The 132,301-nt window shown below is 38.0% G+C and overlaps 1 protein-coding gene across 1 annotated transcript; it reads right to left on the bottom strand.

Annotated features, from left to right (window-relative positions):
* Positions 1-46,107: 46,107 nt before the first annotated feature.
* On the bottom strand, positions 46,108-107,383 carry GABRA2 (gamma-aminobutyric acid type A receptor subunit alpha2). Its single transcript, XM_058802964.1, has 9 exons — positions 107,090-107,383; positions 104,432-104,547; positions 81,982-82,049; positions 68,772-68,992; positions 66,396-66,478; positions 63,330-63,473; positions 62,362-62,514; positions 54,374-54,576; positions 46,108-50,297 (listed from the first exon to the last, which is right to left on the bottom strand). Exons 1-9 carry the CDS (start codon positions 107,158-107,160, stop codon positions 49,989-49,991), a joined length of 1,368 nt encoding a protein of 455 aa, XP_058658947.1. The 5' UTR covers positions 107,161-107,383; the 3' UTR covers positions 46,108-49,988.
* Between the last annotated feature and the right edge of the window lie 24,918 nt (positions 107,384-132,301).

Below are 132,301 nucleotides of genomic sequence, written 5' to 3'. Positions count from 1 at the left end.
AATTTGGGAAAGGAAACCTTGCCACAGCTCAATAGGTTTGCAGAGGATGAACAAAAAGAACTGTTCAGATATCAGAGCTTTCATACCTAGCTTGCTGCAAACAAGTTGAAAGAGTCTATTATAGCAGAAAGTAATATGCAGTCTAAATACAAGGCTCACTGACAGCTTCCCTGTAACAGCCTGAAAAGTGCTTTCATTCTTTTAAATTGAAATGCACCATAAAATACTTAATCTTTACTGCACTACATAGAGAAATGTCAGATATTAAATATTTAACGTTTCCCATTAGCAGGATCCCACTAATGGGAGCACTAAAACTAGGAAGTTAAGTTTCATAAATGTACACTCTTTCTCCCTCAGAGCTACCTGTTTCTTTCATGCATTGTTGCCGTACAGCTTTTTTTTTTATTATTATTATATCTATTTATGATCTGCTTGCACTTTTTGGCATCTAATTACTTTATAAATTAGCTTACAGTTGCTCAGAGTGAAAAGGCAATCCCAGACTTCTTCCAGAGGCATTAAGATGATGAGGAGTTAAAAGTTAATTTATAACTAGCTCTCTAAGGAAAGACACATAACCGCCACAAAACTGACCTTCTTTTTTTGTCTTCCATCCCATAAACAGTAGAAAGTATAGTGAAATTAACAGAGTTCCTTACATATACAGGGCACCTGATTCTCTGGGTCAGCCCAATTATTTGCAGAAAACCTGAAGTGATTATGACTCTACTTTGTTCTTCTTTAAAGTTTTTTCCACAATGCTATTAAGAACAGCCAAAATGGAAAGTACAAGAGGTCATGCCATGACCACCTAAACCAAATAGGAGTTACAACCACAACACCTCAACTCACAGTCACTTGAATATCTTGACATTTCAAAGAGTCCTTAATTTTATTTATAGATTCACAGGACAAATCACGTCAGAAAGAGATCATGAGAGGTCTCTCTAGTCCAGCCTCCTGCTCAAAGCAGGGCTTGCTCTGAGGTCACAGCAGGTTGCTCATGGCTTGATCAGGTTGGCTATTGCAGACATTCAAAAATGGAAGCTGCACAACTCTCTGAGCAACCTGATCTCCACTTGGCTCTTTTCTATAATTTAATATATTTAAATAAACTGGAAATTAACAAGAAGAAACAATGCAAATAAAAACATATTTCAGATTTTCACTTTTCATTTTTTCACTTTTTGTCTTAATTGGAGTATCTCTGGTTCTCCTCCAATTTTAAAACTCTGAACTACGGATAGGTATACAATGACAGCTTACAGAAATCTATTAATGCAATTCCACGGGAAAGGGAAAAATTCCATCCCAACATCTGAGCGATTTTCCAGGCACCAGTAAATAAATCCATATAAGAAGACAGTTTTATTAGAGGCAACATTTCTTTACTTGGTGTCTGACAAGTATTGGTTTAAAATGCGCATTTCTGACTATTTACAAAGAACTAATTGATTTTATCTTGGAAATACTGTACACTGAAAAAAGTGCCAACTGCACAAAAAGAAACAATTGTTTTCTACACTAGTACACAAGGCCAAGAAGAGCTTGTGACTCACGAACCCATTTGGTAAAACGGCAAAGAAACCAACATGAATCAGATAATAATGTAACCAAATGTGGAATACCTGAATTATTGCTGTTCTTCAAGGTGAAAACAGCTATTCTCACTCTATTCCTCTCTTACCAGCCTTTTCAGAGGTGCTGGACTGAGATTAACCCATCTCACTACCTGACTACCATCTTTTAAACTTGTCTTTAAAATGTGCCCAAGGTCACCAAGCGTGCAGTAGAGACTGTAATATCTCTGAAATGCTGATGGAACCCGGTTCTACAGTTCTGATTCCTAAACCACAGCCACTGACATGCAGCAACAAGACTGTGGTAAGAATGAATGACACTGGATGGAAGGAGGAAGTGACCAGAATATACAGAAAGTCTTTTGTAAACCCTTCAGTGAAATAGAGCACACCACCTGCCAACTTGAATTGTCAACCCAGTCGGTTTGGGGGGAGTTGCACAAAGCTCCCTCAAAAGAGCACCTAGTCATGTGAAGGCAACAGGACAGGCACTGTGTCCATATTCATCTCCAGCAATCTGAATTACCAATATGCTAAACAGATTTGTCATGCTAAACATTTGTCATGCTAAAGAGATTTTAATTAGTTTGTTTTAAAGATAGAAATCCCTTCAGATGTAAAAAGTCTGCAGGATCAGTTGAGATGGTGTTATCACTTAATTGACCTTGCTAGGCCATGTTCTATAAAGAAACATTCACTTTAGAAAACAAGATGGGTCAAAACTGTTAATCTTTTACCAAGTTTTTGTGTATCTCCAGATTTGGAATGGGATAGAAGGAAAAACAGAAGGCAGCAAACTTCATTCTAAACCAGAAAATAAAATGTTAAATTCAGGTATGCCATTCAATTATTTAATGACAGTTAACTTGGGCTGAGGACCTTTTTACTTCTTTGCCATTAAAATAAATCTGAAAAACCCATGAAGATTAATGCCAATTAACTCCACTCCCATTTTAATGGTAGCACTATCCTATCTCTTTCACAACCCCAAGAAGAAAGGCAAACTTAATTAAAGAGGAATTCTTTTCCTTTCCAAGTTCATCTAAAGGTTATTTCACTATACACAGAACATAATACTTGATCATCTCTCCATTTACTGTAAAATGTATTTGTTCCAGCTAAGTTCACTCACTATCTTTTTCAGAATGTCTGGAGAGATTATGATTTAGAACAAAAATACATCATCAAACATTGAAACATTTCTGTTCCATGGCACAGTGCTACTTTACGTCTAATAATGCAGGTGCTAATTCTGATTTTAATGATTTTATAAATAAGAAAGAGACCTCACCTCTTAAGATGTTTGTTGTTACAACACTTCAGCTACCTTCATAAACTCAACAGTAAACTGCATGTACACAGCTACCAGCAATTAGGCAAAAAGTGCCCCCATTTTGCTCTCTGTCCTTCAACTAATTGGAGACATTACCATGACTAATAAATCTCTGGGCACAAGTGACTAAAGACTAAATAAGTCTTTTCAACATCAGGCAACGTGCTTCTCTTCAGACACTAATATCATAGGTTTTTGTTCTCCTTTAAATACGAGAAAAATCAGTCAGGTGACCTTTGTGCTGCAATTAACATCTGTCAAGTTATGCAATGAACTGGAAGAAAAACTAATATAGGGAAACTGTTCTGACTGCTACTTGCATCATGCATGTCAAAGTATTATGCACAGAAGTACATGTATGGCATAAGTGAGAGAATTTAAATATAGCTAAGCATCAATTTAGTTGTCCATTCCCAGGCTCCTATTCCTATCCAGCACAGAGAAGGATATCCAGTCTTCCAAGATGGGCTGATTTATAGGGAACCTGTAGGCCTCTGGAAAAGTAGACACTTGTCAAGGAACCTGAGTTATCTCTACTGAAGCTTTAAGTTTGTGCAGAAGCAACTCAGTCAAGCTCTTGGTACCTGTGAGGTTTAGACAACCTTCACAGGGGCCTCGTCTATTTGGAGATAGTGATCCTTCTGTACAAGAAATACTCTGATGATTATTTAATAAATAAATAAGGAGGAAAGTGAGTGTTTCAGATAATTTCCATGCTGAGAGAGCTAAAACAAATACACTTCTTTCCTTGTTGCCTTACATATGTGAATGAAAACAGTAAGGTTAGTTGAGTTACTTCATTTACGTGAGGATCTTCAGTTGCTTCAGGAGTTTCACCAACACAGGAGTAGGGCACAGTAACACTCACTTAAATGATGAAATATGACATAAGACAGCTGTTATTCACTGGCTGTGCTCCCCAGGATACATCCTTTGTCTAAATATAATGCAATTTAACCTTTATTTTGTATTACTTAAAAAACCCCAAAAAACAAACAAAAAAAATTTCTTGAAGTGTTAATATGACAGATTACTTTGTAAACAATAATACTGGCCTTCATAACAAGTCAGTCAAGACAGGTAAGGTTCCCAGGGAAGTTTTCCAACAGATCATCTAACCAGACACTAGCTTGCTCCAGAACACCAAGCACTGTATGCTTGTATGTGGTAAAGTGTATTTATTTCATGGCCCCATCAATGTGAAGTCAGAGCTCACCTGAACTAGCCAAATTCCACACATGAAAAAAGACCTAAAGCTCTGCTGAAAAGCTAAACATGGTCACTGACACACCTATGTCCAGAGTCAGACATTTGTAAAGAGGCTGGTGATGATTCTAGCTCAGAAGACAATAATGTAAGTACTTAATTGTGCCATGTGAATGACCAGGGCATAGGACCAGGCGCAGATGAAAATCGGAACTCTGGCAGGTTGATAAGTTTAAGAAATGCCTGAAGCAGAGCAAAGTTCCTTAAATACAGAGAAAAATGCAACTTCAATGTGGAATGAATAATTACTCTCATGTCAGAAATTTAAATTATATATTTGCATATGTTCTTGAATCTTCTTAAGATAAAACATGGATGGATGTCAGATAGACTCGTAGTACCCTCAGAAGCTGAGAATTTAGTGGCACTCCTTCAGGTATGCAAATACTACTCTCAAATAGAAAAAATAATTAGGGCCACATAATCATGACTCATAAAATAGAACTCAATTTCATTTTTCTAGAAAAGACTTGGAAGCTCACTACCACTGCTAGCTGTCAGTAGTGAATGGTTTAAAGCATTCACTCTCAAGGCTCATCTCTCAAGACTTATCTTTCAGACTTTATGGCTGACTTCATAGTCATCAGTTCCGTTACAATTCTGTGGAAGTGAACTCTTGCATTTCATCATCAGCATCTTCACTGATATGGTTTATGTGTCACAGAAATTTTCTGGGAAAATAAAAGTTACTGCAAGCAAAAAAAATACAGCTATTGAAAATATGCTTTTTTGGAAAAAGCACTACTTACTCCTGGTAATCCTGTGGGATATACAGCCACTGATATTAAAGTCCTTGCTCTTTATCCTTCCCAAAGTGGTTTAGACATTCTCTTGACAAAAATCTCTTTTCCCCCCATCTATTCCATCTCCAACGTTTTCACCAATTTCCCCCCCTTTCTGCCTTGCTAGACTTGGGCATATCCTTTTGTGTGTCAAAATGTATTTCTCTCTCCCACTGAAGTATGTTTTGCTTATTCCCTATATCTTTTCTCCAGTACACCTACCACATACTGTTAGGTTGATTCTTCTTCTGAATACACATAGTCCCTTGTGCTATTTGTTTTATTTCATATTTGTCTGGCTGTTCATAATTTTCTGTCCTTCTTCTTCTTTCCGTTCTTCTTCCTTGTTGTTTAGTAAAGGGATTAATTTGGACATTAATTATCAGGGAAAAGTGTGGAAAAAAATATTAGGAATTCCTACACAGAAATATTTGAACACTAGATTAGAAGTATAAGCTACATAGGGAAGTTCACTTGGTATTAAATAAGCTTTTTTGCAAAAAGAATGAACAATCATAGCAATAACAGAATAAAAACATGCACCTCTGGTGTTCACTCCCTGTAAAAAACGTGCTGCCTATGTATCTGAGTGCTCAGACTATTAACCTTGTGATATCTTCATACATATCACAAGTACTGGATGATTAAGATCGTTTGAGTCATTACATCTTTGAAGCACATCTCAGAGATATTAAACATTTTCTCCAACACATAATAACTTCAGTCCAACTAATTTTAATCTCAGTGATACCTTCACTTAAAAGCATTATCACATTTCTCATAAAATCTTCAACATCTTTGTGACACCTACATATCAAAAACTAATTCAAAATTACTGAACAATACAACCAGACTTAACTCTGAGCACTGAATAAAGGCACAATCTGACAAAAATATTTATAGAAACGTGGATTTTTAACAAGAGGAACAACAGATACTATTAAAGCTATCTTCTGAGAGAACAGTTTTGTTCTGAGATCCACACAAATTGCTCTTCTCCAAGTCAATTTTCACATAATGCTGCATGCTGTTTGAAATAACACTGGTCAAATGCTATTAATTCAAATGGATTTTAGAGATCTCACTAAATTTTCATAAAGACTCAAAGTATCTCAGATATTCTTTATTCATCAGTCTTCTAACATAATACAAAGTTTATCTCCTTGAAAGTTTATCCAAAGACTGATATGGTCAGACCAGTACAACTGCTGTCTCTACTCCTATCAAGCTGCAGCCCAGAAATCAATTGACAATTTTTCTCACATCTCTGTAGCTAAGTACAGGTAATTCTCTGTACCACTTCAGAGCTGCTGGATTCTCAAACATATTCAGCTTGATTAATATAGCAATCTTACTTTGACCATGTCTTTATCTCCATATGTGATGACAAAAATCCTCAGTTGTGGAGACCTGAGGCAGAAAACTACTTGTTTCTACAATTCTCTTTTTGTGCCACACAATAGAGAGCAAGGATTTTGCACACAGAGCAAAACAAAACAAAAAATACAAGCTGATTTCTGCAATTTTCCAGAGAAATTACTAGTTTTCACATAAAATTTAGAAGGAATCTTAAGAAGTTTACTTCTAGTCAAAGGGCCAAATCTGAATTTAGACTAGGGTGCTTGCCTAATCCAGCTGGTATATAAAATTCCATGGAAAGACATCCCAAACCTTCACTCGATATCTTGTTCTGCTGTTTAATTATCTTTCTAGTAATTTTTTCTTTATATCTAGTTGAGATTTCCCTGTTGCAATTCATCACCATTGTTTCTCATTTTCTTACCATGCACCACTAGGAAGTGCCAACCTCTGTTTTCTGGATTGCCTCCCAGTAAATGCTGGGGACTGATGCTGAATCCACACCAAGTTATCTTTTGTCCAGTCAGATCAGCCCTTGCCTCTTAGGGACAGGTGCTCCTGCTTGACCAGCTTGGTATCCTCTCCTGAGCTCCCTCCAGTTTAAGCCCTGAACTGGATGCAGAATCTACATGCAGTTTCACAAGGGTTGAGCAGAGGGAGACAGTCAATTTCCTCACCTTCCTGAATGTGTACCTGATCCCACAGCCCAGGAGTCTGCTGTGCCAAGGTGCCATGCTCTCCAACAGCAAGTCCAGGTCCTTCTGGAAGAGCTGCTCCCCAGCTAGCTAGCTCCAGTCCTGCTGAGGGGGATTTTCCATTCAGGTGCAGGATTTTAGCACTCATCCTTGATGACTTTTATAATGTTCCTGTCAACACATTAACCCAGGCTCTCCTGCTCCCTCAGAACAGCAGCCCTGTCTGCAAACATACAAATTTGGTAAAATAGTAATATTTCAAAATGGAAAAAAAATGTCTTTAAGAAACATTAGGCTAAAATCATTATTCCTGATGCTCTGAGGAGTTCTTGCTCCACCCCAGACAAAGAAGGAAACAGGGCACAGTTCTCACTTCTCTTCCCTTGCAGCAATTATTTTGTCTTCTGATTACAAACTTGAAGAACATGTTGTATGATGCCTTTTCACAGAATCATGGAACCATTTAGTTTGGAAAAGACCTCTGAGATCATCAAGTCCAACCTTTGACTGATCATCACCTTGTCAACCAGACTACGGCATCAAGTGCCACAGAGTTGTTTCTTGAACACCTCCAGGGATAGTGACTCTACCATGACCCAGCTCAGCCCCCTCCAATACTTTCTGGGAACAAACGCATCCCAATGTCCAACCTGAACCTCCCCTGTCACAGCCTGAGGCCATTTCCTCTTGTCCTGTCTCTATTTGCCTCAGAGAAGAGGTTGACCCCCACCTTTACAACCTCCTTTCACGCAGTGGTAGAGAGTGAGTGATAAGGGCCCCCTTGAGCCTCCTTTTCTCCAAGCTAAACAACCCCAGCTCCCTCAGCCACTCCTCACAGGACTTAACCTCTAGATCTTTCACCAGCTCCATTGCCTTACTTAGGACACACGCCAACACCTCACCTTTTTTCTGATAATGAAGGGGCCCGGAACTGAACACAGGACTTGAGGTGGAATCTTGTTTTCTCAGTCGGTAAGTTTTACCTTCTTTGTGGGTTTTGGCCAAAGCACGCAATCAAATAACCAGAATGTAAACACCCATAGTGCACTGTTCATCTAGACAAAGCAGCAGGAAACAAATGAAGACTTGAAAAGAAAGTACGAGGATAACCAAAGCAAATTATAGAACCTAAGTAGTGTCCAGGTTTAGAGCAAATTTGGGGAAGAATGCCTCAAAGGAGCTTCAGTGGGAAAAAGAGATCCAATCGGCCCCTCCCCCCCACTGGTCCGGGAAGGAAAAAATACCTCCTTGGAGAAAGGTGGAAAAAAACTGGTTATTAAACAATAGAACCAAAACAATATCAAACAATGAGACCCCTTGCCACTCTAAAAGAGATGACAAACTGAGAAAACCCTGTCCCTGGGTTGCAGCTCACTCAGTCTCTGATCAGTCCCTCCGGTGCTGGAATTGTCGCAGGCCAGGCCTGGCCCGGTGGGCCAGAGATGTGAGCTCCAGTGCTCTCCCGGGTGTTCAGTCCAGAGCAGGTTTCAAGAGGTCCAAAGAAAAGAAAAAAAAACACAGTCCAGGGAACTTCTTTGCCTCAGCTAGCTAACACTAACTAAAAAGCAAAAGAAGAGCTCTGTCCCGCTGTCTATCCACGGAGGAGTCCAGGAGGAGGAATGTGGGGGAGTGGAGTACAATGTCTGAAAACAAACTGCGTGCTTCTTCTCTCCCCACCTTTCACTCTCTGGAACACTCTTAAAGGTGCAAAACTTATTATTCAACATAAACAGAATGAGACGACTGGGGATAAAAGCATCATATAGTCAACCCAGGACAAGTAGATATAACTGAAGAGGGACAACAGGTATTATATAAAGGTCAAAATATCCCCAAAGTGCTAAGGAAGGACCCAGTGTTGATAACTTCAGTGGTTATGTGAAACACGTACTAACCATGGCAGTACCAGATCTCCTGGAAGTTTCAGACTGATCACCACTCAAAGACACAAAGACAGGAACACATAAATCCATGTGTCACACATCAGCACACCATTCACACATTATCTACACTTGACTCATGAAAGGTTAATTGCCATCAAATTCAAAATGAGCAAATACACTGTTGATGGGCTAAGTGCTTTGATCTAAGATACACTTTCCATAGTTAAACTAAACTTAAAACAAACTTTTGATAAATGAATGCTGAGAACTATAACCTCAAAAAAAAGATGTTAACCTAATTAAATGAAATCCCACACTAACTATAAAATTCACCAAATTGCAAAGTCAATTTTCTACCTTAAAATATCACCAGCATCTCAAAAAATATATCAAATGAGCAATCTTTTATAAGGTTTTTTCATTTGAATATTTGATCTAACACAATTCATCATATATTTCCTGCAAAATCTTCGGGTGACAAGAAATCCTACTACAACCCTTCACAAAACCAAACTTCTCTGAAATAGTTCCAAATTGTGTTACACATGTGAGCAGGTGCCATCCTCCTCCCACAAGAGCCAAATAAATATGCATGGACTGAAGCAGCAACAGAACCAGAGACTTGCATTGAATTGCACACTGTAATTGCAGCATATAAGTAAATTCAGCTTGAAATTACAGAAAAAGCCATGCAACTACAATAACTAGGCAATGACAACATGTACCCACTAGAAATATAATTTATAGGCTCTACTGAAATTTTAGTGTAAAATTAGGAAATTATGGACTAATCCAAAGGTCAGTTAAGTTAATGAATAATTGTATAGAGAGATGAATATACTCTGCAAGGACTAATGGAAATACCTAAACCATGTAATCAAAAGCTTGCTGTCTCTATGCACAAAATTGTCTTCTCTGATGTTGTGTATTACATTACACATCTCTTTCAAACAGAAGAATTACACCTCTTGTTAGATGGTAACTAAAATTCATGGTAGTCAGAGTTGTCCCCTGCTGGACACAACCCACAGGCTATCAGCTGTATGGCCCTCACTGGCAAAGAACCTAAGGTACAGGTCCATAGGTCACCTGCAGCAGGTCTAACACAACCCAATCCATATCCAATGGCTGTATGGTGATGATATTAAGAGCTGTTCTCCTCCAGAGAAAACAATGAGGACACTTTATTAAAAAAAATATGCACATAATTTATTCTGTCATGCAAATTTAACATTGGACAATGAAATAAAAAAAAAATTCATGACTTACATTGACAGTTTACCATCTAAATGGACACTGAATGCTATATTTTTTACTAGTATAAATTCTATCCAGTCAAACTTTATTTAGAAAGAAAAATTGGACAATAATACTGCATTACACTACTAATAATAACACTTAATCCCTCCTGGTACACTGCCTTAAACAAGAAGATAACCATACTAAAGGAAAGGACGAACAATCTATTTGAGACATCAAATAATTTAATCCAAAGAGGATGTATCCCCTTTGTTCCACCTCAGATTTTTCCTATCCACTAAGTCTGTCTTCCTTAAAACAAAGAAAAATTGCGGCATATAAATTTAGAAACACAGAATTAGCCATTCGCACCTCACCAGACACGAATGCAGTGACACTGAAAAGGATTTGACAACCAAGGCAAAAGAACATGAGTTAAACCTGAACAATATTGGAGCTAATCCTGTGAGACAGGATCTGAGCAGTATGAAGCAGCAGTGAAGCAATATTCTGTGTGTATCTCTTCTTCAGACAAAAAAATGGAAAGCGCTTAAAAGTGGTCAAGCAAATAATTAAATATTTTCTGAAGAAATGCAGGTATCTCAGTTTACTCATGTGAGAGAAGAATGTAAGTGGCTATCAAGTCATCTCTTAAACTACACCTACCAGGGATGTGCTTCAAAGATTAATTCATATGACTGCAGCATGGCTAAACCCAATTCAGTGGATATTTCCACACTGCAGAGTGTCTCCAATTGAGACACATTTGTACACAAGTTTCATTTTGAACTAGATCATTCATCCTGCAACAACTCCTTGGAATCTAACCACACTGGAGCTTCTGAGGTGAGGAGGTTTCTACAACATATTATGGAAGACTAGTCTGGAAAGAGAAAGACACCAGGATGTTTTCTGATCAAAATACTGATTCCTTTAGGAATTTTTGAGATTCACTTGAGATGCTCTGAGTTCTTGTCAGGGCAAAACTTGGCAGAGGCAATCAGAACAAGGAGGAGCTTTGATGACTGGTTATCAAAGAGCAGATGGATGCAGACCACACTCTGCTCCTGAAGAGCAGCTGCAGCCATTGGTCTATGCCTTGAGGCTACCCTGCAGAACCAGAAGTATAAAAGAAGATGTGGATTTCCCCACAAAGAGATGGACATGGTAACCCAGTGGCTAAGCCAGGTGTAGCAGGTTACACTGGGAACAGGAGATCCACTGGCTGGAAGCCAGAGAAACCTCAGACTAGAAATACTGTGTAATATTTCATCAGATTCCTCCTCACCAAGTCTGTAAGCAGGGACTTAATTAAACTGAAGGAGCAGACCTAATAGAGGCACCAGGGTAAATTCTCCAGTTTTGTTTAGCCTCTTATACATTCTTATATAGGACCAGATTATTTCAACAGATCCTACTGACTGGAAAATCCCCAATTAAAGCATATTTTAGAAACTATTTATTACCATCATATCCATATAACTGAAATTGCTCTCTTCTTTAAAATAAGTTCTGTTCTGATGAACTCCGATGACCTTCCTAATCTCTCTAGTTACCTCTATTAGTTCAGTGTTGCTCCATGATTTACCATTTTAGTTTTAGAAATAAATAAATAAATAAATAAATATATATATATATATATATATATATATATATAAATCAATTTTTTACATAGGCCTTTAGGCCACTGAACTCACCACATTATTTTCAGTCTTAAGTAATATTTGCCTGTGTAAAAATTCAAAATCTGGACTTCTGTGTCATCTTCAGATTAATTCAGTTGCATCTGAATTACTCTGTACAAATTATTACTATTCAGAGAAATTGTTAAGAAATAAAAGTTAGTGTCATTTTCATCCACCAGCCTTTAAAGGTTCCTGTCAGTGTGTTACAGTCATTTGTAATTTGTACTTGTCTCTGCTGCTCTTTACCAGCTAAGTTATGATATTGTTATTTTACTCACGCACATGACCAATTCAGGGTGCAGTGCAAGAAAGTTATGCAGGTAATTCAAAAAGTGCTACTCTCTTCTACCATGAATGGTACTACAAAAAAGGGGTTTGAGACAATCACTTTTGGTTTTCTGTGAATTCAACACATATGACTCTTTTAGTTTATAATATATGTATGACAGCCCAAACCAAAGCAACTCACTTTCAAACAGTGCATATACCTAGTCCATTTAAGTGGTTCTACGTATTAGGTGTTCTGTTTTAACCAGATTAATACAATCTGTCTAGAGCTTCAAAGAAAAAAAAAACCTCACTATTCTCATGATCCCCTTGTAATCTGCTCTGTAGATAGACTTCTGTATTCAGAAAAAGAACAAGCTCAACAAGTGCTCACCTGTAAATTTTTCTGTCCAGCTCAAAAAGGCTTGAATTTGCAGCAAAGGTGCCTTTTTTAACATCAGGCAGATTTAACAAACAGAAAGTTAAAAGTAAATGAAAATTTGTTTCAATTTGATGAGAGCCTTTTCTTTACTTAACAGTTTGACATAGTTTGAAGGTTTCCTTGAAACCACTGTAAGAAGATTATGTGCAAAGACTATAAGTATTTCTCAATATTTAGGTCTCTTTAAACTTTATACCAACAAAAGAAAATATTAACAAACTTTCAGTAAAATAAACTGTATTTTAAATCACTGGGACTGCTGAATAACAAGTTCTTTGTTGTCACATCATGAACAAAGCACATAAGAGTGAGGATAATAATGAATAAACATCACAGATGTTCAAATGAAACAGTAAATCACTATTATCAAGCACTAAGAAACCAACATTGTTATGACAGGCTTAACTCTGATCAAGGAATTTATATGAGAGAAAAACGTAGGCTGTATTATATATTTTCCTAACAGATACTTTGAAAAGAAAATATCACTTGACATTTGTACTTGCTGACAGTTGCATTTCAATAGAGCATTTATAATTGCTTTTAAAACATCGGATTACAAATTGAAAGGGAAGATATGGCAAAAATTAAGTTAAGCTTAAAATATACCTTTAGGCATGCTGACCAGCACATACCATTTAAAGAAGTATAAATTGGAAGAAAAGTTACAGTTATGGTGTACTTGTATGGGTGGAACTGAGAAAATAACATTAATTATATTGTCAGTTCTTATGCTCTGCCTATCAATTATCTGTTTATTTGAATTCAACAAGAAAAATGGGTTTGTCAGGCATTGAGGACTGCAGTAACTGCTGGGTAAGTATTCTTTCCCTGCACATATTTTGTAGAAAGGCTCACAGCCCAATTTCTGCTACAGAAGAGATCTCCGATTGACAAAAGTAGTCCTTCAAAATATGGACCCCTGGAATTAAATCAAGTGCATTGGTCATTCTGATCTGTTAGTGCTGAAGGTGAGGAACTGGAGGTAAACAACTGCTTCATGGGAAAGAGTTCCCACGCTGTGGTGTGGGAAGTTTGGTGTAATGTCATGGAACAGCTTTTGGGGCAGTATCTTAATAGAATAAACTCTTGGTTGGGCTCAACTTCCAGTGCCTTTGCTTAGGCTTTAGCTCCATTTGTTGCAGCTGAAGCAACTTTATTCATACTCAGCACAAAGAACTTTGTGTATACATGTGTACTAAAAATTATGCAATTTGCATCCTTTTAAAAATATCTGTTGGAAAGGCAGACTGGCTCCTGCAAGATAGCTTTAGAAAAACTGGCAAAGTTTGTGCAGCCTGGTTTACTATTGAGAAAAAGCATTACTCCTGTGTTTTAGTTTGAGCTTCAAGGAAAATCTTGGGCTGAAACTATAGAGAGGCATCCAAAGAAGCAGAAAAATAGTATTTCCATCCTACTTTGTAGCAGACTTTAAAGAGTGCCAAAGGTCCATGAATTGCAATGCACTACATACCAGAGAACCATGATCTGCAACACATGTCCATTTGAGGTCACTTAAAAGGGAAAAAAAGGAAGGGGGGGGGGAATCTTTCAAACACCATTTTTCCATGTAGCCTCTGAAAAAAAAAGTCAAGGCTGAAAACAGTTGATTCAGATACACAGATATTCATACCAAAGGTTCCCTCTATCTGAGATGTCCTGGAACACAGAAAAAAACAATGCATGTAAGTTACCTCTTTTTCTCACTTCTTATCAACTTATATATAGATTATAATGCTAATGAGATGCATCCATGGTAATCTACACTCAATTTTATAATCCCAACCACAGTCAGACAAGCAAAGCAAAATAATTTTTTTTTTTTGGCTAGTTCTCCTCCTTTGTTACAAAGTCTTTGAACTGATAAATTAGCATGCATATTCTTTTCTCTCAAACCACTTGATAATTTCTTTCACACCTGAGGTACACTACGATCATTAAGAAACATTCTGAAGACGCACAGCTGCACTGGTATCATTTTCATCAATGCCTTTGAAAAACATTTCCATAATTTATCAAGGTTTTAAAAGACACAGGTTAAGAAAAGTATAATCAGGGGTTTTTCTACTAGGATAACACAGCAGCCTTCTGAAGATGAGAGATGCGATGAGATCAACATACCTCACACATCATTCAGTGTGGTGAAGGGGTCTAGATGGACTTTAAAAATGTTTAATAGATTTTTTTCCCTTTTTTCCTCTTTTTTGCTAGCCTTTACACTACATATTTTTATATCCTCTAGAATGATAACTTCGTCTTTCATTTAAAAGAAACACAGACTGAGCAACAGTCAAATACCCTTTATTTATACCTGAAGTGCTGTTTTGTGATTTTTATGAGTGTAACCTGTGGAATTGTTCACATTAGTACTGCATCATCAATGGAGTTGAATTATCACATTCCTCTTCGTTGTTATGGGTACTAATAACACATGTACACAGCTGTACCAAACTGTTGTTTCTTCAGAGGTCTCCAGCTCAATTTTCTAAATCTCCCTCAAAACGCACCTTCCAACTTCGGGGACTTGAGCAGCTGCCCTGCTCCATTCCACATGTGACCCCGATCATTCTCCCAGCGGCAGGAGCCGATGCCGCGCTGGGTGCCCCGCACGGGTCCCATTGCCGGGCCGGGTGCCCCGCACGGGTCCCATTGCTGCTGTGGGTGCCCCGCACGGGTCCCATTGCTGCTGTGGGTGCCCCGCACGGGTCCCATTGCTGCTGTGGGTGCCCCGCACGGGTCCCATTGTCGCTGTGGGTGCTCCGCACGGGTCCCATTGTCGCTGTGGGTGCTCCGCACGGGTCCCATTGCTGCTGTGGGTGCCCCGCACGGGTCCCATTGCTGCTGTGGGTGCTCCGCACGGGTCGCATTGCCGGGCCGGGTGCCCCGCACGGGTCCCACTGCCGGGCCGGGTGCCCCGCACGGGTTCCGCGGCCGCCCCGCACCAGCAGCCGCAGGAGCGGCAGCGCTGGCCGCGCTCCCGGGCCCTCTCCCCGCAGCCGCCGGCGGGAACGGGCGGCACCGCGCTGAGAGCTCGGGGCTCCGGGCCGCCCTCGGCATGGGGGGACTCTTCCAGCGCCGAGCCGAGCCTGCACTCACCAACCCGCCCAGCGAACAAGTGGGATGCGGCTGAAGTTTTACTTTGCCGGAGCCGCCTCCCGCCGCAGCCGCCCGCGGGAGCCACAGCGGCAGCACCGACACGGTTTTGGTTGAAGTTTGGCGGCACAACACGCCGCCCCTCCCGCCCCTGCCCCCGCCCGGAGCCCCCGGCTCAGGTGAGGCGCGATGCGCAGGTAGCGGTCCCGGCGGGCGGGGGCAGGCGCGGCTCCCGCCGTACTCACCCGCTGCCCAGGCGCACGGTCAGCAGCAGCAGCAGCAGCCGGGCCCCGCGGCGGCGGATCCAGCGGGGCGCGGGGCCCCCCCACGCATCCATGAGCGAGAAGGAGCTCTCCCTTGCCCGAGTTTTCTCCGGAGAGCCTGGGAAATTGCGACCCTACCGATCCCACCACCCCCCGACACACGGCAGGGAGAAGGAGGGGAGGGGAAGGGGGAAAAAAAATAAAATAAAACACCCAAACAGGTAGAAACCCACTCTGCAAGGACCGAGCAACTCGCCCAATAGGCTCATCAGGTTGCTTCATAAATTATCCTAAAAACTGCTGGACGAATCAATCCCTAGCAGAGGTGGAGCCTCCTTTACTAGAAGGGAAACATGCATGCGAGAAAGGGTGGCATTGATTTGGTATTTTTCTCCAAAGAGGGAAATGAAATAGACCTTACGTATGTACATATACATGTAAATATAAACAGGCAAAATGTATAAAATGTTAAATACATGATTAAAGCTACACATATACATTTAAATATTTCTATTTTTGAAGGTATTCTGAGGGCGACTCTCCGAGGGGCAGCCGGTCCGGTCCTCCCTGCCTAGCGGAGACCCGCAACCGGGAGCTGAGACCCCGGGGGACGTGCAGGGACACCCGCGGGGACTGCGCGCCTCCACGTCTGGCACGATGGAGATTTGCGGGGGGCGGCCCTAGCGGGAAGGGGGCATCCGCCATCCCCTCGTTGGTCCCCAAGAGAGGGAGCACAGCCCTGCAGCCGCAGTCCCGAGAGCCGCGCTGGAGGCGTGCCGGGCGCGCAGGGGCAGCGCGGGAGGTGCGCGCAGGCTCGGCGGCTGCGGGCGGCTCTGCGCGGCCGCGGAGCGCCCCGCGGGGACGGGCGGGAGGCGCTGCGCTGCGAAATGCGCCGGGGCATGCAAACCGCAAGGGTATGGGGGTTTTCTTCTTTATTCCTTCGTGTCTCCTCTCGGCTGCTTCCTCCTCCCGGAGACGTAGGCGGGAAGGCAGCCAGACGTGCCCCCAGCAAGCCCGCACACACGGCCCTGAACCCGCACACACGCCCCCGAACCCCCGGCAGAAAAGCGCCGCGGCAGAGAGCGCAGGTTCCGCGCCCGCAGGCTTTGTCCGGCGGTAGGGGCGAGTGGGCACGTCCCGGCGGGACCAGCGCCTGGGTAACGCGTATTCCTCCTCTCGGCTTCAGGCTGTCACCAACCCAAATCACCGTCCCCGGCGATGCCCTTGTTCCCAGCTCTCTACAGGGCACTTACGGAGTAACCTGCGCACCGAGTTCTCGGTGGAAGTAGCAAACCGTTTTACAGCCATCATTATCATCATCCTTTGAGTCAATGTACAGAAATGTAAATAATTTGTCCTTTGTACAGAAATGTAAATTATCCCCCATCCAGTGGTTCTTCCTGTGAAAGGCAGTGTTATGTCTTCTTTACACATCATCATCTGCTTGTTATTTTATATATACAGCTTACAGCTTTAATGGTTAAAGAAACTCACCATGCTTCAGAGAGCTGCAGTACATTAAATGAAAATTCAACAACTTGAAAATTAATAGCCAGTCCTGGGGGTACTGGCAGACGGTAAAGGCACATATTATTGCATGACCTGAGGTCTCTTTACTGGTGGATTAACACAGCAGGCAGCATCCTAGCATGATGGCAAAGGCATGAGCTCAGAGCATATGCATTTATTACAGAGTAAGTGCAGAAGCAGCTCCGCTGCTGCAGCTGGTGGCACTAGCTCCAAGAAGCAAGATTGCTGTCCCTCTCAGCAAGACAATGAGCACACCCAAGTCCCTTTCTCTCTGGGAAGTCCCTCTGCCCTGAAAATGGCCATGGTCCTTACGTTTATTATAAATTTATCTGTCAAATTGACTACATTTTGCAAAATATGCAGTAATTGCTTATGTCTTTGCATTCTGATGTTTTTGGAATCATTAAAGCTCTTTACCAGTCTATAAAATTCCACCCTGTCACTGAAAAGCATGCAATTAAAGTAACTGCTGCAAAAATTTTACATAAGAAGTTTAAACATACTTACAGGATTCCAAGACATCTTCTTTCTACATGAGCAGTTTGGAGCATCTGCTTAAAAACTTAATTTCACCCCTGTGAAGATCCAGCAGCTTGCTAACAGTGAAAGAGGTGGAAGATTACAGCAAAAATAACATGTAGCATGAATAGTGAGAAAATGGAATTTTTCATTTGATTTCAGGGTTGAGAACACTAAGGCATATAGAAGTACTGTTAAAAAAAATTAAAATAAAAGCAGTGCCAATGCTATTTCTCAAATGAGACAACACTAAGGATGACATCTGGACAAGCTGGTTTCAGGTAGTCCCAAATCTAAATTTTTCTTGTACTTTCATGTAAATAGAAATCCATCCCTCTAAAAACTAGAGAAGAAATTACTCCATAATTAAGTAAAATACTAGATGAGAAATAGATATAAAAGCTTTGAAAAGCAATCAGGGAACAGAAAATAACAAAAAAAACTTTCACCATCAGAAGAAAACCTGGAGGGAAAGAAATCAACTCAGATTGTCTGTATTCCTGAAGAAAATAAAAGAAGCAATAAATGAATTTTAAAACTGCAAAATAGAAAAGAGAATATCAAAGAAAAGCTGGGGATATCACCTAGCTGGGTGTCAAAAGAAGGAGATACTGATACAGGACAAAACACTAAAAGATAGTGAGTTATTACTAAGACCTGCAGATATTTCTCCTGGGTTTTACTAGCACAGCAAACCAACAACAGTGTTTAAATTCTCAGTTAAAAACACCTTCTGATGCTGGAAGTAAGAAGGCTATCTTTAAAAAAAAAGCAAACAACCAAGATGAAGAAACAAGTTAATCATGTCTCTTCAGACCTGCTAGGCATCATTTCAAAATCATCAAATTAAGCAAAGTTAAGCAAAACTGCAGGATTCACATCACTACTATTACTAAGGAGGAACAAACCAGAATAGGTTCTGCAATGGAAAATCACATCTCTATCTTCTTCAGTCATATTTAATGAAACTATCAATAGAGGAACAGAGCTTCATAATTCACTGTCTTTCAAAACCATTTCAGGTCTATCAGGAATTTGTTAAAGAAGATGCATAGTTCTGGGGTCAGTAGGAAAGTAAGGCCATCTTTCAGAAACTGCTTGAGACTACTGTCAGCAATTAACTTTCCATGTTAAAAAGTTGAGTTCTTACAAGTCTGGTCTTGAGACTATTGTATTCAACTGATTACTTACTGAACTAATGGTTTCAAAGAGAAAAAATTCTCTGATGAAAGTTTCAGATTGGTGAAGTCTATAGAAAAAAAAGTGAATACATTGTTAAATCATCACAGTATAGAATATCAATTATAAAATGGGAAGTGATAACATGCTGACAAATGGAAAAACAAAAATAATTCATGGGTTGAATTTAGTAAAGATTGTAAGTACCTAAATACCACATGTCAGCTCTGCTGCTGCCTAGTAGTAGAAAATCTAAAGACATATATTCATAACTAACTGAAATTTCTCCAGGACTGTAGAGGAATACCCATACAAACAGGAGGAGCTCTAATTTGAGCAGCTCAGCAACTAAACTCTGCCCAAACTCGCTAGAAAACTTTCTCTACACTTCAGATTTAAGGAGTGCAAGATAGGATAATCCAATGTAAAAGACCTCTAAAACACAGCCAGGCTAGATCACTAGTTCCCTAATTTCTTAAACGTGTAATTATTGATTCGGATTCCATAATAATACACCTAAGCTCATGCACTATAAAAGGAGCAAAGGCACTTAGCACAAACTCTGGATTTCCAGTCTGGAAGCAACTTACTCAACCACAAGGTACCTACAATCTGTGATTCATCTAAAAGGACATGAGAAAGAATTTTTGTTATTAAAGCTGAAGTCCAAATAGAAGGAGGAGGAAAAAATCTTCCACAATAATATATAAAAAGCAAATATCACTGTATTTTTCACCTGGGAGGCTTCACACTTAGCATTGAAGAGCATTTTGATCCTTCACAATTCAATTGCTCAGGACCACAGAGGAACTTAAAAACACTCACATGTAATTTTACTGAGCTGACATCCTACATCTGCTGAATTTCTCTTGGATAGAGAGAAACATCTATCCTGATATATGGAGAGGAGCATATGAGAATTGATGCATGATTTGTGTGCCTGCATACCATATTGAGTGCATAAGAGCTCTGAAAACCTAGACTTAGTGGGTGGCCCATCTTCATTCACTGTGCTTGAGGGAAGTTAATGGCTCTCATGTGGTTGTGTAAGGAGCACTTACCTGCTGAAAGCAAAGTTATCCAGCGTGTGGAGACGGAAGAACAAATTATTGTGGTGTTCTGTCCTCCACCAAAAAAAAGCACATAGAGCAGCAGGAGCTCAAGGACCACTGCAGTCATGTCTTTAAAAGGCCAGGTTTACATAACAATATTTTGATGAAATTGTATATGCAGACCTTAACTGTGTATTCACAAAACAATTTCCTTTGTGCACCTCTGTCACTGTAGGACATGAAATAAAACAATGCAGACAAGCAACTCTCCAAGGTAAAAAAGACAGTGTTTAATTTCTGACTCCAACATTTGTAGATTTCCAAAAGTGATCATGGATTGGAGTATGACAGTGCCACCTCTCCAATGACACTGGACAAACCAACAGTCCATCAAATTTTTCTTCCTCCATAAAAGAATGCAAAACAATAAGTTATTTACATAAAGTGCATAAAGTTACATAAAGTTCATTACAGGAAGGTAAACATCAGAAGGCTTACAAAAACTTAAAAAAAAAAGGACAACACACCTCACACCTTAGTTTTATAGTGTCAGAGAATACTTTAGGTTGTAAGAGACCTTTAAAAGTAATCTAGTTCAGTCTCCCTGTGATGGGAAGGGACAATTTCAAAATGTACACACATATCATTTGTGTGCTTGCATTTGAGTAAGCACAAACATAAGAACAGAGTCAAGTGCATGGTATTGAAAACCTGCAACCCAAATGAAAACAGTTCCATTCTTCTTAGGGAAGTTCAGAAAATGTGGTTTTAAATATGCATCATCATGGTTAATCCTACCTGAATGTTTACTCCAATGTAAACTTAACGAGCTATCTTAAACAGCATAATAGCCTAGTGCTACAATAAATGCAAAGAACATCTCAAAAAATAAAGAAAACTAATGAAAACATTTTGGTATAGGCCTTTTTAAAAGGAGCCTTTAGACTTGATGGTGGTGGATATCCCCAGGAGGAGAAGAGAAAGATGCAGAAATGTAACTTCAGTGCAGCTCGCATATTGTGATTTGAACCACAAAATAATTGCTTTCAGTGAAACAGTCAACATCTTAATAGAAAATAAATTATAAAATTCTCTTTTTTCATAACTAAATACTATTTTAATTAGGATTTAATCTCTGATAGATTGATTTAACTCCATGATTTTGATTCTGATACATTGATTTTACTCACTCAAATTACTCATTAAAATGATTAAGAACGCACACATCTTCAGTTACACTTAAAAATTAAGCAGGAGAAGTAATCTCAAGTAGAGAAGAACTGATGAAGAAAGAAGATAGCACCTATCTTTGCATCTGGGGAAGGGAAAGTGTTGCAGTATATAAGATGATATTCCTTTACATTTAGCATGCTACACTTCCTCTCCATTTAAGTTAAGATGAAACGAAAAACAAATTGAAGTGTAAACAGATCTGTGGTGACTAGACTGGAGTGCCTAGGTACAGAAAGATAACTTCAAACCACAAACATTCCCCTGGTCTATTACTTTTGTCATTGCCTTTCACTAGACCTTCAAGTATTCTCAACACAAGCCAACAAACAGCAAATAAATACTTTTTGTTCTTTCCTGTTTTACAAGGCCTAAGTCCACAATCCTTAACTCTTCTCCACCCTAAGAGCACATTTTTAACTTTGCTTCTCCTTCTCCTATCAGACAATTTCCCAGTAAACAGAGACTAGGACCCTGGATTTTTTGGGAGCCTGGATTTACCATCTGTCAAAACACATCCTCAAAAGCAGCCAACTTTGATAGGGAATATGGTGACCAGTGGGAAGAGGGGTGCTTCCAAGTGTGAGGCACATATATGATGCAGACAAGGCAATGAGTCTTACAGGGGACTTGCACATCAAGGTGCACTCTAGTTAATTTAGGAAGTTAAATCCAGCTTGGATACCCCAAAGTCATGTGCAGGAGGTGGGAACTATTCAAACTCATCTTCAGTCTGTGCTCACTTTTCCATGTCAGGAAGTGACACAGTTCAACCAGAGGACCCCAGTGGCACAAATGTACAAGGAATGCACAGTTTACATTGGCACTGCAGTGTGAATGAGGAGCATTCAATTTAAAAGTAGGCCACGAGGTACGTGAAGGTGCTTGCAGCATTTTCTGAATGTGCTTACCAGGGCTTCTGGAATGTACTGTGCTCCAGCACAGTAATGGATCATCTGTCTAGGGAACTAGCTTGGCACTAGGCTCAAGTAAATCCCCTCCAAACCACACTGTGGCTGCTGGGTTCTCAGTACAGTGGACTGTCTCTGAAGATCTGTTTTATTTCACTCCAGTATTTGCCAGTGTGGCCAATGGCACAGTAAATTATTAGAGGACTAGCACCCTGGCATGAATCATGGCAAAGCAGAATGCCAGTGTATGTTTGGTGTATGTTCACCCATACTTCGAAACCCCATAGCAAAGAAATCTTTTCTTTTTGCTGATTCGTCTTGCCTCTATCCAGGACAAAAACTCCCTTCAAATGGTTAAGAATAAGAATAATTTCATGGCTTATAGGACGTCCTAGGGAGAATACTATTTGATTATCTGTCTGGTCTTATTTTGTTAGAGGCTAACAGGGCAGCTGTTCTATCCAACTACTGTGAGCACTTACTGTTCCAGCCAGATCAGGAGGACAAAAACATGTGAAAATGAAAAAATAATGGGGCAGGCAAAGACTGTGGTCTGTACTTTTTCCAGTTTCAAAAAGATTCAGTTGATACTTGCCCCAGCCTTTGTTGAAAGTTGAACGTGGCTTTTCAGTAGACCCTATCCTGAGTAATCCTCCTTAGAGTATAAGAAGTTTTTTAATCTGCAAAGCACAAGAGATAAAAAGGTCTCTTCAGAAGGCTGGTCTGTCTGATAATTGGAAAACATTTTCTCCAGAATGACAATTTAAACTCTTGGTAACAGTATCCCATAGCAAATCTAAAGGAAGAGCAAAGTAATTCTGTCCAGAACATTAAGACTCTGCCTGCAATATATTATGTCACTTGCTGAACTTCTACAATTGCTATTAATTGACTTCTAGGTCTCTCAATTGTAACAAAAGTCTCAGATATTTAGAGATTGCTTTTTGGTGTAATAGATTTTATTTTGTTCCTTTAACATTTTCTAAAGTTTCACTAAATTTATCCTTTTGCATCTCCATTTTTCTTAAGATTCTTCTTCCATCTTCCAGTTATTGTTTACTATACTACACTTTATGAAACAAATGTTTAATAACCCAGTTGAATACATCACAGTCATAAGTATCTCCTGTGCTTAGAAGAGAAAAAAGCTGAGAGAAAAAATCTGTCTGAGCTTCGAATTATTTTAATTGTTATTGGATATTCACTACATAATCAGATAGAACTGCCCTACAATATACCTTGGTGTAAATTCAGCTGCCAGGTAAATAGATTTATTTACATTTGTAGGATCATGTCAGAATACATCATGTAAAACCAGCATTCCTCCCTAGTTTAATTATTGAGAGAAAAATAGTGTATTATGACAGATCCTCACTAGATTGTGTAAGGTAAATACTGTTGATTATAAAAAATCATTTGTGGACAGTATCAAACATACAGACATTTAACAGCATTGGTATAGCATGGAGGTTAAAGAATACATACATATTACACTGTGTCATAATGCACAAGTCTGGCAAAATTTTAAGTACATATTTCATGGTATGTTTTCAAAACTACTTCATTGCATCATCAGTATGATTAAAGTGCTTTGATTTTTATATTTTTTAAACATGTCCCAGAGAAGAATAATTTTCCCTCTCAAACAATACCAGAAAATAGGACTAGAAGACCCTTAGTCTTAGGTCTGTTGCTCCTAGACAAACTCTTTTTTCTGTGGCTGTCTTTAATCACTGACTTGCATATTCTAGCATTTGCATGTGATGAAAATTCATCATTCTAGCATGACAAAAAATGTTGCTGTGCAGAGATAATTCTAGTGAATAACAGAGAAATCAACTATTTTTGAAAGTGGACACATTATCCTGTGGTTTATCATATGCTCTCAGGAAGGACATTATCAGTTATGATTATCAATGCCAACTCACCCTTTTGATTGGAGACTGATGAAACAACTGCTTTGATTTGCATCATTGATGTCTATTCTGAAGAATGGTTGATTTACTCCAGAAAAGGATCATTCTCTTGAAAATATCTCCTAAAATAATACCACTGACAAGACTGGTGATACTTCTGCTTCAGCTATGTTGCAAATGATACTCTGTATGTCAGAGTCTTTGATTTCCCTAATAGTTGTTAAAAGCATTGCATGTTTTTGCAAAGACTCACCTCAGTGATCACACTGTATTTGCCATGTAAAACAGCTTTATTTAGTCTGATTTAATAAAATGTAATTTAATTTTCTCATTTATTTTGTTTCTTATCTCCTTTAAATTCTTTCTTCTAAAGTACTAATCTTTTTTTTCTCCCCATTAAATTCTCCTTAGCTTCTGGAAAAATATCATCCACCCAGAGACCCACCTTTACTTTTTTAGGAAGTATTGCAAAGGCTGCAGTATGTTAATAGCTGCCAGTCTCAGTGTGCCACAGGCTTATGACAAGTGGTGAGCAGAAGCTTCCATTTGTGCAGTTTGCCAGTGTCCCAGAGCTGAGGAATTGCCATGACCTGTCTTCCATATATCTTTATCATAGCATGCAGTGTTGGGCACCACAATGCAAAAAAGACATAAAGCTATTAGAGAGCATCAAAATGTGGCCATGAGGATGATGAAGGGTCTGGAGGGGAAGCTGTATGAGGAACAGCTGAGGTCACTTGGTCTGTCCAGCCTGGAGAAGAGGAGGCTGGGGGGAGACCTCACTGCAGTTACACCTTCCTCATGAGGGGGAGAGGAGGGGCAGGCACTGATCTCCTCTCTGGTGATCAGTGACATGACCCAAGGGAATGGCCTGAAGCTGAGCCAGGGGAAAATTAGTTTAGATAAAGGAAAAGGTTCCTCACCCAGAGGGTGGTTGTGCTCTGGAACAGGCTCCCAGGGCAGTGGTCACAGCACCAAGCATGACAGAGTTCCAGAAGTGTTTGGTGAGTGAACGCTCTCAGGCACAGGGTGTAACTTCTGGGAATGCCCTCTGCAGGGCCAGTTGGACTCGATGATCCTTGTGGGCCCCTTCCAACTCATAATCAATATAAGTTGGATATCAATACCAGAATCTGGATACCTATTTACAGTAGAATTTGCAGCTCTTCTTGCATCACACTGTTTCTGCAATGAAAATATTATTTTCAGAGGACTATATTCCTACTTCCATTTTTCCAGCTTGAATCTTTTTCATCCCAGACATTTCTCAAAGTAGCCAATGTAGTATCAAATACTTTGTACCATTTTTTAAAATATGTCATTAAATTTCTGATCTAGTTGCACAAAGTCCACTTAGTTAAAAGTGTAGGGTTTGAATGGAAAATCCTATTAAAAAAAAAAAAAAAAAACAACAAAAAAAAGAAAGGAAGGTATAAAGGCAGTCACTCTTTTCTGTGTTGTTGTTCTGCAGAGCCTGTGTCCATCATGACCCTTGCTTGGCTTCACTAGTTCCACAAATTGCTTCCAGTAGATTGTTGTGTTGTCATCTGATAAAGTCCTGCCTCCAGGTTTTGACATTTATAGCCCAGTTGTGAGCATTACCTGAAGTCCAGCTGTGCTCTCTGGGGAAATCATGGCAAGAATGGGAAACTTGTCTTTTGCTCATTGTTGTTGTAGCTCCACATGCTGGGTTTATAACAAAATAGGATCTGCCCCTTGTAATAAGTGATTGTTGCTTAGAAATGGTATTCTCCAACTAAGCATTTTTACTAAATGCTTCCCTTCCCACCCCCGTCATAAGAGCAATTTACTGAAAACAGCAATGAGATGAGAAAGGAAACAGTAACAGCAACAATAGCAATGAAAAAAAAGGTGTAAGAAAAATAAACAATTGGGAGCATGAAAAGCTCCCAACAATAAACAAACACCAGACCGCTCCATGGCCACGCTGTTTACTCAAATGGAGGATCCCCTTCTCCTGGGAAGAAAGACAGTCTCTTTCCCCCAGGGCAGCAAGGTGATGTGGTGTCAAAACACATCAGGGCCCTGGCCATACTCTCTCCTAGCTACTGCAAAAAATTATCCCCACCCTGGCCAGAACCAAGGCACGCATGTTGCACCAATGGACAAAACACATTCCTGCTACCTCTTGGCTTTGTGTCATAGTCACATTGTGCCAAGCAGTAGTCCATGTGTAAGCCCAGATAAAGTGAATCATGGCTGTACAAAACACAGGGATTGCCAGAGCCTACTGCGAATGCAAAATACTCTCCAATAGCAATGGTGTAGTCCTCAGTCAAATTTGGTATCACAGAACAATTTTGTCATGGTGAGTAAAAACTAACTGTCTTTAAAAAGGAAAGCAACTTGCATTTTCAGGATGATGAAGACTTTTGCTAGCAGCAGGTATTCTGGCTGGAACCTATGTGAATATCTTAGCCAGGAGCACCTATTTCTTGATTGGACTCACAATAAGCTGCCTAATCACAAGTATACAACTCTTTGAAACATGTGACAACTTGTGACCTCACACACTGCATCTGTTGAGGACAGACGAGGAATAATCCTGTTCAAACCATTGGTGATTAAGAATGTATTGAAAATAGATCCAAAGATTTAATTGCATCTAAATAGAGTTTGGATAACATAAAGTAGCAGAATGTGTTATTAGATGTACCTAATGTCATCTTACCTTACATCTGTTAGTGTTCAGTGCTTTTTTTTTTGTTTGGAGATGTTTCAAGATAGCACAATAAGCTTTTATCCTGTAAGAATGCTCCCTGAAATAACATCAAATTTTCCTTGGAGAAGCAGTCCGGTAAAAAAAAAAAAAGTCACTATACCGAAACAATCTTGCTTTTTTAATCTACGTGTAGGGAAAAAAAAAAGTAACATTTTAAGAAGTCATCTGTATGGTTTACTGGTGTGTATGTTTGGAAAGCAAAGTACTTAAGTCCAAGTTATAGATTATCTTCAGTCTGGCCAACTTGATCTCAGTGATATCAATGTCTACAAATTGAAAGATGGTCCTGAGAACAGGCTGAATTTTTTCAGCAGCCAAGTGCTAATCTAAAATTAAATGGATGTATTATCCTAAATCATTCAAGCTACCACATTTCTTTATTTACACACATGCCCTAGCACTCTGTTGTGGTGGTCCTGTTGTCTCAGCTGTAAGTACAGAGTCATGACTGCACTGCTGCAGCATCTCTGGAAAGAACGGGTTTGAAAAAGTAAAGTAACTACTGTATGTTGTCATCTTATTGCAAAGCTACCATACATCCTCGGTGATTTCTCACAAGCAGTTCGTCACAGCACTGACACCTTTGTCTTCACAGCACAACCAACAAACTCCATCTCTCTCCTCACCCAGCTACCCCACTCTTTTGTAGCACTCATCTCCTTATTGGACACAGCTGTGGCCTGTTAAGGGCAGGCCTGTTCCTAATCTTTGGTGATTGGTACAGCTGCAGCTCCTCAGGTGTGAGACTGCCTTCTGCACTATTCTCTTACATTCTATCCCCCACAACTATACACACAAGCACTACTCTCACATTGTAAATTGTGATGGTGGCTTTTAACAGTAATTTTCCTATAGACTAAGAGAAAATCACATTGCCAGTGCTTTCAGTACCCACAGGTGAATTCCATGCAGCCCCACAGATCTGTGTCTGAGTAGAACAACAGGTCACTAACTACTTCCTCCTGGGTTGCAGGGGATGCCTGTCCTGGTCTACCAAGGGAGAAGACTGGTTGTCCTGAGGATAGCTGGCCTCTCTGTTAAAGACTGAGGTAAAGGAGGCATTAAGTACCTCATCCTTGGTGACAAGTGTGGAGTACCTAAGTACCTCATGCCTTTTCCTCATCTTTCATGACCATGTTGCCCTGCAAATCCAATAAAAATATGTAGATATTCCTTTTCCCTTCTTTTGTCATTAATATATTCATAAAACCATTCTTTATTATCTTTCACAGCAGTAGCCAGATTGAGTTCTAGTTGAGCTTTCGCCTTTCTAATTTTCCCTCTACATGACCTAGCAACATCCTTGTACTCTTCCTGTGTTGCCTTCCCCCTTCTTCCAAAAGTCATAAATTCTCTTTATTTCCCATTGAGTTACAGCAGCAGCCCTCTGTTCAACCAGGCCAGTCTTCTTCCATGATGGTTTGTGTTTCGGCACATAGGGACAGCCTGCTCCTGCACCTTTAAGATTTACTTTTGAAAGTATGTCCCACCTTCCTGGATCTCTTTATTGTTAAGGTCTGTTTCCCAAGGGACTCTCTGAACCATGAACATGCCAGTGACCACCCTGTGGAAGGCCAATGCAGAGGTGTTGCTGACCACTTTTCTTACTTCACCAAGAACTGAGAACTCCCTCATTTCATGGTCTCTGTATCAAATACAGCCCCAACCACCAGCCCCTCTCTGCTTGTGAAGAGCAGGTCTAATGGGGTTCCACCCCAGCAGGCTAACTCACCACCTGTGTCAGGAAATTACCTTCCACACACTCCAGGAACCTCCTAGGCTGCCTCCTCTCCTCTGTGTTGAGTTTCCAGAAGACATCCAGCACGTTAAGTCTCCCCCAAGAGCAAGGGTTAGCAATCATGAAACATCAGCCAACTGCTCATGGAATACTTCACGTGCCTCATCATCCTGGTAGTTTATAACTACACCACGCTTTATAAGCACACCATTTCTTCAACAAGTCTGAAAAAATTGTGAAAAATTCCAAGCAAAGTAGAGGTTAAGTGCAGTTGCTTTAGATTTACCATGGTTGCATTTGTCAAACAGACAAGTTGAAAGCAAAGAGCACTTAGCACTCATTCAAGAACTACAGGAGGTAGGAGATGAGGTATGCTGGTTTAATGATCAATTTGCAATGTGGCTCTCAATCAGAATTTTAGCTTTGAACAGCACCCTGAACATTTGGTTGCTGGACTAAGAGAATTGATGGTTGGTACCTGAAGGTCTTAAGAAGAGTTGACTTTTCGGAGCTGATTTCTCAGAATAGCAGGGGAGTGCTCTGCCATGAGATCTTGGTGACACTAATTTTCCATCAGTTGCTATAAGTTTTAGTACCTTTTAATGCCTTTAAAACTTTAATTAAATCTTTTTGAACTCCTTGCCAGATTCAAATACCCTTTTGAAAAATCAGCTTTGTTTTTATAGGTCTTTATTCTAATGCAGCCAGTCCACAGATTTCACTAAGCAATTCCAAATAATATTTTAACTATGTAACTGTCAAAATGTCTGATCCTGAATGGGAGAGGGCTGGGTATTCAGCATGTTGGTCTGCCCTCTTTCTGTTGCCAACCTGCTTAAGGTAGTGTAAATACATATTCTAAACATAAATTGATTGAAACAACTGTTAAGTCTGTCACCAGAATTAAATCATGGTTATAATAACAACAAGCTGGAATCAATGAGTTAGAAATGGCATCCCAGTCCTACCTACCAATGAATTTTTCACATGCAATGCACTCAAACAGAATTACTCCACAGTTAATCCTACACAGTTTTGACAATGTGCAAAGTGCACTAAGGATTTGAGTTCAAATGTTCAAATCTGCCCTCAGCTCCCGAAGCTACTAACTCATACTGACAAGTTATTAACACCAAAAGTAACACACTGTAAACTTTTTAAAATTCCTACTCCATTTCTAGTGACTGAAATCCCTCCTCTGGTAAAGCAATTTCCATAACAGTGATATTGTCATAACTAATAGATATTTAATAATAAGTAGTTACCAAAACATATCAGTGTACAAATAGTTGTGCCCATAGAGCATTCCTCTTTGTGGCATGAACCCCTGAGTTACTCTTGAATGAGGCTGTGTAGTTGACTGGGTTGTGCTAATATAATGCTACATTACTGGGAAAGAAGAGCTCCAGGCTTTTGAAGAAAAACAGTGCTCTCCAAAAATTCAAGCACAAGACGCAGAGTGGGCCTTAAAACTGAAGAGCAGGATGGCATCAGAACTCTTAGGGCAACAGACCAGGGTAGTACTGGCTGTAGAGGTAACAAAGGTCAAGTATCTAAGACATGGGAAACACACTATATATACTAAAACCTAATGATAACACAGAATTTGCAGACCATTGAAGAAAGAGCAAGTAAGTTAATTAGCAAACACATAAATATAACACCAAGTGAAACCAGAAATGATGAGAAAGGAGTTCTACTATAACCACCATTTTCCTATCAGTGAAGGAGCTCAGATGCTGGATCCACACTACAGCGAAGCTCCCCTATTATCTATTATATTCTGCTTATCAGTAACTCCATCTATATGCTGACCCAGAATAATAGGTGTGTGTGTAAAAGAGACTAGGAAATCTGTGTTCAACAACTGTATTTTAAATGAGAAATTCTTTCAATTGGCTAATTTCAATTGTATGTGCTAGCAAAATTGTAGCTAGATTGGTAATACAAAATTTGATTAGATTTCTAATATTCTAATTGGACTAACAATAAATCCCTGAGTTTGCATGAGGTATGTGTTTCATTATCCCAGATGCACTACACAAAGAATTTGGTCTGCTACCTTACCCTTAACTGCATTTGAATGCACTGCTCTTTAAAGTTTTATAGCACATATCATGTATTATTTATTCTTCTTTGCATATTCATCCAATGTAATGATAGACAAATTAATAGGACAACTCTTCTTTTAACAAAAGGCTGTGCATATATGAAGGCCTAGTGATTAGGTATGTTTCATCACTTTTGATGCCATGACAATCAAAATGAGAATAGTGGGAATTCTGCCACAGGCTGTCCCAACTCCCCTGATGCTCTGGAAACACGCAGGGACAGTTCAGGTAAAGGCACAAGCTGCAGCAAGGGGGAGCACAAGCCTTCACAGCACTGTCGAGCCGCCAGCACTGAGTGGTTCTTCTAAACCACAGGAGTTGGAAGCCCTGTGTCACACACACAGAGAAGTTACCTGTACCCTAAATTCACTCATACTGACACTGTTTGACTTCCTGTCCTTCTCTGGAATGCCTGCATACTCTAGTTGCTGCAAATGCAGAGGAATATGTCATCCCATCTTGGTGCAATTCTGGCTGGAGGGTTTGTCCTTTCCACTTACAGGTCCTCTTCCAATGTTCCTGTGAAGCACCTGAGATCAAACTCTTCCCTTTGCTCAGAAAGTCCTGCTCCCTCCTGTCTGCAGGAGACTTCTATTTAAAATTACATTTCTGAGAGTTTTCTGTGAGGAAATAACACTGGAAAAATATTCCTCAGATATTTGATGTTTGGGTATAATTATAATTTTTCACTAGTAGAAACTACATACTACATAAAACATAAAAGAAATGACTAGAACTTCTGAAATCCCTTATAAAAATCATGGCCAGTCAGGCCAAGACAGAGTTACCAAAAGATAACAAACTACTTGGTATACCACAACACTTCTTTTGATAATATATTGCAGCCCCCTTTGAATACATAACGCTTGCAAAAGTCCTTTCCAGAGAATCCATGTTTTTATATCTCTGATGTGTCTCATTCCTTTGCAGAGTTCTTAAATAATCTGCATCCTAACATAAATCAATAATTTTTAAGGAGAATACTTTCAGGAAATTTCTTTTAAAAGGAGTAACACAGTAGCATGTGATTAAATACTGCAAATTATTAATGTGCTTGCTTGTTGCTTTCTCCATTCTGAATTGCCTAAGCATAACTTTTAATTTTTTCCCCTGTATCTACTTTGTAGACATTCTTTCTACTTCAAAATACTGTCTTAGTCATAAAGCATCAAAGACCTATAAAAGCTGACTTTATGTGGTGTCCTGAAATCCCTTAGGGATGATCCAGGATTCAGCAGATTTAAGTAGTAGTTCTTCAAGGCTGAAATGACATCTAAGTGTGAAATGTCCTTTTAGGAAAAAGTAACTCTTGGATACTATAGGAGACAAACAAGTCTTTTAAAAGACAACTCTTGCAGAGCAAAGTCACTACCTTGGTATTAATATATGTCTCAAACTTGTTTTCATGCACTAAATGAAAGTGTCTGGGATAAAAAAAGGCTTCTTGTGCTCCCTTATTGTTTACAGTAGGCAGCACTGAGCTCAGCTAATGCTTAGTCATCCCCCAGCTCTACCTGTGGCTGTGCAAAGGCCTCTCTAGTGGAAAACAAACCATTCTCACTTAAAATTAACTGCAAAGTTACCAGCTGGGCTTTGAACACAGCATCTTGAAGATGCTATGGTGACTGGGTATTGTGCATCAGCCCTAACACTCTGACAAAACAATTAAGTGTTTACAGACAATGAGCTGGTAATGTTCTTTTGCCAATTAACATAAAATGCTCATGACAATGAAAACACAACTAAAATTCAAGCAAGCAGTCTAGGTAAATTTACTAGTAATACAAACATGTAACAGAACTGTGGGATTCTATTTGTGGCACAATATCCTGCAATTACTCTTCCATGGCTGCAATACAAGCAGCAGGCTTGCATTGCAGGCTCCTAGGAGGTTTATAGTGTTGGAGGGAAGAGCCTCTTGGGTTAGCAAAAGCTTCATAGATCTCAAAATCAAGCTTAAGAAAAGGTATCTGAGGAAATGAGACTTTGAGGTTGACCTTTCTTTGCTATTATTTCTAGAGAAGGAAGTGATGGGACCATTTCAGTCTTCCTGCTCAGACAAGAAAGTACAGATGTGCTCTTTGTGCATGCAAAATATGTGGGAAGAATTCTTGTGAGGCAAAGTAAAGGGAAAACAAGATAAAATTATTTTTCATGTAATTCATACTAACTGAACTGGGAATGGAAATACTGAAGCAAAGGAAATTGTAAAACTCTGAGCTGTATTTTATCAAGAGCTACAATGTGATCTACTTTAAGAGAATTCCCTGGGGATCAGTCCAATATGCAAGAATTAATATTTGCTCCCACACAAAATTTCAGTAATAATTTGAAACACCATGCGAGTTGGAAGAGGTAGGAAATATCTGAAATAAATTTAAGTTAAATATCCCTTATAAAAATATTGTGATTTTACTGAGTCAAGAAGCTCCTTTAGGGTTATTTAACGCTTGTTACGATTCTGATTTTCTCCCACATTATTCCAGTACTTAAACAATCTCAATTGCTTCTCAATGGAAAAAATACAGTAAGCTACTTTGCCAAAATACACCAGGTAAAGTGATTGCTTACATCTGATGCATCTAGAGGGAATTTTATTCCCAAATGTGCTTCCAAGACACTTGACATAACAAATGCATTCCATCATTTTTATTATAGACTGCTAACATGGGATTTTCTGGGAATTAATAAGGGTTCAAATTGTCTCTAGGCCCTTTCTGAGTAAATTTTGGTTTCTGTAGGAAAAAAACATTTAATGATATGGATCCTCTGCTTGACTTAACTGCATGTTCTCTTTGATGTCTTGATAAGTTTTCCCACTGTCTGCAGCAAACTCACTGTAATTCTCCACCATGGATCTTTGGGATAACTTTCATTGCTGTATTTTATCTTACTCAAGCCCTCTCATCTGCTGCAAAAGGATGGGTCACACCAACCTGCATCCTGTCCTGTGCAGTCTTAAGTCAGTTTGCAAGGGAAAAAGTGGAGACAGCAAACACCTTGGCAGGTGGTAGTCCCTCCCTGCCCTTGCTGCCCTGCAGGAGCAGGAGGCTCACTGTGCTCCTTGCACCCATCTGCAGCTCCAAAAGCCTCTGAGCATCCCCTCCCTGAGCAGCGGCTGAGCCAGCCTGCAGGAACCAGGCAGAATTTCTCAGATGATTCAGAGAAGCTAAGGAAAGGATTATGGCTTTACATATATTATAAATGCCTATGCCTTCATACCTTCAAACCATCTGCAAAGGGTATTATGTACTTGAGGTTTGCCTGGTATTCTGCCTGACTTCTCTCCATTGCACGCAGAATTTCTGTAAACAAAAATGTTTCTTCCCCAGAGTTCAGTGCCTCAGAAATAAGAGGTGCACTGATTGTAATCTTCCTTGGGCTTGAGAGGAGATAGGAGACTCAGAAATGCTCTTGTAAACTCTCATGCTTTTATAGAAAGAAATATGAAGTTTTGTATTGAATCCAAGGAAAAATTCATTTCACTAAGCTAAGAAGGAATTCACTAGAATGAAACATGTCAGGAAAACAATCAACACCAAAATCTAATAGAAAACAACTCCCAATACCCAAAATGAATGGAATTTAAAAAAATTATTTTCAGAAAAGTTTGAAGGTGCAAAAAAAAAAATTGGAAAAGCACTGGAAAAGCCTGACCCTGAAGAAAAATTATTTTCAACTAAACTAAGGAAAAATTTAATGGGGTGAAAAGTGTTAGGGAAAAACAAAAGCAAACATAACCAAATGGAATCTAAACAAACTGGTTTTGTAAAAAGGTATTCTTCCTCAATTGTTCAGTAAGTTTTCTTTGAGAAAGTACAAGTTCAATAGCTCTCTGTTTGTCTGACTTTCTGCTACGAGGAAAAAGCACAAAACTAAAACATTTTTCTTTTGATAAAGCCCTCCTTGCCTTGTACGTGCATTACAAAGAGCTGAAACACAATAACAACTGCCTTTATCGTGAACAAGTCACCTTGAGAGGTACAATCTAACCCTGAATTTATTTATGGTGGCTCTGAAATATGACTATTGAAATATGACTACATGAAAGGGATACATAGTACTGAAGAGTGAATATGAAATACGTTTCATTTGAAGTGGTACATTATTACATAATGTCTTCTTTGTTATAAAGCCTCTTGTAATGTGATAGAAGACTGCAAGAACAAAAGGGAGACACTTTGGGTAGAGGAAGATTTTCTAAAACTCAACTGCAACACGAGCCCCCTGTTAAGTATGAAATCAAATCAACTACAGCCCCCTCTTCCAATATCTCTGTGGGATAGTTTCCAAATAAAAAGCACATCTAAGTACTAATGCTTTGTGGCCGAAAACAGTATAGAAGAAGAGAAACTCACAAAAAATATATTTTCATTGATTTTAAAGAATCTGTGCTTCTTCTTTCTTATGTATGCCTCTATCAGAGGGAAACATGCCCAGGTTGGAGCTGCACATCTGCACCATCAGCTGCCTGGGGCAAGAGTGTAAGTCACGGGTCTGTTTATTCAGAAATTGCAGTAGGATGTGAGTTGCCTCAAAATATTGCCTATTGAAAATAGCAATAACATTTCCTAAACACTTATATACTAATTTTAAATTATTCACAAATTGTACAGGTACTGATACTTACATTCTGATGTTTTCTGCATCAGATTGAGTTACTCCCCAGTTATCTAACTAATGGAAATTACCTCGACTGTGTTTCTGACTCACAATGAGGGAAATAGTCCATGAAATGAATATACATACTCCTATACCACAACACATTTATTGAAATCCAGGTGCCTTGTAAATATTTTTGTGCTTTAAAGAGTATTACACAGTTGCATGAACAGGTGAGATGGAAAATTTATACAGGTTTTCTTATTATTTTTCTAAATATTAAGCATGATTGCTTCAAAAGTAGTCCTCAAAGAACCTGTGATCTCTCTCATGGAAGACATCTCATTTTTATTATAGGTGCTCCCTATGAATAAGAAACTTAGTTTTCATGCTTGTGTATACAATGTGCTTTGTGCAATCTACATTTTTAACCCTACTCTAAGACTTTACTGAAATTACCATATTTCTAGTTTGGCAGGAAATATACCTATTGTGCTTTTTGCTGAACTGCTTTTTAAAACAGATGTATCAATGAATCATGTTCCTTTATGTAGTCAGATTTTCTGAAGTGCAAAAGAAAATTACAAGGATTAATTCTTTAAAGGTAAGTCAGACTGGGAGGTAATTTGGACTAGAAACATGAACATTTTCTAAGATTTTAATTTTAAATCCATAAAAATATTCAAATATACAAATAATATGCCAAATTGACAAGATTAGTTCTGTAATTTGCTATGAAAATAGTGTGAGTCATTATCCTGAAGTATTCTACTTGAACAATTTCTCTCCTTCCAATTATTTCTCAATTAAAGTAATTATTTTCTTAGATGCTCTGCATATTTCATTTTCTTTTATTCCCTATGGTACTATACCACACAACAGATGTGTTGTAGCTTTTTGCTCTTGAAATTAAACCATTTTTGGGGAGGAAGAATAATATGTGGGGGAGAGAGTTCACTGACATACTATCAAAGGACTGCTAAACAGATACCCAGGTTATTTTATAGCCTCAACATTTCTTTATATTTTAAAAGCTTTTATGCAAAATGGCAAACTATAAAAAAATAATGGTCCTTGAAGGTTAGATAATGCCTCCAGGCTTAACTGCTGGCATTGATCCTGGATTAGGTAGTTTGAAAACAGTTCTTGGTACAATGCCTATGGAAAGTAATTTAATTCTCTTTGCTGCAACAAGACCCCGCTATGAACCACTACGATGGGAGGACAGAGCACTGGCCTCATCCTCACTGCATTCCATGGTGCTTCCTTTGGGACTGCAATTAAACCTCTGAATGAGCTGGTCAGATAGCAGACAGCTATGGACTTTCCATAGGTGTACCATGAGACGGCGATCATCAGGGCTCCTGCCTTCCTCAGGCAGTTTCTAGTGTCTCACTCACTATGTACCAAACCAAATGGACTGTCACAGGTCACCAGAGCACCACAGGATGTGGCACAGACAGGGGTTAAGCTTTGCTCTCCTACAGTGGCCCCACGAGGTACCTGCTGGTGTTGAAGGGAACCAGAGAACCTGGAGGGGAAAGCCAAAGTCATGTAGAGCAGATCACAGTCCACCAGAGCAGGAAAGTGCTGTGTGAGGAGGTCCATTAACCCAGGATTAACTGAGGCAAGTCACCACCATATGGGCAAGCAGGTAAATCAGACGTGACATGAGCACCAAAGGGTTTTGCTTCAACAGGGTCCCATTCTGCCTTTGTGTCACTGTGCCATTAACCAATGTGGGTTACCTGGGGCCTTCCCCTGGACAGGATTCTGGTCACTGCTGCTCCATGGCAGGGAGCCTCTGGAGTTCAGCAAGGTGGGAATACCGCCCACCCCAGACCCCTTCAGCCTGGGAGGGCCTGCTCTGCAATCTAAGCAGAGGTCTGAGGTAAAGAGACACAGGGAGAAGGACTAGTACTTTATAACATTTGATTTGATCTTTTCTCTAAATGAAATGTGACATGTAGACATGGGACCATTGCATATATCATAAGGTCAGGTGTTCACCAGGTCAAAAATGCTTGCTTCGCTGTGCCACTCCAGCCTTCTTGTTTGTTTGCAGTACAATGCTGCACTTAGTTCCATACTCAAATGCTATGGCTTTCCTCAAGGAATAGACAGGAAGCAGACTTTATCCTCTCAGTGGTAATTCCTTCTTACAGAGATATGTAATTATGATATGCAATGGCCCATTACTCCACTGAAGAACTCTTTAGGCTGACAAGCTTTTGCTTCAGATTTTACATAAGGTATACATTTTAGAAATTATAATCAATAAATGAACTTGCAAATGAAATCATTAATCATTGTGAATAATATATGTACCATCTATTAATCAGAGATTCAGAACTTATAAAATTCCTTCACCATGGATCAAAGTATATTCTGATGAACGACACAAACATTCTGAAAAGTAGTATTAATCTGTGATTGCAACACTTAGCACAATGAAAAAAAAATTAACTGTTACTGAAAAATGGAATTGGATGCAAGGATATAGTAATTGGTGCTTGAGCAAGTGTAAGGGATTCACGAATATTTACTGAAGTGAGAAATGAAAAGCCCACATACATAAAAAATAAATGTCAGAAGTTATACTTCTCTGTGGAAAGGGAATAGTTTAATCACCTTTATTTAAAAACATTCAGTCAATAAAGCCAGGTAGAAACTCTGAGTGGAAAAGGGTAAGATCTGCAGGGGGAGTTAGTGAGGGAAGTCAAGCTGAGATATATTTCTTGTCATAACCCAAATACACTGCTAAAATTAACAAAATATTACTCATAGAATATTCTCATTTCATTGTGATGATTCATTTATCATTGATGATCACTATTTCATAAACAGTGAAATAATTACAATAATATTGATATTTGCATCATGCTCAAAGGTATTGAAAGTTTTGCCGTTATTATTGTCAACAAAGCAACTACACTTCAGACATAAATACTTAGACTTCAGCAACAAGTGTGATGTGTGAGTAGTGAGAAAGGCAACAATTTCAAGTAGTCATCTCTTTATGACATTGTGATTAGCTCAGAATAAATAGAAATCATCTTGTTGCCGTAAATTGTCTACAGAAGTGAATAGACAATTTTGAAATTTTCACTGTGAAAATGGAGAATGGATAGCAGGAAAAATGCTGATTCAGTTGTAGCATCTCAGCATTAAAAGGACTATTTAATGCACTTTCAGAGTCATAAATATAGCATGTCAAATTGTAATAAGAGATATAGTCATTCAACAGAGAAGAAATAACTAAAGTCATGAAACACATTAAAAGCCTTCTCACACACTGGTTTTCTGTGGTGGGCAAAAGGGTTCTCCTTGCCAACACCAAAATGGGCCTGCAATTCTAGCATGTGTTCTACCATGGGAAAAAGTCCTTTTTAAAGGGCAGGTGTCTGTACCGTTAATATGAGTTTATTATATGCTTTATAACTTCAGAAGATACTTTTAAATACATCCTTCCTTGCCTTACAACGTTTAAAACTCAGTTTTTTTGATTCATTATAGTGTAGCACTGTATAAACCTCAGTTGGCTCTTATTTTATGATTTCCTCTTTCCTCTCCTAAGCACCAAAGTTAAAAATACGTATTTGTAGCCTGGCAGAGGAAACAAACCCTCTTCCATGCTCAAATTACTTAAATTGTCTTAATTGGAGTACCAATTAAATGATTAACTGATTTTTCCACAACACACTAAAATGACACTTCTCAGAAGTGATCTGTTGAGTCAGATTGTCTGCAGATTCAGGGAGTGCTGCATCTTTTGATGTTGAGCGTACACTTCAGAAGCTTTCTTTGTACCTGCAAGGAATGGTAACTGTTGTTCTAAGGCAAAATGAGACATCAGCATAAAAGGTAAGAAAGGGGGCAATGGTGAAGAGTTGCCTACTGTGTTGGCTGTTGTGAGAATGCAAGAGATATAGCTAATTTTTGCTAAACTCTTTCATGTAGGAAAAAAGAATCTGCAGAATCAGAAAAACATCCAAGCAGCCTAATAGTAATGTTATACTACTGGTACTGCTGGAAAAGATTCACTCCTTGATGCCAGACCTTCACAAGTAACGTCACACACATGGAGTTCAATGGGTCTGCTGTCTTTAAGGTGTTTGAAAATGTTTTCCCAGAGTATTTGTTTTGTTACAAAGAAGCCAATCGACAGTCAAGGTAAAGATGACCTGTAGGTCACCAGAGCCTCCTTCCACCCCTCTTTGAAGGTAGGAATAATATTTGCATCCTTCCCATCCTCAGACTTTTGTTTTCCATAACACTCTAAAACTTAGAGAGTGTCTCCATGTCCCTTCCAGGTTATCTGCCCCTGCTTCCACCTTTTTATATTTGAGTTTAGTCAAGGCCAACTTAACTGTACAGGCCTCCTGCCACCTTGGCTTGACCTGTTGCTTGCCGAGTTGGACTTTGCTTGAGTTGGAGAGGAGTATGTTTGAAAATCAACCAGATGCTCTGGACCTCTTTTCTCTCCAGGAACCATCTGCCAAGGGACTCTTTCAAGCCTTCCCCTCAGCTGCCTGGGGATGTGAATGGAATTAGCACTGTGCAGAGATCAGGACCAGTCTGCTCTCTTGCAGTCCAGGGCTGGTAGCCAGTTTTTTGCCTTGTTCCTTCCTCTAAGGATCCTGAACACCTCTATCTCATGGTCACCCAAGGCTTGCACATCACTATCCTGTCCATTTCTTTTTGTAAGTATGAGCTGCAACAGAGCTGCATGAACTCCTTGACTCCTCTATCACCTCAGCCAGGAAGTTGGCATCAATGCACTTCAAGAGCCTCCTGTATTTCCCTGGGTTTTTTCAACTCTTTTTTTGGAGTTTTTTTTAAATACTATGTCTTAGTGTGAGGTGTGAAGTTACCATTGGAACTGCCAGAGTTGCCAGACAGATCTAGTCTTTGACATTCCCAGTATCACATGATCACTGGCTCATTGCTGGACACTTGTTCTAGACTATTAATGCTGTCAGAACTCTTCTATTAAAAATAGAAACACTTACCATTGTATACAACCTACAGTAAAAAGAGCTGAACTCTACCTATAATGAAACTTGAAGCATGGTTGACTAAACTCCCATCACTGTCATTTCTGAAAGCACTAACCTGTTTTGTGCCAGGTGGCTGTGGTAGAAAAGAATAACAGAAAGGTGTTTTGAGGGAAAATGTGTTCCATCAGAAGTGTTTAAGATAATGTCAAGTCACAACTTGAGGGCAATTTTAACTGCTGGTTCTTACTAGCTCCAACATTAACAATTGATTTGGGTGGGTCGGGAGGGAGAGGAGTGCAGGAATTAAATATGCTGCTCTACAAAAAACAGTAATCTTCATAAAACTGTCACATTCTTTGTATTTGTCACTCATGTCCAGCATTAGCAAAAAGTGATGCTAATCTTTGGAAAGTTGAAAAGACATTAAATTCCTTCCTCTTTAATAAGTTATAGCAGGGTCTCAAAAGATCTGCAAAGAACTTGAAAGCAGAGTTGCTTTTCAATATTTAAAATGTTATGAATATTCATCTTTCACTTTTACTCTGACTCTATCCACCACAAATGCACAGGACAAAATGTTCAAAATGTTTTCCATGCTGGATCTACTTAAATGGTTCTTTTCTCCCATATGAGTTGTCAACTCTGCAAATATTACTCAGGCCCCTGTTTACTTCTTATCCATACATAAAGCACATTTTTGAAACTAAATCCTTATTCATTACAGTCTGATTTTTGGATTAAGTGTTTCCTGAAAAAAATATACTATATTTTGGACCATTTTCTGCATTGCTGTTAATCCCTCAGGCCTCCATAAATTGCCTTAGGCAAGGACACCTTCCACTAGACCAGGTTACTCAAAGTCCCATCCAACCTGGCTTTGAAAACTTCCAGGGAGGGGGCAGCCACCACTTCTTTGGGCAACTTGTGCCAGTTCCTCACCAGACTGAGACTAAAAAAATTCTTCTTAATATCTATGTCTTTTAGTTTAAAACCATTTTCCCCTCTCCTATCACCATCTACCCTATCTATGTAAAAAGTCCCTCCTCCTCTTTTTAATAAGCCCCCTTTAAATACTGAAAGGCCACAATGAGATCTCCCCATAGCCTTCCCTTCTCCAGGCTGAACAACCCAGCTCTCTCAGCCTGTCCTCACGGGACGTGTCCCAGCCCTCTGAGCATCTTTATGGCCTCCTCTGGTCCTGCTCTAACACATCTGTGTCTTTCCTGTGCTGAGGACCCCAGACCTGGGCACAGCACTCCAGGTGGGGTGTCACCAGGGCAGAGCAGAGGGGAGAATCACCTCCATGGAGCTGCTGCTGCTCCTGCAGCCCAGGATGGGCTTGGCCTTCTGGCCTGTGAGTGCACACTGATGGGTCATGGCCATATTTTCATCCATGAGAACCCCCAAGCCCTTCTCTGCAGATGTCTTCTCAATGGCATCTTCTCTCAGTCTGGGCTCATGTCTGGGACTGCCCCAACCCAGGCGCAGCTCATTGCACCTGGGCTTGCTGAACCTCATGAGGTTCACTTCCCAAGTGTGTCCAGGTCCCCTGAATGGCATCCCTTACTTCTACTGTGTCACCTGCACTGCTCAGCTTTGTGTCAGACAGTGCATGGATCTCATTGTCTGTGTTCTTGATAAAGATATTGAAGAGCATCAGTCCCAAAACAGCACCCTGAGGGTCACCTCTTGTCACTGGTCTCCACCTGGACATTGAGCCGTTTGCCACAACTCTCTGTCTGCGTCCATCCAGCCAATTCCTTACCCATCATATTGTCCACATCTCAAATACATGTCTCTCCAATTTGGAAGGAAGGATGTCATGTTCTTCATCATCCATGAAGAACATTTATGTGTTTCTTGTGAGAACATGTGACTTTACAAGAAAAGAAAGGATCATCCCAGAAAAATCTACAGCTTTTCCACTGAAAGATTTGGAATCAGAATGCTCATTTTCAAGCAAAAAAAAACCAAACCAAAACAAAAAACAACTCCAAACCCACACCTTACTAACAGAATAGTCTTCTGTTTGTTTCTAAGTGAGCTTTGTTACCCCATATACTCCCACTGATGAATTAAGCTGTCTGGCAGGAGGTTTCTTCTGCTCCACATCATTTGGTTGTTAGTGTATACCCAGCAGCAACATGTTTTATAACCTTCAGAAAATATGAAACATTGCCATTTGTAATATGAATACATGAGGTTATTCTCATTATATAAAGAGGAAATCTGTTAAACTCTCACCAATCTGAGGAATATTTTCTTTCCAATATATTGTTTGTTTCCTTTGGGAAATACTGTCTTTAATAAAAAAGCACCTTTGTAGAGGCTGTAATGGGTTGTTTAAAAACAAGAAAATGAAAAACCCACACGTAGGCCCTAAGAGAGAAGATGTGAAGGGAATTAAATATTTCTGCTGTCAAAGCATTAAAAACAAAAATACAAAATGTGCTATATTTAAATTAACTTTAATAAGAAGTACAAAAAGATAATGTTAAGCAATATTTTGCATGTGGTTAATAAATATTCTTCAACAGCAAGCAGTGACACATTCAAACATAAATCCAGTTATTTCTTTTACATTTTAGAAAAGTAACGATTTTCCCAGTTAAAACAAGGTCACAAATTACAGAATATTATAATCTTCTTTAATTATTTATAACTATGAAACCTACTAAATAAGTAAACTGTCACCCAGAAGATTTTATATGACATTGATGTTCAAGGTTAAGTATACTTACATTTATCATGCAGTTTCTTATTGTGCATATTTGATTGGTGTTTAATTTCAAAATTATTGGTTTCATTCTTCCCATTCCCTTATTTCTTTTTAATATACTGGGAGTGCCTATTTTCCAAGTCCTATACATTTTCACACCTAAGTGACTCACTAAAGTAGATGTGTCATACAATGCATAAATGTTTTCTGACTCCAGCCCAGCTGAGAAATTGCAAACCATGTATGAATCAGAGACCACTTTGTTTTTACTATTTTTTTTTAATCAAGTAAACAACATTTAGTGTAATCACTTTCATTCAAATTAAAGTGCCTTCAAATGTTTTCTAATAAAGTGACTATTTGGAAGGGAGAGGGTGAAGGGGTGCAGTTTAGGAACTGATATTTTAACAGTTTATAGATACAGTGCATATGTATTCTAACAGATGTAAAGTACTACATTGCATTCCGTGCTATTGCTAAGCTACAGTAGCCTATAAACTGATAAATTCAGCCAAAATGAACATCTAATAAAGAATATCAAAAGCAGTTGATCAAAATAATATCTTGTTCCATTCGCTATTTCCATCCATCCATCCTCAACAGCGTGGTTTGATGGATAAAGTATAGGAAAGCAAATATAACACTTCAACCTGTTGAAGCTCACCCCTTTTAATATCAGATGAATGAAAGCAGTCATTGCAATCATCAAAAACCTTGAATGCATAAGGACACACTCCAGAACACCTTATCAAGTAAAGTATTCACATTATGTAAATAATTTGAAAGCAAAATAGAACTTTTAAATTATCCAACAATAAAAATATAATCATATATATTTATGTAGACTCCAACACTAGAGGAAGAGTATACATTATCTTGCATATTTTAAAGTATCCTCAAAATTCCTTTTTGTTAGTGTTATCACCTCATCCTAACTTACAGCACTTTCATAATATTCTTAAAGGGTATTAATAAATATCAAGGAAAAAAACAGACAAAGCTCTGTATTCCAGTATGGTTGACACTTTTAAGGGCTTTAAGGGCTATTTCATGGATTAGAGAATGGACAACCCATATCCAAAGGAGAGCGCAGGTACAGTTAGGTGTACTCCTCTTCTGGAAAAGTCCTTACTGACTTCACTGATAGAGATTAATATGATGAGGATGTAGATTAGTTTTATTTTAATTTCAGTGCAAATTTTGCCCTGATCTCCATCAGAGATGTCAAGCCCTCAAAATTTATCCTCTTCCAGTAAGATATAATCATAGACTCCAAAAACATGAGTTAAGAGATTCACCTAGAAAGATTTGAATCTAAAAAATTAAGTGGTTTCAAGAAGAGAGAAAGAAAACATTTTATGCAATTAACATATGCCAGGCATTGTAACAAAGTTTTGATCCTTTTACTTCTACTACTAAAGACCTAAAGTCCCTCACTGATTCTCAGATGACTGCAATTAATAATTTGATTTAGAAAATAATTTAAAGTTCTATTGTTTTAGGGAATTTGGGTCATCTACACAAATGAGGTGGAGGTTTCTTTGACTGAAGTGAAAAAAAAAAGAGATATTAAAGGGATGTAACCAGAATTTATATTGTGCACTAAGAACATTCTAGCAGGAGGTTCACAGGTGCTGGGATGAGATGGAAGGAATCCTAACATTGTTTTATAAAGAACCATTCATTTTACTCAAGGCTGAAGGGCGATCTGACTTTTACACAAATTCACATAATTATTTTAGCATTTGTGTAAGACAAAAATTTTATATGTGATATGAAATTATACCACATTCGGAGAGTCTATTTAGGTATGTTTAGATATTTCTACAATTGCCAAAATGTGTTTTTTAAATGAAGTAATTTAACTTACTGGGTTTATTTTAAAATGTTTTCTTCCTCTACTTTAAAACTCATTGCATGGGTTTCAAAATTTTAGCATTATGTGTCTGCACATAATCGGGCACAGATGATGATAGCTTCATTTCCACACTGAAATAATCTTTCATGCAAATTTGTTAGGAGTGGTAATGTTCAGCAGCATAGACTTCATCTGGTTTGTGAAGGCCAAGGCAAACCTGTGCATTATTAAGCTTTCAGAAAAGGAATAAGAGGTATGGAGGATTAGTGCTGACTCTCTGTGCTTAAGTGAAAGCCATGCTTTTTAAGAAAACAAAGTGTAGAATTAACAAAATTGTACCTTCTTTCTGAAGCTTCTTTTCTCCTCGCACCCAAGATGTTCCAATGAGCAGGAGACACACAGTATTGCATGGTCTGCTTTCACAAAGCAGTCACTAGAGGCCTCGCTTTCCAAGGCACAACTCGTGTCCCTCAAGTTCAGTAGAATTATACAAACATTTTCATTTTATGTGCTCTAGAAGTTACTGTCCACAACTCACATGTGGCAGTGAAGGCTCAGAACTAAAGCTGAAACAAAAATACACATTACCTCCCTCAGCGACTTCCTCCTCAGTTATCTCACATTCCAGTGCCATGGTAACAAAGCCATTTGTGTGCTCTCTTTCCTCCTTTCCTCCCCCATACATCCCTACCTCCTCCCTGCTGCTTCTGGTTGATTTCATGCAGACATTTTTTTGGTCTCTTTTGAAAAGTCTCATCACCCTGTATGTTATCTGTAACCACAGGGAAGGGAAGGGAAGGGAAGGGAAGGGAAGGGAAGGGAAGGGAAGGGAAGGGAAGGGAAGGGAAGGGAAGGGAAGGGAAGGGAAGGGAAGGGAAGGGAAGGGAAGGGAAGGGAAGGGAAGGGAAGGGAAGGGAAGGGAAGGGAAGGGAAGGGAAGGGAAGGGAAGGGAAGGGAAGGGAAGGGAAGGGAAGGGAAGGGAAGGGAAGGGAAGGGAAGGGAAGGGAAGGGAAGGGAAGGGAAGGGAAGGGAAGGGAAGGGAAGGGAAGGGAAGGGAAGGGAAGGGAAGGGAAGGGAAGGGAAGGGAAGGGAAGGGAAGGGAAGGGAAGGGAAGGTGATTCAGTAAGGCTCCTGTTCAGTCTCTAGATGCTCTTTCCTGTGACTATATGGGCAAATTGGCTCCTTAATTTAGAATAATGTTCAGTGGTATGAGTGGTCTGCCAAACTAAAGCTCATATCTCAGAATGCCTACCATAACATTTTTTAAAAGATGCTCAACAATGCAGCAGCTACAAGTTGAATTAGCTCACATACAACAGGTGGAGGTAATTTAATTGGCCACAGCGTAATTGAGAATTTTCTACTCTTCTGTCATGAAGTCTCCAGCAGACAACTGGCTGATATACTGTGCTGATCTCTACTTTTCATGCTGATTTATAAGTTACTGTTAAATTACCTGATACATGCATCCAGAAATATGTGCCCCAGTACTATAGTGGAAGCCTACTTCCTAAACCTCATTTAGAATTACTGTAACTCCAATCTAACTTTACCAGTGTTTTATCTTTGTATTTATTTTATTAATTTATTAAATCACAAAATATGATACACTGACCCAAGAATAATAGAAGTAGGTTAGATTAATATGCCAACCAAAAAATTCACTGTCAGATTCCATGTGCAAGTCCTTGAGAAGTGACTTGCATTTTCTCACTCATGCTCCCCACTTTAAGTATTTAAGACCTGCAAGATTTACTCAAATTATAGGAAACCTCTACATATTTGGCACATAGATTTGTGACATTAGCTTTAAAATCCCAGACACAGATTCTATGGTAAATGAAATGACACAGATTCCTTCTAAAGGAAAGTAAGTCCTAACTGTTGTATTCTGGTATTCCTCGCACAATGCTCCCATTCACTTAAATCTTTACATTTATATTCACTTATCCAGTTGGTAGTCTTACAAATTTGCAACTTATGTGTACTCAGTAGGGCCACTGTAAATGTTTCAGCAGTGAAACAGTAAAGCATACTCGATCCCATAGAAGGAGATTGCTTTAATGTTGACCAATTTACTAAATTTTCTGGAGGGTGCCCATTTAAAAGACTTGTGATGCCCACAATCGCTGCATGTATGTATTTTAAATGTTTTGGATTTTTTTTTAACTGAGTTTAATTGTATGCCTACTTTGCTATATAAGTGGGCAATAAATGTAACTTTACCATGTGATAAACACCTTGTTTATCTACTGACTCAAGCAACTGTAGAGAAAAGGGTCAGTGGATGAAAAAATAGTAGTACCTAATGAAAGTGGTAGCAGCAGGGCTGACTAGCATGAGACAGCATTGGGCTTCTTGTGCAAACTGAAGATGGGCTTTTTGCATGCAGCAAACTCCACCTGAGTTACCCAGGTGGTATTTTCCAGAGAAGTCTTGCTGGAGAACACTTTACCATTAAAAGCCTTTGAGAAGGTCCATTCTGGGATAAGGGTGCAAGAGCCTTCCTTATCAGGTAATTCAACATGACTGAGCACACTCACATTTGGCATGGAGAGACTTCTGACTATACAGTGTCGTGCATGGAGAAATACACAACAGTTTCAACACTGTGAAGGGTCTGAGTACCTGGGATGCAGCCAAGGGTGAAACACAACCCTCTGTTTCTCACACCCCAGTCTTGAGAGGTTTGCAGAGTCCCTAGATCTTGCTGATAAGAACAGAAGGTAAGAACTCTCACTAGGTCACAGGAAGGAGACCGCAGCCACAGAAAATATAATCGAGCTATTCAAGTTCAAGAGCATTTTAGGAGGGGCCTCCATTAAACTATACAGTCAGAGCCCTTTGCCAAAAACAGAGCTAAAAGTGAAGGGATTTTTCTACAGTCCTAATATTTACAATTATTTGTACATATGTACATATTTATATATTTATTCATACTTGGACAACGGGATGTTCAAGGGAAAATTTTTAATTTACAAATGAAACATTTTAAAAATGTATGCTTATACCATGAAAAAACCCTTTTTTTATTGCTTGCCTTCTAGCCTTTTGTTCATAATCACACTATTGCACACATCTCCATGTTACATGGAAGATCTACATTTACATATAAATATATATGAAAATAAGGATATTTTTCTTTCAATGTTCTGAGTAAAGTGCTCGTTTTTAAGCTACTGTTGATGAGAAAGGTTTAGTCTGACAGTTTAATTAGAGGGAATTCAAGGGATACACACCTTGTCCATGCTTCTCCCCTTCTTTTATAACCTACTAAATGTCTTTATTTTACTGATGTCAACTCTGTCTTAACTATTAATTCTATTTATAATATGCATTTGTGACCTTGGCATCTATACTGTCACACAAAGTACAAAACAGAATCACATCAAAAGCAAAGAAAAAGCAAGAAAATAAAACAGCAAAAGAAAGCAGTGTTTCTCTTTGTTGTTTTTAGCACACTTCCATGTCTTAAGATACTCTTTTATTTGATTTTAGAAATATTTGTACAACTTTTTTTAAACTCTGAACATATCTATTTTATGCACTATACTCAAGTTACTGTACAAAACTGCAATAAATGACACTATACGACTACATATGTCTCTACTAGAAGACATCATCATAAAGGTGTTTCTTTTTTAAAGGTCAACTAATAACTGCTAATGTATGTGTGAATCAAAATATTTTTGATTGGCCAAGTATACTAAAATCTAAATACAGTACACAGTTATTATTTATGCTATGATTTACCAGGCCTTTAGGGGCATAAAGAATCTTTGCAAAGGCTCAGAAGAAAAACAATTTTACTGATAGTATTAAATGTTCTTATAAAATTGCCAATGGCAGATCCAATTTTGTTATATTTGTGTATATGAAATACAGTTGATGCCTACTGATGATGCATGACCTTTTATTAAAAAAATAACATTCAAATCTTAGCAAAATCATTTCTAGTATACAAAGTTGTTGTAAAGTTATGTCAGCGAAATGTAAAGTTGCAATTTACAAAAGCAGCAGTAAATTTTATTATATGGACATATTCCTGAACTTAAATCATGGTTCTTGTTTCCCTTGAAAACAGTGCTTCCTGGGACAAATACAGGTAAATATTGTAATGGCAGGATTTAAGAAAACATTAAGCAAAGAAAAAAATTATACTATATTACTGATAAACTTAAACCTGAAAAATTTCTGCGTGATTCTAGAAACCTGAAAATAATTCAATTAGGAACAAAATCAAAAATAATAATTAAAAAAAATCCAGCTTTGCTGAACCAGACAATCCAGCTTAGTAATATCAAATAAATAAACACTGAAAAAATAAGTATCTCACTAGCAGAAGTTGGTTGATACTGAATTTGATTTATCCTTTTCTCTGAAATCAATTAGATGAATTTATTAACAACTTCAAAGAGGACAGAAGTAAGAAACTTGTGTATTTTGCCATACAGTAGAGTGTTTACTACCTCCTTAATCTAACTTGTATCCAGAATGTTTTGAAGAGCAGAACTGTACGACCTCCGTACTCTGTTATGTACATGGGTACTGCTATTGTATGAAACAATTACACCTTTTTAAAAAAATCACTTTTTTTAAATGACAGTTTCTTTCACTAAAGTAGAATTAGTTACTTTATAGAAAAATATTTTAACTTTAAATTAAAAAAATACTGCTCCTAAATAATTATGTAGGATCACATCTTCATCTCATTGTACGGAGAGAATATAATTCTGTATATTTGAATCCTAGTTTAACAGAAGTCCCCTGGGTTTAACTTTTAAAGAGCTGGCTGTATTTGCCATGGGTGCTATCTGTTTACAGACCCATGAATTAACGCTGTGTCCCTCCTTTGGAGACACACAGACAAGACATTTATATACACACTGTACAGAATGGTTCACAGATTAGCAGTTATTAGTCGGACTGTACATAGCGAACAACCTATCTGATTAGAATGATGCTTGAAGTCCTCAGTGCAAGTCAGCTTTTAGGTTGATGGTGCAAAGCCAAGTAAGACAGGCTCCCTGTTTAAATATGTAGCCCAATACACTAAATTAAAAGTACCAAATAAGACTGGAAACACTATTCTAGACATTCTGTCAATTTTGCTAACACTGTTGAATGTCTTCTTTGCTTCTTGTGGCTTTGCTTCTGGTTTTGCCTTGTTGGGTTCTGCAGTTGTAGCACTCTTGGAGATGGTTGGTAGCACTGAGTCCTTGGTAATATTTGGAGCATAGTTGGCAACAGCCACTGCATAGGCATTGTTTTTCTTAATGACAGATGCTTTTTCTTTTTTCTATTGGAAGACAGCAGGAAGTTAAATATTTCATGTGTATTTGCCAGAATAGACTTAATAAAACATAATTTCAAAAGTAAAAGAAACAAGCGAGCATATTAAAATAAATACCATGCCAATAAATTCAGATATAAAGAAAGACATTTCCAGTCTATCCAAAAAGAAGGTTGAGGTGACGTAAGATTGCTCTTGCACCATCAAATGCCCTACTGAAGTTATGTGAGGAAGTCTCTGTTACTGTGACTGTAAGCATAACTGGAGAAGCATTGCCCTTTCTGTAGTGGCTTTGCATCTGTCTCCTTACAGCAGAATTGCAAATTCCTTACATTGTTTTCTGTGAAGATTACCCGTTATGGTAGTAAAATTAAAATTAGGCCACCTTTCTCACATAAAACTAGCATGACTATTGTTTGGGCATGTCATAACACGCCACTAATAAATACATGAATTTCAGTTAAGGGTTTACATTTTTTAGAGACTCTGGAGAAATGTGTTTACACATATATATACATAGACACACATATAGAGAGGTCAGTAAGAGATTGCAATTAAGTGAAAGAAGGAATCCAGACTGATAGTTTTGGAACTGAGTTGAGATTTAGCCCTAAAACTACTTCTGGTTTTCATAAATGATTGGTTAAAAAATGCATAACAATGATGAAAACAGGACTAAGAACATAAAAAAAAAAACCCAGCAGAAGATAAGGATAGTGGGATGGAATTAATTTAATGAAGCTCAGAAAAGGGCAATTTAAGTCCTGGAGCTGGGGAGGAATAAGCCATGCACCAGTGCAGGTTGAGGCTAATGGGTTTGAAAGATGCTTTGTAGAAAAAGCCCAGGGGGTCTGGGTGGCCACCAAGTTGAACACAAGCCAGCAGTGAGCCCTCACGGAAACAAAGCCAGCAGCCTCCTGGGCTGCATCACAGAGTGCTGCCAGCCAGCCAAGGGAAGCAATCATTGCCCTTGACTCAGCTCTCGTGAGCTACATCTGGAGTGCTGGATCCAGCTCTGTGCTTCCCAGCTCAAGAGAGACATGGAGATAATGAAACTAGTCTAGTCAAGGACCACAGAGATGATTTGAAGCCTGAAGCATCTGAAATACAAAAGGCCAAGAGAGCTGGGGCTGTTTAGCCTGGAAAAGAGAAGGCCCAGGGGAAGTCTTGTCAATGTATGCAAGTATGTGAGAATAAAGATTAGACTTTCCCCAGTGAAATACAGTTGAAGGACAAGAAGCAATGAGCACAAAATTAAATACAGAATATTCCACTTAAGTATTAAAAAACCTTCAATTTTTACTATGAGTTTGACCTAGCGCTGGCATAGGTTACCTAGAGAGGTTGTGGAATCTTCATCTTTGAAGATATTAAAAAAATATCTGGACAATGACCCTGAGCAACCATCCCTAGCTGACCCTGCTTGCACTAGGGGAGATAAATGTAATGATCTCCAGAGGTCAATTCCAACTTCACCAGTTCTGTGTTGCTATGGGACTGTGCATGCTTTCAAAGGGCTGAAGTTCAGCCAGGGGCAGGTCACTGGAGAGTCCATGTGGACACATGGGCACAGGGATGTATAGGGAATGAATACAGGCTTGGGGTTTTAGACCAATACGTAGGTTCACAGACTAATTCTGCAATAAGACTGTAATGCTGTAAATTAATCCAATGCTTTGCAGCTATCTCAGACTAAGGAATTTCTAATAAGAATTCCTACAAGAAAGAATGGAAGGCAGTTTCTCAGGAAGCAATGCATATTATTTACATGTATATAAATATAACATATATCATTTATATATAAAACAATACAATAATACAATGTAATTTAAAATATATGTATGCAATTTAGAGACAAACAAATAAATATTAGATTTAGTCTGTCTCTTCCACAAAATACAGAATTAAGCAGATGAAAAAATAGCTAACTTCTGGATCATATAAGAAATCATCAGTTGTATTGGTTTGTTTTGATTTTTAATCTGATGGATGTGACACAAGTAAGGGAATTCTTGTGACATGTCTCATATAGGCACATTTCAGTTTTTTTACTTCCACTGGGAGGCATCTATTCCATTTCCAATTTTTGGTTTTAAATTACATAAAATTTGATATTTATCTGGGCCATCTACAAATCTTGCGAAGATCTTCATGGTTGGATGTTGTGCCTATAATATCTTGTCTTAGGAGATGGTGTCACATAAAAAGAGAATCTGGGAACCAGCTGGGAATTCAGCATTGTTCCTTATCGACTGGCATGTGAAAAATAGTTGATCAAATATGTAGCTTTTTCCTGCACTTGCCTGCCTGTGAGGCAAATTGCCTGTCAACAGCACTTAGAGAAGAATTTCCATATAATGTGAACACAGACAACTGTCACTGAGGAAACATATTTCATTTTAATTAGTGAAAAGTACTGCATTTTAATTAGTGAAAAGTAAGCCCGGGTTTAGGTGTACAGATACCTTCAGCTAAAAAGAGCAAATTGCCAACTCAAATTCATCTATATTACCAAATTTAATTAATCTCTAAGTCCTTCCTTTCAGACACAATTAGTGTGTTTTAAAAGGTATCTGTACTATCATTAATGAGACCTGCATAATAAAGCTGAACCATAATTTTGTCTGAGAAACTATGACTATGTTAAAAGCTTATCTTTTTGTTAAGTTAGTTTGAAGAAAGAAGAGAACTGGACACATGGATGGTATATAAATCTTAAAATGTATTGTCACTTCTAGGGAAGGAATACTGGCTAGCTTTTAAAGAGCTGCCACTCCTAAGATCATGAGACAACACTTGTACTTTAAAGGAATAACCAAAGGATGATCAGAGAGTTTATAAGGGCTCCCTACATTATTACAATTACAATATTACTACCATTATTGTAATACTGGCAATAACTGGCACACAGGGCAATGTGCCAGTCTGAAAAGCTTCACTCAAGACACGCTGATAAACTCGCCCTGATTTACTTCTAGCAGTAGGTAACAGATCCTGAAGTCATGGACAACACATGCCCTTCCAGAAGTCACAGGGAATTATGAAGAATGAACATTTCTTCTAATTCTCCTTTACTATTACATTTTGCTTCTTTATGAATTGCTTCTTTATGCATGCTTCTTTATGCATTCAAAGTGATGAGAAATCAGTTAATGAAACCTGCTCCACACTTACTAGAATCATTTAGAAAGCAAATAAAATTCTACCCTATTTTAGGAAGGATCACAGAAGTCTGTGTATTTTTCAGAAGAAATCTGTTTTCATTGGTAAAATCAAGGACTACAATAGGAAAAAAGGATAAAATATATTAAGTCAGTCAAAATGAGTGAGCTTTAATAATTGTTCTGTGTTATTACAGTTCTAAACTGCAAATACAAAAATCACTAGCTCATTCTGTTTATGAAATGAGAAATTCTATCAGGTCAAAACTTCATTCCATCATGGCTACACCATTATAATGACGAGAAAATTAAGGCATGACTGTGTTTCTGTGTACTCAAAGCATCAACACATCATAGGTGAAGAATTTTGTACATCTGCTATCTAAAGTGGTTTTAAAATTAATGTCTATTTATCATTAGCAGTAAGTTTCAGAATACTGGAAATGTTCAGAAGTTCTAGATTTTGTTATTCATAGTACTAACATATATGGATATTAATTTGCTTTTCTAAACCTTACATACCATGATTAATTATTAATTATTACCAAATTAATATACATAATATATTTATGTGGGTTTTTTTTTTATTTCCAGCTCAACTGAATTAAAAAATACAAAAAGTGATACACCAATATAATCTAGATTAAATTTTATAAATAACCAGATAAACAGTTGCATCTGAGGAGTCAAAAAACAAGACAGGCAGTTCCCAAAAGATAATGTTCTTGATAACCAAATCTGCATTTGTGAGACCAAATGAGATTAGCATAAGGGCAGAAATATTCCTGTTCAGGACAGAAGATATGTGTACATTCTTTTGATGTAAAGCTTTTTTTTTGTTATACAGCAAAATATCTTAACAATATATTAGAGCTGGTTTAGGTAATTGACTGGAAATAGAACAATTTCATTAGGACTTACCTTATCATTCACTACACTTTTTCCATCCCAGGCCCATCCTCGCTTTGTGAAATAATTTACAGTTGCAAATTCAATTAATGCAGAGAATACAAATGCATAGCAAACAGCAATAAACCAATCCATAGCTGTTGCATATGCTACTTTGGGGAGTGAATTTCGAGCACTGATGCTCAGTGTTGTCATTGTCAACACAGTTGTTACTCCTGCAGGGGGACACAAAAATAGAACACCAACAATTTCACTTGGATTTTGAATGTTAGCAGAAAAAAATAAATATCATGGTATTCTTTTGAAACACAATGATTTTTTTTTCTAAGTTGCTGACAAACATTGCTAGAATTGTATTAAATGTTGTATCTGGATTTTCCTTTGAAGATCAGTCAGTTCAATTTCCTGTCTAAACTTTCCTTTTTAGATGAGCTGATGATTTCACTTACAGAAAATAATTTTTCTTAACTTGTCAGGGCAGGATACGTTATTGTAACTAACAAAATTAATAATTTCTTCACAGATTCATAATATTTAGCAACATTAGAGCAATAATGATTAATAGGTTAATGTTTGGTAGCTGGCTTCTCTGCAATGGCTGCAGGTTTGGCACCCATATTTACTGAAATTACCAAACAAATACACTTTTTTAATGAGATTTTTTTTTCTTTACAGTTGCTGTCTTACTAACCATTCAGTGACATACTCAAAGACATAAACAGTGTAAGTTCTCATTCAGCTAACATGGATTGTATTCTAGAACAGCACTGATTTGAAGTGACAGATTATTGTAACTGTATTATGTGTCACAAAACAGGAGCTGGTGATACAGGAAGGCTGTGCATTCACTGTGCAGTTACTAAAAGAACTTTGCAGTACTTTTTTAAATAATAAGGATCCAGTTTAAAAAAAAAAAAAGTCCCTCCCAAAAGAATCAGGAAGAAGATACATGGAAGGAAAGGAAGAGAACTTCTGTCTGAGTCAGATTTAGCAAGCAGAAATCTATAGCCATAAATACAGTCTCCATTCCTTAAGTAAATCAGTTCTCCCACCTCAGGCTGAATCACATGTAGACAAACCAAACTATTCCCTTTGTGGCACACCATTAAGCATGTCTGCAGAATTAAAGGCAACACAAAGTGATGTACTCAGCACAGATCAGCAAACCTACACTCCACTATGACAGCAAAGGAGATGCCATGGCAGAAATATCAGTAACAGCACATCACAGCTTCAACAAATACACACTCATAAAACTGGTGTAGGAGGCTTCCCAAGAGAAAGTAAAGTGACTCTCCCTAAGCCAGATCTTCTGCTGTCAGCAATCTGTCACCTGGGTTCTGGAGGATCAACAGAGCTCTGATTCTCCTTCTGCTACAAGAGAAGAAGCAATTTTAACCACTGTGTGAAAGAGAAGAGAGGCAGCAATTGCATCTACTGAGACCTCCTCAGACTCCACAATTTTCATCCCTCCAGTAAAGATTCTCCATCTCTGAAGGTGCCACAAAGGGTGGCAGAGCAAAGCTAAATGGACTTGGCCTCAGTGCCTTCAAAGGTCTGTGCAGCAGGGAAAACAACACACAAAAGCATCCTGCTGAGTCACACAGGAGACTCCTTAGCAAACATAAATCTCTAATTGCTGTTTTTCAGCCTCCATAAATTAAAGAAGTGGATGGCCTGGAATCAGCCATGACACTGTTGGCATCTACTAGGCTATACAATGAAAAGGAAGCAGCTATCACATGGAACAGTACGAAAATCTGTAGACAAAATATATTTTGTAAAGAACTTAGTCTCTCCTAATGCTTACAGAACATATGGCTTAATTAATTTCAGCACCTCAGGGAAAAGACAGCCTATCTTAACATCTAAAATTATCACATGTAAATTTTAACACTGGTCCTGAGCTGCAGATAAACCATTATAATTATACAGAGATTCAGTAAAGTGAGTTTCTCAGATATAAGGTGACCTTATCCACATGTAAATATATACAGTTGCTAAGGTATTACTCAGTTTAAATCCCACTATAGAGTAAATTAATCTTCTGGAAACCACATTGACTTCTTCAGAAATATGATTTAAGATTTACTGCTGACCTTTCCTAGTCCCAGTTAAAACATTGTGAATTTATATCTTGTTACCACATGCTACCACTTGACAATTTCTCTAAAAAGTTCAGCAAGTTACACCATTTTGTGACCCAAATGCTAATCAAGCAGCACACTGTCAGACCATTGCCAACATACTTTCATTTATTCCTTCACTCTATAAATTCAATGATGTTCAAGCTACCACAGTCATTTAACCTGAATTGAATGGGAAAAAATTGGACAGAAAATTTCATCTTAATATCTGTCAGTTTAGGATTCTCTAGTCCTTTTAGATTGCTATTATTCTTCAGAGAAAAGACAGATGATTTTGCACATTATAGTTAATTTGAAAAATCAGTTTTATCAAGTCTTCTTTATGAAAAAGGACTGAATGGAAATAACCTGCCTCCTTGCCACAGCTAAACCTGAGAGGACTGAAAAGTTATTAATGTGGAAGAACACGGTCAACTTGAAAAAACAAAACTCATTTATTTCCTAAAGGTTTAACTTAAAACCTCACAAAATCCATACACTGATCAGAACAAAACTGTTCATCATTACTCATCAAATTCATAACACTAGTGAACTAAAATTGGTATAAAATTACCAAGTAGATTGTATCCCCTACAATGAAGTGGTCAAAAAAACATTTAAAGGGCTATGTAAAGACTGCATGATATCTCACTATGATGCAGAAAAATCAGTTTACATACAAGGTAAGAACTCTCTTCTATAGCCCAGCACCCAGCAGATGTGGCAAGTGAATTGATGCCAGAAGAAACAGTCATGTATTATTTTGTAAGGACCATGAGCAGTCATCAGTTTGTCTTTGAAAAAGGTCGAAAAAAAATAAACCATCCAACCACCTTTTTTCTCCAAAGAAGACCAAGCATTTTTACTTAACAGTAAACATCCTTACAAGGTTTGTTCTCAGCAGTGCATGCCTACAAAGCTAAATATCTTCTGTCACTACAGGTTTATCCATTACAGCCAAGACTGGAGTTATTTGATTGACTGGATTTTTTTTTTTTTTTTAATGGTGCTGCTTTTGAAACAGCATTTGCTTACTGGAGAGAGAAAATCCATCTCCAGAGCTGCAAATTCAACACTTTTCACTGGCACTAAACTTATATCTCTGGAAAGTAGCAGCTCTGTTTTGCTTATAACAGTGGAAGAGGTAATCTGAAAAGCTAGAAATGTCTAACTAGAAACTGAGAGTGGAAATTGGAGGAGTTAACACATATATAATAAAGTTAAAATCTGTCAAGATAACTACTTTATGCCCACATTTATTAGTTACACATAATGGTTGAAGAACATATCACAAAAGGATTGATAAATCACTTTTTTTTTTAAATTTAGGAAATTAATTTCCTTATTCTATTTTTTAACAGCAATTGCAAATGTGTTTTGGTAATTAGATATACAACCTGGTCCAAAACCCAAAGAGATTCATAAATACAAATAACAGCAGAAAGGAAAGATTGTTGGCCATTTCAGAGATACAGATTACCCTTCATTTTATCACTCCAAGACCAAATAGAAGTGTAAACAAAAGTTTAAAAATTCTGTATCTAGCATGATATTAAAGCATTGCGCCATAACATTTCAGTACACAGGATGCCGACCAGCCTTTTTAAATAGCTTGGGAGACAAGAACTATAACAAAATCTATTTCCAGAAAAGTTGAATTCAATCATTTGGGTAAGCTACGTATCCATATGGTGAAGTTGGTACCATGCTGCTTCACTGGATCAATACTGAGCAATGGAACACAATTTCCCATTGAGCAACAGACAAGTTTATTCCCAAAGCCAAATGGCAAATGCTATTTACCCCAACTCCAGGAAAAGCTGCATGCAATTATGCCACCCCTGGAATATGAAGTAGTGACTTCACACACAACTAAGTTGAGGAGACATATTGGTTTGTTTGTAACAAGCTCAGCCTCTTACTCAGGGCTAGTTTTCCACTACCCACTGCCTATCACTATATAATTATATCTACATTAAGCAGAAATTCCCAATTAAAAAATTATAAACAGAAATGTGTGAGTGGTGGGATATCTCTAAAGGCACAAAAGATAATCTGCAGCATGTGGAAGGAGAGAAGAATAAAGACACTTGAGATTTTTTTTCAATGAAATGGGAAAATGCACTTTGTATTTATAGAACTGCTCAAAAGAACAAGTCTTTATTATTCAATTCCCATGTAAAAATAACCAGAGAACAAATCTTCAAAGTTCTCCAAGAACTTCTCTTGGGTTCCTCTTTCTGTAGTGTCACAATTAAAAAGTTGCTTTGGGTTGGCACGGCAAGGGTTTGGTAGCGGGGCCTGCAGTGATGGCTCCTGTGAGAAGCTGCCAGGAGCTTCCCCCACGCCTGAGAGATCCAAAGCCAGCCAGCTCCAAGAGGGACCCACAACTGCTGGCCAAGGCCAAGCCCAAGGGCAACACTGCCAGTGCCTCTAGGATGACATATTTAAGATGGAGAAAAAATTATATTGAGCAGACACAACTGCAGGCAGAGAAGACAAGTGAGAATATGTGACAGAAACACCTCTGCAGACACCCAGGTCAGTCGAGAGGGAGAGGGAGGAGGTGCTCTGGCAGCAGAGATGAGATCCCCCTTTAGCCTGTGGTAAAAGCCATGGGGAAGCAGCTGTGCCCCTGCAGCCCACAGAGAGGTCCACGGGGGAGCAGAGATCGACCTCCAGCCCATGGAGGGCCCCCCAAAAGAACAGCTGAATGCCTGGAGGAGGCTGTGACACCATGGAAATCTGTGCTGGAGCAGGCTTCCAGCAGGACCTGTGGCTCCATGCTGGAGCACTCTGCTCCTGAAGGACTGCACCCCATGGAAAGAACCCACAAGTTAAAACAGACACAGGAACTCAGAGCAACAATAAAATTATCACAGTGAACTGACAAAAGAACATAGCTATGTGAATTTAAATATAATAAGCAATAAGACTAATTTTTGTTCTTTCCTGCTTCAGTTAACAAAGATTATATACCTAACTACATTTATTTTATCATTCTCATTGATACTCCATGTGAGTTAAAGGATAGATAACTGTAGAACTAAGAAAACTAATTTCTGATTTGTCACCTGCATCTAATGCTGCTATTCAAACACATGTGATGCTTCTAAGTGCTATGACCCATTAAAACAAAGCAAGAATCCAATAAGCTGCACAAGATTAGTTTTGCTAATATTGTTGACACTAAATGCATGACAATAAACACATTAGTAAATGAAACAGATTGTAATCTTGCACTAAATGAAGGCATTATGAACCAGTTCTATTTTCTTTCATTAGGAATGCAATCAGATTTATCTGCTAGAGAAAACACATTCAAGACTTATTTAATCAACGATGACGAAACTTTCTTCTTACAATAATTTAAAGCAAAGTTGAAGCAATATAGTAATATTAAATAGATGCCATAAAGAAAGGGGATTAAAGAGCTCAACTATAAAATAAGCCTCATTATACCAACCCCTAATATTGGCCTAGAACTTGAAACCACATTGAAGAAAGAGAATAAAAAGGGAAAAGTAACTTCTTTCACCCATGAAATAATACGTGCTAGGTGGTGCTTTGAATAACTTGAAGCTATGTTTCATTGAAAGGAACAGTATTCCTGTAGTAGGTCCTTAGCTGGCAAGAAGACCATTGAAATAAATTTCTCATTGATTTTCAAAAACACTTTGTCAGACTCATAACTTCTGTTTAATTGTATTTTAAAATTGATATATTTGATATAAAATGCAAAAATGGGTAACTAACAAGTGACTACTCCATATAAAAACTGAAAATTAAGTATGATCAATAAAATGTAAAGGAATACCCCCTAAACTTTTTATATTCTCTGCTGGATGTAGCTCATTTCATTAATGTGACTGCAGTATGAGCTTCTCTTGTCACTGGATGGAGCCTAATCCAAAGTATCACCCAGATGAAACCTTGAGTGTACCAGCCCAGCTCCAACTGACAAGAATATTTCCGTACGCTCAAAAACCACTAAAGAGCTACAGAGGAACTTTGTTATGAAACTCTGACGAACTGCACATTTTTGTAACACATTCAGGCAAGAGACCAGGGGCTATCAGAAATCCCAGTGATAACTGCTGCCAGTAGGAATGGAGAAAGCCTGGGAGATCCACTTGGGGCTGTGCATTTAGCGAGCCCATTGGCAGCTTCTGCTGTCAATCTCATCTAGAGTGCCAAAGAATGTTATGAAATAGCTCCTTGGGGAAAACCCAACCCAATGAAAAAGGCTATGCCTGAGGAGCAAATGCTGCATGCTAGGGCTGAGGTTTCTCCAAAAGGCAGAGCCTGGATGTGTCTTGTTTCCCTGGGTTAAGGGTGCCTGGAGGGGACAGAGCCCTTACTGGCATACAGGGTGCATGTCTGTGTGGCAGGAATAAAATACTAGCATAAAACTACCATGTCTGCAATAAACTCATTGTTTTTAGTAAAGAGACTTCAGGTTCGGTGTCGCTGAGTGGTGTGATTCTGTTCTTGTGGCCCTCCAATGCACTTCCCTCAAGACTGAATCAGCCCTGAAGCAGGACACTTCATTATCCATGTTACACTAAACCCCAGGAGAGCAAAGCAGCAGCCTGCCATGCAGATACTATTTATTTCTTGAAAAAAATATAAATTAAACAGAAAATAAATCAATAATATAGAACAGGTGTGCAGGAAGGTACACATTTCAGGAAAATTATCCCAGGGTCTTGTTATGCATGGAGTGCCTTGTTAACAGTGACGCAGTAACAGAAAGTGCATTTTAGGAAGAGCAGATGTGAGACTTTTTTTGGAGAGACCAGTGACACTGTCCTATATGTATTGGAGTGGATACAGAAAAGGGCAAAGACAGAGATATAGAAGGATTTGACAGTGTACTTGTGGGGCTGGAAAACAGGAGTGTACATTTTCATAATCAAAATAGGTAAATTCACAGAAGATTTTGAAGAAAGCCAAAGAATCTGCCTGATAGCTGCCTGGAAAACCATGGTAGAATTCTGGTCCCACTGAAACCACTGAACCACTTCATCTGACTTCTGTAAGGCTCATATTCAAACCTGCAATTTTCACAGTGCTTTGTGTGGCATGTTTTCTACCAGGAGAGACAGTAAATGCTTTGTTGTGCATCATATTTAATATGCATTTGAGTTTGGCCTATTTTTTGAAGAGTACACGGTGCTCACTGATGACTAAGCATACCATTTTATGCAGCATTTTTGATGGGTGATTTCACACAGAAAATAATTTTATTTTGCTAATCTCTTTTTCTTTAAAAGCAAACAAACTAAATGAACTTTGCTTTGCAAATAGGAAAGATGTTACTTTGAGAAACACCATCTTATTGCTCTGCTGAACGGGCCTCACAGTAATCTCCAATTTGAATTAGCAAAAAAGTGTTGCCCAAACCCCCGGAATAGGGTTTCTTTAAAAGAACTTCAGCTTGAAATTTTAACACAAATAATTCAACAAATTCAAATTTAATTTGCCTAATTTAAAAATAAATTTAGAAATTTGCTTATTTACCAAGTACCAGAATACTTGGATAATACCAAGGTAAGGAGGGTACTTCAGAAAATAATCTAAGTTTACTAAATTTACTTTTTAAATACAAACATTAATATCTTTTTCTATTCTGTGATTTTTTTTTCCTCTTAAGACTCAAGGATATGAGGACAGTTTGCTTGTACGTACTAATTTCCAAGACCTTTGGGATTGTCGGGAGATGTGTAAGTTGCAGTTGAAAGCTGTTTGGACTAGAAATCATATCACATTCTACAAACACTTTAACCTGAATGAAAAAGCCCTTTGATTCAGAAGTACTTTCTAGCATCTTCAGCTACTGCAAACAGAGCTACTGCTACTCAGTATACTCACCAAAGACTGTCCTGGCAGGTACAGATTCTCTGTTCAGCCAGAATGACACTTGAGACAGAATGACAGTCATGATACAGGGGAGGTAAGTCTGAATGACAAAATAACCAATTTTCCTCTTCAAGTGAAAATGAGCTGTCATTACTGTATATTCACCTACGTGCCACAAACAAACAAAAAACAAAAGGTTATCATCTTAAGAAAATCCATTTCCTTGGTCCTAGAACATTTGCTATATTTATGTGAAACAAATGTCCTAGGGTTATACTGTACCAAAGGTATTTTGTAACAGAAAGCATCCTGTAGAATATAAGAAAGATTTTGAGTACAGCTATTTCTTATTCCCACTGTGTTCCATGAAAGATGAGTGTCAAGGAACTTCCAGGAACTTTCGTATGCACTGACAAGTGCCTCAGCCTTGAAGTCTTATGCTTATAAGCAACTCTCTGCATTCACACAACAGCTCTCTGAGAGTTTAATCACACTTAGAAAGAAGTCATGGAGGTCCTGGCCTGGCACATGCAGGAAAACAGTCTAGAGTCTAGTAGAATAGTCCAGTGTTTCATGTCAAAACCATGATGGAAGGGAAACATGGTTGAAACCTGTCTGCTTTACCATTTAATAGACAAAATCTATGAAATGAATCCATGAAAAAATGAAATCCATGAAATTTAACAAATATCTCAACCCCGGTTTACAAATGTTAGGATTAAACATGAAGCTCCAGAGCTCCAGAGATCTAGCATTTTTACAAACAGTTACTGAGGGCAATTTCACCTCTGCTATCACCAGCTAATTGTAATTTGAAAGAATCAGTGAAGTGCCGTTTTGTGTTACTTGCACAGTACATGCCTAATAGATCCCATTTAGCAAAATTCTTTTTCAGAAGCCTGTAACACCACGTGGAATATAGTTTTCACAGCCAGTAACTGCCTTTTTCTCCAAAATATTTCAAAATTTATTTTACTAACCTGTACTTGACTTAACTGTCTCTTTTCCAATTGTTTGGCCTAAAAGATCATACTGATTCAGTCTTGAGCCATCTGGTGCCACTTGCACTGAATCTGAAGCATTGTAAGTCCAAATGTATGTCACTTCTGAAGTTGTGTATGCATCTGTGGGAAACAAAGTAAAATATTTCATCAACAATTTAAATTAAACAGCGTCCATCAAAACTCACAGAATTACAAGAGCTACTTATTTTTCAAATAAAACTCACCCCAAAGAATTTAAAATTGCGTGGTAAAAATATCTTTGGTCGTTTAAAATAGCTTTACTATAAAGTAAGTGCCTATTGTAGCACAGGAACAGGGCACTCACTTGTGATCTTATTAAACACAATTTCTTTCTATTAAACTACAAACAACATTTCTTCTTCACTGTTAAAAGACTTGTCAGAGATTAGATATTATATTTATCCTATAATTTGTGATAACACAGATTAAAAGAAGAACAATTTGCAAGATTTAGGACACACAAAATTTTTAAAAATTAATTCCTGTATAGTTCTGACGTTCCATTGACTCCATGCTCAACTTCGGGGATGTATCACAAGAATTTTATTATTAGCTGAAATCCAGACAAATATGGCAAGCCAGCAGTGAAAACACCCTGGTACCTTGTTCTGCCAACCCTCTTAAATATCACCAGTGTCCATTATTTTGGGGCACACGCCAACATTAAACAGGCTGCTCTCTCAGTACATTCATGATCAAATATACATTTAGCCTGGTCTCTTCTCAAAATAAACTGGTATGAAAGCAAATCAACACTGTATTTTAAACAGCACTAATGCCTCTCCAGTAAGTAAGGAAAAAAAAAAAGAGTATGTCCTGAAAGTTTTTACAGTCTAATATGCTATTAACAAATGGAGTATGAAAGAAAAAGGGTAAACCACTTTGAAAAATGAAAACCCAAGAAGTTGGGTGTTCATTTTGATTGACTGAGACAAGTACATTTTAAATCTTACACCATAATTGCAGTGCAATTAAAAAGTAAAGCATCATTACTGTTGGTCTACAAACATTTTCACTTGAGAAATCTCTAGAGGCTCAGAAAGTAGCTTTTTCATGCAACTAGCCATAAATTGCATGACTAACAAAATCTAGCAGGTGGGTAGCAAGTAGAGATTTTTAGCACTTCCCATGTATCCTTCCAGCTTTACACAAAAATATCTCTGCTTAAATGCAAACCAGCAGTATGGCAAATTGCTAATTTCTCTCCATTCTCTTCACTTTCAGCTAGACTTTTTGAAAAGAATAAAGAAAAGCAATCTATTAAGCTACAGCCTCTCCATACATTCAATGTGGCTTTTCTCTTATGTTTAAAGAGAGACATTCATACACGCTGATGATCCTCCTAGCAACGTAAGATTAGCAGCATATGAAGAGCTGTGACAAATATATACTACCGGCAAACTTGCCTTAGTTAAACCAAAATCCTCAGGATTCCTGCTTATTTTCACCACTATTCATCATTCAGTTTCTATCCCAGAATAAAAGCTGAAAAATGGACAGTTGTCTAGAATTGAATCCTAGGTAAAGAAATAAAATGTGTGTGAAGCCATTCAAAATGAACAGAAGTAAGTGCCACCTGAGAATGTGCCAACAGGCACGGGTGACTTTGAGGGAAATGAAATACACTTTTTAAAATCACATTGCTCACATTTAGAATTCCTCTGATTATTAGAAAATCATAGGCAGAGAAAAAAAGAGCAAGCTGGTAAGAAAAACAAACAATCAGGACCAAAAAAAGACAAAAAAAGGAGTGATTCACACAGAGTCTAATACACCTAGTAATAAGGATTTCCAATGTAAAATTGCTCCAAAAGAAAGTAGTTTTTTGGCCTGAGTATCAGTTATATTATTACATGAGTTTTCAAATTGCTTTGAGGCTACATAGGAGTCCTTTTTTCCCTGCAACACCTTATAAATCCAACATGCCTTGCTGGGTACATATATGTCAATATTATTAGTCAGTAGCTGATTTTGGCTCACATCTCTGGTGTTAGTTACTTAGGCTGCATTATGTATTACAAATATAATATTGAGGGGGCAAGGGAAGGCTCTATGATGTAAATAGCATTCATTCTAATGATCTTTTATCTCCACAGCTAAGATTTCCTACAAATGTGGAAACATCATCAGAAGCACAGGCTTTGTTTAATTTGCTATAAACTCCAAGGAAAAGGGATATTGGAGCACGATGGAGACAGTGTGCTTGTCATAGCACAGTGCTATGACAAGCATCTTGTGGTTAATGAGGTCCTTAGTGGCAGCATATCCCCAGGTTTGTATTCTGTGGTTGCTACAATTATTGTAAAATCAGCCAGAATTTATAGGGCTTTAACTTGTTTCCTCAAAAAAACCCAATTTCCTTTCCCGGGCCCAGCAGAGAATGTAAGCTGCAGCCAAAGGGAAAAAAAAAAATAAAGCTTTTAGTATAAAACATCCAAAATATATATAATGAAGAAGAAGAAGAATGGCTGTAATCTAAGAAAGTGAAATAATGCTGCTGTTAAAAATAATACCAGTTAGGTCAAATTCCACCTGTTTGTAACATGGAGATGCAATAAGAATGAAATTTTTTATCACATGAAGCCATTCATTATTGCTTTCACTGAATAAGAACATTAAAAATATCATTAACAATAAAGAGAAACTAAGTTTTGGTGATAAATTTAAAAAATCCACTAACTGAATTCCTCTATCTGCTCTTTGTTAATGCTACACAGGCTACGTGCATCCAGTTCTGTGCTGGTCAGTGTGATTTGCACACTGCAATGAAAGTAGACCAGTGCAGTGTTGATCAGGTGCAGGCTGTTTGTTGTTAACTGGAGTAATGAAATCTTTAAAATACACTAGAAAACACAATACTTGAATAGAGAAAAGAGATTTTGATGTGTCAGGTTACAGTAATTTTTTTAAGTCTCATCTTGTGGTTTACATTTCTCATGTAACAATTTACTGAAACAAAATTATGCTGAGAAATGTTAGATATTCACTAATCAAAGGCTCTACTTCCCATTATATACTTACAGCTGCCAAATTTCAGTGGGCACGAGTGAGCATCCATAGGGAAGTCCTCCAAGTGCATTGGACATTCAGCTTGGACTGTAAGCCTAAAAGGCAAAAGATCTCTATGCATTAAAGTAATTTAGCAGGACAAGAAAATCAGTTCCACAGAAATGAACAGAGTTCATGCCAATTTAGTAGACTAAATTGAAATTTTATATTAAACTAACAAGAATTTAAATCTACTTTTACTTCTTCCAATTTACATGGTCCTTTGAAAGGCATTTACTTATCATATCAAGAACCTGTAAAAGCTGACCTCAAAATTATGAACAAAGGTCATTTAAAATAAAATACAAATTAAGTACTGCCAGGCTGTTAAGAAAAATAATTTTTCTCTCATAGTATTCTGTGGTACTTGTGTGCTACTACAGCTCTTAAAGGAGCATCTAAAATACAATTAACTTGCCAAAGAACCCTACTCCAGTATTTTTAATTCAATTTTTTTCACAGTTTGAATGGAAGATACAGAGGGAAAATATTTGTGTTCTTTCAAAAGACCTCTGCTTCTCATTCTCCATGTTACTAGTAATTACTCTTTATATTTATGTAAGGTGTGAGAGTATGTTAACAAAGCATCCACTTTTGCCTATTTTGTGAAATATCCCAGTATCATCTACAGGGATTACTACAATAAAAAATAATTTAAAACAATTTGAAGAAAGCATTTCATGGACTTCCCCATTACTTTTAATTTTTAATAAAAGCCAAGAAAAAACCCTATGTTTCTCCTTCCTAGCCTTTAAGTCTTCTCTGGGTAGAGATTTTTTTCTGTATGCCTTTTCTTCCTCTTCATTCAGCCCCAAACATCAGTTTCACCCTTCTGTATTCCCAGTGGTTCCTAATCATTGTATTCTCTGCCATATTCTCCCAGCCTTCCACCAAAAAATATTTCATATTTCTACTCCTCCACTCCCCAGGATTGTTTATCTGAATTCAAGGGACACCAGGAGATAAGAATCAGCAAACAGGCTGAAGGCAAAGGAAAGAACTGCATGAGCCTCTGATGTAAATCACACAATCATTTTTATGTAGACATGAAAAAAACAGCTGTTTAAAATCTAGGCAAAACAGATCAGTGTACACATTAATTTCATACCCTGAGAACCAACATACTCACAAGTAGCAAAAATGCATAGTCAATTATAATTAACCTGACTCAGATTATGCTTCATAATGGTTTCAAACAGTATTTCCTATAATTTATAGTATATGATTCTTATACTCTCTGGAGAAAGAGAATTTCAGTCAGCTTAGACAGATTATTCTCAAATAATTATTTGAGCCAAAGCAAAAATACAACATAAGGGGCTTGAATTTACTTCAAACAAACTTTTCTGAATCTCTCCAAGCACTACACCATCCAATATCATCAGCAGCCTACTCAAGAACTTTCAATAGTGTAAGGGTTTCAGAGCTGTGTAGTAAAACTGGGTTTCAGGGATGCTGGCATGGCTGCATGGAGAAAGTACCAGAGTACATGTTAACTTTGAAGCTCACATTTTCTATCTGACTTAGGCTGGGGATTTTAAGTCAGCATTCACAACAACTTAAATTTATTAAGTATTCTCCAAGAAAAAGAAAAAACCTAAGTCAAGGGCTTCTGGAAACTTGGGTAAAATATTCAAAAAAATTCACATAGGTAACAAACATTATGGCCAAAAGAGTTACCAAAGAAGAAATCAGTCCTTTAAAAATGCTACTAATATCTGCGTATACATGATTTTTTATAATTTTTCATATTCTATATTCTATTTTCTAAGCAAATTTAATACATTTTACCAGCTGAAATATTTATCTTAGCTACAAATGATGCACAAGATGAAAAAATTAAAATTTAAAGTTAAATATTGTAATTATATATAAAGAAACAGTAATTACATAGTAAGACATTTTCCCTTTAGCTCTTGCTGGAAAGAATTTTAGACATTATTATCTCTTCATTCTTGCTCTGTTTTTTTATTCCCCCGATCTTAATAAAAAATTTGCTTAGTGGCTCATATATTCAGTACAATGGCTGCAGTAATAGGTCAACTCCTACATTATCTTAATCATTCTAAAACAGACTTGGTAAACTCTACCTGAAGGTCTCACTTAACTTTATTAATCTGTTCAGTATCTTCAATGCATTACAAAAATTGAGGCACACATAGGAAAACTGATCTAACTCATTATCAGCCAAAAGACTTTAACAGAACTGGAAACAAAACATACATTTTTCTAGCTTTCTTTCTGCTGAGAGAAAAACAAAACAAAGGAGAGTTCTCCTGAAACCTGATTTAATGGTTCAATGGAAAAATCCCATCAAGAAATAGCTTGAGTAGAGATGAACAGACGTACCTCATGGTGTACAAGAGCGTCCCATCGTCCTGGATTCGTAGAAGCTTGTTTGGCATGGTCATGTTATGAGCCACTGACTTCTTCCCATTGTGGAAAAATGTATCTGGAGTCCAGATTTTGCTGGCCATTAGGTTATTCAGTCGAAGAATGTTCATTGGGCCTTTAAACTTTAATCTCTCATCCTTCCATCGCTGACGGAAGAACACATCTATCGTGTACTCCTGCAATGGAATAAATACATGTCTTTTTTGACACAATGAAACACTAATCTGCTTTCTGAGAACAAAAATAGAAAAGCTTTGTCTGCAAAATTCCCTTCGCAAAATTGTCAAGGGAGAACAATCATCACAAAAAAAATTGTATAGTACTGAGAATAATAAGCAGAAAGTCAGCTTATTAAGGGTATGACATTCTTCTTCATGATTGCTAGGTGTTGTTTGCATATTGAACTCTTTCAATATTTATATATATTTCTGATGTACAAAGTATCTGTGACCTGGGTAATTAGAGCAAACAGAGTAAGGAAGGAAAGTAAGGAAAAAATACACAAGATTAAATAGTTCTTTCAGCATCTTCTCCTGTAGAGTAACTCAGCATTTCAAGAGCATGGAGAATGGCTGAGCCTGGACAGAAACGATGCAACCCATAAGGGGTACAGTATATACAAACAGAATGATACAAGATTTTTCCGAAGAGGAATGTAGGCTCTGTAGTGGTGTGGATTTTATGAACAAAAGTACTTAGTTAGGAAACAGCAGCTGATGATTAACTGGTGACACACTCTGCCTGGTGAACATCACCCTGATGCCTAGTCTTGGAAGCAGTACAGTGGGGAAAAAAGGATGAAAGCAAAAACAGACTGATGACCTAGACCGGACGCCTGTGTCAACAGGCTGGGTACCCCATCTGGTGGGTTTGTTGCTGTTTAGTTGGTTGCTGGCTGGGGTTAAACCACAACACAAACAAACAAAAAACTGATTAAACATTGAGAACGCAAATTTATCAACTATCTTCAAAAATGAAACTGCAAATGGATTTAGTGCTTTGCTTTGCCCAGCATAAAACTTGGATATGAGAGAGCTTAAAAACTATGTTGGAAGCAAATTGTATTCAGCATATTGGCAAATGCTACCTTGGTGCAACTTTGTTTTCTTGGACAGGTACAAAATGTGGTCTCATGACTTCCAAATATTAGTATGCTGCAACAGTCTGTACTACTGCAATTCCTCTGCATAGACCATTTTCAAGTAAATTACTTTGAATGGACAAGGCCTGATAAAATTTAACCAATATAAAATTTTCAAGGGATTTCAATATAAAAGTGACTTCAAGGAACTTATCAGCCTCTATCATTTTCTGCTGGCTCCCTTGTGTGCTGGTTAACAAGGCTTAGGGTTCTTCTCCATCAATCATACAGAAATACAAAAGGAGTGCTGACTAGACAGAGACAAGTGACAGCTCTCTTTAGCTCCTTTGGTCTGCAAGCCAAAGAGCTGTGAGGACCTTTTCCAGGTCAGGGCCAGAGGCTGAGGAGAGAATGAGGAGTAAAGGAAAAAGAATTTTGTAATGTGAAGGAGCATGACAGGGGCAGGAGAGAAAGCAGTTCTCTTTATGAACGGCGACAGATGCAAAGAGATATTTTGGAAATTATGGATACCTATAAACTAATCTGACAAAAAACAGAAGCTCAGTTTTTAGCTATACCAAGAGGTATATACATAATACATTAATGTAATAAATTCTGTCATTTTTCTAATTAAAATTTTAAATTTTTAAAATAAACTTAAATAAAACTAACACGATAGTACACTGAACATTTATTTACTTGGTTTTCTTTAATCTAATTTTCTATTTTCTCTAATAATATTTTAGCAAATATATCTGTTTAATACAAAACTATGAATCTCTAAAACATGCATTTCTTTGATATTATACTGGATTTTATTCAGTGCCTCATCACTGCTAGAGACACTGCCTCATAACAAGTGGTTTGCTCACTTCTTTATGATAGATCACATTTAATTTTAAACCTCTTTTATTTGCTGATTTACATGTTGTTTTATTTTTTAGATGTCATGTGACTTAAAATCCCATTTACAAATAACAATATCAGTTCAGTTGCAGACCAGGGAAAGTGACAAAATGCATAATATCATGGAGAATCAGGAGCAGCAGGGGAGTACATGAAATATAGATAGAAATACCCGGTAATTAAAGGAAAATTGCCCTAAGAGCCTCCTTGTACCTTTCATCTGAGGGGCTTTACCAATAAATAATTTTTATGGTAAGACTGATGTTTGAGGTATAAAGAAGAAGAAGAGCCTGAAGGGATTAAGACTTTGAAATTCCACTGAAATTCAATAGGAGTGAGTGATACGTCCTACAGGTTCTTTTGACAAACACCTCTGCACATAAATGATTAGAATATAAATTTGAACCTTTTTGCAATGTTTCCATCAATAAAGAACTTCAAAGATGCTGCTTTTTTACTGTCTTCTAACATTCATAAAAATAATTACAAGAGAAATAAAATAGAAAAAAAAGCAGACATGAAATGCTACTAAATCAAAACAGCAACATTTCACAAAACCCTGCATCTGCTGCATGGCAACAGCTAAGGAAGTAGAATTAGCAGGAAAGAATGAGCAGTAAAATGAGCTGCAGCCTTGAAAGATCCTACTGGTAAACCTCTGACTGATCCACAGGTAATGGTTAATGGCTCAAACACTGTTAAGGTAATCACCAAAGGACTTTGCCCACTATGGCAAACTATATAAAAAAGCAACTGCTCTTCTGTTCTGAGACCACAGAACTCCCCTCTCTCCCTCTCCCCACTATGTCTCTGTGAATTCCTGGAAATTTGGACAATAAGTTAAGCCTCCAGATAGGAACTTGAGATAAGATAAAGGTGCTAATATTGTCCCATTATCTCAGGTCTAAGGAGAAGTAGACAAGGCTGGAGCAATGTATCTACAAGAAAAGCCAACTCTGCAGATGTGCTGAAAGTAAGCCCTGGCTGGGTCTGGCAGGGGGAGGCCATAGCTGCCAGACTCATTTCTGGGGTCTTCCACCTGAGGTCTGCACATGATCCACACGTGCAACACATCCACATATTGCAAAAGACAGTGTAAAGCTCCCTTCCTGTCCTCGTTTAGGACAAATTAGGGGAAATCTCCAAAAGGGAGCCCCCCAAAACAAAACAAACCTCCAACCACCCCTCCCCCAATACCGGGTTCGGGAAGGAATTTCTCAGAGGAGCAAAGTGGAAAACAAAACCTATTTATTCACAAGGAACAAAAGAACACTCCCCAACACAAGAAAAGAAAAGAAACCAGGCTGTATTGTGGAGGGCGCGGAGCTTCTCTCGCAAACTCCGGGTGTCCTGGATGTCCCAGGTCAGGTCCGGAGCCGGTCCAGTACCTTCAGGGGAGGGTAAGAAAGAGGGAACAAAAGAAAAGGAAAAAAAAAACAGCGCAAAAAGCAGAAAGCAAGCAAGCAAGCGGCTAGCCAAGCCAAGCAGCCAAAAGCCAAAGTGCCTGGTCAAACCCTCCCTCCTCTCTTCCCCGCCCCGCCGCAGCAAGATGGCGGGGGGGGGGGGGGAGGGGGGGAGAGAGAAAAGGCACAGCTGCCAGACACAACACACGATATTGGGATAAAGGCTGTCACCCCACGACACTTCCCCAGGAGAGGTGTCTGGGCACTCCCATGTAAACCTGAACATACATTACTCCATTGCTAATACTGACATACATATTAACTCTATGTTTCATGGTCTATCCACACCCCTGGCAGATCAAAAATGTGGCCATCACTTTGACTAACAAACACTCAAATTACATCAAGTCTTGTTGAATCCATGTGTGGTGATATCTTTCTATTCTCCTTTCCTTCTCTTTCTGTCATTTCCTTACAAATTTTCTTCAGTGTTATTTTTATGCTTTTGTACTGCTATATTGCTATTGATACTAATAACCAAAATGGCTACATACCCCCTTTCCATTGCAACCAAAACTTCCCAAAATTAACTCACACACACACACACACACATATATATATATGTATGTATGTATGTATGTATGTGTTTATAAATACTGGTCATTCAGTGTTGCTTCACCCTAATCTGCTCCCAGGATCAATTAATAAGAACCTGAGTTACCCTCACCTTTATGGTCATGTGTAACACCCTCCAGTCTGTGCTGGAGATCTTTATTTCAGAACATTTAGAAGATGGAAACAGGATAAACCAAGGTTTGGTGTGAATGATGACAAACACCTTCTGTTTCCATTTTCCACAATAGTAGTAAAATCTCTTAGCTCTTAACTTATCTTTCTACAGACTTCTTTGCATTTTTTTTCAATGGAAGTAATAGGATCTCAATTTTGTCACTGTCCATTTAAAATTATTATTTAAGCAACATACAACCCCTGTCTTTGCATCCCAGTGTTATATTCACTGACCCTATGTTCCCTTCTGTGCCAAATCTATTCTACCTATGATCAGGAATATCCCTACTGATGTTTGAATTGAAGTACGTTGAATATAATCAATATGATAAAAAGCCAGCTACAAAAAGCTGCTACATAAAGATTTTGAGACTAATTCCTATTCAATATGTTTGATATATATAACTTTGTGATAAATGCTGTGTAATGTTTACTTTTCAGTCAAGACTAATGTCCATGACAAAGGCAAATCTGGACTCCAGAAAAAATACTGAGATTAATACCTGATATTTCTTTCATTCTGCAAATATTCTCCAATGAAAAACCCCTGTTTTCTCTGGATATGACCTAAGCACTCTGCAGTAAATAGTGCAGTATATCCACAAAACCACAAGAGCAAACTTCCAGGTCTTCAGAGGAGTCCTGTGATAATTTCTAGACGAGAAAGGCTGCCTACTGTGTCGTGTCTAACATGGTGCTTATACAGCCAGACTCTAATGCAGTATGATTAAACATAATCTTTCAAATATGTGTTATACTACCTTACATGAAATTTTAGGTGCAGGCAATGAGATTCTTGCTGGAGTTTTAAGAAGCACTTAACCCTCTGCCAGTTCAATGAATAATAAAATGGCAAGGAAATTTTATTCCTCTTTTAATATGCAGTTGTTGTGCATAACACTCCGCACCATAAAAAAGATGATAGTGTCTCTGGCTGAAGCTTTAACTGACCTAAGTATAAGCAATCCCTCGCCACTACACGACAGTCTTTATTTTTTTTTTTTGTTTGTTTGTTTTGTTTTGTTTTTTGCTAAGGCCAGACTTGTATCTGTTCAAACAACAAAAAAATGTACTTTCATCCTTTCCAATAATGGTTGGTATATTTTGGAAGTTTTAGCATCTGGAGTAAAGATGGATGTGTTCCAAATATCTCAAAAATTGTAAGTGTCCATTAGCAAGCAGTATTGTCCTGAAGCAGATGGAACATTTTATTAATTACCTTCTGGAACACAGCATTTTGTTTAATGAATAGTTCAAGCCAGAGTTCCTCATTCCCTATTGTAAAGATTTTTCTGAGTAATTTATCTAAAGTATATTTGTCTTTTTCCTAACCACTCTTATAGCCAATAATGGACATATATATATATAACCACAAAACAAATTTTAAGTACTGCAAAATACAAAACATTTAAAATTCAAATTAAAAAAAAATTAAAAGTAAGCAAAGGGGAAATGGCACATATAGCTTTCCACTGAGTCCTTAAAACAGTTGGAAATACTGTGGTTGATACACTGATGAGACAGTTCAGATTCATGGACCTAAATCTTGCCTAGCTAATATGGGGACTGCATGTTAATATTTATTTTTACAGCAGTACAATTTCTTCATTTTAGTTCTTAAAATGTACATTCATGTTTTCATATCTGCCTTAAGGAAACGTGTAATTTTTCTTTTGAATTTTTTTAAAAACATTAACTTTCTTAGTCTTTAACTGGTGCAGCAGAATACTAACATGTACGTATCTAAGCATCAAAATTACTTTCAAAAAAAACAAGAAGGAATTTAGACAGAAGATTCAAAAAATTTAATTAGTCAAAAAAAACTAATCTGCCCATTATATGCCCTCTTACCATAACCTGATATTCGTTGCTGCAACGAGTTTAAGTTTGTGATGCAACTTCTGCAATTGAATTTATTAAACCTGCACACTAGATATTTTCAGTGAGTGCTGAAATTAGCTTTACAGTAGGAGGATCACATCACTAGTCGGTTGTCTTGGTGGTTGTCTCTGTGGGCAGATCCATGCAGGGTGCAGATGGCAGAAGGAAGGACTGACACACTACAGCAGTCTCCTAAGCTACTTCATCATTGCACTGCTTGGTGGGCTTTGCCTAGGCCCCCCTACCAGAATGGACAAATAATCTATCTCACTTTCTACTTTTCTCTTCTCTAAAAACAAGCAATTGTCTTACAATATGAGGACTGAAAGAGTTCTCCTCCAAACCCCCTCAATGCTCCAACAATAAGTACTGACTACTCAGGCTCTGCACAAGCCCTTGTCTATCAACATCAAACCTCACTGCACAGATAAATAAACTGAGTCCATTTTCTCTTCTCCAAAACCTACCTCCTGATGTGTGCACAAGACAGAACATAGAAGGAAACAGCAGACAGACAGAAATTCCCTTCAAGTCTTTCAGAGCGTGAATCGTACATACTAGTGACTAGAATCCTTGAAAATATTCTGATGAAGGTGGATTCTGGTTTGAAACTGCACTGTTGGTTACTTTTTATCAAAACCCTTCACAACCCTGTTAAAAATTGAAACACAATCCCATCACTGCATTTCAAAGGAACATGTATTCATTTTTAAATACATAAGTAATGCCTGCCAGATACATATGGCCTTTCATACTATCAAGAATATGTGGAATATTTCTAGGGACTTGCAGCACAATTTTTCTCTATTTGAAGAACATGTTTCAAGCCTTTTATTTCTGCCTAATCTGTCAACCTCAGTCATTTCTGTCTAGGCATTTAATCGAAACATGAAGTATTAAAAAAAAATCTGGAAAGAATGTGTTTAACCAGTTTGAATGATAGCGTCTAGGGAAGAGAATGTCTTTCTATTCATATTCATCTATGAAAAGGACCTTCTCAGAATAATTTTCTCTCTCTTTTTTTCCATATACCTGATGTAGAGTGAACTCTGAGTCTAAAAGAAGCACCAAGGAGGGATAAGAGAGTTCTGTAGAAGATACATATAGGGATTACTTAGAAAAGAGACTACAGGACTTTTTTTGCTGTCACGGAAAATAAAAACACCTGTCATTATCCCTTTTTTATTCAGACATGGAGAAAGAGCAACCCTGAAACAAAGGGGATGCCTGGTGCCAGGAACAGGAGCCCAAACAAAGGTACAGAGAGAGCGAACGGCAATGACAGGCTTGGACACAACCTCTGACAAATCAATTTCCAATACTGACTCCCTTGGCAGGACTTTGAACAGAGGAAAAAGCCTTCCCAACAGAATAAATGGACAGAAACTCTGCAAGAGATCATGTGAGATATTCTCATCAAAATTTCAGTGTAAGGATTTAACTTGCAAAGGCAATTACCTGAGCCAACAATGTATTGACTTTTCAGAAATATATCAATTATAAAAACACAACCTAGATGTTCCCCAATTCTGCCCAAAAATTCCAGTGTATTTAGCATTTCCTTTACTCCTTAGTCTTCTCTTACTGAGTTCAAATAATAACTATGTAAAAGTAACTGCAGTACTTTTTTTCTAATCTATTTGAAAAATGAATAATCTTGATGCATTCCCTTATTCTATCCAGAATTAAATATCATACCAGTTCTGTAAAGCTTCTCTTAAGGAATTCTACCTAATAATTAGACTCTGAAACAGAGCTAAAAATAAGTTGCATAGAAAAAATACCCCAAACAAAACCCAAATACAAACTAAAGTGACGAAATTTGAAAAAACAGAGAGAAATAAAAAAACAGGGTTCCAAGTTCAGTCACTACCTCTAAAGAACCATCCTCAATTGCAGTGATGAATGCTGTAACAATCCTTCTGCTTATTTCTGTATTTGACTTTCAGCCTTCACTGAAAATTTCTAATCTGGTTGTATTTGAAAAATCAGAAACACTTATTGACATTTCAGTTGAAAACTGATGAGATGGAAGTGTGTGTAGTGATGAATATACACATCATACACATACCAGCTGTGTATATGATCTCTACAAAGGAATGTTCCTATTCCTTGAATTCAAAGTGAAAACATCAAGAAATTAGGAAAAACTGTTGTTTACAAGCAACTTGGGAATAAAGGTGCAACTACAATAAACAAAACTCCCCAATAACAATGAAAATCTAAGACTGCAAGTTGAAATATAAAAGTTTCAGAAGGCTTCTTAGTTTTAATATTCAAGCTAAACTGATTCAAGTCCTGCCACCTACTAACCATGTGTTGGAGGAAAGCAGGAAAGACCGTTCCCAACGACAATCAGAAAGACTGTTCTGAGGCAAAATTTGCTGCATCTTGGCAAATCTTTCTTCACAGCAGACCTTATATAAGGGACTCAGTACCTACATAATCTGTCTTACATAAAATAACTACTGCTTGAGGAGTAAATAGGTGTCATTTATTATATGTATGTCTGTGGCTGTGGGAGAAATTTTAGGAGCCAAAGTGTCAGAGAGAGCCCGTAAGGGCACCAAGCCTGATAAAAAGAGGTAAAAATACATAGCTTTCAGTGTTGAAATTCAAGTTAGCAGCATGTAGATTTATAGTGATGGTACAGTCTACCAGATTTCAAACAAATTTTTAAAAATAGAAAAATAATCAGGTTTAATGTTCAATCCTTTTATATCCTACAAATTATAGTCCAAAGAAGTTCATCCTTTACCTCTGAGTTTTCAAATATTAAAAATTTTAATTTCATTATAAATGCTTTAATTAGCCCCTGTAACAAGAACTTAATCCTACAACACTTCAGAAAATTAAGAGATGCTTTATTTTTCAGTTGTTCTGTCCAATTTTTCATTTGTTTGTTTTTCTAAATAATGCAGCTTTTCTTCTCTCGGGCTAATGTCCAAATAAATTTTTATCACTGATTGGGTTGGAAGCCTATAAGGCATAGCATCACAATACTGAACTTGAACATTTCTGAGAAACAACAACTCAAAAAGACAGAAGGGTGAAAATAAAATCTGTTTAAACTTGTGTTTTGCTTTGCCTTCCTTGATTCTCATTAGCTTGCAAAAGGAAGTTGAAAATCCTTATATATTAGCACTACATATGTGACATTAGATAGAATGGTTGACATACAATAGCTTTTCTTTGACACAAATGGTATAGATACCAAAATATTTTTGCTCATTTGAAGCACAGTTTGCAACTGACTGCTGGCCAAGAGAGAACACATTTGGTAGCTGGCTATTTTGGTAGGAACAGAGAGTAGCATCTTTTGAACTTAGTCAAAATGTTAATCCACTACAAGCACCAAATGTTTTTGACTCTTAACACATTTAGAGAAAAATCTCAGCCTCAACTTCTACTTCCTGAATTTATCAACAGCAATTCCAGCTAGCTTAAAATCAGTCAAAGATCAAATTCCCCTGGACATAATGATTTGTTGAGAAAGTTGTGAAAGCAAATGTGAATAAAAACCCACACTCAGCAATGACTGAGTCACAGATCAAACACCATACCACATTACCATTAATGGGAACAGCTAGTGAGGGAAACGGACACCTCATAAATTCATAGCAATGCAGCAACAAAAGTTAGAATTAAATTTTATCAACTTTGTGTATCAACACTATGTGAGAACTGTGTCCTTAGCTCCAATCCACCCATCACTGCATGTCTGTCACTTGCTTATTCCAAATTGTAAATGCATATTAAACATCTCACATGTCAGTGAGTCCCCTTCCTGTGTTCAAAAGCACCTCTCTTCTTCCAAGCACCATTATTCTTCACAATATACTAACCAAGGAGGAAAAAATAAACTGCAAAACAGATCATGTAAAGGGGTGCAGTCACACAGCTGATGATCTTATTCCTGTAAGAAACTGCAATAGAAGGAATCCTAAGGGCAGCAATATTCCTCAGAGTTTTGGGCAACAGCAGTGTTCAGCCTAAATACCTCACGTGACTGAGGGCCTCACCATTCACATTGTGCCAGCAGAGGACTTCCTGAGATGGGACCAACCTTCCTGAAAAAATCTGAGCTTAGGATCTTCTAAAAATTCCAGAAGACATGGACAAGAGTCAAATTTATTCTTGCAATAAAGCTTTTTAAGGAAGAAATTTTAAAAATATATAATATCCCTGAGTTTCCAGCATTTACAGAAGAAAATATCAATGAATCCTCTACATAATAGTTTAAATTATTGATTCAGTCATGCAGCTCCTAAATGAAAAAGTACTCATGGTTAAAACCCTAATGTCACCTTCATGTTCGACAGGATATGTGATGGTTTGGAAGCTATTATTTCAAAACTCACATGTTGGAATTTTCTCATTGACTGCTCATACGTTTCAAAATTATTCTATAATTATCAAGAGAACAAGCTAAATTAACCCTGAAGCTTGTAGCAATAAGAACTAAACTGCTCTTACTTATCTATCTACTTATGTGCAAATAAACCTACCCATTAGAGTAACAGCTGCCATTCTGATGCACTGCACTCTGCTTTGATTAACACCTCTGCACAGATCTGTGCACTGTCTATATGTCCATGCAAACAGACACCCAGAGTTCTCCATACATTTATCCACTGATGTCAGAAGTGTGTTGGGAGGGAGGGAGTAGGCTCAGGGAGCTTTCATTACTTTTCCATTTAAGCACAGATGACTTGCACAGCCTTGGGTAAGTCTCCTTGTGGCTCAGTAATCACCTTTAAAAGTGGATTAATATAATATTCCTGTTACACAGGAATACCATAAATGCCAGACTTCACCATTCTAAAGTCATGAGATACTAGACCAACAAGGTCAAGATGTTCATATCATCTTTGTACATAGCCGTGGATACCTTTTTTACAAAATTATTAACAAAATAAGAATTATTTCATAAACCTAAAATCATCAGAAAAAAACACCTCAGGAGAATCAGCAACATGTACAGTAATATAAACAAAAGTCTATTTCTCCTATGAAATCGCCTTTCATGGCCTTTCATGTGAAATCTTACCTGTGTATTCATAACTTTCAAAACAGAGCTTGAAAACACAAAACAAACCACACAAAAAACTCCCACAAAACCCCACTAGAATATATTTTCCAAAGCTATGATAACCAGGTAATCAAATAACTTTTAACTTAAAATAACTTTTAAAATGTTCAATGTACTGTGAAAAATTTAGCTTCATAAACTTGTTGATAACATCATAATGCTCCCTGTTTTGTATGATGCATAACCTGATTTTTTTTCCATAGAAAAAGAAATGTTGTCTTATTTTAAAAAATATTAATTTTGAGTATCTCCAGCTATACCAAGGTAGTATTTAATACGTCTCATACATAATAAAGAATATTTGAAACATTTCAAAAATAATTTCTCGCAGGGTTGGCAAGGGTAGTATGAAAGACTGAGATGTTAATGGCTAATGGCTCAAACAATCAGCCATTTGCAAGAGCAGCAGGTGCTTTGCTGAGGATGAGCACAGTAACCGCCCAGGTGCAGAGGGTGTGAGTACCAGGGGATGACCATGACAAAGCAGCCTTTGCTCAGCAAGAAGCTGGGGTTTCAGACACATAAGGGAAGAGGCCAAAAAGAAGCAGATCCTGTGAGGTGGATTAATACTTTTTGTCATGCTGATGTCCTTCCTTACACAAGTGGCTCATTTGTGAAACTCCTCCCCACCTGGGGGACCTACTGGGACATTCACACACAGGCCTGAAGACGTTCATCCCTTCTGATGGGGCATAAGGGGCTCAACTGCACTGACTGAGAGGCAGTTTTCATGTCTTAGAAAATGTCACAAACCATCAAAAACCCCCAAAATACCCCCAGAATAATTCCTGGGGTCTTCCACCAGAGGACTGAGCAGGATCCACAGCATTGCAACAGATTCAAGGTGCTGCAAAAGACAGCATAAAACTCCCCACTCCAGGGAAGGTGCCTTGGCATTCCATCTAAAGCTAAGCATATATAAACCCTCTGGAATTTGTGTTTTGTGGGTTTTTCCCACCCCTGATGTATCAAGATACCATTTAGACCAAAGGACATCAAAATTGAGTCTTGTTACTAAATCCACAGATGGTGATATCATTCTGCTCTTATCCTTTCCTTCTCCTTCTTTCTCCATTTCCTCTCAAAAAATTCCTGTCAATGCCTTATTAAGTGTCCTGTATCTGGATTTGTTAAGCTTGGCTAAGTTTAAGTTTGCTAAACTAAAGTTTGTGAAGTACTTACTTTGGATGTTGTTTTAACATCAGTCTATCTTATTCTATCTTGATGTTCTACATTTTGCAAGTAAAAGATTGTTGTTGACTCTTCTGAGAATTTTGTTCTCTCCTACACTTTTCCCAGAGTCAATTAAACCACCTCCCCCTAAACCAGGCAAGTGAACAGGAGCATGACAGGTAAAGTAAGTTTGATACTGTCCTTCCCTTTCCTTTTAGAGAGCTATATCCATCAGGTCTTTCTACCCAGTGTGAAACATTCTCCCTAATCTCTGTACTATTTTCAGTGAGCCTACAAACAATTCCTTATAATCCAGAGCAATATTCTGAAAGTTTCTTTCTTTTTTAATGTCACTGACTTCTTTAAATGCTTACTAAACAATGCAAATTATCAAGGACAGATCTGTAAACCCCCACAGTCATGTTGATTACCCAGCTTCCAAGCTATGTCTTTCAAGAAGTTTTAGGTTTGACTTGCATCAGGTCCCTCAGTCTATTGCCAATATTAAGAGTGCTCCTTTCACTCCAGGTTCTCAGGTTTTCATGCAAGAGGAATCCAGTTCATCCATATCAAGATTGCTCCAGAATATAAACCAAAGTACAGTCAGTGGGAAAATCAGAAGATTTACTGGTCTAAATTAAACAGCTAACACAAGCACACTTATCATGTAAAGTCCATAAATCAATTTTCAAATTTCAAACTACATGGGGTTTGGCACATTCTGATTTCAGTGAGATTGTTTCAAATCCATCCACAATAAGTAAAAGAATAAAGGTTTAAAGGAAGTTTATATATATCTTACACCATTTATCCATATATGCAAAAGATTCAGGAACTCACCATATCAGTATCTGACACAGGTCCAAAACTGGTCACATAGATGTTAGTGAAGACTTCAGTAATACTATCTGATATAAAAAGAAAAAAAAAAAAAAACAAAACAAGCAAACATTTTAAATTGACAGTACTTTTTCTATTGTTATGTAAGATTATGGGACATTTTGAACAGGTTTCCCTCCTTATTTACTACCCCTCATCAGTGTCCTGTTGTAAATACTGGGGGTTTCTTTCCCACTTAACACATAGGTTAACAAACAAGCATTTGTCCCACAGAGTAGCTTGTTTCAGCTTGTTCAGTTATACAATCACCAGCAACTACACACACATATCCTGTTTCTCAACCAGCAAAAATACCCCAGCATCGTGGACTTAACATGGAAGGAGAGTCCTGAACACAACATGCCTTTGTTGCATAGGTGTTACCTCTGTTGTTGCAGATCTCTCCTATTAAAACCTTTCTAGTTGAAGGCTGTTTTCTACATTCTTAATAGCTTTTTCAAAGAAAAAGACAAGAAAAGGCAATTATTGACTGTACCAAATGTAACACAACAGCATCCTACTTTTCAGTTGCGTGTGTTTTTAAGTGGCACATATTTTAATATAACAGCTCCTTTGCTTGATAGGCAATGCTCATGACACATTGCTGTGGTACTGTGAACGCTTTGAGAAAATGTCCTTCCCAATCATTGCAGTCAGACAGCCATGAAATCAGAATATTAGATATTGTACTGCAGGGAAAAATAACTGCTTAGTTTTCTATCTTCAGTTTTCAATTAGGCTCGAAATAGAATGATATTCACTAAGAGGGGTAGTATGCACAGGAAATTTCTTAACAGCAGTTGCCAACCACAGTCTGCATTCTAGACACACAGTCAGCATTCTAGACAGTCAACACAAGGAATTCTCTGCCTTAAAGCCAGCTGCTGATTGGAAAAGAAAAATTTGAATATAACTAGGTGCAATTTCACTCATTGCAGAATTTCCCATTCCCAAAAATAACACAACTGCCTGTTGTATAAGTGATCCTGCTGTTATATTATGATTATACTTCCATATTTAATCATTATTAAATGTGGGTAGCTAATAGTTTCTGTTTTCCTGAAAGCTGCCTTTTAACAAATACATGATACAAGCCGATTTTACTTCTAATTATATGGAGGACAACAGTTCAATCCCTGCTCCTCACTGGGAGAAACCAGTGGTGCTCACTCATGACAGCAGAGTCTCTGCCAGGCACCAGGAAAAGGCCAGGACTGATCCATGAGCAGCTGCATGGGGAGCAGTGCATTTTCAAAGGGATGTAGATGCAAAGACACAGCGATTTCAGACAACTTCTGGACATGGACGAGGAATATTTATCTGTTCTCATCTGCAAGGAAACTTCCTTTTTCAGCCAAACGCTAGAAATATGGGACTCCAAAAAGCCCTTCCTACCAAAAAGAATCTTTTTCCCAGGATCATGTCTGCTTTTTAAGCAAATAAATAAAGATTGACTCCTAAAATTCCTCTGCACGTCCTGAGATAAGTTTATTTGTATGATAGAGACTTCTGAAATCCATTATGAAGCATCCTTACACAAGCTAAGTTGATTTCTACTCCAAATTTCTTACAAACAAATTTTAAGTCAGTGGACAGAAAAGGTGCTGAGTCTGCACAGCCCTTACTATTCAACATAGATAAAGTAGAGGTATGGCTGAAGTATCCTACAGGAGCCACAGGTACATTTCAGAGGACTAGAGGCTTCATGCTGCCTGTGGGAGACTCTCCAGAAAATAAAAAAATATTATTATCTCCAAATGGTTACCTGGCACAGACTGGAATGAAATAAGAGAGTGACAAGAGAGCTACTCTTCAGGAGGTAAAATGGAGCTGCAGGGACTAATTGTGAAATTTGGCCTGTACTGATGACAATACAAAATACTAATTAAAATTCCAAGAAAAGCACTGGTGTTGCAAAAATATGACTGACAATCAAGTATCCCAACAGCAGAGTATCAAGGCTAAATTCAAATATACTTGTATAACTTGAAGGAACCCTACTATAGGCAACAAAGTCACTTGGCAAATCTTTACCTGCATGCTCCTCATGCAATAAATGCTTGGAAACATGGTCCTCTTGTAAACTCACTCTAATGTTACCAGTTATTTGTGTGTGGTTTTTTTATTTGACACAGAGGAATGGTTTTAATATTTGCATAGAATAAACTACAGGACATGGAATCTTCAAGCTTGCCTTGCATTCGAAGTTTTAATTTTTAAAAAAATTCCCATATTCTGTTATATGATTTCTAAACTCTTCTGGATCTATTTTTCCATCAGAAATGAGTAGACAAGACAGAGAGGAGAACAAACATATTGACCACAACTTATGCTATTAGAACAGTGTATCGATTCTCCCTGTTGGTTTGTGTTAAGAAAAAGTACACTAAAGAAGAAATGGCAGTTTTTTATATTTTTACCTCTTATTTTCCAAATTCTGCATAGTTAAGAAGTTTCTATTCATACCCTACCTTAAAGAAAACAAGCCCTTAAAGACAAAAGAAGCTGAAATGTAATAAATCTTGAATTACTCCTGTTACCATTTGTGTTAGCAGCCTGAATCTTGTGTTTGTTTCTTCCTTGTTACTTTACATAGTGCTAAAATAAAGGTACCTCTGAATTAAAAATTTGAACTTGAGGGTTCTGAATCAACATCTACAAAAACAAAAAATACATCATCCTTTTTTACAACAAATATTGTAGCTACTGCTTTGAAGGAGTATGTACTTGTCAAACAAACAATTCAGAAGCACAAAGCACAGTTTCAAATGGGCTCTCTAATCAAAATTCATCCAGCAGGCATCACAGTTACAGGCTTTTTATAACTCATATTCTGTCAAGAACAGCACCAGTCATCATACTTAGCCCACCAGAGATTCAAACAGTTCTGGATCATCAGTTCTTGTGGAAAAGCCAAGGAATATAGTCAGCTAAAAGATGTTCCATGCAACATGTGTTTGCATAAAAATCTAGCTTGTTTTTTTGAGAAAAGGACAAGCTTTTCCCACTGGGATTATAAAATTTGTTTCCTCAAGTGACACATATGCCTGTAACTAAAAGGCCTGATTTTCAAAAGTGCCGAAATCAATGGAGGCCCATATTGAAAAACAGTCTAGATTTTAAAGAATCCTCTGTTGGGAGGAAGGGGTGCAGATTCATTTATACTTGTGGGCTCTTAAGTTATTCTGAATCACTGCTTTTGAAAGTTATACAAAGAAATGGGAACAGCAAAGGGTAAGGATATAATTTCTATTTAAGATGCTTCTTTTAGGGGAAAAAAATCTCAGGCAAAGAATAAAACAAGTAGCTGCCAGCATCACATGACATACTCTAAAACAAGTAGCTGCAAAGGCTATTATAGCACCATTTCTAACTTGCTTTGGTCATAAATGTTAAAAAAATTCCCGATCTGACTTAGATCAGACCAGTTCCTCAGATGATGGAAGTCAAGGGTAAACTGACAAAATGTAGTCAATAAAATTAATGATAAACGAAGGAAGAAAAGCACATCCCATGGAAGTAAAAAAAAACCCCAGTAATTATTAAGATCACATTGCACATGGTTCTCAAGTACTGGTTTCTTCTGATTCCCCTTCCATACTTGAACTGACATGGTATTACTACTGGGGAAAACAAAAAACAGAAAGGAAGAAAAAGCAATACATATAACAAATTGTAGAAGATTTATACATCCTTATCTGTCCTTAGCTGGAATGTTTGCTGTGTATTTTAATTACATTTAGGATTTAAAAAGAAAATGTTAATTACAACTCCTCTATGAAGATAACAATGTTATTATACTCAATTTTCCTTGGGAAGCTGAGGCAGAAGGATTAAGTTATGTGCAAGTAAGGTGAAGCACAGGTGTTTGCCAAGTCTGGTTACAGCTGTCCAACACTAAGTAACCACACTGGGAAATGTCAACATCATTGACTTGTCAACAAATTAGAAAAGTGGTTCAGCACTTAGCTGGAGTTGGTATCAGTGGCATCACCAATTCCTTTATGCCAACTCTCCAGCTGTTGGGATACCCTTTCTGATGGTCTGAAACCCTGCTGACTTGTCCCTCAGCAGAAGAGCTGGCTCAGCTGAAGCAGGCTGCTTGGCAGAGAATTTGCAGTGGCTGAAGTCTAAACCAATCCAGGCTGAGTAATGGAGATGATCAGAAAAGTCAGAAGAAAAGGCTCCTCAGGAGCATTTACCAGTTTGTCAAAATGCTAAGATTCCACAGAGGCATTTAAATTTTCAATGAGTTCCTTTGGTCTGCTGTCTGACAGCAGTTTTCAAAATTTTTTCAAGTTCTTTCATATGTCCCTTCTCAGCTGCCTGCATCCCTGACAGGGCACACAGAGTTCCAGTCTGTGATGGACATGCAGGATTCTGCATACCTGAGAGCTCCCCCTCTCCCGGAGAATGCTGAGAAGGCATCACATTTATTGAAATAAATTTTCAGAGTATTTCCCATATTTGACAATGACCTGAGTATTGAGAATGACCTGAGTATTATTCATTCCCCCCCCCACCAAAATAATCTAGATTCCTTTCTTCACAGAGGTTAGGGACAAAACATGCATGGCTCACTCTAGGTATGCTTAAAAGAAGAGAAGAAAGGAGCGTGATCACTGCAAAATCTTCAGAAAGGTTCCAGATGTTTGTTTGCATGAAACTGGCTATATTATTGATTAATGTGTCAAGGCTGTTTTCAGAAGAAAACAGGCCTGAAAGATTGGGTTGGGCTTTTTATTCTTTTTAATTTCAATTTTTATTCAGTAAAGCTGTAAATACAGGCTTTGGGCAGCTAAAATAGAAGACAATCTCCTTGAGGTAATCAAAAACCATCAAAAGCCTTCTTGGTGGGATAGAACTTCTAAAGTATACATATGCAGTTCTAATGTATACTATAAAAATATTCAGAAAAACATTATTTTAAATATAGAATTAATAGTGCCTGTGAGAACACTGCAAGGCTGTAACTGAAAGGCTGCTAAAGCATGCAAAAAAAAAAAAAAAGAAGCAAAAATAAAATACTGGTCTTTAAATAAATATGTCAACAACAACAAAAGAAGGAGGTCAAGTTGCAGTTCTATGGGAAACTTAAGTGAGGATTTCTGAGTTTTTGTGGAAATGCTGTCAAAAGCTTGATGTTAATTTAATTATTTTTCTATAAAAAATTATTTATCTGGAATTGACATTGTTCTGACATTGTAATATGGTCTCCAGGGGCATGCTTGGCAATGTTGCCCAAAGGCCTTGAAATGTCATTCATAATACAAGTCAGAAATTGCACAGGTGAAACAGCCAGGGTCTTAATCCATCAAACACTGTTCCAACTCAACATGCTGCCCTTATCTGACAAGCTCCTTAGTGTGTCTGTTGACAGCTCAAGACACTGACTGGCTGGCAGGGAATGGGGGTCAGAGGAGGTCATGCAACACGGAGCTGTAACAGCAGCAAAATCCGTGGGAACACAGATATTTCAAAATCATGTTCTGCCATTTCTTTATTTTTGGTTTAGGTGGTTTATGCAACAATTTTATTTATCCAACTTCAGCATCTTCATTCATTATCCACTATTAAATTCCAACAGTCTCAAAGCCACATATGGCCTACATAAAACCACTTCCAATTTATAAACTGAAGTCATCTGTGAGAAGAGAAAATCCATTTCTCCCCTTGACATCAGCACTTCCCTTCCAATGGGCTCACTTTAACCATGAGCAAGATTATCAGCAAGAAAATTTCTTCATATAGGCCACAATTGTCTTTCAAATCTCCATCTTTAACAAAGCTTATGTAGAATAAGCTTACCAGTTTAACTTCTGGAGCTTCTAGTAAAATACTACTAAGTATCATATCAACAGCTGCACTCTTGATTCACATTGGTGTAAATAAAACAGAATCAGACACTGTAATGAATTCCTCATAGTGTTGACTGGAACAAGAATATATTCTGGAGAAAATGTCTGGAGGAAGAGACAGGAGTTGAAAGCCAGTAGGCTTAGAGACCCCAACTGACTTACTTCTGAAGAGCTGATATCTATTAACAGATATTATATCACTTATTAAATTAATGCCAGCTCCGTATAAAGTCTATCAGGGGCCCTCCAAAGGCCTATTCAGAACTTTCAAAATTCAGCAGCCCTGGAAAGCAGTACCATAAATACTATTATGTCATTTACACTAACAGAATACTTGGGCTGCATATAAGCCCACTCTTTTATTTCAGCAAAGCAGTATTCATTATTCTGAAATAATTAAAATTTGTTCAAAATGACAAGAATTTGCTATAAGAAAATAATTCAGTTAAACATTAGTGTTTCTTTAGAGATGAGTAAGACTTTTTGACCATCAGAAAAACACACTAACCTGGAAAAAAGAATTTAGCTTAACTGTCAACACCCTTCTCTACTCTAGCAAAAAATATGACTTGTGAAAACATTCTCAGATATTTTTTTAGCTAATCTAACAGCTTTTTTAGGTGTAGGCTACCCACAAAATGTGCACAGAAGGATATGTAGGCACATCTTAAACACAAATAATGTGATATATTATCACAATCAGTATTTACTCTTTGTGATGTATGTAGAAGATGCTGGTGCGAACTGCCTTAGCATCATTACCAAATATCAAATGAAAAAACAAAAAAATTCTGTGTTGAGAGAACATTTACACATTACTAAGATAATTTTCACATGTATATGACAAATTTGAGGCTTAACTCTCTGTGAAAAAGAAGAGTGCAGATCACACAAATAAACATTATATTTACTACATTTTCTTCTCTCTTTCCCAAGTGACCTTTAATTTGCAAACCTTATTATTTCATATCACAAATTTAAATTTCCAAAGGGTCCTGTGAATGAAGAACTTTGGATATAAGTGACATTTGGGGTGCAGTTTTAACTTTATTTTATGCTTTCTCCACAAATTTGAGAAAGGTGCTCAAGGATAGTGCTAAAGACTGATTTTGGTGCTCAATTATCTCTTAAAGTATATTGGACAAGCTGCACAAAGTTATTTAAGCTCCAAGTTTCCATTTAAATCAATCAAAGTTAATCTGAATGTCTCTGTGGTCCAGATCATAATGACTAAGTTTTGCACTTATATTTGTCTGAATCCCCTTTATTCCCAAATTGCTGTCTAACACTGTCAGTACCTAAATTTCCCCGGCTGCTTATATTTCCACCTTAAGGCAAATATATCCCAATGCTGCCAAGCAGCCTAAAGAACTGGCTCTCAACCAAGTCCCAACGAGTTCCTCAAACTATAAATAATTACAAATTTACTGAGCCAGAAAGATTTTGAGAGAGAAAGCAAGAAAACAAGTGAAAGACTGTTTCCACAGCCTAGCAGTACTCATGGGATAGAGCAGACTTAAATTGAAGCCTGTGCTCAAGATCTAATTATTTACACAAAGCAGAACAATTCCTTCCAAAGACTGAGGAAGCATGCTGTGTCTTAGAAAATTCACCTTTGTGGTCAAGACAGAACCTGACACACAGTAACTGAGCTCATGTCTCTGCTTTAAACTAGAGCATGCACTTGACAAGAGCTGCTCTCTATTTTAGAAGTTTCCATTAAACCCGACCATCAGCTTCTCTCATGGCTCTTTTCAGGAAAGGAGGAATGACATGAGAGGGAACACCCCTGTGAATAGATGAAAAGGAGATTGGTAAAGTTTTCACACCCAAACTTGGTTGTTTCACATGTGTTGGTAAAGAAAGGCTTCAGCTGCTTGCTCCTCTTCAGCATTTTTAATTACTTAGCTTGACAGATTTCTACTCAGTTTATCAACTTTAAGAGCCACATTTGTAGACAGTTATGCCAACACCATCTCTGAGATGTGCCAACACGCCCAGCTTTGCTCATGTTCCACATAGGATGCCCAGCTGTTGGAAGCAATGAATTCCACTCTATCTGGGCTCCAGGAGATGTGGGAACTGACAAACCAAAGCCCTCAGTCTTGTGGGGCCAACTGGTCAAAGACCATGAATGCCCCTAAATGGCAGCAGGAAAAAAGAGATCTCAGTCCATGTTCTGACACATAGGTAGCTATTTTATACAAATAAATAAGTAAAACATCTCCAACGGAAGAAGCCACTTTCTCAGAATGATCAAAAGACCCGTGCCTACATAAAAGGTTTGGAAAGTGGGAAATATGGATTCAGAACCCTTTTCCAAATCAGGTAGGGAGTAACTAAGATGTTTAATCTAGAATGTACTTTATCCCTGAGGAGAAGGCGTTGTACTGACTGGTGCAGCTCATATCACATTGGGCCAATCAACCATCCAGGGTCTTGCCTGAATCCTGCCACTACTTTAACATGAAAGAGATTTCAAATAACCCAAAAGTGCATAACTTAATTGGTTCTTTGCGCCGGGAAAAGAAGATATTTACTCTCACTCATTACTGTTGAACTTCATAGACTTTTGTCACCTCCGGCAACATTTTGACAATCTCAGAGGTATTGACTGCCAAGTGATTAAGAAAGCAATTAACTATCTAGACAGCTTTTTGGATTTTTTCCCTATCATTTAAACAGAGTATTCCTCCAATTTACAGGTTCATTGTAAAGGTATTAAAACAATATGGATGCTTTGGTTGTATAAGCACTTGTAAAAGCTGGGTAATTATGAACATTAGTGTTGACCATTAAAAAGGGAGAGACAAAATGCTGAAAAGAAATAAATTAAATCATTGGGAAGAACAATCTAAACACATGGGCATAAACTTGTTCCCATAAGACTACCATGAAATCCACCAAATCTCCCTTCTTCCCTTTTCATTACATCCTCACACACAGTGAAGGAAAAAAAATAAAAATAAAAATAACTTAAAAGTATACAGCTCTAAAATAAACTACCAGTGTGAGAAATTTTTAGTTAAAGTTGCACAAAATGTTCAACAGAAACATGAAATTGAAAACATAGTTGAGTTTGGCTGGAAGAAATGTGATCTTGCTGAAACAGATTACTTAAATGTTGAAGTTAGAGGAATTTAGCTAGCACACAACACATTTGGCAGCAAACCAAAACCACGTCACACAAATGAAAACTAAAACATCAGCACTAAATCTGGTCCCTTTAGACACTACAGCTTCCATCAGGATGAGGAGTGTTTATAATTACCAGGCTGAGTAATAAATATGACTGCTGCATTGTTTAGATCAACTGGATGAGCATGATGGAGCTAAAATGAACCAGACTGCCCCAACCCTCTCTAAAGAATGAGACAGAGGAAGACAAAAAAAGCACTCAAACAAGTCTGGAAGTCTGGAAGGGAGCAGACTTTGACAAAGTAGAGCAGTAATTATTTGAACTGACCTGAATTGGTGTCATCACACAAGTAGGGAGGGCAAAGTTATTACCCGCATGAGACCATATTTCTGTCTACTCTGCTCAGAGATTTGTGCTACTAGAGAGAAAATCATAACATGTAGGTAAGGCAGAAAAATTCCCCAAATGATTTCAGATTGCAGAAATTTATACTCAGAGGTCTTCATCTCTCTTCTTTTTTTTAAATGTTTGAATTTTATGACCTCAGTACTTAGAGTCATCGAACACCTTGGCAAATTCTGCAGCATTACACTTCTAGGCTAATTTCAGGTTTAATCTCCGTGCTTTACTCCAAGTCATAGCATTTATAAATCATCCCATTTGATACACTCACTCTGACAGTCCCTCCTGCATTTCAAACCACATCTACCCCTAAGAGCAGTATCATTTTTAAAAAGTAGCTGCTTCCAGTTTCTCTTTGCAGTCATAATGCAGCCAAGTCTGGGTTTCTTAACAAGTGATTTTATTGTATAGTGGCTATTGTCTCTTCAAAAGCTTCATTTTTGTTGTTAACTTATTTGCTTGCCCATCACTTACATAGGCCCAGCTGCTTTTCTAACGAAGATCACTCATTCTAGATTTTATCCAAATTAGATTTCAAAAGCCAATTTGGTTCATATATATATATATATATATATAAAATATGTAACATGTCAACTTGCCAGTGAAAGTACAAGTTATGAAAGGATGCTGTCCTTCAGGACCTTCCACATTCTAAACATTAAAAAAAACCCTAAATTTTTGTTATTTCCTGGAAAAACATCGGAAGTCTGCATCAAGCACTGGTAAAATGGCCACAGAATTCAGTGGATTGTCCAGGAAACTGTGATAATACATTATCATATATACATAGAGCATAGATATACATATAATATACATAGAGCATTACGATATTTGGCTACACTGCTTTCTTTAAGCTGAAACAGACACTGTCACAGTGCTTCTTAGCCTTGTTAATTATTTAATGAGTAATTTGGGTAGCAGAGCCCACTGAAGTCAGTGAAAAAGTCTTTGCCTACTGACTACCAGCTTCAGCAGAAGCCTTTGGATTATGTCTGGCCAGCCACAGCAAAAAAGTTGCCACCCTGGAGCTGACAGAAACTGTGATGAAGCTCTGGGAAGGATTGTCTTGCTTGTTCTGGGGCAAGCACTCACATCACCAGAAGCTGGCATCTTCCCAAGGCTTGCAGCTATCAGAACAAAGTATGAAACTCACATGTTTCAAAGTCCCAAAGGCTGATGATGTCCTCTAGGGATCAACAGACATAAGAAAGCATTGAAAATGAAGATCCTTTCAGACAGATTAATTTTAATGTCTGTGCTTAGTGTCTGGGTATTATAGTCCTGGATTGGATAGTCATTAAAAATGGAGCTGCAGCTCTTTTATCTTTTGCTAGCCTTGTACTTTGCATTCAAGCATGACAGCAACCAGTGGTAGAAAGAGGTAGTGCCTTTATTTAATAGAGCTGCATATTAGTGGGCACTTTTAATGCATCTTTTTTGCAGCAGGATCCTCAAATATATTTTTCATATGTAATGCTGTATGAAATTCTATAATAGTATTTCAGAAGACTGTGATACACTATTAAAAAAAATAAATTAGAGAGTGTTCTAATCCTTTTATCAACCAGGCAGCAGCTCCTATTTCAAGCCAGGTAAAATAACTATGAAAGACAGGAAATTAATGTTTGTCCAGACTACTCTATATTCTCAAAAAAGCTAGCCAGAGGAATTACTAAAATCACCCAGAGGCTGTGTGCACGTTAACACCCTAAATACCTGGCATGCTTAAGCACAGGTAGACGCACACTTCACTCGCACATTCCTGAGCATCACAGCTGCTGAAACGCAGGGAAGGAAGGAGTACACTTGTGGTTTCAAGACACAGCACAAATCAGACTGGCTGCCAAGCTGCCTTTAAATTTTTATTAACATTTTTTGTCTGGCAGGACAACTCAGGGGATGGTCATGGGTAATAAGCTTCCTGCTAAACAGGACTCCTGACAAACAATGAGTTCATGGCTTGATCCAACAGAGAATCATTTTAATACTTCAACAAGCATCTCCCAAATAAGCAAAAAATACTGGCATGGGCAGCAATGAAGCAATTTTTAATTTCCATTTTAAGATGCTACAGAGTTGTCAGCTATTTTTCTGATATCCAGTTAATACTAAAAAGGTCTTAGTGTGTACAAGAAGTGTACTGTGGCACTCAAAAGTCCCACAGCTGAGTCACTAGAATGTCTCCAAGCTACTTTACAGATAACAGTGTTTCCCTGAATCTCCTCTAAAACATACTCCCAGGATACTCCCAGAGCTTGGATTAAGCAGCCTCAAATTTGTCTTTTATTTTCGCCTATGACAAGAGAATTTGCCTCTGGCTGTCTATGGAACTTTGTGAATCCACTAGGTTTCTATATGTGGAAAGACTATATATTTGGGACTGGAATCTGCTTGTAAAATTAAATTAACAGGTTGGAATTTTTACAGGCATAAATTAAAAAATAGAGTGTTTTTTTTTTTTTTTTTATTTGAAACAATGCCTAATATGAGTTTAATCAGAACCCAGTTCTTTAAAGTGCATATTGTTCTAAGCAGAAATAATTGTGAAAATGCAGGTAATATCTACTGCAGATATTATTTTTAAAAAGTCAATTACTTTAAAAATAGCATTATCATGCAGTAGCAAACCAGATTATCTATTCTTTTTTTTTTTCTTCTAATGGTCATTAAAGACAAAATGTCTAGTAAAAGCATAAAGAATTCTCTGACAGCTTTTAGCACCCAGCAGATGAAAAGGGATTATTAAAAATGTGACCATTGCCTTATCTCAAGTAACAGGCATTTATATTTCTCCTTTCTCATCTTTACCATATTTATTTATTTATTTATTTATTTATTTATTTATTTATTTTTCCAGGTGGAAGTCTCTTCCCTTTTCCTTTCAGAAACTGCATGAAATGATGCAGTACCAAATTCACATTTAAAGATCTGGTAAAAAGAAGTTCACTGTTCAATGCTCAGTTAAAACTATTGACACAAACAAGTCCATGAAATGCTATGGAATGCCTTAGGATGGCAGAATGGTTATATAAACACAGCACTGCATCTATGACTAAAACCTTTGGTTTTCTCATTTATATACACCACAATACAACTCTCTTCAGCTGCTTCTCATTCAGTGAGCCTTTAACTTATTATTTCAAATAGTGAGAAGTAACAGGCATCTACAGTAGCCTTCAGACTGTCACTCAGAATGACACATCTAGAACATTATGCTGGTGTATTAAGGGTAGGAACTGTCCCTTGAACCCATCTCTAAATTCTTGAATATAAACACAGACTTCCTCACCTGTTCCATTGCTTTTCTGCTCGCTGGTGTTGTGCTGAGAGGCTTACACACTTGCAAGAATGGAAATAATAATAATAATAATAATAATAATAATAATAATAATTCCCAATTTACTGGGATAGATAGAAGTCTGAGGAACCTATTGTCTTAGAATAACTAAGAATGGATACAAGAAAGAAAAAGAGGGAATGTGTTGGAAGACAATTATCTCTTTTGGATGAGAGAATCAGCACCAAGAAATTGAGACAAACAAAGAAGAACTAGTAACATTCAGGGCAATCATTCAGTCAGAACATACATTGCCTTCACGTCATCTTGCTATTTAAGAGATGGACAGTATGCAATTTTTTAAATTAAAACAGAAGAAGGTGGTAAATGAACATAGGTAACTCCATGAAACTACTTTCACACCAAAGATCATAAATGCAAGCAGTCTTGAAAATTTTACAGCATACACCACTTTTTTAACTGATTTATATTGAACCATATGTGAAGGTCAGTGGTCCATAGCACTGAATTTTATCTTCAATCAACTCTATTAGTCATAACACTACCAGATTATAAAATACTTTATTTACAGTCTGTAGAAAAACATAGATTAAGCAGATGGAACATGGGACACCCAGGTTTTCCCAAACAAACTAGATAAGGACATGTGATCTCTACTGGTTCAACAAAAAAAAAAAAAAAATCATGAGGAGGACCAAATATGTATGTATATACATTAAAAAATGAATGCAGTTTGGTCAGACTAGATCCAATCTCTGCAGCTGCACAACTTCACTGCAGTGTTCAATGTTCTCTGATGCACAATAATCCCAGGTAAGAGGGGAATTGATTTACATTTCTTTCACAGTGTTAAATGCTCTAATTATTAAATAGCCCTCAACATATGGCAAGGAATTAAGGAATGTAAATCAGGAGCCGTGTGCTACACAGTAATCACATAAATGGTTCCCAAATAGCAATACCACTTCTGGAAGATTAGCAGAATCATACTTTTGTGATTTACATACAATTTCCACAAACTAGTGGTGAAATACTCTGCATGATAAAGCAAACTATTAATTGGGTGACAGTGGTAAAGAAAATTTATTTTAGCTTGTGATTAATTTCATTAGAGCATTAACATGTAAAAAAAAATATAAAAATGTATTTAAAGATTAATATTGGGATATTAAAGTCTTTTGATTCTTATAAATAAAATTTATTAAACTTTTGACAGTATTAATTCAAAATATTCTGTCTACTTTCAAGCTCCCAAAGGATATTTGAAAAAAAGATCAGACAGCTGTTTAAATCTGCCATTTTTTTAAAAGTTGTCAATGGTTAGTATGACAATTTTATCTTCTTTCACTCGTCATCTCTTTTGTTCTGCCCTCCTTCCTTTTCCCATATTTATTGCTCATAGTGGTTTTTCACCTTGGCTTGTATTACCCTAATGCTAGGTTGTTGAAAAAGAGCTTTTTTCTACTTCATATATGTTATTTGGAGTATTTAGAAGCTACTTTTAGATATTAATTGTAGCCATGAATACTGACAATTAAAACAGACCAAAATACTGGGGGAAAAAAAAAAAGCCTGCGCTGTTTTTATATATAGACAATTACAATGTCCTCTTCTATGATGCTTTCTGATGAAATACCTCTATCTCTCTCTCCACACTATTAATTCTAAAAATTGGATGCACTAGATTGTGCATTGAAAAGGTTATTCTAAAAGACAGTCACAAAATGGTAGCATTGCAAGAAAGCAGAAACAGGAATATGCAGTCAGGAGAACTGCCAGAAGCAACAGATCTGTCTCAGACCAGTCAACAGCACCAGAGAACTGTGCTGGCACAACAGGAAAACCATTTTTTCTGTGGGTAAAGGATAATATTTGCTTTCTACCCACCTAGGAGCCTGTCTTCACATCATTTCAACCTCCTCCATCCAGTTCCACTGGATAAGAAATCTTTCAGGCAGCTGGATGTCAGCAGCTGTATTACATCTACATGGCAGGTCTCACCTGGACTTAGCTAACTCTATATTTACATGGAATTGGATAAATTCATCAAATTTTGGTCAAAAAAACCAGTTGGGCATTTTTTATAAGAATGGACAAAATAGACAGGTATTTAGAAAAGAAAAAGGCAATGTAAAAACAGAAAAATGAAACAGGAGGAGCCTTGGAAGGTATCTTGGGGCACTTCAGAAGGGTAGTGATTAGAGGTTCCTGGATGCCTCCTGAGGAGGTGTTGATCTCTAGGATGCACAGTGTTGTGCAGCTTTTCACTTCCATGTACATTGCTGAAGTAAACTGAAAAGGATTTGATGAAATACAGTGCCTGTCCTTTAAAATACTGTCTTTTCACATATTTAACCCTTTTCAGGACTTCAGCATAAGGTGATAGTAGGAAAAATGTGGCTAAGACTATAAACAAGGATATTTCCTCTTCATTTTTGCAGATCTGTCTACCCAAAATCTTATATTTTTCAGTGGGCTCTTTATGAATAATAAACTCAAGAGTTATACAACACTGTGCATCCTGCTGTTCTGAAGCAGTTTAAAACTTTCATTTACACAGACTTTTCCTTCAGCTATATCTTCAAGATCTAATATACTAATTTTTTTTTACCTTTTCCAAGTAAGATGGAAAGCTGCAGCCATTATTTCAATGTCTTGCTGACTGTCAGGTAAAGAATCTTAGAACAACTGAGTTTAAAAAGAACCTTTGGAAGGTCCAAGGCAGAGCAATCTCTAAAAACACAGCAAGTTACCCAAGTCATAGTCTGTCAAATTGTGAGGGTCTCCACAAAGATGGAAATTCCACCACAACTCTGAGCAGTCATTATCTCTGTAACTGTTGAAAATCATCAGCATTGGCATAATAGTAATGAGTTATATTATAACTATAACAGTTATGAGTTTGCCTAGTAAAGCTAAGGAGGGGAAGAAAATTCTTCTTTTTTTTGGTCCTTTTAGATTATGTCTCATAAAGACACAGTATTGTTACACTGTTTTGCCACAATCAGGCCTTGAATGTAACAGGAGCCCATTCTGCTATGCAGAATGAATGTCTTGTGGCAGTTTTTTCTTTATAGGTGCTAAAATACAGAAGATATATTTAAATGTATATTTACCATTACAGGGCTCAAGAACAAAGGTTATGAAAACCCCCAATCTTTTCTACACAAAGAAGTTGAAGGAGTTATACATGCCCATTTAATCCCAAGTTTTTAGTTTTCATTAAAAATAAAATGTCAAAACTTGCCAATTAATTGTCTTGAAAGTTATGCTTCACTATTTGTTTAAATATTGGTTGTTGTAACACAAGCAGAAATGAACATCACTAAATAGTGATGCCAGTCATACCACAGTGATATAATTGCCATTTTTCCTTAAATCAACCATCTTCCAAGGTCCACTTTTTTCACCTTTGTGGAGGGCGGTGTATTCCAAATGTAGTCTGCATCCTATGCATCTAAACCCAAAATGTGAAAGACCATCAATGCTTTATTTTAAACTGATTTAATATATTTTTTATAAGTGCAACCCAGAATACTATTAATTTTGTATTACACAATCTCTTCATTTCTAAAGACTGAATAACAATTTCTTCATTGTAAGCAACATATACATTGATTACTACATTTTAAATTAACTTTTTGCTTGGTTAAAATCCACTAGTAAAAACCCATGAAATCCATTAAAATAACCCAAAGTTATCCTGGATGAATTTCTAATGTGCTTAAATATCTCTGAAAATGTTTTAGAGTTAGATTATTTAAATAATAATTGTATTTTCAATTCAGGTAGCTTTATGCAAATTGTATCATTACACAAGGGTAATAAAAACTTTGGAACTATGATATTGCATTCCTTTGGTACTTAGCTTTTTAAACTAGTCATCCTGAATGAGAAGTAGTTGTATATTTGAGATAGAAAAAAATCATTGCAAGATTTAATAAGATAAAAGGCCTTAGTGGAAAGCATTCAATAATAGAATACCTTGGATACCAACAAGACCACTGCTTCTTAACCCTTTCCTAAATAACCCAGAATAACTGCATCACAGATAAAAAGTGATGGTTTTGATTTCTTTGTTTATCAAATCTGCCTGAAAAAAATGTTATCACCCCATTGGTCTGATTTACATTGAGCACCAATGAGCTACAGAGAAATCTGCGGTATCTGCTTTCACAGCTTCCTTACAGATAAGACAAAAGTAAGCAAAGCTCTAATTCAGCATTGGTGTCGTCAGCAGTAATTCTAGCATTAGAATCAAATGCTGATGCTTTGTCAGGAGAGAAAAAAAAAGTACTAAATATATATGTTCAGTGAACTGGGAGAGCCTCCCAGACCAGCTCCTCTATGGACACATGTAACTACTGTACAGTACCTACATTTCTGTTAACTCATCTGAGGCAGAGCATTTGACTCTTTGGGATGGTGCTGTTCAGGCCCTGGAGTTGGGTCCAATGATCCTTGTGGGTCCCTTCCAAATCAGCTTATTTTGTGATTCTGTGCAACACTTCCCCCAATTGCACTACCCTGCACAGCTGTAGCATTCATTTTATGTCTTCACTGTTGATTTATTCACAGACTTCAATAAATAAATAACCAAATAACCTCTGTCTAGCTACTCAGCCCTATCCTATACTAGACAAGTTTTCTGGTTTGTTCTTAAGTATCAAAGAGGTTTCTGTAGGCTTTTTATCCTTCCTTTTTCCTAATAAATCATTCCCTGGAATGCTTACAGCTATTGAGTTACTTCTGTTCTTGCATCTTAGCACTGTCTGCATGCCCTGGATAAGTTATTAATGAGATGTTCATATCCTTTTTCTATCGCTTCTCCATTTTTTACAAGGAATGCTTTTTGCCAATATACATTATCCACAGCTCTAACATAAGTTTCTCACTGACTCCTCTGAAAGCACCATTATGGGCAGATTCCATGTGGCCCTTCCAGGAATGCCCAAAAGGGGAGCATACATACAGTAGTTTATCCCTTTGTGTCCCAGCATAGCTACAAGGACAGTGGGCTTTTAGAAGATGCAAGTGCTGCTCTGCATTAGCACTGGCAGAGAGATATTACCATTTCCAAAATATTAACCTAGATCAAAGAAGGCCTAAGGAAGCAACCAGAACTGAGATGGGGAGCTGCACTTTTTCCCTTTAAAAACAGTAGTGGAAGATTTCTAGTAGTGCTCTGCAGAAAAAAGAAATAGACAACGAACCTTCCTTTATGATACTCTGAATTTGCATTAAGCATGTTTGGGGCTGACAAACACCACTAGGTTTGGCTAGGTGACTAGGGTCCCCCATCTAGGGACTCCTATAGCTACAAACTCTTCCAAAGCTCATTAAAAACTCTGAATGACAGTGATATATAAATACAGTGCCCTAAATGCAACATATTCCAGATTATCAGCATATGACCATGGCTGTGTTTCCTGGCAACTGAAAACCTCCAACTATGTGATAAACACACACACGCACAGACATATATGGATACAGCTCTCCTGATCCAGGCAAGAGACAAAGGTAATCTGTGAAAAAATAAGTTTCCCTTGTGCTCATATTGGTGAGCACATCACAAAACTTTTAATCACCAAGTCTGATATTCTACACCATTACACTGATTCTATGCAATGAAATATCCAGTTCTCCAAAGATGAAAGATCACACCTGCAAGCGCTCATTGCTGACCATCTCTCTGATATGAATAGTCAGCAAGAATTCCCTTCAATTCTTTCCAGTTTTCCTGTTCAACTGATTTACAAAATGTTGGGAAAAAAGAGGATTTGGTCTGTCTGTGTGAGAAATGCAATGCAGATGCTTGCTTAAAGCATTCAGGACATTTGAAAGCAGAGATGGTTCCTTCAAAATAGATTCACAGTGCATTTAATTTTCACCTACCTACTATCTTATCTTCCTCTTTTTTAACAACCATCATTCAACTCTTTGGTTACAATAAGAATACCATTCCTGAAGCTGATGAGACTGACCACGGTTTGCAGAAGGATCCTGACATTTCCATAGATCTTTTCAATATCAATATGGCACTTGAAACTTTAGGCTAGGAAGTCCAGTCTTCTGCCCTTGTAACTTCCCGTTTCTTTTGCTCTGTTTTTTTTTTGTTTCTTTTCTCCAACATTTTAGTTTTCTATTCAGTTCTGTTTTATAAGTTTCTGAGAGTAGAAAATACAGAAGTTCTTTAGCTGTTGGAAAGGCTAATTTCAGATGTGAGAAAGTAAAGAAGGATGAATAACTTATGGAGATAGTCACAATACTGAAGTATCCAGCATGACCATGTCTGTTCATGGGGCAGAGGAGAGCAGACAGATAATTCAATCGCTTACAGATATTTTGGTTCCTTGCTTAGTTTTAGTGCCCATTAATGTGTTGATTTGCTTTTCTACATGCTAATAAAAAGCAAAAGATTTATGAAAAAATGTTAGCCTAAGCGTATTGCAAACATTACAGCAAATAAAAAGAAGAAAATACCTTCATTACTTGTAGAAAGTCACAAACAATGAAGGTCTGTATGACTTGCCATTTGCATGGCTATATTTCATATAAATTAATGCTAATGATACAGGAAAATTTGGTTTGAAGTCAAACTTGTAATTTATTTTGATGACTAAACAGAAATGGCATGGAATGTTTGGGTAAAATGGTTCACTTCAGAGCTGAAAGTACAGTCAAGAGTGTTCCAGCTGCAATCCTGTGCTTAGCATAAAATGAGTACAGAGAAAATATTATCTCCCCTCAAATAAACCCATGCTCATGTCTATCAATACAGCAGGCTGGGGTATGTAGCTAAGTCATATGAGATGTCTCTGGCTTCAGGGCATGATGCAGTGTCATCCTCCCCCTGCCCACACCCATTTTGCAGGTCATTTCATCACTGTAGTGTTCATACATCACTCAAGGATCCCAGCTGCTAGGATAGCCAACAGCCAACAGCCAAAACCTGTTTATCTGACCAAGGAGTACCACCAGTAAAAGTTAAACCTTCCTCAACAGCTTATAGAAAATAGTACTCTGTTTTGAATTGCATCAGTAAAGCATCAAGTTACATACTGTCAGTAGTCAGACTGTGTCCCAGGAAAATGAATTACAAATCTATCCCTTAATTCAAGAACAACCTCCAAATCAGACATTTATTTAGCTGAATTTAATATACAGACTTTCAAGAAGCCTGTACATTTCCCTGTTGTTGGTCAATAACTAGATAAAATGGTAATATCAACCCAAAACATTTCATTACTAAAGGAGCAGTTTTTTACAATGAGCTAAATTCTTGCTGTAAGACATCTCTGAAAATGTCTTTCACAGCAAGTGAAAGTGGGCTGATGAACAGCTCTTGCTTTCAGACGACTTCAGAAGGATCTCAGACCCTGGACTATTTCTGTTGTAGCATGTTAGGCCAGATTGTGATCCCAGTCATAGCAGTGATATGTGCACGACAATGCAAACTGCTGTGCCAAAGTAAACATTCTGCTGCATTCAAATGAGCTATTTCAGACTCATATAAAGAGAAGGGAAACACAACTGAGACTAGGTATCTTAAATTAATGATGTGTGTGGCATGGCCAGAATGCAGTAATCTCTTGCAAAAACACTTTTAGAAATTCCCAGGCTTACTAGGCACATAGTGTTGAAAAAACGGTTAATTATTTCCACATCTCTTTTCAGACTACAGGTCAGTATAGAAAAAGGAATAAACTGCTAGAAAATTCCTGAAATATGAAGCTAGATAATTATTAAGCACTATGTACAAAAGCCTTGTTTGGTATGTTTTGTATCATGAATTATCACAACTGCCATTTACAAGTGTTCTTTTAAACTGTAAGAATCCATCCATCCACAACTGAAGTATTTTTGAGGATTAAGATTAATGTGTCAAGAATCACCACGGTTTAATATGCATGACACAGTTTCATTTCACACATATTCTGCATGGGTTGATTGCCATGTATACCAATATCAAACAGATGTTAATTCTTTAATTTTTTGTTCTCAGAGTATGTTTTAATTATCTATGAGGCTTTATAAAGAAAAAGAGGGAGGTTATTTTGAAGCAAATTTAGTGAAAAATAGAAAAATCCATTATATCTGTATTTCATGTTCTCAAAAATATTATTTCAATATTAAAAAAATGCTTGATATGCAAAGGAACTGCAGACTGCTCTCATTAAATGGCTCATCCCTTGTAAGCAAGAAAACTTTGACTATTTTTCTAATAAAATGCATTATTTTAAAAGCCCTGTCAATTCAACACGAGTTTGGTGATATGAAATGTTTCTGCAAGTCATTCTATGTTTATACTATGCGTAAATTCTTAAATTTGAGTATTTTGCAAAGAAATCAAAACTCCACGTAAAAAAATTACTATATAAATTCTGGCATCAACAGTTCTATAGGTCCCCTGTATCATCCAAATTAAGAAATCTTTGAATATAAAATATTTCACAAGCTTTCACTGTACAGAGGCCAAAAATGGAAATGAAAAGACATCCTAGTTTAAAAGCAATGCATAATGAGAAATCTGTTTCAGTCAGCGTCAGCTCCCACTTTCTGCTGTGTCAGATTCAAGCCACAATTCCCCAGGACCAGAACAGCAACAGAGCCACAGGTCAGGCTGGAATAGTGTTGGATAAAAACTCTGAGCTTTAACTAAGGCCTAATTTGATCAGAGTTGTTATTGTAATTTCCATGGAAGTTGGAGTGTGTCTCTAGCTTTGGGCCTGATCTTCCTGAAATCAACAGGAACAGGAATGGCTCCCAAGGATTTTGTACTGGAATTAGCTTCACCAAGCTGAAACAGTCTCCAGGTTGAAAATTACAATTACCAAAACTGTTACAAATAATAATAGTGGCAGTAGAAGTGTATATTTGAATCATACATGTCAATGCTAGATAGTATAAATACAGATAAACAATAGTAGTAGACAAAATATTGTCAAAACTGAGATATTCAGCCCCTCCCTATGTCATAGCTATTTTTCTGTACACAGTAATATTTTCAACACCACAAAAATTATTTAAATTTCTTGCCAATATAACACATACTGACAAAAGATGGCATACAGCTTTAAAATCAAAATGTGAACTGACATTTTGAAAAATAACTGACAGTCATGGCACAAGAGTGCAGAGACCTCTGTCCTTCAATATTCTCTTTTTCTCTATTTTTTTTTCCAAATGCTCAAATAAGTGCAAGGTGCCCAGAAATGAAATGTATATTACCAGTGACACCCCAATTCCAAAGAAGTCAAAATCACAACATTTTCACTGAACTTACTGGGCCAAGGAACGAATCTCAAATGTGGAATTTATACGCATCGCACAAAATACTTGTGAAGATTTCTGAAAACATACACCTATCAGATTGCAGGGAATTAAGCCTGGATTCCTTGTTCAACCAAAATTCCCTGACTGGAATAACAGCTTTAGATGTTATTTTTGTTCACATTCTGTTTTACTATGTTAAAACACCAGATTTTTCCTTTTTACTTAAGATAAATGTGTGAAAATGCCTTCTTTCCATTCATAGATGTTATCTTCCTCAAACTTCAAATGATTCATCTGGGTGAATGTAGTTATAAATAATTTATCAAGATGCATACCAGTTGTTAGGGGAAAAAAAACCCCAAAGGAAGAATATCACTGCATAAAATCTGAACATTAAAATTTATTTTTTAAAATCAATCTTTAATTGGGTTGTATTACCTCCTAATCCAGGTCTGAGGCGATTATCATAACCATCCAGAAGTCTGTCTAGAATTCTTGTAAAGATGGTGATGTTATTCTTAGCTTCGTCTTCCAGGGAGTCAGCCAGCACCGATCTAAATGGATATTTTACATTTTAGAAGGTGCTAAGTATGTTTTAACATACACTCAACATGCATTTTTTTTGGACTGGCCATTACTTGCTGCATTCCAACAGGAAAGGAGTATTTACAGTATGCAAATATAAAATTTCTATATAACAAGTTCAGACACATAAGGGTCAACAGAATACTACTTAAAATACCCAAGAAGTCATTTTCCAGTAGTCTGTACTTGCATGCATCATTGCATTACTGTGAGTGCTGCTTCCAGCTCCCCAAACACTGTTAGTGGAGGCTGCACTGGTGCAAAACCCTGAAGAGCCTCCCAGGCTTTGGTGGCATGTCACTCCTGGGCTGATAAACCCGGGTTCCCATGCACAAACCCATCTTCTTCTAGCTCTATCTTATCTGTCCTCACTTAGGCATACTCTATCTCTGGATAAATCCTGTGGATTTGCCTCCACCCAATGGTCATGTAATGTACATGACCAGAAGAACTAACATGAGGGAAAACTCCAGCGATCATGCTCAGGGAGTCCTCTGACGCCAGCAGTTGGTGGGAGGGAACACCAGCGCTGACTAGCAAGCTGCAGGGTAGCTGTGGACAGCCCTCATCTTTCTAAAATGCTATTTTGTCATAAAACGCACTGTCTGATACTCCATCAGATGCAGACAAACCTTATAAATGCTGGATGGAAAAAGGAATCACAAATGAAGTGTCAAGAAGAATCTGTAGAACACTGATGGTTTCAAAGTTCCCCAATAAAGAAAGAGACATTACAGCCTTTATGGATCAAATCTCTGTGGGACATGCTATAGGGGCTGGAATATGAACCTGCCCAGCCAGCCGTGGTGCCCCACAGTGCTCTGGAACCTGGGCACCCAGACCAACAGGGTTTGTGCCAGGGAAGCCCCGACACACAGAAAGCCTTACACATGCAAATGTTGCCGTGCCAACAATTTTAAGCACCATGCATGTGAAATACAGGAGCTCATCAGTTTTAGCTACTTAAAACCAGCACATTGGTATCAAGGAAGTAAAGCATCATGTGCTACATACCATTTATATCTTTTTCAGGTACCTAAATTTTTAACCCTAAATGTTTGAGTATTAGTCATCTTGAAATGAAGGTATTCTGAATGCCATAATAGCAAGCATGTTTTCCTCATCCTCCAAACCGAAAGTAGGTTTGGGTGATATTTTCTCTAAAGAAAGCTATAAAATGATTAAAGACAAGGCTGTATGTTGGTCTCCAGCTCAATGGCATAAAGAAGTATTTAAATGTAAATCATTGCAGTCTGTGCTTTCCATCATATAAACCATAGAATTGACCCAAATCAGATAACTTGAAAAGAACCCATGAAAATGTCATGTGTGATTTTACTCGTGTGTCAGTTTTTTCTTAGTTGCAATTACTGGATGGTTCCTTCTCGGTTTGTAAAATCGTATCGTTGTACTCATGGACCACCAGAGTATGTCTCTGCCATTTTTAAGCTTCTTTTTGAGATATAACAGTTTTTGAACTCAAGATTCCACTAAAAATATTAGATCAATATAATTACATCAAATTAGTGTCGAATCTTGCAAACTTTACTCAGGCATAAAGTCTTTAATAACGCTTATAGTCTCTTTGACGTCAGTAAGATTACTCACTTGAGTAGGGTTTGCAGGATCTGGCCCACTGTGACTCAACTAATACTGCACCATAGTTAGGTATAAAGTGAAATAGAAAATATAGTTTCAGAAAATATTTTGTTCACTGGTAAACAAACAAAAATATTGGAGACATGTTAAATCATAGGAAACTTGCATTATATAGCATACAATCTTTACCATATTAGGACAAGACCTACTGCAGCCACAACCAAAGCAAGTGAATCAAAGTTACAAACTACAATTAATTCTTGTGTTTAGGGACTGTGAGCAACACAAAAGTATAATGTAATAAAAATTACTTGCTCTTATGCTGTCACTTTAGAAATTGAGAACTTTACACAACATAAGAAAAGTTGATTAATAAATGATGGTATTGTTTTATTATATGTGATTGTGAACTTGTATGCTATCTCCACCTAGAGGTTTAAGGCTTAAGCATCATTTTGAATTCTATTATGTTTGAACAAAAAAAATTAAGGGAAAAAAAAAGGCATGGCCATATTAATAAATATATGAGCATTATTTTAAGAACAGTGATTTGCAGTGAGACTTCATAAAAATCTATTTCTCCATTTTGTATGGTACAGAATCACAGTCATGCAGTAACTCAAGTCTTTAAGATCCAAAAAGGCATTTAAAGAAATTGTTATTTTAATGGTGGAATAAAGCATCAATTCACAAACCATTTAAGGACAAGAGATCAGGCTTTTATGGTCCTTAAACTACATTCTACTGCATTTATTCTCGAAACTATGTAATACTGCATTCAAACAGCTAAGAAAGATTTTTTTTTATTACGTTACTACATACTGTACTTTTATAGCCCCTCACACAAGCTTACCCTTAGCAGACTGTAACATGCATGTTCGCACTGAACAACGAAACTGAATATCCTCTCACCTCGTTGGTAGCCACACCAATAAAACGAGAAGAACCAACTGCATCTCGGAGAGTGCCAGCTTCTTCTTCATCGCTGCTCTTTGCAAAACCTAACGGTGCAAGAAAAACACAAACCCACTCTCAGCCACAGTCAGTCTCCGCCAAGCAGTGCTTTCAACTTAAACCCGAGGAAAATATGTCACTTCACTGGAGAAAGGAAACCACTGGATTTCCGCAGCACTTTTCGGTACTAGCAACTTATTGTATCTCCATCTTTCCCAACGATCCTGCTCTGTGCAAGGAGGCAATGTATGATCAGAAGTGGCATGTGAGCCGGCGCATCAGATGCTTTCCTGTTCCGTGATGTGAAAGCCCCGAGACGAAAAGGAACAAAAAATAAAAGCCGTATGTATGGGAGGATGGGGGTTTAACCACCCCTCGCCTCACTACGGCACACCGCAGCCGGGGGGGCGGGGGGGCGGGCGGCAGGCAGAGTCATGCCATTCGCCGGGGCTCGGTGCGGGGACCGAGCGCGGGCGAGCCGCCCCCCGCCGCCGCCGAGCGCCCGGCACGTTTGACAGCTGCTCGGCGGAGCGCCGCCGGGGAGCGCGGGGCGGCGGCGGGGGCAGCCCCGCAGGCTGACAAGTTGCGGAGCGCAGCAGAGCCCCCGACACGGGCGGGCGCTGCCGCCGCAGCTGGGGACCCCCGGGGACCCTACCTGGGAGCAGCGGGCGGGCGGGCTGGCGGCCGAGGCGGGGAGGGAGGGGAGAGGGAGGGAGGGAAGCAGGAGGGAGGGGAGGCGGGTGCCGCCGGCGAGCGGGGCAGGCGGCGGCGGGGGGCGGCGGGGAGCGCGGGGCGGCGGCGGCGGGCGCGGCCGGGACCGAGCGCGGCCGGGACCGAGCGGGGACCCAGCGGCGGGGGCGCGCGCGCGTGCCCGCTCGTGCCGGGGCGCGGGGCTGCCCCGGGGACCGTCACGGGGCCGCGCCCGCCGCCCCCGCGGCCCGGCCCTCACGGGACACGGCGGGCGCGGGGTCCCCGCCGAGGGGCATCGGCACCGGCACCGGCCCGGGGCGGCTGCCGCGGCCTCGGAGCCCGGAGCGGGCGGGCGCGGCAGCGTTGCCGGTGCGCGAACGAGAAACGGGGCGGAAAGCGGTCCCCGGAGCGGTACGAGACATTTTCCGTAGCCCTCCCTCCTCAGCCTCTCGGTCGCGTCCGGCCAAGCGCGCGTTCGGCGGGGCACAGCCCCGGAGCCGCCGCGCTGCCCCGGACTGCGGCGGGAGCGGGAGCCGCCAGCCCCGGCTCCCAGCCCGCTCCCGCTGCCTCATTAACATTCCCTTCCCCGCTTGCCCACTGGCACAGTCTAATTGGAATGCAGAGAGAAGAAAAGTCTATCATTTAATGTGAGCTCAGGATGAAGGCAGACAAGGAAACAAACCTCGCTTGTATTTTTTTTTCCCTTTTTCCGCCTCGAATTGCATTACTTTCTGTTGTATTGTCTTTTAAAGCACGCTGCCCTCCTTTCGTATATGCAGTCCTTCTCTGGTAGTAACTGGATCGCTGCTGGGATTCATTCCCGTTGATTTCAGGTTTTCCAGTACAAGTAGAACAGGACAGGCTTAATAATTAAAGATAAGGGTTTATATTTAGTGTACCCTCATTTTGCATTGTTAACTCGGAAATAATTAAATAACGCTGGCAATAATATTTCAGCCCTTTTCTTGCATTTTAAACCAATCCTCATCTATCTCCTTTCCTTTCAATCTCTAAACTGCCCAAAGCACCATCTCGATTATCCTCTCTTAATGTCACTGGCCCGCTTATTGTGTTTAAGTGAAATTATTCTGATGAAGTTTGGTCCTGAATCAATACCAGTCCCAACATGAACATGTGAAATAGGATGTACAGACATGGAAGGGGTCTGGGGGAGGGGGGGGGCAAGGAGGGAGGAGAGGGAAATAGGAGGGAAGGAGAAGTAGGAAAAAAATAAGAAAAAAATTCTTAGGTTACCTATTGAATTGGGGTGTTCCTGCTTCCTAATTGTTGCAGTTTGCAATTGGTGGTGTCTTTGTTTCCTTCTCTTTTCATGGTTCAGTGACTCCACAGTAGAGGATGAGAAACAGAGAAAGGAAGAAAAAAACTTGGGCAATCAAGACAATTTGTTCCTTTCAACTTAGAGATATTTTGTAACTTGGAGTAAGACTGAGAAGAGAGAGGGAATAAGCTCAATGTCTTTGTTTTCAAATTACCTGTAAAATGACAGCCCAAACTATGGAAAATGACAAAGACAAGGACAGAGGAGCAAAAGCTGAAATCTGAAAAACACTCTTTCAGCAGCCATCTAACACTGGCTGTGTCTAAGACACAAGGCCCTCATCTCTCCATGTACAGATGTGAAAATGTGCTGTGTTCACTCTCAGTTAGGGATCTACGGTCGATCCAAAGTCTTCTTTGAATCTGCCTCCAAGTCCCACACATTAGGAATTAATAACTGATACTAGATGCAGAATCAACCCTCACAGTAAAGGAAACTAGTTTTAGCTACTTGTCCTAAGAAAAAGTGACTTCACAGGTATCAAAATGGAAGGAGAAAAAGAATCACGGAAAGTGAAGTCTTCATGATTTATTCTTATATGAAACACATTATGTAATCCAAGCAGAATGATTTTTTCTACAGGTATTCATGCCATTCCTTTTCAAAACACACTTCCAGTAATAATAATATTGAAGCATTAATCTAATTTTCATATGTAAGTTGCATCAAAAAATTTAAAGACCACATTCATTAAGGAGAGCAGTCACAGTGGCTCCTTGTTGCTGTGATAGCACATTGTCACTCCTCAAAGGCCACACAGGGTAGCTATGTATTTATGCTGAGCTTGTGCTCATAGACTTTCCCAAGGAAAATGTGCTAGTTTTTAGGCTCTAATCACAATTACCCATGATGTTCTTTGAGATTTACCATAGCTTCATGCATTGAAGTCATGCTTCAGATCAAAATTTTTAAATAACCCCTCATACCCATTTTAAACAATTTGGACAGGCCTGTGAGGCATCCCAAATAACAGGAAAGCTGAGTACAGGGACAAACTATGTGGCAACATGGAAAATCAGAGGCAATATAATTACTAACAGAGAGAAGGGTTTTTCTGGTAGGCTCACATACTAACAGCCTGTGCTGCTGGTGAACTGGAAAGTATTTGGGGAGAAAGCTGTGGTATTGCTGGGCTGTTATTGCTTTGTTGGGCTACATGCAAGCATAGCTCAAATGTGTTAGCTCTAGGTGGTTAGAAAAAGTGTGTTTGAGCCCCCTCAGGTGCACAGTCAGCAGGGAACCTTTCTTCCCTTCTGCATTATCATTTCTGGTATGGTATTGAATGCTGTCTTTCATTATTGAATTTCAATTAACTCTAAGTGATATGCAGTGTCCATCATGTCACCAGGGTTTGTGAGACTCCCCTGATGCAAGCACCCTGGAAGGTGGGGAGCCATGCCCTTGGTTTAAATAGGACTTGAAATAGTCCACAGGAAGGCAGCAGGTCTCCAAATTGTTACTTTCAAAGTATAAATAAAATATTTTACTTAAAAGTCTTTATTTCTTTTGTGCTATATTTGCTGCAATATATAAATAGAATTCAATCCCTATTTTGATATTTTAAAAAATCTTAAAAACAAACAAAGGACCTTGCAATCCTATTATCCCCCTTGCCAAGGATCTCAAAACTCTGCACAGGCTGATAAACGATGTTTCAGAATTCTTTTGTGAGACTGGAATGACTTCCTCAGTGAGCACAAATTAAATAGCAGGGTAGGTATGTGACATTTCATAACCATTTCTTAGAGTTTAGAGGTAATAGAAACACAGGAGAGGTTAAGCCAAGGCCTCAAGTCATTATCCAGACTGAAAAACACTAGATTGAGTGCTTCCTTTAAAATTGTGCTTAAAAGAATCATCTATATGACAAAGTTACACCATCCTTCAGACAAAATAAATTACTCAAAAACAATACCTCCAATTTGTAGCCACTAGGGAGGTCCCAGTAATCATTTTCTGTCATGGACATAATCAAGTAATGCAAAACAGAACTTAATACATAATTCTGATCTGGAGTACATTCTGCAGTATAGCATTTCCAGAAAAAAATTGGCAGATTGAGGTAATCAGCATTTACTTTGTACTGCTTGAGAATAATCCCCACCCTTATATCTAGGCCAGCAGCACTCTGAGCTGTAAGGATATAAACAATAATCACTGGAGTTAAATGATGTGATGCATATGTGTGAAAATTGAAGTGATATATCAGAAATTTTTGTATGGGATAAGTGGATATTTTTAGTATAAATTTTGCTTTTTATAAATATTCTTATCTCTAAAAAGACATAAAGCATATTTCAATATATTAATTTTCTGATAGACTGTTTCATCCTTTTAAAATTTCTATTTCCATTCATTAAATAGTTAAATATAAGCTCAAGTGTTGATATATATATCGAAGACATAATTTCTATGTAACTTTAAACATGTATGTTATCTTATTTCTGTAAATAATGATGAAATAAAATGCTGAGGGGGGGAATTAGTTTTTGACCCTAGACTGGCTCATCATAGAGGTACATGACTGCTAGTCTAAGAAAAAAGAAGGAAGAAGCTGGCTTTTTTCAGGAGCCCCTTAAAACCATGATGGAAATCAGATTTCTGTAAGAAGGCTCAGGTGTCCAAAACTTCTCCTCCTTATGCAAAATTGCAGCACAAATTTCTAAGAGTTGAAATTATTTTGAGATGCGCCATCCATCACTAGATGCTAGTATAACAAGGAAACACAAAAAAAATCTTACAACTTTATGCAGCACCCACCATTGTAAATGTCTGAACAACTTTTCAATTTGACTGAGTCACTTTCAGATTGGGAAGGGTTTCTGTGCTTGTCCAAAAGCTCTGGCTATCATAGTCTTCCTGACTGAAGAGCAAGAGCAGAAGCAAAGGCCCAGTGCCAGCTTTATTTCAGCTGTGTGTAATCGGCTTTAAGTTGCTTTCCAATGTGCCCTGAGAAGTTCAGCAGAACAGGAAATTGAAATGAGCTTTCCCACCTTAAATATTGATGAATGTTTCTTCTTTCCCAGGATTATACTTCTCCCAGATTTGAACCTTAAATACCAGATGAGGATTTTTAGCTTTCTCCAAACACAAAGATATCTGCAGAAGGAGTGAGCAGAGCATCTTTGCTGTCTATCAGGAGTAGTGAAACTTTCCTCATCCTTTTAGAGTAGATCTTCCTTGGCAGGAGAAATGCAGGACAAGCGACAGAGGGCAATGTAACACATTTACCAGCTGGGACAGGAAAGCTCCAGTAAATAGAACTGGCTAATCACTCTGGGTCTGAGTTATGCTTTTATAAAAGCAACACTTTTCTTCATCTGCAAATCCCTGTTTTCAGTTGTATAGCTTACAGCAAAATGAGACCTTTGCTTGAGTAGACAGGGCAGAATGCTGAAAATGAAAATACATGTTAAATTGTTCTATAAATATAATCATTTTTGTGTTATTTGTATAGATACAGTTTATCTTTCACTTGAGTATTTCTTGGACTCTGAAGATGTTTTTAAGTTAAAGCAACACACATCTATGGTGTTTCATGTCTCAGTTTGAGGCAAGTAGAACTTTTATTAGAAAGATAGAAATATACTTAATTTCAAAAAATCAGTGTTGATTTTGAAATTAAATTGATATTCAGAGAAAATTTTACAAATTTATGGCCAGTTATAATCAACTCTTTTCCCAGGAATAGAAAGAAAGAAAAGACAGTAGACTTCTGCCAGTTTGTGTGGCCTAAAAAATTGCCATGTGCTGACTTTGCAACCTGGTAATATGAGGAATCATTTGTCCATGGTTATCTTTGTTTCTGCAAAGGCCTCATCTCCCCTTGTCAATAGCTGATACTGGCCATCCTAAATAATGTTTGATGCACGTGAATTTATCAATGACCACAGGATCTGCCTAAGCCTCAGGGCCTCAGACAACTTCTTAGAGGATGTGCTTCTGCACATCTCTTTCCAGCACCATAATGCAGGCTGTAGGCAGATGACACAATTGAGCAGTGATATTTCTATGTTTAAAATATCTATTTAATTACTTAAACTCTGCTTCTGGGGATCCAGTAACATGAAAGATCACTTAAAATAAGCAGAAAGCTAAATGGAGTATAGCATGACAAACAAAGGGATTGAGGAGGGATGAAATTTTCAGACATAATGGTTCAAAAATACTGTCTTTTGTGAATAAGCACAAGTCACTCTAGAACAAGAAGCCCAATACAGACCTTCAGATTGCCTGAAAATTGCTGAAATTGGCAGTTCTGGCAGTGCCAGGTTTTGAGCAGAAAATAATCATGGGGCATTTATTCCTACTAAGAGTGCCTTTAAATTTTAAATTTAAAATAATGGATGTCTTTCTAAATTCCTTGTAAAAAAAAGTCATCCTTTGGCCTTATTTCAGTTCTCCTCAAAAAAATGGCCAGAATTCCGTTAGCAATCTGTTCAATAACTGCTCCTAGTCAGGAATGCTTTTGTTCCTGATCCAAAACTGCATTATCTTGGGTGGCAAAAAGTTTGCATTTTAAAAATGATTCTGCCTCCCAGGACTTCAAAGAGTTTCCTCCTGTCTTTTACTAATGTTAGCTAAAACACACACAAAGGTGTTCTTCTATCAGTAACAACAAATAATCCAAAGACAGTTCTAACATGATATGTCTTGCCTAGTTCAGCAAGAACAGCAACAACAACAAAAATCACATCACTCCATACTTGTGTTAACACAAATGCAGCTTCTGCATCGATGGAGTCTAGGAGGAGAAATGTTGTGCTATGTCCCATGTTTTTTAGGGAAAAAAAAAGATAAACCATATAATTGCTAAGGGGTGTAGCTGTAGTTTATAACAGTCTGCTCACGTTTTGCAGAAGCATGGAGCTATATATATCTGAGTTAATTAACTGCCATTACAGTATTTTTATGCATTTAAAAGAAGAATTTAGTTTTTCAGCACACTGCAGATGACATATTATGCAGGATGACAATTAAATCATAATATAGACAACTGCATAAACAAACTGCTGGATTTCATTGCGTGCTCTAAGTATGGCTGTTTCCTAAACTGCCCCTTTCTGCACCAACAGCTAGAGAGATCAGAAAGCTTCCAAGCTGGGCAGAGGAGAACCACCCCAGGACCTGAGGATGTGGTTAGGTGGTTAGATGGGTTCTCAGCCTGCCCTTTGGAGGGGCTTGAATTACCCAATAATTTCTCCTAGCATGCACCTAAGCTGGCAGTATGAACCCTTCCTTCACTCTTCCTTGCTTAAGCAAAAGAGATCTTAGTGTGGATGAAGGTGCTCCATCTCATCTCTCCTCACTTCCAAACATGCAGATGCCAAGTACAGCCCAGAGCCTCCGGCCGCTGTCAGTCCAGCTGCATTCCATTGCTTTGAGAATGCCCCGGGCTAAAACAAATAAATAACCAGATAAATGGATGACAGCTCATATAAATAGTCCTCATTTACCTTCCTCTCCTTCCAAACAATGAATCACCAGTGAAAGGGTGATGACTCACTAGGGGAATCCAAAACATGCTTTCTCTTTCATATGTGAGTTTGCAGTAGCCATCCATGCTCCAAAGGGGGAGAAAACTGGGCTGCATTTAAATATTCATTTTCACAAAGCTGAGTGAAAGCTGCTGGTAAGTGCCAAGGGATTTTCAAGGAAAAACAGCTGCCCTCATATCTCCTGGATGTCTTGAGAATGTATAAATAGTTGCACATGGCAGACAGTTTATGCCAACACAGTATTTTATTTGTGAGAGTCTGGGTAGCAACTGCTGGACACAAGACAGCATCTGCAATAAAAAGAATATGCTTCTGTCTACAAAGTAAGAACTGTGTTACCCAAAAGCTCTGCATGGTGCTATTCAAGTTTGCCACACAAAAAGGGATGTCTGGGGTAAGAGTTTATTAAATATCACCAAGATTATTGAGAAGAGAGCTTGTGTCCTTTTTAATTGATTCTGTGGTACCTGCCTTTGTGCTCTGAGCTCATTCTGATGGTCTCTGTTGTCTCTCTAAGAACTGGACAGGTTATCACCTTGGCCTGGCCAGTCCCTGGCAAGGGTGGACAAATTGCCTGCCACATTTTGGGAACATGGCATCAGGCCCCTCTTCCCTGTTTGGGTTTCCCTTTTCTCTCTGCACAATTTCCTCACTGTGCCACCTGGTTTTAGAGGTTTGCTTTGGTGCATTGCAAGTCCCTTTTTCCTGGGAAGCCCTAAGGGATGCTGTGGGTGCACAGGGACAGCTCCTTCCCCACCGTACCAGGGAAGTGCAGGGCCACATTTGATGGAGGAAGCTTTTAGCTAACCACAAATTGCCACTGTACTGAAAAGCAGGGACGAGGATGGCCATATGTCACAAACATGCTTGTTAGCTGGGACAAGATGCTCGCCAGCACTGACTCTCCCTCAGCACCTCAATCTGTTATCACAAACACCAGAGGCAGAGGGACAGTGATCTGGGATGCAAGAGATTGAAGAAAAAAGTAATTTTTTAATCTAATTTACTGAGTCATAGAGCTTAAACTTCTAGTTTACAGTCCTCACAGAATTCCCACTCCTCTCTTTTGCTTCCCATTTACCACAGGCAACAGTTCACTAGGAACCTCATATTGTCATATCCTTGACTGTAATTTTTTTTTAATTATGTATATGCCCAACAGGATTATTTCTACTATAAAAATAGTATATGTGGCTGTTACAATTCTCAGTTTCTCTTCAAGGAAAAAATGGTAGCTGGATGGAATCCTATTCAGTTTTTGAAATTTTAAAGGACTAGCAGGGGGTTCTCTTTGTATAAGGATCTTTCTATTGCTCCAAACCTAAAGCCTACATTAAAACTGCAGCTAAAAAAAAATAGATAAGTCTACCAAAAACCAACAGCTTACATTCAAGAAAATTAAGAAAACATACAAGACAGTCTTTGTGCACTGTTTATATTAGAGATGTACCTGCAGCCCAATATGGCAGACTTGTAGCTTTCACAGACTTTCATTGGGGTAGTTTGGATTGCAGAGAAGTCTTTCTTCTCTAGGTTTTACTCATGAGGGACTGGATTGAGTCCCTCATGATTACATTCAAGAAATGGAAAATACTATTTTCTTTTCTTTCTGCATAGCAGCACATCTATCTTTAATTCAGTATAAACAGAGTGTTTCCTCTAATTAATTTTATCATGCATTAAAAAAAAATTAAAAAATCAAATGGATCAAGCTATTCAAAGAGATTGTAAAGATTTTTTTATATATATAATTTATTTACCCAATTGTCTTTCTTTTTCAGGGTGATTTTCTTCTCAGCTTCCTGCATTTTTTATCAGCCTGTTTCATTTTAAGAAAAATATCATAGGCTTCAAGCTGCTCCTGTGTTACATCATTAAAATGCTGGGGAAATTACTATTCCAAAGTTAATTGTTACTAATATTTTAATTTTATGAACATTATTGTAAATGTAAAATTAGTCTTTGGTGTTCTATCCCTTAAAGTGAAAAAAATATTTTGGCATTAAAGAATTTTGTACTTCACTGGTACATCAGCTGCATTGATAACAAGTCTCAAAAATTATAAACAGTACTTGTAAAGCCATGCAAGTCTTCTCAAATGACACAGTATGGTTTTATTTGGCTGAAAATTAAAGAGTAAATTAAAGTTTATTCCGAATACTGTTCAGACATATAATTTAAACAAAGACTGCTTGTTTGCAGTTTTCATTATTTTACATGTTCTGTACTTCAACTCTGTCAAAACTTGGTAAAACATGAATCACATGCCACCAGTTGCATATTGTTGCTGTGTTTCCTCAAGTTTTTATGTATCTCTGCATTCCAGTCGCCTGGCAAACCCAAGCTGTAGTGTTAAAACCCCAACCAATTCTCATGACTTCCACAGGACCCATAATTCTTTCCCAGGGTTTTCACTTCCGAGCCTGCTTTGAATTTGAGTTCTTTAGATGTGTTTTACAGAAGAATGACAGGAACTAGCACATTGTTACACCCAAATACCTGTGCTTGAGTGAGAGCATCTGTATACTGCAATTTTTTGGGAAAGAAATGTGAAGAAGCTTCAAAACAGCTCAGTAGAATTTGGGAATAGGAGCAACAAAAGTTGCTTGATAATGTTTGCACCTTTGAGATGGCAGAGTGAACACTCGGTGGTAGGTAACTCCATGGCTTGAGTGCTGTTAACCCAGATTTATCTGCAGGTTGCTCTGGATGTATCATGATGAGTCCCCCTAAAAACTTATTGCTTTTCAGACAGTATTTATGAAACATATTTAAGATGCTAAAATTTTGCATATGGTCCCCAATGTCTTTTCTGTACCTGTGATCTGATGGACTGAGGATGTAGAGGAAAATTAATACATTATCAACTAAAAAATGGAATTTTCTACATATATTGGTTTTGGAATAATCCTGAAGTATTATAAGATCATGTAAGGACTATTAACATAATATATTTATACAAGGATAATGTATATTTAATCAGTACTTAATGGTGATATCATAATAGGTTTCCCCATAGAGAACGACAATGTGATTTTCATCTTCCTGAATTAATAATCTTGCAGAATACTGAAGACCATTTTTACGTTTCACTCATATGCAGAAAGAAGAAATATTTTTCTGAGCAACTAAGGAAACCTCTAAAACAAATCAAAGCTGTGGGCAGTGAGCACAGAGAACTCATTAACTCAAGGCAAGTAACCCAGGAAAATTAATGCTGGACTGGGGGGAGTTCAAAGACTTTGAGGGTAACAGTTTAAAATGAAGTGTTTATGGCCTTGAATAGTTAAGACCTTGTATTCTTTTCAGAAGGCATGAAACATCAAAGGAAAGTGGAACAGAAATAAATCTGTGCACAAAAAGAACTGAGAAAGAGAAAGGAAGAGCTTTCATTGTGTTCACAGAGGGGAAAAATTCCTCAAGATCCTCAGAGTCTACTCAGGAATCAGTGACCACTACTGCTGCACGATGAACAGGGGCAGGGATGCAGGGAGATTGTCAAAGGATCATGTGCAGGGGTTCAGGTATGCTGGGCACCCCTTAGGTGGTGTTTCTGGTGGATGCTCCAGCTGTGTCAGGATCTTCAGCACAGTGTGTCCCAGGTCTGCAAGTAACTCCTTTTGTACTGTTCCTAAATTCAGTGTGCATTAGTCAGAAACAGAGAAGAGAGGTTATTACAGCGACCTGAGGAGGTCGCTGGGGTGAGAGAAAGACGAGAATCTTGTTTCTTGATCAGAAGGCTGGATTTATTATATAATACATTATAACTATACTAAATAGAATAAAGAGAGAAGTTGCAGAGGCTTGCTAAGCTAAGCTAAGAATATAAAGAATCTATAACAAAGTTCTGTATCCAGAGGCTCTGTCCCCAGCTTGCTCCTGTGATTGGCCCTTAATTATAAACACATGGAACATGAACCAATCACAGGTGCATCCTATTGCATTCCACAGCAGCTGATAATCATTGTTTACATTCTTCTTCTGGGGCCCTTGCTTCCCAGAAGATGCACAATCCCAAAGAAAGGATTTCTATGAAAAAATGTCTGCGACAAGAGGTGCCTCTGAAACACTGATGTAAAGTCGCACTGTAAAGCAATTGTGGTCCTAGGACACACCAGGGGGATTTTTGCAGGAGAAATAAAGTTTTAGTACCTCAGTATATGATGCTTATGTGGTCTCAGGAATAATAATGATCAGCTTTTAAATGGGTGTTTCAGAAGAAAGAACTGAAGCTTAGAATATCTGTCCAAAAGGGCCATGCAATGACGGATTACTTGCATTACAGAGGAAAGTCAACAGTTGTTTCCTTCTGCCTACCACAGTGAAGGCTGAAGAAAGAGGGGCAAAAGGAGGTAGGAAGCTCTGACAAGGTATCTTCAGGAAACATCAAAGCAAAAAAGAAATTTTGCTGCTGAAGGACAAAAGAGGTGAGTAACCACAGGTCTCAAATAGATGTACCCATGAAAATAGAGGGTTTCTAGCAAAGTGGAACAGCTGCAACAAGAGACTGTGATAGAGAAAAACATAACTGTTGGTAAGAAAAAGGGAGCAGACCAGCTGTTTGAGCATCACTTTTCTGGATGCTTGTTGTTTTGTGATACATTTCTCATTCTTTGACTAAACTTTGAAAATACTGGAAATCCCTCTTCTATCATCTTCAACTATATTTTCTCCTGAAAGACAGTGTTGACTGGGAAAACTATGGGAGTTATTTTACTTCTGTACATCTTGAATGTTTCAGCACTATTGCTTGGTGGTAGAAGAAAAAATCAATGATAGCAACAATTTTATAATAACTATGGTACAAAACTGAGGAGCACACTTTATCATAAGTGCCTACAGGTGAGTGTTAGTTTGGCAACACTGGTAGCATCTATTGCACAGATATTTAAATACTATCACTGTCCAGTTTTTGGATGGAGCTGTCTTGCAGAAAATTGTATTTTTGAACAAATAATGTGTACACTGATTCCTTACACATGAAACCTGCTCTTTTCCAGGCAACCACACTACATCAGCTCATTATGGTTATGAAAAAGATAGAGTATTAAAATACGTTACCATGCCTGCTCTAGAACTTTTCAACACAAACCTCCTTTTTTTTTTTTTTTTTTTTTTGAGATATATTAGCTGGTTGAGACAAACTTCTTCCAAAAAGACATAGAGAACAACAGTTCTACAGTTCTTTCCTTTGTTCCTTTGTTTTGTAAAATTGGGATTTTCCCCTTAAGGCTCAATATGGATTCAGTGACATCACTGTTGTATATTTTATAAAAACATATATTGTGAATACCTCAGAAGAGTAAGATACATGCTGACCAAAGTCAGAAATAAGTGAGGTGTCTCAAAGTGTCTTATAAAAATCTACACACGGATGAAGATCAAGTTTGGATATTTTCTGCTGAACAGGAAAGTATTTTTACAAAACTGTCAAAGTATTTATTAAAAAATATTTTTAATAATATATCATCTCATTTTCATTTCACTGTATAGTAAAAATTACAGGCCCTACAGCATCACCATAATTTATTCAATATGCTACTACCTCATTTTTTTTTCTCTATTAGAGAGAATGAACCATTACATGTATGTGTGTGCATATATATATCTACACACTAAAAAAGTGTGATTGATTAGGCCTGATTTTGATTAAGTAGATATGCATGGTTCATTTCCATCCCAAAAGGGATGGAAGGTAAAAACTGAATGAAAAATGTTAGCAAAGTCATTTAAGAATGAATGTGATTAGAATGCATATCTTTCTTACTGTACCCAGAACTCTCAAGAGCAAATGGCAAATGTATTCCAGCCACTGGCAAGCAAAGATTAGATAATAAATCTCAGAGAAATGAGAAAGGTTAATAGAAGACCATAATAAGGAAAGAAAATTATCTCATGAATTCAATTAGGAACTTTGATATCTCAGGCTAAATGTAGAAACCAAAGATTCAGAGGTACCTGGACATGGAATTGCATGTCATTGAAACAAGAAAATATAGAACAAAAACGCTTTTTGGTAGAGAGAGGTCAGTTTTACACAGGTGGAAGAGGGACAGAAGTGTTTAGTCCACTGAAAAAGCTTTTTTACTAGCTGGATTGGATACTGTTTTGTTGCTGTATTAAAGCTGGATTGAACATTTGTGTGTTTCCTACAGTGTGATCATATGTCAAAGCCAGTCTCAAGGGTCAGGAATACCCCCTCTTTTCCTTATTTCACCAGGGGGTGTATTCTCCAGTGAATTCTACAGCTCTGTTTTTAATCTTGATTAGTTAAAGGTAAATAGGTAAGTATAAATAAAAAGAGCAAACTGTTTTCTCTTACTTTGGTCTGTTATTACTACCAGATACAGTTAAGGGAGTTACTTACTACTTCTGTCCACTCACTTCCAGATCCTTATCCAGAATTAGGAACCAGAAATACAGAAAAGATTTTGCAAAATGTTATTTTATGATTTTGTAAAAATTATAAAAGACAATTCCTCTATTTTAAAGAAGAAAATACAGGGATAAATTTAATAGGACGTTCATAAAACTTGAAGTTAGAATAGATGTATTTCACAGCAAAAAAGCAATTAAATCTCAGGGGAAAAAAAAAAGGAAATGCGTCCTAGAGCTCAAGGAATAGTTGTTCACACACTTGGCCAGGAGAGGGACTGCTGATGTCTGAGCCATGCTGTGCCCAGCAGAAGCTGCCTTAGCTATGCCTTGTGCCAGGAAGGCATTTCCAGGACAGCCCTGCTGCCAGGGAGGGGGGTTTGCCTTTGATACTAAACTGCAGCATGAAAGAATCTCCACCTGGAGATTCAGTTAAGTGCCCAAGCTTTCAAAAAATGCACACACACCTCAAAATACTGCATTGTGCTCTAATGGATGAAGGGGTTTACCTAGATTTAAAATGACAAAGACATTTCTCCAGGCTTAAATGAATTAATTATACAACAACTACAATAAAACTAAATCTCAGCAATATGAGAAGATTCAGGGATATTGCTATGAAGGCATGTTTCTTCAAAGATATTTTCAGAAGGGATATGTTCTGGAGAAAAAAAAAAATGAAAACCAAAAAAACAAGAACAAGCAAGCAAATAACCTCCCATCTCTCACACACACACACACACACATGCACACACACACAGGGTTTTTATTACTCTGCACTTCTTACTGAGATTTCTGAAGAATTTGCCTTGGTAAAAAAAAATACAGAGAGAAAAGTTAAGTTACTCTTTCTTCTCCCCATATGCTGCAGATATGTCTGATTTGAATGAAGAGTGGTGGGTGGGTAGGCTGGATTTTCAAGGTCACTTACTCCAATTGTACAGAAAAGCTCAGCATCCATTCTGCTTTTGGCAGAGCAGAAAGCATGTAAGCAGCTAGCAAAATAGAAACACTAAAACCTGTAAATCCTTACTTGAACTGAATGTCCAAGCTTTTGCCTGTAGGTGACTGACTCCATTCCCCACTGGTGCAAATCCTTTTAATCAGTGTATTACTTCAAATAATACAACTGTAAAATAAAGTAATTTGTTTTAATTTCTTGTGCTGCAGAGAAATATACTTCCTATTGTCAAAGGTGTCTGATACACAAGTCACACAAAACATTTTTTGGAGAAAAGGTTTAAAATCCAATGGATTATGCAACATAAGACAGGAAAGTGTTGCATGAAAATGCAAGCTTTGCTGCCAGAGGTTTTTGCAAAGCAATCACTGGTTTTAAAAGCTATTTCACAAGAGTATTTAAGAGAGCTGTTAACCCAACTTCTCATTCACATGTAGGAGTTCCATAAAAATTCATTTTAGAATATAAAGCAAATGTCTCCCCAGCCACTTCAAAGAGATTGTATCCCTTGTTGTTTCAATATATTAAGATGCTGAGCATACTATTTTATGTAAAGTTTTAATATGACTAATAAGGTTGAATTAGTGTGTTAAATAATCAGTCCTTAAAATAAGTGAGGGAAGAGACAAACTAAGGCATTATGTTTTTCTTCCTCTGAATTTATAGTTATAGCTCTGCTATTACCCTCTAAGCATTTTTATGGTGCATTTGCATGTTTAATAAGTATTGCAGTCCAAATAAAGGTTTAAATGGACAACAAGAGTAAAAAAAGTTCTTACATTTCATCAAGCCAGGAACACAAATATGCCAGATATATTTGAAGCCAACTACATTAGTAAATTGCATTCATTTAGGACCTTTCACAATAAAGTAAGTAGACTGAAAAGCCATTTAATAAATTCAGTCATCATGGTCAACAGAAATCTTTTCTCTCTGCTTTCAGGACACATGACTGCTATTTCATATCATCACTATTTTTGCCAGTGAACTCTTGTGATTGTACTGCCCTGATTTGCAATATTCGCTTCCATCCCAGAGGCACTACTGAACGTATAAATGACTGCTTTTTTTGCAAAGATCACACGAGTTACACAGCGTAAAGAATCTGAGTTAAATATAATCAAATATCAACACTGTGCTATAAAATTACAGCCTGAATTATTTTTGCCTGCTTGTAGTCAAGAAATTTAAACAAGCATTTCCAATAATCTCATTTTAACATTTTAGATCGACACTTTACAATAGCTATAGTTGAGTCAATTAAATGTTTGGGTACCAGAATGAGGAAGGAAGGGAACTTTATTTGAATTGACTTTTTCAGCTGCTCTCTGAAATACATCCATAGCATGCTCACTATCCTTGTCCTACTCAAAAGACACTATTTTGACTGTAAAATGAGATTTCAGCTTCAACATCAGAAAAGAGATGGGAACATAGGAATGTCGAATTATTGGCATTAGCTATCTTTCCTTTTCCTTGAAAATTATTTATCTCAAAAAGAAAGAAAGAGGCTTCTAATCAAACATTTCAATTCAGTAGAACCCAGAACTTTGACATCTGATAGACACTGACTTTCTAACTGATAACACCGTTCTTTCAAATATGTCTGAGACAGCTCTGACACAATGCAGAAGGGTATGGGTGAAGTACACCCAATAAGTTTTACAAGGAAAGCTTATTCTTTCTTTATGCAAAAATGTATCTTTTTCTTTAAGATTTTGGAAAACAAGATCACTTTCTCCCTTTGAAATTTTATTTTCAGCTTTCAAAAGAACCTGAAGAGACACTTAGAATATTTTGAGTCTTTATGTTAAAACCTCCACCAAACTGGAACGTGCCTTCACTGCTTAACATTCAACTGTGATGACCAGTCTGAGCTCACTCTCATCAGGGATACTTGCTTGGGCATCTTTAAAGAAAATGGATAGAAATCTCCTCATATCATATGTCTCAGCTCAACTTACTCTCCATTCCAAATGAACATCCTTTTTACATGGACACTTAATAAGCATTTCAGGCTTCTAGACTGATCTCTTGTTTCACTATTGCACAGGAATCCGTACAACTGGCATTGTAGTCTTTGTGCTGAGGCGTAGTGGTGGAAATCTCTGCAGTGTGTATGCCTGAAAGATACTGCTCCCCAGAAATAATGTGCCTATGGCAGCAACAGGAGGACACACAAAGTTAATTCCCCCTATTATCCACTGGAAAAAGACATTTGAAATTAACAGATTTTAAATTGAACAGATAGAGAGTACATCAGCAAATTGCTCACCTCTCCAATTCGAGCTATTGAAAGAGCACTTGGGGACTGATTTGTGATAATCTGGTGATTCACTGGAAAGAGCTGAAGGAACAATGCCCCCCCTGTTGACAATGATAAGCAAGAATGTGATTTCTTATTACTGCCAATGTACCAGCTGAAATTACTGCTCAAGTACTTTTTGCTATTGCTGTTTTTCCTTCTGTTGTAATTAAACAACACCAGAACACTGCCTTCTGATGTGTTTCATTTAAACCAAAGTCAACTTCTCCATGAAATTCTATCCAAAAGGTTTACAAGGGGAACAATATACTAACTTTAACATTCTTTCAAAAGTTTTAAGCACTTTCACTATTTAGTGGGGTCTTTATGTCAGAGAATTGCTTTTTCAAATACTCATGAGAGTCCAGATGATTTTGTTTTTTCTGAGGTCACATCCTCATTATTAATTTAACTGCAGTAGGATTGCTGGTTGATCCTAGAGGTACCAAGAATGTAAGGGTGCCAGCGTGTGACCTGAGAGTTTATCATAGAACAACTCAGATAAAATTCCATTTTCTTTCAATAGCTGATTTGATGGAAGGAAAACAAGTATGGAAACACACTCCATTATCTGATCCAAAACTTCATCCAGATTCGCAGATGAGATAGTAAATGTAATTTGAATGCCAGTATCAGGTTTATTAACTAGTAGCTAAGCAACATTTTCTTTCTCTGCATACATAAATTGGACTTGTCTGTGACTTTAGTCTTCAGCCAAGAGCACAGCCCCTGCATGGATCAGCAACTGAGACCTCACTCCTGCAGAGCTAAGACCTACTCATATCAATCACAAGTCATGGGGAATAGAGCCTTCACTCTGCTCCTGGACACTGAAGTACTTGCCGCATTAGAGGGAGTATGAAAGGTGACTATTGCTTAAAACGACTGGGATTAAATTACTGCTGTGGGATATGTAGAGCATATTCCCCTGGAAACTTTTCTCTTAATCACACAAGATATGTCTTTATTGCTAAATAAAGCCAGGTAGGCAAGTGTCCACATGTTTAAGGACACTCTGACATAGCAAGTTGAGATGGTCAAATTGAGATGGTATGGTCCAAAACAGAGACAGGCAGCAAGTTATCAGTTCAGTAATTCAGATAGTCAGGACATCAGTATTTGATCTCATTTTCTGTGCCTCTTGTTAACAAAATAGAGGCATGATACAAATGCTAAGTAACCCACGGCACAGAACCATGGCTAAAGTCACAGCCCTCAAGCATCTGCCTTTCTGCACCTCTTCTGTCAATGGCACAGGCTCCCTCTTTCCCCAGACTATCCAGATATGCAGTGGCTTAGGACATGGATCTAATGCTTTGTCCATACCACTTGGAAATGTTCCAGTCCTAGGGGAGAAGAGGAAGAAAACAGCAAAAGGAGGTGATAACAGATGTCAATAAATATAAAGGCAGAGAAGCTATGTCCATCTCATGTCCAGTTCTACTGACACAGCTGTTTCTTTATAACCTATATCTATCTACCTAAGTGCACAGGTTTTTATATGAAAGTAAAAGGCAGTTTCATATTACTGATTAAGGAAACTAACCCCTAGCTGAAATCAAGTGGTCCCAACATTCTCCTTATACTATTTCCTTAACATTTGCCTCACTTGCAATGAACCAGTTTCAAACCCTAAACTACACAACAGTACCTTACTTTTGTCAGCTCGGTTTCCTGAATAAATTAACCATTGAACAGGACCCCATCATGGTGAGCCTGCACTGGAACCCAGAAAGGAAGGTGCTTGACTGGGAGGCAGAAAGAGGAGGAGAACTGGCCTTCATGTCAGCCATTAACTATCTGACAGGCTCAGCTGTACTTGCAAAAATACTGTCAGCCAAGAAGATTTGTATTTAGCAGAGATTTGTTGGACCTAACAATATCTACTCTTGCATACATACATTTTGACAAAGAAAGATTTATTCCTTAAGACCTGAAAATACAATTAATGAATAGACTTAGATACATGGGTGTGACAGCATATGCCACAGCACATGCCATAGTTGAGATGGCCACAATACACAGAATATCACCATAAAATTTCAGAAGGCTTTAAGCATTCACCCAAACAGAGTAACACCAAACCACAGCAGAAGGCTTCAGCCACCTGCCCATACAGAGCAACATCACATCTCTTCAAAAGGCATCGAGCATCTGCCCTTCTTGTTCTTTTGCCCAACCTTTTATACCCCTCATGCTCACACATTGCACTGTGTGCCCTCTGTTCCCTTTGGTGATGGGTCAGTGCCCCTGGGCACTCCATGGCTCACTGCTGTCAGTGCTGCTCACCTGCTGCTCACAGCTGCACCCACTGGGGATGAGGCTCAGCCACAGCCCCACTCCCAGTTACCACAAACTGTGTCCCTATATATGGGTCAATTTGAAACTGGAGCACTTTCTACTTTTTAGGATGTGATGTCTATCCAGTCTTGCCTTGAATCTCATGTCAAAAGTCAGATCCCAGCATATACCTGCTGCTTCCTTTTCAGTGAAGGAGCCATAAGTACATAAGCAGCAAGAAACCTCTGTCATCTGAAACTTTTGCTTATCCTTTTAGAACACTCCTTTCTGGACAAATTGAGAGTAAATGACTTCTATGGGCTGAATTTCTCAGAAGATCACTGCATTATTAATAGCTGATTCAATTTAGCTAGTTAGACAAAGAATTGTTTCTGAAGTTAGATTGGATTTCAAGTACCTTTTTTGGACTTATGTTATTTTTATCCGCTAATTGTTTCCTGTGCATGGATTGCCACACAGCTATAATTCCTATGTAATACTAAAATGAATAGCTGCTAGGCAATGCTAATCCTTTCTACCATCATGCCAGACATTTTATTGCCCTCCCCCCCCCGCCCCAGTTTGACTCTTTCCCTAAAAATGCTTTTTAACTTCATCTTGAAATTGCATTGTTACATTTTTTTAGTCATGCCTTCCCACTTCCCCCACCTCCCACCAGAGATTCTGCTGCTAATTTTTCATTGAGCTCTAACATATCATAGAACCCAAAAACTTTTGGGTTTTTGGGAGGGACCTTAAAGATCATCTAGTTCCAGCCCCTTTGCTATGGGGAGAGGTTGGAACTGGTCTTCCTCCAGACCAGGCTGCTCACAGCTCCATCCAAACTGGCCTTGAACGCCTCCAGGGAGGGGCATCCACAACTTCTCTGGGAGTAGTGCAAGGCAGCTTCACTGCCAAGACGTATGAGGTACACTCAGCCATTCTGATTTAGGAAAACAGCCAGCACGAGGGCTGTCCTCTACCAACATGGCTTTTTAACAATGAAATCTGTTCTAAGAAGGTTTTCAAAGTAAAAATAATGCCTCAGCACCAAATCCCTTTCAAAAGGCAAAGACAGTAGCAATATATTACTCTGTACCTTTTTCTAAGATCGAGAATACAGTATATCCTTCAGCTACTTCTTTCTAGATACTATATTTATATTTATTTTCTGAAACTGAACAATATACAGCAACATTCTGCAATGAAGCCGCAGCGATACTGTGCTGTGTTCACTTAAAAAACACAGTAAGTTTTGTGTCACCAGCAGATATATGGCTTCTGCTCTGAGGCTTTTTTGACTGAGAAATTTCTTCAATGGTCATAACCTCACATACATATATAATAAAATACTTGCACAAAGGATTTTAGTTAACATTTACAAACATCTTAAGAAATGAAGAATGGTAATGATTTTTCTTCTTGCTACTTATTTCATTAAAAAATTACTCTAGGTGTTAAAATGGAAAGCAGTGGATATGGAGATTCCAAGAAAGAGTCATAGCAAAATATTTCCAGATATAGTGAAGGGATATGACATTAGCAGCCATATTTTTTGTGGGAAAAGGGACAAAAAAAGACAATAAAGCAGTTTGAGTGGTCACACCACATGAGACTTCAAGCCTCAATACATTGAGCCTCTGTTGAAAGACTGAGATTTGCTTTGGAAGGAATAAAAAGAAGCCATGCATGAAAAGCAGCCTGGGTCTTGGAATCCAGCAAGTAATGGAGGTCATCTTGCATATTTTATAATCCATATCCAAAGACAAATAATAACACTTTGAACACATATGTTGCTTTCAGTCTTATTAAATTACAACAAGTTACTTTCTCATCAATCAATTAAATAGGCAGGACTAGAACTTGACTGTAAATTCCTGCATTGGTCTGCAATAAATCAAGCCTACAGCTGAATGAGTGTTTAATTATGTGTTCACAAGCGGTAGTGTATAAAGGAATTTACCTATCAGATCATATCTTTTACTTCTTATTTGAAGAATCTTTTTCTCATTAACCACTGACTAGCCACAGTGAACCTTCTTTTCAGCCCAGTGTCAGGACAGAATCTCACCTAGGAAGATCCTTAGGGGAAGCTGTATGGGGGACAGCTGAGGTCACTTGGTCTGTCCATCCTGGAGAAGAGACTGAGAGGGGACTTCAGCACAATCTTCACCTTCCTTGTGAGGGGAAAAGGAGGGGCAGACACTGATCTCTTCTTTCCCCTCACCAGTGACATGAGGGAACAGCATGAAGCTGAGTCAGGGGAGATTTAGGTTAGATAAAAGGAAAAGGTTTTTCACTCAAAGTGTGGCTGGGCACCAGAACAGGCTCCCCAGGGAAGCAGTCACAGCAGCAGCTTGACCGAGTTCAAAAAGTGTTTGGACAACACTGTCAGGCACTTGGTATGACTTGGGGATGGGCTGGGGAGAGGGAGGAGTTGGACTCGACTTCTTGTGGCTCCCTTCTAATTCAGAATATTCTGTGATTCTATGTGTCCATTGACTCAACTAATTGTCAGCTTGAGGAAAGGACTCCATACCTTGCAGAAAGAGGATTCATTTTCAATCTGAATGTGTACACTTCTGGCTTTGTTTATCTTGAATTTGCTGTATTTGGCCCATGCTTGTGAAGTGAGTACAAAATTGAGGAAAGCTTTATATCAAGATACAAGTAGCAAACCTATTTTTAGACAATAGACTGAGTAAAAAAACCATGAAGAGTAAGAGCTTTTTTCATCTATTGTGACAAGAAAAGCCACAGAATAGGATGCCTTCCAGTGCACTCAAAAGGATCAGAAAAATATAAATTTTCCAGAATGGATTGTGTGCCCAAAAGGTGTCATGACATCCATTTTTAGTAAACTTAGTAAATAACTGGACCATAACCAAACCACAGTGGTTCACAATCTTTCTACATTATTTATTGAAAAGCATCAACCAGCTGGGGTTTTTTGCTTGCTTTTAGGAATATTTAGCCTAATGGGTGATCACGTGTAATCAGTCTGCACTTCCTTGTTAATGCAAACAGTTGAGTGCACCGGGCTTTTTAAGGCTATCAGGCTATTGGTAGATGTATCTCAGACTCCTAATGCAAGTCATTACTGCCCCAGAGGGAGAGTTTCAGAGACAGACTCCATATTTTGTAAGGACAAAGCTATTTGGGAAGTCAACCCTAAGATCCATAATCATAATTTCTCTCCTAATGATATCCTAAGAAATAGACTGTTAAGAACTATTCTCCCATCTTCTCTATTTGGTCTTTTCAGTATATTGTTCTCTTGAGAAGAAGCCAGGAAATCCACATTTCCAGAGTGACTTGGTGCCCAAAAGATGATATACAATCATTGTTATCAGTTAGTGACCCATTATGATGAGCAAGTCATGAGAGGAAAAGAAGTTTCTAACATCAAAACTTATAATGCTTAAAAACTGAGAGCTACATTAGATAGAATCCAAAGAATTCATCTTCTTTGACCACAGTTTATGCATAAAGTATTTTAAATGGTAAGCCATCATAAGTTTTGTCTTGATCTTAAACTTTCTTCTGTTACTAAAACATGCCTTTCAATGGGCAGATAATCACAACATTAGAAACCTGAATTCTCTTTCTTCCACCATTCCAGCCAAGGCTGGTGATGAGTCACAGAATTTTTTTCTCAGAAATAGCAGGTCTTTACCAGGTTTGGCTGGTCCCAGATGCTGTTATGTGTGCAGAGAACAGATCACCCTATTACAGTGCCCTTCAAAATCAGTGGAATATTCTTTAATAAATTTGCATAAGGGCACAAGCTCAAATCCTAAAGTAAAAAATAAAGTATCAATTTTAATTCATGATGCCAAAATCTTTATCTCACATAACTTCTGCTAATATATATGAACATTTGGAATCCACAGAGGTTCCTACTGGAAAACCTAATTTAGCCAGAGATCCAAGAACTGCCACTAAAACTGTACCGTAACATTTTGTTGAAGAACAGTGAAAGCATGCTCTTTTAATCAATCTCTAGCTTGCCCCATGAAAACCATATCCACACTCATAGAAGGTGATCTGAGAGCAGTAAAATTGCACATATAGTGCAACTTTTAGGGTGCCATGGAAGAATTACAGATGAATTTGAAAGATTAATTTCAGGCTCTTTTCTGAGCAATTAAGACTCTTGGTGTGGGAGGAGAATGGTCAGATCCAGGAAAAGCATGAGATTTCCAAGAGGCATGAAGGACATAGATGTTTCCATCTTGTACACCTGTAATCAGTACTTTCCTGGTGCAACCATCTTAGCATGTAGTAAATGAGACACTATTGGCTATTTTCATCAATATTTTCACCAAATGCCAATTCTTGCCAGACTAGATCAGTTTTGCATTTTTTACTGCTGAGAGCCAGATGATGACTGCCCTTGCTACAGTGCAGGATACTCTTGGATGGAAAAAAAAGTGAGAGAATGCACAAAACCCCTCAGTGTTATTTTTCCCCTCCAGAGAGTGGAGAAAACTGCTGAAATCATCTAATTGTTTTTGTATGATTTTTTTGGGAATGTGGAAGTTCTCCTGTTTAATCTTGACCATTGGCTGCATAGTAATGTATCACTGCTTATGCAGAAAAAATGTAAGTCATGATCTTTGGTGTACCAAACATCTATGATTTCAGTTTCTGGTCAGCTTCATATACTCAATTTTCTCATATTATGCGACATGAATACTTTGATACATGACCATAGGCTAGTTTAAATTCATAAGCAAGGTATTTATTTACAGAATCCCTATGGAATCCCTAAGATTTTAATTTGCCTCAAATATGTGTCCTTGCCAAGGACATATCAGAAGCCAGATAAGGTAATTCAGAAACTTATTACAGCTCCAAGGCTTTGATCTAAGACAAATCAAAGGCAGATTTTAAATTTGAAGGTAATAAGTCCTTAATATCCCTTTGGTACTTGGCAAAGTTGAGGTTTTTTCCTGTGGATTGGGAAAAGACTGCTTATATGTCTCAAAATCAAAATGTATTTTGTATTTTCTTTCATTTACAGCAAATTAACTTTTTTTTCCCTTTCAGCATCTTCATAATTTTTCCTCATTCCAGAAGGAAGGTACTCAAATTTAAGGCTGCAGAAAAGAATGTAGATTCAATAGAACTGCATGTGTCCCCAAGCTAAGGAACATGCTTAGACATATGTGGAATTCGGCCTTAAATTAGTTTCCAGCCCTAGTAAAAGCTTTTTAAGCAAGGGAAGGTACAGAGTACATCTTGGTTGGAACATTTCATATACAGCAGGAACCAGGGTCATCTTGATCTAGCCATGAATGTCCTAAGTAATTAACCAGCTTCTTGATAACACTTATCAATGTAATTATTTATTTTAAATAAGGAGAGAGAGAGAAGACTCCTAAATTTAGAGTTATCCTGACATTTCTAATACTACTAAATACATGGCTAATGAGAATGAAACAAAGAAAATTCTGAAGATAGGAATGCAACCACATAAGCAGAAAGAATTAAGTACCTTGGTTGTTGGTGAGGAATTAATTTATATCATCACATTAGGTCTCACTACCTATTTGTTCCTGCAAATTAAACCAAATGAGTTGTTTAAACTCTGTTTACTTAAAGGAGAAAGTCATTGCATTTTTAGTGGAAAGAGTGGAGACAAGAGGACAGGTTGACTATGTCTTGCAAAATATATTCTGTTTAGGCACCTTTGTACATACACTACAAATGCTAATGG

This window comes from Ammospiza caudacuta, chromosome 4, assembly GCF_027887145.1.
Source record: "Ammospiza caudacuta isolate bAmmCau1 chromosome 4, bAmmCau1.pri, whole genome shotgun sequence".
In the NCBI taxonomy this organism is placed as follows: Eukaryota; Metazoa; Chordata; class Aves; order Passeriformes; family Passerellidae; genus Ammospiza; species Ammospiza caudacuta.
Note: the sequence above shows the minus strand (reverse complement) of the source record. Positions and strands in the feature narration are given on the sequence as shown.

Excerpts from the sequence above, each read along its gene's own strand:
- GABRA2 (XM_058802964.1), bottom strand. The coding sequence starts at position 107,160 with ATGAAGAAGAAGCTGGCACTCTCCGAGATGCAGTTGGTTCTTCTCGTT. Across the intron at positions 82,050-104,431 it reads CCTCAGACCTGGATTAGGAG|ATAGTATTACTGAAGTCTTC; the intron begins GTAATACAACCC and ends TTTTTATATCAG. Across the intron at positions 54,577-62,361 it reads ACCTGCCAGGACAGTCTTTG|GAGTAACAACTGTGTTGACA; the intron begins GTGAGTATACTG and ends GTCCCCCTGCAG.